The 121,896-nt window shown below is 38.5% G+C and overlaps 2 protein-coding genes across 2 annotated transcripts in view; both read left to right on the forward strand.

Moving 5' to 3' along the window:
* LOC306768617 (uncharacterized protein) overlaps nucleotides 1-1,734 on the forward strand; it is a gene marked incomplete at its 5' end in the record, with an annotated part of 2,345 nt that extends 611 nt beyond the window's left edge. The window contains 2 exons of the mRNA XM_079257025.1: nucleotides 1,045-1,079; nucleotides 1,162-1,734. Coding sequence (XP_079113151.1) covers nucleotides 1,045-1,079; nucleotides 1,162-1,520 — 394 coding nt within the window. The 3' untranslated portion in view covers nucleotides 1,521-1,734. The remainder of the gene's footprint in view (nucleotides 1-1,044; nucleotides 1,080-1,161) is intronic.
* Nucleotides 1,735-33,674: 31,940 nt separating this feature from the next.
* garnl3 (GTPase activating Rap/RanGAP domain like 3) lies at nucleotides 33,675-121,581 on the forward strand (the record flags this gene model as incomplete). Its single annotated transcript, XM_079257107.1, has 30 exons — nucleotides 33,675-33,772; nucleotides 61,535-61,604; nucleotides 94,850-94,924; nucleotides 95,471-95,570; nucleotides 96,867-96,985; nucleotides 98,750-98,814; nucleotides 102,043-102,106; nucleotides 102,262-102,288; nucleotides 102,639-102,714; nucleotides 103,186-103,284; nucleotides 103,389-103,492; nucleotides 105,090-105,198; nucleotides 105,349-105,394; nucleotides 105,546-105,652; nucleotides 105,745-105,860; nucleotides 106,324-106,428; nucleotides 109,463-109,537; nucleotides 109,854-109,968; nucleotides 110,215-110,319; nucleotides 111,004-111,120; nucleotides 113,089-113,246; nucleotides 113,678-113,836; nucleotides 114,260-114,326; nucleotides 114,694-114,801; nucleotides 115,991-116,109; nucleotides 116,618-116,753; nucleotides 117,970-118,029; nucleotides 120,895-121,113; nucleotides 121,214-121,334; nucleotides 121,416-121,581. 30 exons carry the CDS (start codon nucleotides 33,675-33,677, stop codon nucleotides 121,579-121,581), a joined length of 3,105 nt encoding a protein of 1,034 aa, XP_079113233.1.
* Between the last annotated feature and the right edge of the window lie 315 nt (nucleotides 121,582-121,896).

Below are 121,896 nucleotides of genomic sequence, written 5' to 3' on the forward strand. Positions count from 1 at the left end.
ACTTTTCTGCCAGTGCCTTTTTGGTTTTTTGGGGGGTTTTTTTCTGATAGGAAAGCAGTCTGTCACGTTGTCTTCCCTCAGGCCACACCTCAACATGACAAGTAAAGACTAATGATACCCCCAGTGGCACAAAAGTCGGTAGAGTTCAGCTTGACTTTTTTACCCTCCTGTGTTGCTCATTGCTTTGGGAAATGATGGATAATTATCCCCGGAGATGTTTTCCCCACCTCTACAAGTCTGTCATTATGGCAGCTGTCCACATCATCCTCCTACAGAAGCCGACAGCAAAGACATCATTAAGTCACATAAGTTCATTACTCAGAACAGGATTGAACCACAAACTGGATCTCACTTGGTTTGTACCAAGTTAGCAGCCACCACTATCATGTAACTGGGAGGAGTCAAAGAGGAAGCGAGGCTTGTTTATCGGGTCTGGGTCAGGAGTCATTTTCCAGGAGAGGGGCTGTAATAGTGCGTGGATGTGTGCGCTGGTGCTTGTCATGGCATGATTGTGATGAAAACATGATGCTATTTCTGGTTGGTGTGCTGTAGCAAAGCCTGCAGCTTTCTCCTCGCTTGCTTACCCCCATCCCTCAGGCTTTGGCTGTCGTTCCTCCACTGCCCCACTATTTTCACAACGGGGGAGCTGCGGGATGTAGATAAGTTTCTTGACAGCCAGAACAACAGGGAGCCAGAGAGACTCCGTTGTATGTAGTAGCAGCTTATGACTCAGTGTGGTCAGGTTAATGAAGTATAATGTGAGCGATGAGGAGCAAAAATTATCTTGAGGCTTCTTTTTCTGTGCCTACATGATAGGAAATGATCATTTCTGAATAAAAAAAAAAAATTTAAAAAAAGAACAAACTGTCAAGGGGTTCATTGAGAATGTCTCATATAAACCAATGGAAATAAAGCATTTCATCACTAACAAGTTCCATTTTCTCTATTTCTCTCTTTCTAACAGGTGTAAGCAGACAATACCCAAACTTGACCCTCCTCCACCATCCATGAATCGTAAAAGGGTCAGCCGGACTTTCTCCCCAGGGTCAGAGGTCAGAGCTGCGCCCACGCCAGCAGAGGTCGGCTCCAATGAAGTGCCCCCGAGCCGCAGCAGCAGCCTCTCATTCCCAGACATCACCCCCAGCTCCTTGTCATCCACAGATTTCCACTCCCTCAGCAATGGCGAGAGCAGCTCTTCCTCGGCAAGCGAGGACTCGGGGGTCCGCTCCGAGACCAAGTCCCTTTTGTCTCCACTGCGTGATAACGACGACCTGTTCGGGGACCGTGGGACATTTTTCACCGCCTCTAGTGGGTGCGGGAGTCCTCTGGAGGAGAGAGATAAAGCAGTGATGTCTTCCTCTGAATCGTCCCCGACCGAATCCAACACCTTGGCCTTGGACACCTGTGATGACCTCCAGCCCTTCTCCCCAATGGATGATACCTGCCTTCACATCAGTTTTTCAGAGGATGAACTGCTGGAGAGCAGCCAGGAGGACACTAATGTTCCCCAGCGGAGTTAGGAGGAAGAGCTGATGTTCCTTCATGCTCGTCAATCAGCTTTTAATCTAATAGTTGCTGTCAGAACCTCCTTTATTTGCACTGGGCTCCATTTCAGGACTACAAATCATTCCATTCACTTGTGACACAGTGCACCTGTTACTAAAAATACTTCATTGTATAAATTATTAGCCCATGGACAGATTTAGTATTTTTGTAATGAAATTCCTGATCTAATGTACTTCTTAGGGGCTAGAAAAGCTTAGCAGAGTACATGTAGCAGCTCTTGCACTGTTGATGTCACATAAGCCACTGTAGAATTGAAAACTAATAAGGGAACGCATCTTATTTTTGCTAGTAGCCATTGTCAGAACATTATTTTGTATGATGCTTCACTGTGGTACAGACTATTCTGGAAACGTCCAGATTTCAGCGATGCTTGGTGGTCAGCTTGATGGAGGTGATGCTGGGAGGAGCCTTAGCTTCTGCAGAGCTCCTTATTAGGATGATGGAAAGAAAAGAATAAGAAAGTCAGTGAAGGGCGAGACAAGTCAGCAGATCTAGCTGTTTGGGTTCATGTGGGGCCATCAATGTCAGGAGTTTGTTTATTATACTGTCTCAGTTACGTGAGTTTCAAAGCATTATCTCCTACTCAGACTTAAAGGCTTTAAAGCAGCGCTGGGAAATTAGTTTTTTCCTGCATAGCATTAATTCTGTTTGGTGCGCTGTTCAAAACCTTTTGAAAACAGGATTACTGCTTTTAAAGAAAAGTGTTTGATTCTGAGAAACCAAACAGGAATAAAAATGTCCACTTTTACATAATTTAGCAGCCATTACAGCTTGACTTTGCATATGTCTGAGTGGGAAGTCTGTTATGATAAATAAACCCTGAGTCTCAGTTGGAAGATAATTGGAGAGTTGTTGGAGAAAGACAGAAAAGGAGATTGATTTTTTTTCTTATCTCCACCTCTTGCTATTTAAAATTCCCAATAACAAGAAAAACGTCTGTGGATTAACCTGAAAAACTGGTACTGAAATCAAACATATTACAGAGCAAAAGTACTGTGTCTGTAGCGATATTATTTATTCCCATTAAAGCCGTAGCTTCTTAAACTGAATGTTTTTGTAATGATAAAGGAAGTGCATTGGTGTCATCTATGAGTAGAGGTAGAATATAAATGGACAGATGAAGTGGAACAGCTGAGGTGTGACAGGGTTGGAAGGTGCAGATATAAAGTGCTTCTGGTTGAAATGCTTTACAGCCAGAAGTGAGGCTTTTCCCAGCATTACAAGTGACATTGAGCAGCAATAACAAATGGATAAATGCAAAATAAAGAGATCGAGCAGAAAATCCGCAGCCCTCTATTGTCTTCCTTTTGAGTTACTTTTATTATTTATATTATAGTAAAAAAAAAAAGTCAAGGTCACTCTGCAGATGCATGCTGAATTCTTTCAGTATTGCTGAAACGTCGCTGCACGTATATTAATCTGCAAGTCATCTTAGTTATTCTATGGCATGCTTCTCTGTAACTGCGGCACAGTAAATGTTATTTGATCCACAGATGGAGTGCAGTGTGCTGTGATGAGATAAGGCCACAAGTCATAAACATCCGCATGTAGTATTTACAGGTACAGCTGAGGAAACTCAAAAGTAGCAGCTGCAGTCGAATTTAAATCACAGTATTTACAATGCTGCCATGAGCGCATTAAAAAGAGAAAATGCTGTTCGCTTTATCTCTCAGCGTGAATAGGAACAAGAATCATCTGTCCACTCCTCTCTTCTGCCCTTTATACAAGCATCAGTTGAGTCTCATTAAATATCCTAGCAATACAATTTCTGTCATTCCCCCACATGCAGAACATTTTCATTGTACATTTTGTCATGTTCTCCCCAAAGGTTATTCATTTTCTCTGTCATCTTTGAGCCCCCAAAGCCACATTTGCAGGGAATACTATGGTTGTGAGGCCCAGACATGTGACTGACAGGCTTAATGCCCTCAGGGCCTCTGTGAGGTGCAGTTATTAGAAAAGAGGCAAATTGGAAATCCCTCAATTCAAAGGTATTAGAGCTGTCATATCCCTCTGCTATGCTTTGATCTCAGGGGCGCAAACACCACCTCTGGCACAGCAAATTGGGAAAAAGATTTTGTGAAAGGTTTTATTTTTAGCAGAGGAAGGCCAGTTCTCCCTTTATGCCAACCTTCAACATGGTATTCCCCAAATGGATAATCAATAATGCAGGATGTCAGTGTGTCTCGCCTCTCCTTTCTTCTTCCTCTGCAGAGCAGCGGCCTCCTTCCTTTCCACTGAGTTCAAAACTAGACTGCATCTGATCCAAGATCAATGTAATGCAGCCCTTAAGAGCTTGCTGAAACCTTGACTCAGTGGTTTCACAGAGATGCTTAAAGCACACAGACGTCGCACTTTGTGCACCCGTCCATGCAGGTGGAAATGTGTGTGAAGACAGAGACGAGCTGATCGGCAATCAAAGCTTTGTTTTTCAGATCGCAGACTCAGGCATTGACTATTCTTGCCAACCTGCAACTCTGAATTGCTGCTAGTTCAGGTAAAGATAGTTAAAAATTCTGCTTTTTCCTCAATAATCTAAAAGTGCTGTGATCTTCAATCCCACCGTAAGAGTGTGAAGACTAAAATTATGTATGAAATAATGTTTATCTGATTAGTTGGACCCTGCAGTCAACTGGCGACCTGTCCATGGTGTATCCTGCCTCTCACCTGATGTTAGCTGGGTTAGACTCCAGCTCCCCATGACTCTTAAATGGACTAAACTGTTAAGAAAATGACTGACTGACTGATTAGTTGGAGATTTGTTTAGGCTCAGCAAAGCCTTCAATTCATCACATTTTATTATGAAATGTCTTTAAAAGCAAAAACCCTCACCTAATGGCATTAGACATTCTGAAACCATCCATAAAATCCTTGTCTTTCCACTAGTGCACAATAATTACGTGTCCACAACCCATGGATGCAAAGTGAGCACAAATCGTCATTCTCCATCACAGTGCACATGGCGTGTTAGAGATAACGCTGTTTGAGTTGGTCAAATGTGCTGAAGATGATGGCCGAACAACTACTCCTTGATCTCGTTTGTCCAAAAGGCACTGTTTCAGAAATGTTGTGTTTTGCTCAGACAAAACTACAACGTAGGCACATCTAAGCTGAGGTGCCATGTTGTTTTTCAGAGGAGAATCTCTCCTCGCATTGTTTCCATGCAGCCACTATCATAAATCTTTCTGATTATAAGATCATTTGTTGATTTTATATCAGCAAATATAAGATCAGCAAATTATCTTTCTCCTTTCTGACACATTTTATTAGCATCTCACAAAAGTTAGCAGTATTCAATATTTGGGTCAAATTTACAGAAAGTATGAGGCATTCACACTAAACTGAAACATCACGAGTGTAGGACATTTTATCTAGAATTGTGCCACGATAATTCCTTCATTTCAAACTATTTATTGAAACAAAAACAATGGTGGATATACCACTATATGAAAAGGTCAGTGTCTCAATAACTTCCATACAGACTGCAGTGGGACTCATGGACATGTGATCGTTTTCATTAGAGTTCTGAGCTGAAGTGTGCCTGGAGGAGAAAATAATTGCAAATGTCCAGCAGACTGTAATATAAAAAGGTACTCTAGTGCATACGGTCTATAACAGCAGTTACATCTGCAAGTTTGCAAAACAATGAGCAAGTACACAAACTGGTGCTACGTCATTTTTGTTAATATAAAGACTATAATGTAACAACAAATGAAAAAAGAAATAAACAGTGAAAATTGTGAGATGTTATTTGTCTAAAAACATTAGCACAACTATGTTTGATCTTTAACCACAGAAAGCCAAAAGTATCATACTGATACACAGTTTCTGAGACATTTTGCATCATTTTTTGGTAAAAACTTAGATGAAAATCCTTTGGAACACAATCTGATACTTCTCTTCTGCCCACTAATAGATGCCAGGAAGCAGTGGATTACACTATAATAATTTAGATATGTTACATGCTAAGAAATGTTAACTATCCCTCCCAAAACTATTATTCTTTTGTTACATTTTGTTAAAGGGCCAAATAATGACCTCATGTTGAAAGATTTAAAAAAAATTAGACTTTTCTTCCCATCTTTTTATGGGTCAGGCCTTAAAGGGTTAAATCCCTTTATAGATGGTGGTCTTATAAATCTGTCATGCAAAAACCAGCAACATAAATATTTATTTAAGAGAATTTAAGAACAACTATTTTTTTAGGGGGTGGGTAAAAGTAAGGGCATCATTTGCCAGACTGTTATTTCTCTTTGGCTAAGAGATATTTTTACAGCAAACTACCAGAAAAAGAAAATGCCCAAAAACGGTTTTTATCAAAGTTGAAACCAGATGGACATCTCATGGCCTGTGTTACTACCTTGAGCTCCTTTTAGTTTCTTGTCCTTGATTTGATGAAGGTGCGTGTCAGCCGATGTCCTCAGTCAGTCACCTGTTTCAAAAATCTCTCTATCCTCGCTGCTGATTCTTCATCTGCTGTTGGACAGCATTATGAAACATTATGAAAACATACTCTGTCAATTTCAAGTGTTGTGCAACAGTTAACACCTTGTTTTCTTATTATTCATTTATTTAGTTTTTTAATAAAATGAGAATGACATGTGGTGAGGTGTCTGACTGATTAAAATCTGTCCTCCATTTGTTTCCTCTTGCATTAATATCTTGCAAACCTTTTATGCTTGGTGAGCTTAAGTGTTTTGTGCTACTTGAAAAGCTTGAAAGGAACTTGAGTGTAATGTGTCCAGAATATGAACCTGGAAGAAACAAACTAACCTCAGGTTCAAACTATCTGCTTTCAACAGAGAAGGCTTCCCTTTTAAGGTCAAGTGGAAGAAGAGTAATACTGTACCAAGCCACGACTTTTATAACCTACTCAGAAAGGTCAGCTAGAGTCTGAAAGCAAAGAATTTCTTCTTATTTGCTATGTTAGATATTTGATACAGCTCTTTCTGCAAAGCTAAATATAACTTGTGATGACTAAGACTAGCAAGTGGTGGTTTTTCTTTTTTTTTTTTTTTTTTTAGTACCTGCAAAGGTTGTCCAAACAAATCTATCTGGATAATAAGAACTCAGCAAGAGTCAGAGCTTCTTGGAAAGTGAGAGAGCAGAGGAGGTGAACCAAATTGTGTCATGTCCCTGATGACGAGTTGGCTCAATTAATCTAAAAATCGAAAGTGCCATTTGAGATCTGGGGAATTATTTGTAGTTTCTCTTTGCTGAGGACTTGATATTGCTTGCATGTTTGCAGAATGACTAAGAAGAAATTTTTCTGTTCATTGAAACCATAAAACACCTTTTTTTTTTTAACTTTACCTTTTTTTAAAAGTAAAAAGTCAAACTGTTTATCCAAATATTAAACTATTTACCTCATGAGATACTCCACTTCTCACTGACAACAGAAAGCACAAATACATGATCAGAATAACAACACACTTACAGAGCATGTTGTTGTAATTTAGAGCAGAACTTCTGTTTTTAATAAAAAGACAAAAATAAAACATGCAGAAGAAAACTGCAGAGAAGTTATACTGAACATAAGAACAATGTAAACTGTTTTGTTCTTAAGCAAAATATCCAGCCCACCTCTCTGGGATATGATAATTAATGGTTTGCACAGAAGTAAGGAATATGGAATTACAGCAAAATATTATCTCTGGCAGCTCTGACTGAGAAGCTCTGTGGTTCTTCCTGACTGCTGTGGGCAACAGCAGCAACCACACATCTTCCTGCCGAACATCTGAGCCGAGACGTGAGGATAATTCTGGCATATTATGGAGAACCTCTATTTGCTGAAGGTTTTGAAGTCTTTGTGCACACCGATGTGATATCCAGTGGTGCCGAATAATGTGCTTTCATTGAAAAGACATGACGTCCGTGTCATTAGCATGTGCTATAGTTTAGGTTAGAAGGACTTCAGTATGTCTGCACAACTTGTAAACAACATCAGATTCTATCAAATAAAATCACCACAACCTCAGATTACACAGACACATGACTGTTATTGTTCCAACTATCTAAGCTCTTTGGCATGTAGAGAAAGATGTTCCCCTCCTTACCCTGGTCACATTATCTCTTCCATCACCAGGCTCTCAGTGCAGCTTCCATGAACCATGCAATTGAGTCCAAGACCTCTGCATCCCACCAGACTGTTGTATATTTTATCCTCTACTATTAACTGGGTTAAGTGTGCAATGGCAACAATTATTCCTTTGAGAAAATTGATGAGCAGGACAGTATTTTATGCAGCAGTCAGTCTGAGACCAATCACAATTTACGTGCAATAATTACATTAATATTAATTATGTTTTCCTTTCACACTTTTAATGAATTTATTAGGATTTTGAGAAAATTAATCAAAACGCCTAAACTTTTTTTTTGATCTGTGAAGCTGTTTGATGCTAGAACAATTTATTTAGCATTAACAGGATCTATTCTAGATACCAATCTGTGTTAAACTGTGGAGGCAGATTTTAATTATTCCAAGTCATTTACATGCGATGATAGGTCAGTGACATTGTCATTTTATTATTATGCAAGTGCATTACCTTTTACAAGTATATTTCATTTACTCAACCAATCTGTATTTGTTCAACAGTTTGATAAATGTGAGGAAAAGTGTAACAAGCTCATTAGTAGACTGTGAGTTGTGCCACACTGAGAAAATAAAACATTTGCATCCAAGGCTGGTGAGTGGAGAACAAGCTACCACTGTTCGGTGTTTCCAACACTTTCATCTGCTCAGTAAAAGAGTGTGAGATAAGGGTATGAAATACTGAGCTCACTCTGCACAGGCATAAATGTGTGAATGACTGAGGTGTACGATTTTGTTTTTCTTGCATATGATTAAAACACTTTGAGTCGCTTCAGTTTTGTCATTGATAATTTAATTTTTCACAGGTCAATAGTAAAAGGAAAAAAAATCAACAACAAAACATTGGAAGACCTTCTTTTATATTTTCAGTCCAAGAAAAGTAAAATGGCATTTTCTCAGAAACAAACATGGATGATAATCTCCTGGCCCAGTGAAAAAATTCTCAAATATGTGCTTGTTTTAAGGTAAAACAAATGAATGCTGATGCTGTTATTAGCAAACACTTCCATCATGGTTTGGATTCTACAAATAAAAAGAATTTAAAAAAATCATGATATTATAACTTATAACCACAAAGACGTTACACAACAAAAAACCAAAACATCACGCACAGCTGCCAACTCCCCTGGATGACACATGTTTTCATCTTATTAAGCTGTCTCTAATAATCATATGACACGTTTGTCTTTTCTGCAGATGCCACAGAAAGATAATGCACAAATGACAAAGCTTGTAATAGTTAGAATGAAAGCAATAAGCAAGAGACATTATTTTAGAACCATAAAGTCCCAGCAAAATATTATTAGTATGTAATACAGTATGTCATGTTGATGTAAATACCTTCCAATGAAAATAGTTTTTCCACCTAATAGCCAAGATAATTTACATTCTAAAGTCACTCTGTGTGTGTGTGTGTGTGTATGTATGTATTTAACATGACCATATTATATATTAAATAAATGTTATATATAATATGTATCAATTTTCAATTATCTGCACCAATACACAGCATATACTTATACTATATATGATCAAATTTATTAATAACTGTTTAGGTTGATTAACGTGTTCCCTGACACTGACTGGGTGAAGACAAAATGTCTACATCAGATCTTTTCTCTATAGAAACAAATAAACAATCAAATATACAATATTCCTCATTAGTTCCTTTAGTTTGACAACTTTACAACTTTGCATCCATTAAATCATCTAATAATACAGTCTCCAATTTATAATTTCTTGAACTACATTGCTTTGGTTTGCACCCTGAGATTTAAGGGTTTTTTGTATTCAGTTTCACAACACTTGTGGCATTAAATGCTGAAAAAGCTGAATATTTTTGGGAAGGTGATACGCGGTTAAACAGTAATCCATATAAATTTCAACACCCTGTGTGTAGGATAGGCTTAAAAGCACGCACAGCCTCATATTTTCCTGCAAATGTGCTTTTTAAAAAAGCATTATAGCCATGAAAATGCCAAAGGCTTGAACATGAGCATGAGGTTGACTCCTTCACAGATACTGCAGTTGATGTTGATATGTTGACAGAAATGCTACCTGCAACATCATACAGATATCATAGGATAAAGAAAAAATAGCTATTCTTACAGTCCGTCTCTGTTAAATTGAAAGAAAAACAAAAACTATTTCTTTAATCCCCATTTTCCTGACGCACAAACTTCAATGTGGTGATATCTAAGCAGTTTTTAGCATATTTTGTGGTCTAAATAATTTATAAAGCATTAAAGAGCATAACAATATATCTATAAAAATCAATTAAAATAACACAACTTTATGAATATTTCTTTGAAAAATTATGGATTAATTTAATGTGAAACCAAAATGTCTTTAACATCACACATCAAGCTGTGGGTAAATGGCAGTAGTTGACATTTCTTCAAAGAATTCCCCATATTTTCCTAAATAAGCCACCTGCTAGCCTTGAGGGTCCAGAAATACATGTTCAGCAATTTCATTAACTTTCCATTAGCCGTCCCTTTAGCAGCCCCCCTCACACCCCCCACCCCTATCACAAATGCAACCGCTTGCACTCCTTTTTTCAGTGCTTGCCATAATTATGTATTTTGGAAAATTTCAAACTCATGGTCACCTTAACAGCAGAGTACTCACGGATTTTCCAGCAGCGAAGACTCATTTTATTACAATCCAGAATGTTTATCTGTGTGTGACCTTGCTCATAATCTGCCATCTGGGCAAAGTGCTGAACTCAGCCTTCATACACATGGACAGTGGGAGAGAGTGACTCACCGCTCTTCGCAATGAAAACTGTTTGTTGATAAAATGCTTCACTTGCACTCATTAATTTTCCTCCTACAACGGCTGAGGCAGATTTCTGCAACATGATGGTCCTGAAAAATGAGGAGGTATTTTCTATAATCCAACCTACAATCATTTGCAACTGTATCACATACTATGGAACAGGGTCCTCTTTATTATTCAGTGCAGTTGCACAAAATTTTGAAGGTTAATTGACTCTTTGTTTCATGTAAATGAGTGTTTTATTGTGTTTAGCAGGTCAAGTGGCTACTACAAGCATTTTTGTGTTTTTCCAGCAATTTCCTGAGAACAAACATGGTGAAAGAACAACAGCATCCAAAATGAATGAAACTTGGGATGGAACGTTAGATAAATGATAATAATGTTGAACATTAATCCCGGGTTAAAAGACAACTCCTTTCAGTATCACTACATTAGATGGAGCATCTTACAAAGTGATATTTCCATCCAACATTTGCTTTTGTGCTAATAGAACTGTAGCATGAAATGGTGCATGTAATTATTTAAAAATATATTGGATTCTAACCAAAAAGGGGAATTAGGTGGAACTTGTTTCACAAATGATGGGAATTGTTTTATTTACTATTTAATATCAAGGTAGAGAAGTCAAAGTTTTTTTTTTGTTAAGAAGGGCAATAACCAATTTATTATTCATGTTAGGGAACTTTTGTTAGTCAAAAGCAAAAAAGTATTTGGACTGAGACAACAAAATGTAAAATAACATTTGGTACATTTTGATGGTATTTCTGTACTTTCATTTGAATGGGATTTGAAATCTGGGAGTTTCATGATGGTGAATTTCTAGATTATTTTTTTTGGCACTGAACATCTCAAAGAAATTTCAGTGCTGACACATAATGAATTACTCTACTATCTCGGTAAACAGAAATAAAAATAAAAAATGCTGTAAAACAATGAGCTGAGACTCTCCTGGAGGAGGAACAGGCTGCAGCAGCAGGAGGCAGAGACAGAACATTTCAGTAAAATCTTTACTGGCTGTACAACAAGTTCCAGAAACACACTTGGATCTTATCCTGATGAAATTTTAAAATCTTATTATGAGACTCATTAATCACTGTACACACAATGTCCATGTTTAAATTATGAAAGTGTGTTAAACTGTGATTTCCATTGTTCAGCCTCTATTTTCCCATGACTTCTTAAGCAGATCAGAGCATTTAAATTAGCAACAGAACAGTTTTGTCCCTTTAAAAACTGTATAAATGGAAAACAAAACAACCAAAACAGTCACACAAAGAAAGACACAGTAGAAAACATTAATAATCTATCACATAGGACTGTCAGGGCTTCTCATCTGTACAGATGGACCCCCATTCCACTTATCCAAATATTTAGTTATGAAATTCTTTAATTAAATCCAGGAATTAAAACTCCAGCCTGGAGGGATCTAGCAACACAGACTATTTCATGCATATTCTGATAAACTATGATAGCTGAAAGTAACTTTAACAATACTGAGCCCAGAACTAAAAAAATTATTTACTTTGTCCCTTCTGGGCCACCATAGTGACACAGTTCTATAGCATGATGGAGAGGCAAGGAGGGGGTCTCGGTGGTCTCTTTGGGGGATAAAGGCTCATGCTCAGCTAATGAAAACAATCTATCCACGCAAGGTTACAAAAACAGATATGCTGCATGGCTGACAATGCTTAAATTGCAATATAAATGAATGTTGTTGAAAGATGTGAGCCTTCAAAAGCTGAAAAATCAAATCCATATCAACAGAGGGTAAAACGTCATTGTATTTAATCTCTGAGCCACGGCTCCGTCTGACAGCACAAGCTGCAGTTGCCTGAATGACCCCTCTCTGCTGCATTAATACTGAGTCCAGGTTCGCGGGAGAATTCATCAGTCCAGAAGACCTGTTGTCACTGATGTCAGACCTGTCCTTGTGTTAGGTGGTATGCCTGAGCTTTGTCTTCCTTCCTCTTCATCTATCTTCCATAAGAATAACCACATGATGTCCATGGAGATAATTCCTCAAACTTCTGTGCACATTAAATGGATGAACTGAAAGTTCAAAACTGAAACGTACCTTTCAGATGTGCCGGTCTACTTTTGTCCTACAGTTTCTTGCTTTCTTGCCATGTAAAGATCTGCCAAGGTTTTGATTAAAAGCTCTTGGGGAATCATATTGATACAGTTGATACAGTTCCATGTCTGTCACATGGCCTTTTTTTTTTCCTTTCTTTCTTTTTTAAATTTTTTTTACAGATCCAACTAGATAAATGGAACAAATGAAGTGTCTTTGTGACAGGTTCATCTGTTCAGTAAAGGTGCTTTTTTATGCGTGAATGATTCATAGGTCAGTGTGGTTTACCTCTGACCATGGACTGGACTAGAGAGAAAATGAGAAGAAAATGCAGCTGGAAAAGCTTTGAAAGTCCTTGAAAGATAAGAGAAGAACAAAATCTGACTTCTTAGAAACAAATTATAAAGAAAACGAGGTTAGCTTATGACTGTTGCACAGTTGTGCATGGTCAATGCCCAAAGGCTGCATGTTTAAGTTTATATAATCCTTATAACACTAAGAAACCTGAGTCTGTATTATACTTTCAACCTGCCACTCTGCTTATTAAATATTTTGCTCGACACCATCTATTTGGTTTTAACTTGAATCCTCATGTGCTACTCTCACACTACTGGGATCACTGACTCAGTTAAGCCCAAACTTACTCAGCTGTGCCATTTGAGTTCTCTAAATCTAAAATGTTTTCACATTTAATGTGTTTCATCAGATCACAATAAGAAATGAGACTTGACTGCCACACAAGGGGCGTCTTTGAATAGAATTACATCGACAAAACAAAAGCAAAGCCAAAGCTCCTGCCATGTCTGATTTCCCCCAACTTGAGCTTTTAGCTTTTGTTTAGTTCTGATTGTGTTGCTGGCAGCTTCTAAATGAGTCCAGCCTCACAATTAAGCCAAACATTGGAGAGATGTTTTTATGAATGAACATGAGGGAGAATGTATGAACTCTGAGCAAAGTAAAAAAGCAGAAAAAGACTTTTAAGAGTTTGCAGATGAACACATGAAGCTTTTGTTAAGCTTTCCATCCTCCACCTTTCTAAAATGAATCTCTGCCTTATGGAGATTAATCAAATTATTTGCACTACAGTGACAGATTGATTGGAGTGGTGCTGAAGCAGCATGAGCTCCACTCTCCAGAGAGACGCATAACGGAAAACCATCCAGTCTCATCTGCCGCACTCAATCTCATACCTGTCATGGAGGTAAGTGTGCACACACAAGGACACACATAGACACATGCACAAGTGTACATCATGCTATAAACATAGATCTGAACCAGGGATCATTGATTTATCTGTTTCTGCCTAATTTATGGGTTTTAATTTATTCCTTTATTTTATGGGAAGGGATGAATGTGTTATTGTAGATAGTTGATCGTGTTGCCAGGCAGCCGCCACACACAGCGCTTCATTCATTCAGCATCACTGTGTAAACAGCAAGAGTTCATCTTCTCTGTATTAAAGCAAAAAGAGAATTTCAAAGTTTGGGGCAGAAGCTGTGTTCCTCTGGCCAGCAATGCTTTTTCTGCATTTTGATCCAAACCCCTGAGAGTCTTGTCATTTAGAAAATGCATCTTTCACCCTTTCAGTTTTCCCACCCTCTAGCTTTTTCTTGCTTCCTGTTTTGTCTGCTGACTTCGCTCCATCTTGTCTCCATCCTCTTTTCTGCAGCACATCAGTTCATTTCTTCTCTCACATGCTTAGGCCATCTCCTTTTCCTTCCCTTCCTCCATGATATCTAGCTTTTTTTTCAGTTTAATTTGTTGTTACTGTATATTTCCTTCTTTTTTCTCTATTTAAACACCCCTCTGGTTTACCTTTCTGCATTAGCCCACCTGGTTAGTCATTGACTAAGCTCCATTTTAATTATACAGATATAACCTGAAGGGTAGTGCCTGATTACATACTGAACTCTCAGAGCTGTTTGTTTTTTTTTCTTTTAACTTACCAAAAATAGTCTTTATAGCTTGTGGTGGTGGTTGTCATTTTGATTAGCAGAGCACATAAAAAATAACAACAAAAAAAAACAAAAAAACATTTTCGCCGAACATTCATCTTTTGGTTTGCTATAGCTTCAATTATTTTCTTATGTTTACTGAGAATGATGCTCTGTCTGCTGCAGATGATGAATGCAAGTACATTAGGATACAGGATTAAGAGGATCTAAGAAGCAGCTGTTCTGTTGTATTGAAGTAGCACAACTACCCTCTCTGGCAGGATTGACAGTTTCTCTGAAAGGATGCTGGCTGTACTTGTAGAAGCCACCCACTGAGAAATGGTTGGTTTGCCTCCAGCAGAGGATTGTATACTGGGCAATAGCTACAAACAGACAGAGCACATCTGGACAGATGGGAAAGATGTTTGATCTGTTTGCTGTCCATGGTTAGAAGAGATGTTAAGAGAATTATTGGGGGGATGCTGAGGTTAGTTAAAAGGTTTTTTTTTTTTTTATCTCTTGTTTGTCTGTTTGAGATATAGAGACAGAATTAAGCCTGTTGAGTTTTTATCAGCTGCCTGATTATTAAATGACCAACCACTGATTTTTCCATTTTTATTCACCAAAGGAAAAATCACATCGTAGTAGTTCTTTGCACACTTTTGATAATATTTTAAGGATTTGTTTGCAAATTCTTTTGAACTGTAGGGAAAAAAACCTCATCAGATCATATCAATTACCAAGCTACATTATTCTTAATTTACTGAAGGAACTCAAACTCAACAAACTGAACCTTGAATGTGATCAGAGTCATGCAATATATAACAAGTAACACAGCGAAATTATTTAACCTGTTTTTACTCTCACCTCATCACATATTGTTGCCTGATTTGGAAGCTGCTGTCTCACTTAAACACAGCAAATACTCCTAAAGTCACTTTTGGAAATGTTACCGGCAAGTAACACAAGTCACAGGACACATAGCCATGGCTAAATGGAAACTCTTTGGGAACTGGGCGTCTAAGCTTCTCATTCCCTCTGATCTTTTTACGCATGTTAATTTTTCATATCTATGCACTATTGAGTGAGTTTTTCCTTTTGCTTGTTTCCGTTGGTGCAGCTGGTGCACCACTCACTGCTGCAAAATAACTGCAGATGTGCAGCAGTTCGCTGTGCGTCAAAAACTATCGCTAGAGGAGTACCCTGCGCTTTGTGGACTTACAATAGTACATCTCAAATGAAGCAGCAGGGAAGGTTGAACATAGGAACACAGTTTTAATTATTTAGAAAACAAAAGTTATTTTAACAGAATGCATTTTTATGCTGTATATCATTAAAATATATTTACCAAATATACCAAAAATAGACGTATGTTCTCTCTTTCTTCACATCAAATGTTTCTGGGAACCAGGATAAAATAGAAAATAACAAATATTTCTATAAAGTCGACAAAACACAGATTAATCAGAATCTGCCAAAGTCTCTTTAATGCTAAAGGAAACTTGTCAGTAGATGAAAGCAAAATCAGTGGGTCCATGAACACATAATATTTTCCCAAAGCGCCCACAGAGAACATGATTGCAAATCATATGACGGCAAGAAAAGTGGTCTCTGATGAAAGGACAGTAGCTGAAAACCCATCTCTACACCAACTGTCTGATGAACAATGGGTCACAAGAGCATTTCTAATCATTCTTCTCTTCATTCTGCACTAATTGTGTTTAAAGCAAAAGAGACCCCAGTATGTGTAGACTTTTTATCTATAAGTGTAAAAGCAAGTTATAGAAATATATCCATGCTAATCTCAACATTTGATTTGTATCCCTTTTGTACTATTTTTCAGATAAATGTGATGTCTGAATAATTAGCCAATCACTTAACAACATCAGGGGTATAGTTGTACATCTCCAGTTATGTTAAGGAGCTGCAGAAAGAGCTGCTATAAAATTCTGACATCTATGTGGGGGGCAGACTGGATTGTCAGCCTCTGATTGCTTTTGTGTGCAATGAAGATGCTGCTGCTTAGACTGAAGGAATGGTAAATGGTAAATGGACTTGTACTTCTATAGCGCTTTTCTAGTCATACAGACCACTCAAAGCGCTTTACACTACTTGTCACATTCACCCATTCACACACACACTCATTCTACACACTTATACCCCGATAGGCACATCGGGGGGCAGTTTGGGGTTCAGTGTCTTGCCCTAGGACACTTCGGCATTTCAGGGGAAGCCTGGAATTGATCCCTCAACTTACCTGTTGAAGGACAACTGCTCTTCCTCCTGAGCTACAGCAACAGCAACAGGAGGATTAGCAAAAGTATCTACCCATATTATACCCAAGATATATTCCAATAACAAATAAAGTTAGTGAAGAAAAAAAATGAAAAACACAGAAAAAATACAATCTCAATCTCAGGTCTCTAAAATGGCAATCTGAAGTAACACCCCAACCCCCCATTTCAACTCCCTTGTAAGCATCTATGGTCAATGATGACAAATGTCTATGTGATTACATGATGGGGCATTGTATGAGTGTGTCACGGTGGATGAGATGAGATGCTAAATATCTCATCACGTAATTAATGCAGTCACAAAGCAAAGTGTAATAACTGTAAGGTTTTTCATGCTATTGTCAAACTGCATTGTTTTGTGATGTAATTATTCTACATTCTGGCCTCACATGAGGTTATAGATAATAGAAAATTTAAAGGTATATAACACTGTTTTGCATCTTATGAGCTATCTTCTTTAAAGGTGGAGTATGTAAGATTTTCAAAATAAATTAACTAATAAAATAACTACAATCATAATTAGATAGTTTTTTTAACATGTAGGTTCTAGTCTGTCCATATTTGATGCGTTATTAAATTACAAGTTTAATTAACGACAAATGACAAAAAGCACTTCTTTTTTTTTTTTACTGGTAGGCAAACATTTAAGAAGGGTCTTTGTCATTAATTAAACTTGTAATTTAATAATGCATCAAATATGGACAGACTGGAACCTACATGTTTAAAAAAAAACTCTAATTATGATTGTAGTTATTGTTTTTAGTTAATTTATTTTGAAAATATTGAAAATCTTACATACCTCCATCTTTAATGTATCCTATTTTAACCATTGTTGCCTGGTTACATTTAGTTTTGTTTGGCATAGAATAATCAAATTTGAACCTATTTTTATGAGTCGCTATGGTATAAAGGTGTGTTTAGATATTGACTCTTTTTTTTTTTTTTTTTTTTAAAGAAGTATAGTGCCCAGATATGGTTAAAATAACAAAATAAAATAAAATCCCAGTGCATCTATAACCTCCATAGCCATATTCTAGAGGCTGGTCCTGCAGTTGGAGCACAGAAACACTCTCCCAAAATAAAAACAGCATGTAAAAGTAGTCTCAGTGCAAGTAGGAATCCAATGTGGCATGTAAATAAATTGATGCATCACATCAACCATGTATTCTCTACGCAATCAAATTCTTACAAAAAAGCCTTTTAGAGGAGTGTGATTGTACATGTGGCACTCTGAGGAACAACAAAAGGGACAGAGAAGAGGTCGGGAGATGAGGATTTGTTGGCATTCTAATGAATGCTAATTAATGTTAATCTGAAAGAGCAGACAGGTTGCAGTCCATTGATTAAGTTTCTGATTATGCTCGATTGTCACAATCTGACTCGGTGTTACTGCTCGGTATCGCAGTAATAATTGTTACACATTGTCTCTTTTTTTTCTTCACACTGTTGCTGGAAATGTTCATTAATGAGATATAATGTCAGATCACTGCTTTGATCAGCGGAGGTGACTGGAGCTGAATAGAAGCTTGATTTCTTATTAATTTTAAGACAGTTTTTCCTTTAAGTGTTCTGTAATTTCCATCCTTCTCAGTCACATGAAGCTGCAGAAAGCTTTGGTTATTTGAAATGGCTGAGATTAGAGGGAACAGTGGGGGACAGGTTTATCATCCTTGACAGAGAAGAGAAAGGGATAGGTTTGTGGAAAATAAATATCTAACTCGGTTTTCTTTAAAACTATATCATGAGAAAAGGAAACCCTTCCTGCAGCATCTTCAGTTGACAGCTGTGGTCATTGGGAATCCCTTCAATATGGCAACTGCACCTGCCTATCTTATGTTCCTAAGGTAACAAACACCTACAGTCCTTCTTGTGTGTATGCATGTCCAGGTACAAAATCAGACGTGCACTCCCAACTGCTAAATCTGATACACTCACATTAAATGCCAAAAGAAATGGATGTTTTTATATTTCAGCATCCAAACAGTCAGAGTGACATTTAAGAAGAAAGACACGGTTATTACACAGCTGCATCACACAACCTTAATCTAATTTTTGAGAGCCACAGTGACATGGAGACATCAGAAAAAACTGACATCTGTTCCTGTGATCCTCCCACAGCACAGGAAGCTATCAACAGGGATGCTGGAAAGAAAGGAAGCGGCTAATTTACATAGCTGCTACTTTAATAAGTTGTTACAGAAGAGTTATCACACTGATTCGGCCCATGTAACGGTGTGCTGGGTCTACGCTGATGTAAATAATCCCTGCAGAGACAAATAGTAAGCCAATAAAATTACTGACAAGAAAATAGACGTAAAGGTGAAGCCAAAAAAAGACTGTTTGTTGCCAACTGTGTTATGGTGCAGCCTTTCAGCATCTTCTTTTAAGTGACATTCACCACCCTGGTGAGGGAATTGTCTTCTTTAAACACTTTTTCTCAACAGTATCCAATGAAGTTAAATGTTAACATAAGTTTGCTTCAGCACGTCAAGTTATTGATGCCAACAAGATAAACAGGTTGGTCGTCGTTGGCAACCAAATAGTCATTTATTAAGACTAAATATGAAGCAAAAGTGAGGTTTAGTTTTGTTTAGCAGGTGTATGGTGACATCACAAAGTAGGAAAAAAAAGATCACAGTGAATGAAAACTGGGCTGCATGGTAGTGTAGTGGTTAGCGCTGTCGCCTCAAGGCAAGAAGGTCACTGCGATTCTCGATCCTAGGGGTGGTGGCCTTTCTGTGTGGAGTTTGCATATTCTCCCCATGATCGCTTCAGGTATTCCGGCTTCCTCCTATCGTCTAAAGACATGCATGTTTAGTGAATTGGTTATATACTAAATTATCTGAGTTTGAAAGGTTTTTTTGTTTCTTAGTGTTGGCCCTGTGACGAACTGGTAGCCTGTCCAAAGCGTACCCTGCCTCTCGCCCAAGGATTGCTGGGATAAGCTTCAACCTTCCCGTGACCTTTAATCAAACTAAGCGGTTTGGAAAATTAATGAATGGATGACACATCAACAATCTTTCTCGAAGTTATCATTTTTGTTTTCTTGTATAAGTAAAAATATGGTACATATGTGCTTCTATATTGCTAGTCACATGAGTCTTTGCTGAGTTTGGGGTGTGGGGTTTCCCTTTTCTTGCTGGTTTACTCAAGTTGGTTCTTTTGTCTGCACTTGGTGTGTGTCAGTTTTCTTTTCCCCCATTTTAGTACATTTAGTTAGCCTGCACCATGGGAACCACCTTGGTGACAGCACTACTCAGATGTGTGTTGTGTTGTGCATCTCAAGAAGGGACATGGTATGTCTTATTTCCCTCTGGTAACTTACTTTCTTTTCAAATGGGCCCATAACAGCAGTTTTTACAGTATTTCCACTTGGAAAACAGTCAAGTTCAAGAGTTACTATACTGCTGTTGGAAAAACCGGGAATCCTTTGGGAGTCATATTTTTGATCCTGTGGATTTACCTGCTCTCTGCCTTCCTGGATGTGACATTTTATTGGAGTCTCAACAGAGAAATAAAGTGTTCCCTGTAAAAGTGTTGCTTTCGCTGGTTCTCATGCAGGATCAGCCACTGTTTAGGACTAAACTTCTACCAAACTATGCTTATATGCCACATCCTTCTCATATTCCAGCCCTCTCAGTCCTTTTATGCCATAAAATCTGCCACAACCAACAGAGTCCTCTATCAGTTAAAGCGCATCATTGCTGATGAGCAACAAATTTCACATCTTATTACTCAGATCCTGAAGATTTGAGATGAATGAATCCCTTCTTTTTTGTTTATTCTTAAGGAAAACAACTTGCCTTTCCTGGTTACCAACCCCCAATTCATCAGGAAGAAGTACTGAAGCAAGTCAATTCAGAAGTTGTTTCTTTTGACTGGAAGACCTTTTCAGAACTGCAATAAAGAGCGCGCAGGTATCAAGGATAATGATGATCTGGCTAAGAGGTTAATCTGCAGAATTGTAGCAACAGTCGACTTCAAGTGAGCCAGACTATCTTCACTGTCTCTGGATCCAGATCTTATCACACAGACATTATCATTATTTGTCACAGTCTTAGACATGAGCATGAGATTGACCTTTTCCACCTTTCAGGAGGATTAGCCATTATCGCCTGAAAATAAAACTACTAAATCTGTGCCCAGAAGTGGAGATGATGTTGGCAGCATAACTAATGTGTGAAAATCTGAGTTTGGATTTTTTTTTTTTTTTTTAATCCCATTTTTTTTTTGCAACCATTAATTTGGACTATTGCCTGGTTATTTAACAAAACACTTGAACCTGAGAGACTTTTTAATTTAACCTTAGTTTTAGGTCAGGTTTAGGCAGTTTGCAACCAACAAAAAACATGTTGATAAAAACATAAATATTACATGCATTTATTCTTATAGGTCAATCAGTGGTCAGACTAAAGGTTAAAAAAATCTACTGCAGTTTTATTGTCTTGGTGCTGTTCAGATCATTTCAATAGGGAATCAGTACAGCTCTAAGCATGCTGGTGCACGATGGCTAATTACCCTTTTATGATATTTGTTCACTAGCTTTCAATTTATATATTGAAAGTGTTTTTTTATGTTTACTTCTGATTTTCATCAAATTTAAAGCCTTAAAAGTTTCTTTCTGGTCTATTTTACATCTATAAAACCATATCTAAATATTGTCACTGGGAAACGGTATGTATCAAGCTCATTCTTAGCTTTCTCTAATCAAAGTCGTACTGACTGAGTGGAACCATCTGCCCCTTCTTTGAGGCGTCATTCTCCATGTAAAACCAAATCATTATTACTGACACTCAAAAGATTCAAGAGGCATGAACTCTACACATGTATGCAGAGAGCTTTTACAGGTTGGTGGATTATTGTCAGAACAATGTAGCGCTCCTGGCAAAAATAACAACTCAAGCACATCCAAGAAGACTTGCTTGAATTAAGCAGACGTGTGAGAGGCTGAATTAACATGTAGAGAGGCTGACTGTCAGCCACTGATTCTGAATAATTGGACATCTTAATGGTAGCAGAGATGTTCTCCCAAGAGACAGCAAAGATTAAACACACAGATGAGACGATCATGATTCACATGAAGACACAGCCTTTTGATTAATCAGTGGAATAAGAAATAAACCATTTACATGACAGGATTACTCTCAATCTCATTTGGGGATGCCTAATCATCCAGTTCAGACAAAAGGGACACAAATGGCTATTCTGTAATTGTTTGGCTTTGTGTGCAGCAGCTGTTAAATACTCCTTACAGACAGCTGCAGGATCAATCCACAACCAAACTGTTGTTTTTCCATCCATGAAGTATTTTCTGTGGTAAAAATCTGTCTATTATTGTTCACGTTTCAGTTCCTAATGACTTTATAAAGCGTGCATAGTCCTGTCTATATGATTGTGCTGGTATTGCAGATAATATGACCAAAGGGAATCTCTTAAAAAGCTCTGATTGCTTAAAGTTTCAAGCATTGTTTATGAGTGCAAGCAGCAGCTGCAAAGAGAATAAAAAATCAGTTCATTTTTGTCACTGATGAGCAAATCCAACACTTAACAGCTCTTTTCTGCCACAAGAACGTTCCCCTTGTGATCCTGATTCCAGTGTGTAAAGTCACTTCTGTGACCGGCTGTGTGATCTTTTAATCAGGCAAAAGTGTGTTTGATCTTGAACATGACTGTGTAGGTGTGTTTGCATATTTAAGCACACATGGAGTACTGAGGTAAGGAAGTAAACAAAAGGCTGACATTTATTCCAGCAACAATGTCCTTGAAGTCTTTCCCTTCAGCTTGGATGAACACCGTCCACCCCAGTGAAACCTTGCACCTGTTCATACACTGCCGCATGCATGGCTGACACATACGAACTGATCTGAATAAACATTAGATGTGTTCATGAAAACTCATCATGGAATGGAGAATCAAACACAATAACACTTAAAAACAACAAAGCACCACTTTGTTTTCTATAAATGCATCAATGGTTGTTAGTTTCAATATCATTTACAATAATTGCTCGATGATGTACATACAAAAATGTAAACTCCAGGTTCCTTTGATTTTCCAGGTAACACTGCAAGTTGAGCCAAAGTAAAATAGTGATGTGAAAAAGATCTACTCACTCCACAAATTGTCCTCTCCTGTCTGAGTTTCTCTGTATTTTTACATGCTCTGTGGATGAGAATCAGCCGATCCTGCCCACATGGAGGGGACTTTGTGTGAAGAGTCAAGCCGTACCATGCATCCGGCCAGGGATCTAAATTTTCCTGTCCCTAAGCGATCATTTTCCTGCAGATTTGAGATCAGACGTGTCTCACTCTGGTCTTTGAGGGACACTATCCTGCAGGTTTTTGTTGTTTCCCTGCTTCAACACATCAGATTCAAATCAGATGGATCCAACAGCTTCCTGTCAATGGCTCATTCATTTCCGTCAGGTGTGTTGGGGCAGGGAAACATAAAACCTGCAGGTTTACATTATGAAACACAGGTTTTAGATTTTTTTCTGTTTCCATCTATTCCTGCTGTATCCTACTAGTTGTGGTGTCATGTGTGTTTTCTTTTGTCCTGTTTTTTTTTTTTTTTTTTGGCCAATCATATGTCATTTTTCGAGTACTATATAAATTTTACTGGTGGTTTAAACAGACCTGACTCAAATAAACTGGTTATTGTGGAATCTCCATCATTTATTGTGTTTGCTGTGTTGTCATTTGTGCCATATTAGTCTTCAGTCTTTCACTTAATCCTGTTATTTCCACTCTTCACATTGTACTCTTCCATTAGTCGTCCAATAGAATTTTGTGGATTCTTTTGTCTAAGATATCTTTGTTCTACCATCCATCAATAAGTGTTTTATTCAGTCTGCATTTGGGTCCTACCACTTAACCATCATTCTGTAGTAGATTCAGCAAAAGAATGCAAAGAAATACATTATTGGAAAAGACAAGGAAAAAGAGACAGGATGTGACAGAGCAAACGATAACATTTACCATCAGACTGACTTTTATTGGCTGGAGAGAACCAATAATGCAGAATTATTCTTCGCTAGGGGTTGCCACAGCATGAAAAGCTGCTTAAACGTCAGTAGCGGGGCTTTAACTTGATCCTGATTTTATGATTCTTTGCTTTTACTTTCATGTATTGGTTGCATTCTGGAGCCTTTTCCTTGTATTTTCAGGATGAGTTGGAGCCACATAATATCCTTGTTTGGTTCATGCTTGTATTTCTCAAGATAATTCTTGAGCCATTTTTTGCTTTTAGAGGTTTGTCAGCATTTGAGTCCTGCACAGGAAATATTATTGTTACTCTGTTAACATTTTTTTCTGTCTAACTTTGTGTCAAAATGTTGTAACCTTTTGAAAAATGACAGAAGAAATATCCAAGTTCTGTTGCTGAAAACTCAAACTGGAAATAAATTTTCCCTGTTAGTTTCTGATTGATCTCAGTGCTAAAAAGACAACATTAGGACCAGATCTAAGCAATACCCATCATTCAGACTGTGAATCTTTAATGTTATGGACTATAGTGACATTTGTGGAATAATAGAATAAATATATATATATATATATATATATATATATATATATATATATATATATATATATATATATATATATATATATATATTGTTTTTTTGTTTGTGTTTTGTGATGTTAGTTATAGGACCTCTTTAATTATTTTGCTTTCCCTTATCTTTCTCTTAGCTCTGCCAAATCATGTATGACTTCAAAATGTGTAATTGGGTCTCAAACTTAATTAAATAAGTTACATAAGTTAATAAAAATAAAAATAAGTTAACTTCTGAGTTATCAAAGGGAAAGCAAAATACACGTACAATAAGATGTAATTTCGAAAGTGATAGTCATGACTCAGATCCAAACAGCACCTTTTCCCTGTCACTGCTGGAAGCATTTTTCTGCAGTAACACTCCCCTCTCTTGTCTCTTTGCTGCTGCTAGTTGGGTATTGTCTTGGTATGACGACGATGCTGACACTTTGGCACTCACTGCCAGCCATCAACTGCCCCTCCACCCTTAAAGAAAAAGAAAAAAGAAGAAGAAAAAAAAACCTGTGAGCCAAAGAGACATCTCTGTGTTGGCATCATTCTGTTAGATGGCCGCCACGGTGTATTTTACATTCGGGACGCTGTCTTCTGCTGGCAGTGGATCTAGTGTTGTTGATAAACTCACCTCAGCTGTATTGTCGTTTTTGCTCAGGTCAGCAAGATGCAAATGAATGAGTGCATTTACAAGCAGCAGAGAAACAGTGTGAAGGGACATAGACGAGGCTTTGTGTTAATGCTGCCAGGTTGTACTTTTGCTCTAATAATAACCCAGCCAGAAGAGACTAGTCAATTGAAATGACCTATTCTGACTTAAACACCATGCTGACAGAACCTCTTTGTTCAGTATAATAAGAGTATGCAGAGACTAACTCATCACACAGTAACGATCTGTCTTTTGCAAAAATTAGATCTTGAGAATTATTAATGAAAGTGTGATAACCTTTCTAATGTATTTGCCTTCAGTCGGCCGACATCCCCAGAACTCAATTATGAGTATTACATGCAAAATTTATAGATTTTCTGCTAAGACTGTATGGAAAATCTTGTTTATTTCAGCATGACCAAGCATGGCTCTGTTGTACATAGCTCCATGCTAAACTGACCTAATGTAGCCCAAAGCTGTCAGTCATTGTAAACATTTACATATTATGAACATTTTTAATAAAAATAAAAAAATAAAAAAAAGGACCTGAAAACCTGAGAAGAAATCTGAAATGAGACACAAGTTTTAAGTATTTCACTCTCAAATGACAGTCTGTGCTGTCCTCACTCACATCCAGATTTAATACAGTTGAACTTCTTTTTTCCTCCAACTGCTTTTTGAAAGAAACATTTTTCTTTACTTGCAAATTATGAGGGTGTTGTTGGGTGTGTTTTAGTTTTCTTGAGCAGGTTACCTGTGTCTACGCCATACATAACATTAGCTAAACTACTGGCTCTAGCATTATGTCGATCACTCAACACCAACAATCTCCCAGAGAAAATACCCAACACCAAGGTCAACGCTGTACTTTTACATTATCCTGATGTCTTTCTAAATTTCACAAGGACTTCATTTTCTCATTCTCTACGTCGCAACTAAATCATAAAATGTAGTTTCAGAAGCGTCTTACCAATCACGTTCATCTGCAATCACTCTCTGCAAATAAGGTGGGACAACAACAAAAACAAACATAGTGTGTTTAACAAACTTAAACTATGACAACACAACCTGCAATATTAGATTTACTGCTTTGAACCACTCCCTGCAGCACACACTGCTCCTTAATTCATGGGCCACTTACCTCCTTATCTCAGATTTTACGGCTCACTCCTTTTCACTCATCTCTCTATCGCTCCAGTGCTTTGCACAGAACAGAGGGGTTCCTCTTTTAAATGTGTTTCTCTTTGTCCTGCCCTGTCCTCCCATATGACCCCTCTCCTTACCTCTTGACTAATTAAAGCTGCACACAGGATTACACTCTGCTCCTCTTCTGACAAAATGACCTCAACATGCACATCCTGAAGTCGCTGGCTTGCCTTGTTGAGGCAGAGGAGGAAGCTCACAAGCCGCATTCCCTCATGACTCATGCATGTTAAAAGGACACTTGGAAATGTATGTATTGATCAAGAGGATATAGACTTTCCTGTATGAATGGAGACTTAGACAGCTGTGCTATTAACCATCAGTCCACTCGACAGTCTGCACCTGTGAGGGGCTTGCACAGTGATGTGTAAATACTTTTTTTTAGCCTCTTTGTGCAACTAACCAAGCACGGATAGGGGGTAAAAAGTACAAAAAAATCGCAAAAGACAGCATGTGGCTGCAAAGGCAATCAATCAACAACAACAATTCAGATTTGGAGTGAAAAATACCTTTGTGTGTCTTTTGACTAGGTGATTTGATTCTGGCCTCCCCCGGTTTGGTTCACCTCAATCAAAGCTGCTTTCATCTGCAAGTAAAAAGCTCTAATGAGGCCATGGTCTGCGACAAGCACCAAACATCTGAACACAGTTGGTTTGTGGACACAGCTGAGCTGTTAGTCACCGGAGAGTTGGATGTTTCCCTCAGGAGCAGGTGGACAGCAAAACAGAGAGAAAAACAGAGTGAATGCTAATCTTCAGGAAGCCAGAAGGTAAAGGGAAGCTAATGTTGCTGCATATCTGCTGGACGCCTTGCCATTTTTTTTCTTTTTTTTTGCTTGTTCAGCAAATGTGCAAATTGACACACACAATGTAAACAGAAATTCCCAATGACGGTGTTTGCATCATGAGACTTTCTTTAGAAAATGGGGATATTTAACTTTAAATTAGTGACAAGGAAAATAATTTAATCTAAGAGAACTCACCTTTATCCAAACAGGTCCACAATCTGAAACATCCCAGTGTCATGTCACTTCAGTCCACAGCTCTCGATAATACAGCTGAGTTTGATAAGTGTTGTTAAGGAGGGGGCAGTTATTTAAAAGCTTCTCTAACTATAGGTTGATGTGCAGCAGTAAAGCCGTTGAATCATAGTGAGTCAGAAGGTCTGAGCAATACTCTTTCCAACTGCTCAAACATGGCTGCTGCAGCTGTGAGTCATGCTGAGAGAATTCCTCATCTAAACACTGCGCTGACATAATGGGCAGAGTCTGCATGTGTGTATTTGTACATATGTTGGCCTGCATGGGAATCATCAGTTCATTGTTCCTTCTTTTGGAGCAACAATCATACACCTATTTCCCTGTCAGTGAAGAAACCGCTGAGATAAACTGCTGTTTTGTTTCCCTGTTTGAACAAGACATCCAGTTCACATCTAGATGGAGTTTACCATCTGTAAAGGATGACATAACTCCAGGAGTTATTTTATCTTCTTGTACTGCTCTGGGAGTTTAGATGTTTTCCAATGCAGCTTATCTAAGCCAAAAAAAATAAAAAATATCTGAAATAACACCTGTCTAATGGCATCGAATTTACAGCTATTGTTGGAAAAAATAGTGTACAATGTACAGGTACATCTCAGAAAATTAGAATATTATAAAAAAAGTTCAATATTTTTTGTCACTCCTTTCCCCTATATGTTTTATAGATTCATTACAGATCTAGTGAAGCATTTTAAATATTCAATCCTTGAAATTTTGATAGTTGTGGCGTCCAGATAATGAAAACCCAAAATGCAATGTCTCAGAAATTAGAATATTGTGAAAAACTTCAATCTTAGAACGTCACGGTGTCACACCCTAATCAACTAATTAACCCAAAATACCTGCAAAGGTATCCTAAACATTTAAATGGTCTCTCAGTCTGGGTCAGATGGCTACACAATCATGGGGAAGACTGCTGACCTGACAGATGTCAGAAGACGATCATTGACCCTCCACAAGGAGGGTGTGAGGGACCAAGCTGGCGAAGGAAGAGGAACACAGGTGGCTTCAAAAGAAAAGGGTTTTATTTGCCCAAACAATATAAATGAATTAGGCCTTTAAAAGAGGTCAACTAAGCAAAACCTAAATCAAAGTCTGAAAATAACTAAACAGATTAGGGAACATAATCGACATAACACACAAAAAAAAAACATACTGACCTGACAAACAACAAACAAAGGAGAACTTAAATACTGGCTAACCAGACCAGTTACAAAACATATGGGGTAACACATTAAACATGCTAACCAACCAGACAAAGAAACAGAACCTAACTGTTAGCTTAATTATTCTTAACAAAACTGCTAACAAAAGGTAAACCCAAACTACTCAAAAATGGGAAAGAAAATGAACAAACATTTGAAGAAACTAAACTAAACTTTTAATCTCCCCCTCTGAAGATGAGGTCTTCTCAAAGGCCCGTGGCACTTCCTGCTCACTGGCTTCCCACCTGTGCACACTCCTGCCCCCCAATGCCCAAGCTAATCCCTTCAGCACCAGTAAAAAGAAACAAGATTAACCAAAACGCAAACAGTTGAAAATACAGTGGCTCCTTAATGTGCGCGCTAACAAAAAGAAACCAAAGCGTTTAAACTAAGTTTAAATATAAAGAAAACTGACAATGTGGTGCTTTTACCGCCTTTATATGCGTGGCCATTGGTCTGGCCATCACAGAGGGAAAGCCATAAAAGGTCATTTCTGAAGAAGCTGCTTTTTCAGAGTGCTGTATCCCAGCATGCTAATGGAAAGTTGAGTGGAAGGAAAAGGTTCACCATCAAAAGGCAGAACCGCAGCCTTGAGAACATTGTCAAGCTACATCCATTCAAGAATTTGGAGAGCTTCAAAAGGAGTGGACTGAAGATGGACTCAGTGTATCAAGAGCCGCTATGGACAGAGGGCTACAAATGTTACATTCCTCATGTCAAGCCACTCCTGAACCAGAGACATCTCACCTGGGCTAAGGAGAAAAAGGACTGGACTGTTCAAACATTTATTTCTTGACTGTTTTTCTTTTTCTATTTTTCTTTCCCAGCAGGATTTGGCACCTGCCCACACTGCCAAAGGTACCAAAAGCTGCCTCAATAACCATGGGGTTACTGTGCTTGATTGGCCAACAAACTCACCTGATCTGAGCCCCATAGAGAATCTGTGGGGTATTGTCAAGAGGAAGATGAGAGACACCAACTATGTAGATGACCTGAAGGCTGCTATCAAAGCAACCTGGGCTTCCATTACACCTGAGCAGCGCCACACGCTGATCGCTTCCATTGCCACGCTGCATTGATGCAGTAATTCATGCAAAAGGAGGCCCAACCAAGTACTGAGTGCATGGAAATGAACATACTTTTCAGAAGCCTGACATTTCTGTTTAAAATATTCTTTTTTTCTTTGATCTTATGTAATATTTTAATTTTCTGAAACACTGCATTTTGGGTTTTCATTATCTATAAGCCACAATCATCAAAATTTCAAGAAATAAATGTTTGAAATGTGTCACTCTTTGTGTAATGAATCTATAAAAATACATGGGTTTCACATTCTGAAATAAGTGACGGAAAATATTGAACTTTTTAAAAAAACTCAAATTTCTGTGATATACATGTTTGTTCACCAGCGTACCTTTTGAAATGACCCTAAATGGTCTATTTGGTTGTTCCAGCTTAAACTTCAGATAAAAAGTGATGCCTCCGTCTACTAAATATGATAATTACAACTCAACACACTCAACACTCTTTTAACCATGTAACCTCATAATCTTTTAACTCGTCTTAAACTGATGAGGTTCTGAATGAATAGAGAATTCATGAAATGTTTCACCAGATGAAGACCAGCAGTTCCTGACAAACAATGTGTCGTCTGCAAAAGATTATTCACATCTTGCTGTAATAACATATGTATGTATGTATGTGTATGTTTTTGTATATTTGCATGTATATTTGTATATTTGTGTGTATATATATATATATATATATATATATATATATATATATATATATATATATATATATATATATATATATATATATATATATATGTGTGTGTGTGTGTGTGTGTGTGTGTGTGTGTGTGTGTGTGTGTATACATATGACAGGATCAGACTGGACTGCCGCTTTGATCTTCAGTTCTTTATGTTCATTACCATACCTGAAGTTTGTTTTGTGTGTGTGTTAGATGTACACACCTATTAAAAGTTTAAAAAACACATACTGATTCATAATAAATGAGTGTTTGTTTCCAAACATTTTTCTGGTATTGTATATTTTGAGCAAAATAGCTGCCTTCGGAATCTAAACCTTTGTGGTTAGCTTGGTATCCCAGTTCCTAGAGGTGCTAACTATATGCTTCCTCTATAAGCAAGCTTCCTGTGCACTCTGAGGCCAGCCATGCTAAGTTGTGTCCCAAAGCTCTGCTTTGCTTCAGCTGCATCATGCTACCTCAGGAGCACTATGAGTTCTAGCCAGCTCCTGAAAATGGATTAGCTCTGGGAACTTCCCAAAGCTAGTGTAACACAACCATCTTTATTCATCCAATCATACAACCAAATGGGATTCCTTCTGCTTTTTGAGATCTGCTCTCTGGTTAAAAGATGTACCTCTGAATGAGTGGCAGAACTCACTGTTTAGCAAAGCAGAGACAGGAAGATGCTGCAGGCTGGTGGGGTAGTGGACACAGGTAAATCTGCATATTTCTCGAAAATTAATGTAAATATGAGATTTTAGAAAATTTACAAAGACTGAATTAAGAGTTGAAGATACCAGACAGGAATTGCAACTTTTTAGCAGAATCTATAGTTGTAATCTCTGATTCTTTCAATATACAAAATTTTTTGCATGGTCTGTTTTGACTATTTAGCTGTTTTATAAGCATTTTTTTTTTTTTTTTTTTTTTTTTTTTTTTATGTATAAGCTTTATAGGTCAACAGAAATAATATCCTACAGTCTGGACAGAAACCAATTTCTTATTTGACAAGAAGAGTAAAATAGGAAGGTAAATCTAACAAAGCGGCTTTTGTTTCGGAAGACAAACTAAAAGAAGCCAAAGTGATCATCAGACATGCATCTTCTTCAGACTGATACAGTAGATATGGTGTAAATTGGCTCATTTTTCCTGGTCTATGAATCACCCCCTTGACGTCCCACCCTATTGAAGTAAGATGCACACTCAGCCCACACGGTTATATTTTTAGAGCTCCATTTTTTTTAGCTGATCAACTAATCCATATCCCAACCCATCTAGGTGCACCTCCAGCTGAGTGTAGCTTCAGCAGAGTGAACACTGCATAAATTCTTCAGTTATTAACACATTTCTAAGCTGTAATATCTTATTCAAAACTTTATTGTACACCACTTTACCTGAATGGTTTTCCCCTGTCCTATCTCTGTGGGGGGATCAGGGTTTGTCAAAAGAAAAATAAAGTCTGCAGGGAAGATGGAGGAGCAAATAATGTTGATTCCTACAGCAGTGAAAAGCGTTATGGTTCAGTTTTTAGAACCATCCTTTTTCAGCAACACCATAAGATTACTATAATTTAAAAAGTTATTTGTAATGCAATGTTAGATGTCATAGGGGTCTGATTCCTGTTTGTGGCTGTGTGAATGCTATTTCCCTGTGCTTTTCACTTCCCAAATAGAGACTTTGTTTTTGCAATTTCCCATTTATTGGACTGTTTTATTTTTCTTTGAGGACCTTGGGATAAGTTCTACAACATCAATAATGAATTAAAGCCATTAATCATTGATTTAGAAAAAAAGTCATTATGCAGTTATTGCTGTTGGGGAGAAACAACCTCCTTTGCTATTCTGTGTTGTGGTGGCACCAACAAAGCTTTGTGCAGAAAACACTGTTGTTTTAACCAATGTTATATGTATTAGTGTACAGCTGTTACATACAAAGTGCATGCAGAGGACAATTTTTTCTCTAACATTTTTCAAATGATTTTCATGGATAAAAGCCGTTCTCAGCAAAAAAAAAAAAAAAAAAAAAAAAAAAAAAGAAAAAAATTGTTTTCTTTATCAAGTTGTTCAGTTTGATTCAGTTCCTGGATTTGATGTTCCACCAAAAGGCATGCAAAGCATGTTGCACTCCACCACAGACTTAAAGAAGAGATAGAATGTTCTGATTAAATACTGAATGACTGAAGCTTCATAGTGTGGTTGAAGCGGTGGTGCCCGGGGAAAATGTGCTATTTTACACCCTTGTCTTACTGTCTATTTATAATGTTCATGCACATGTAACTCCTCATCAGATGTATCCGATGAGTGTACTTTTCAAAACTGGGGTTAATTAAAGCTTGTTATTGACTGCTGATGTCATCTTAACTTAATCCCACCTTTATATATGCAAAGGCAATATGTTTTACACTCAGTTTGATTTTTTTAAATTCTCTAAAAGTTCATGTTAGCTACACCCAGAACTATCAGAGTTCTAATGTTGAACTTACTTTGTATGGTTATTGTCAGAATAGTTTAGGAAAATAAGTGAATGCAAACCATTAAATTACATTTTCTAATGAATGAAATTACATAATTCCTCCTTCCTGGTGATGTCTTGTCATTCGGCCAAAGATTTTCTTCCTGTTAAAAGGGAGTTTTTTCCCTTCCCACTGCCGCCTCATGCATGCTAAGGATGCAGGATTGGATTGAAGTCATGATTATGCAATCAGGTGGTTTCTATTATAGGTTATTGGCTTGAAATGATGTGTATGTAAAGTGCCCTAACAACATTGTTATGAAGTGGCGCTATACAAATAAAGCTGAATCGAACTGAATTCTTTTAGGCAACTACTCAGCCAAACAAACAGCATTAACTACATATACCTTTAGGAAAAGTATCCATAATTCTGATTTTATTCATACCAATTTATTATGGGCATTTAGCTCTCACTTGGTCCCTTTCTCTTCATTTTCAATGCACAAAGTTACCAAGTTACAGGCAGCCATAAACACAGCTTCGCTCTCTCTCTCTCTCTCTCTCTCTCTCGCACACACTCACACACACACACACATACGCACACTTGGCCAACTGTAATCTCATCTCTCTCTCCCTCCATAATCGGTCTCGTGAAGTCACTGCCCAGCAGCCAGTCGGTGTTGGGCTGAAGCTGGCGGAGCAGCGTCTGTGTTCTCCACACAGTTCAGGCGACTCACCAGCGCAGTCAGCTCAGGGTGACAACTGCAGCAGCCCAGTGCAACCAGCTGCTCACATGGAAGTACCACCATCTGCGACAACGTGCACCTCTAATGACTCCAACACGCCGTCTTTTGTCTAGTCTGACTCGGGGAAAGTCAGCAAGACCACTTTCTTTCCTCCGTTGAGGTGAACCGTGCGCCAGAGGATCCTTTTCTTTTCTTTTTTTTTCTTCTTTCATCCAGCTTGTCTTTTCTTTTTTTCTTTCTTTTTTTTTTTTTTTTACCCTCACGTCTTTAGCAGTCAGCAGTGACTTTCCTCCTCTCTTTAACCAAAGCGCGACTGCCTCCCAGGTTACCTCCTCCTCCAGCACCCATGAATTCAGATAAAAATGTGTACCTCGGCAAAGACAAAGGCATCATGCGGAAGAGAGCCTTGCTCCTTCGGAAGGGTTGCAGCTTCGAGATAACCAGGTAGGTCCTCTCTCTGTCTGGGACAAGAGGCTGATCAAAACGTCTAGACTATCTCACATGTGCAACATTTTCTCATACTGAAGCGGCACTTTTCATGAGTGCATTCAATAAGTTGAAATATCTTTTGCCTTGTAGGCTGTTGATGAATTTTAGCCAGGATTCACCGTGTACGCGCGCATAGATGGGAGAGAAGGGGGGGTGTCCCCAAAGATATTATGTCTGAAAGGAGTGCAGTCGGACAATCTTGGATTCCTTCCTCTGGGAATATAATAGCATCTGCTTCTGTTTGTTTGCATCATTGTTATTGTTATTGTCTCATCTTAACGCATGGAGTCAGATTTCTCATCGGACCTCGGAAGGATGCGTTACGCACGGCTAGATTTCGTCTGCACCTGACTCCGCAATGTTGATAGAGGCGCTAGTGGCAGCCCATCGTCATTTTACAGTCCAAATCAGGTGCTAATTGGGCATAACATCCAACACTTTCATTCTGGAGCTGAAGATGGGCAGACAGTTTGTTGATTTTAATTACAGGGAGGAAACTAAAATCATTATTATAACGGAACTGAATAATTTAGAATGAGATCACTTGTTGTCTTAGACCACAGAGACACAGCTGAGTTCACACACATCCTGAGGAGACAGGCTCATGAAGGCAGGGGGTCATGGTGACAAACAGACCTCATCATGTGCTGCTGGTAGGACTAAGCTGCATGACAGGACTGGTTTTCTGAGATATGTTGCCTCCTGTGGATACCTGCAACCAGAAAACCCAGACTGACCTCATCTACAACCTGCTCCTGCCCTCTTTCTGGTCTAAAACATCCATCAAATGCTGGAGTTCTTTTTCTTTCATGGTTCAGCTGGTTTATAAATAGCCTCCCACTTTTACTGATGTCACACCTTTATATTTGCATGATGGGCTACAGCATGTGAAAATACTGTCATCGATCTTTGTCTTAAAACAGATTATAAAGCCTTTACCATGTATAAAAACCATGTGAATACAACCTCAGATAAACAACAAAGCACATTTTATTCCATTCTTTGTGTATAGGCAAATGTATCTACGTAACTGCAAGGCAAAAGGCAGAGGTAATGTGCTTAAATAGCTTGTAAAATCCCCTTTTAGCAGCAATAACTTGAAGTGATGAGCCATTCTTCGTTTTCAGCTTTGCTTCAGGTCATTAAAGTTTGCAGCATCTGTTTATCCACAGCCATCTAATGGTCCTGACTGCATCACTGCAACAGCTTGATTCGTATCGTTCTCAGTTATTCTGTTGCTTTGTTGGCATGTTTAGGATTGTTGTCGAGTTGCTCAGGTCAGTTTTAGCCAAGCTTTAGCAGTTGGACAGATAGCCTCACATTTGACTCTGGAACACTCTGGAATATGAGGATTTGGACATTTCAGCAAGTAGGTTCTGTGTCTGTAACTAAGCCCAAATCATCACCGCTCTACCGCTGTACGGCTTGTGTCATGTGCTGGTGTGTTTAGTTTTCACCAGTTGTGTTTCTGTAGCTCAACACGTCTACTTTGGTCTTATCTGTCCAAAGGACATTAGTCCAGATGTCTAGTGGTTTTCTTTAATGCAATTTTGCAATCCTAAACTGTGCTGCTGTGTTGATTTTTCCAAATGGGGCTTTCTCGTAGCAACCTTTCTCAACTCGCCACACTTGTTTGTTCTTTTTCTTAATATCATGTAATGATCTTTAACATTTTACATGCCAAATGAAGCCTGTAGAGTCAGAGATATAGCATTTGTAGCCTACCTGAGCATTTCATGGACTGACCTTGAGCTGAACTTATTGAAACAACCATTCCTGGGAAACAGTGAGCTTTCCTGACTTTTTTTCTTGTTGTGGAATGATGGATTTAAAATTGCCTGATAAACCTTTCCAAACTGATAAGCAGCAACAATTACTTCTGTAATATCATTGCTGATCTTTTTTCTGTTGCATTTTGTTAATGTACATCTGAATATTAGTGCATTGAAGCAGCATTACCTGACTGCTACCTAACCTCTTAATTCCTATGGAAGCAGTGAGGGTGAACTTGAGTTTTTCTCACTCACACACATTTAGCCTTTTGGCTCAGTGTTATTATTTTTAGTGAAAACTAAAGAAAAAAAAAGAGCAAATATTGCACATGACAGTGGATCAGAATATATTCTAAGTGAAGACAACCCAAAAGTTGAACCCTAAATATTCACATTTTGATAATGTAATACTCAGAAAACATTTTTACATTTGACGACTTGACATCCTGTAATAATGTTGTTCAGTTCAAGAAGGACTTGCTGATTCACTTTCTTTTCCACAGTTGTCCTTACCTTGCCCTATTTGTCTGGAGATTATCATTCTGGTCACATTAATCAAAACACTCCTGCCTTCACACTCATTTCCTGCTATTTAGAACAATCTATGGAGGTGTTCAAAAGTACAGAATGACTTATGAGTCTCACTCTTCTGCTTGTATTGTGCTGTGGTGAGACTTGTGTGCTTAAGATGTCGGCATCCCGGTTGCCAGGTCTCACTTTGCAAATAGAAGCACTGACTGTGTTCAGAGTACTTGGTGCATGCGGGGGTGAGATTTGGCCAGCTTAGTGCCAAGCGCTTACTTTCACATTATACAGCCCTTCAAATTAGCCTGATCTACCCTTGCATGGTGAAAGAGCTTGTTCCCTTTCTGTATGCTGTCATCCAGAGTCGCATTGAAAAGCTTCCTGGCGGTCTGTCTCTCAGGCACAAGCAGTTTAACAGACAATCAATCAGAGCTAGGCGTGAAGTGCGACTGAATTGAGGGAAATAGATTCGCTGCTGTAAAGAGGGAATACTCCAGTAATGGGCTGCTGCTGAGAGGTAGCTGTGTATAATTCATTGAACTGCAGACATGCATGACCATACACACAGAACACCTTGTGACACCTTCATAAGGATGTTCGCTGTATGTAAGAAGCCTGCTCTCCCTCCTAAGCATTTCCACATGCTTGCCTGTGGAAGTATGTCATGAGGTGACTTTATTCAGACATTGATCTGGCCTCTTTTCCACCGACCCCCTAACCCCCCCCCCCCCAGGCCACAGACAGTTTCACTGTGGAGTGCATCTTTGATCTGAAGCTAGTTATCTGATTGGATAATTCTCTTGATTCTCTCAATTAGTATATAAAGTCGTAAAAAAAGTTAAAAAAAAAGCTTATTTTTTTCTCTTTTAAACATGCTTAATGCAAAACCATAAATTCTCTCAATGAAGATGATGTAGTAAATTAATGTTTTAAGAGGGAGATACTGTTGAATAATTAGTTGACTAGGGGAAAAAAAAGCATTTTAGTTTTCTGTTAAATGTATTCAGATCTAAGTTAACATTATAAAACTGTCATGATCGGTGCTAATCTCCTGGAGTTAATCTGTTTTGGTGTAAATCCATCACATCACATTAATATTTCCGACTGTGTTTCGGCCAGTTACATCATGACTAAGCCTTATCCTACAAAGTCGGTGGACTGCCAGCTGGTGGATATTCTCACCAACAGCAGGTAGCTTGAGAGTTGCAGGTGGAAGCCGAAAGCTTGAAAGGAAACAATTACTGTATCACTTTTCCTCTGCGTTGCTGGATTTGCTCGTTGATTTTGGATGTTTGATAAACTTAGATGTATCTGTGCATGATCTTTAGTTTATGTGTGTCTTCATATTTGTCAGGACTTAAAAGAGTAATTCCACATATTTATTGAATCAGTGTTCGTTTACATGGCTTGGGGTGTGTACTAATCCTGCTTAGGATGTAAAGTTTCATGTTTCCAAAAGGATCTGTGTAAAGTGTGCATTCAGTAATGTCACTAACTATGAGGGTGTGTTGGGGTCATTGCAGGCTAGCAATTAGGAATGTTAAGCCAGGAGAGGGAGGAGAGAATTGCTTAATATAAAGTATCTTTTTTTTTTTTCATGTAGAGCGCTAATTTCAAGGGAAAAATGGAACATTTTCTGAGATTAAAGTGGTAAATTTGCTAGAACTTTATAAGAAATTCAGGGAGCACACTCAGGGACTGAAATTCCTCAAGCAGCCATGCAGAGAAGACTCAAATGACTCAGGAATTCAAGTGCATATCCATAAGCCAATGGATTTATGGATGTATCTTCTTTTTCTGCTGACTGGAGCTGAGCTCTGGAGTGCACACTCTTAAAAGATGCACTGGGAATCTCATAGTATTTGTCAGTGTTTTGTATCATTTTACATAGTAAATGCTTTTTAGATGACTCATATTTTATCGCTGTATCTCTGCTCTCCTTTCACAACTATTTTGCTGAAGGCATGTCATATTAAAAGGTAGCCATGTTTTGGTTTTTTTGGGTTTTTTTTGCAGATAACCAATTTAAGAAGCTCATTCCTTAATAGATAATGTCATAAAAGTGGACTGCTGAAACAATCTGATTATTTGTATGACAAAACATTTCTATAATCCTTACAACCTTAAGTGTAACTCAAACTTGGTCCCAAATTTGTTATAAATAGTCTTAAACGTGTAGCTCCTGTTACAACAAGGCTGCCACTTTTCCATAAAAATAAATCAGTCGTTTCTTTCTGCAATGCTCAGTGTAATACATCTTAAAATACTATCTTGTAAACTAGTGCCCATTACTGATGCATTTGGCTACTATTTGTTTCCAGGCTGGTCAATTAAGTACTACACATATGTGTTATTCCTTCATTTTAACATATTTCATATAGTATTTAGTTGAGCAAACAGAAAGTCTTCAAAAGAAAGGATGGGGCCAGATGGAACTAATATGTCAGCACGGTTCATGCACAGGCGAGTCAAGCTCAGAAAGAACTTATCATTTAAATTGGACCACAAGTGCCTGCGTAGATGGGCTGGATGTCATGACTTTGAGGACGGGCTCACACTGCAAAAGATTTGACGAGTCCAAAGGTTTTTCATTTGTCAAACAAAGTCCAGAAGGGAGTCAGGAAACAGAGTCTGACTGCGGACTGGTAACCACTGTGGAGGACTGAGCTGGCTTTGAAATGGATGGTGATAATTGTGGGCAGGTGTGTGTTCATCTGGTGATCTGGTGCTGCTGCGGATGGAGAGGGAGGACTAGTTGAGTGATGAGTTTAGGGCATGACACATGGTAATCAACTTATTTCCCAATTGGTCTGATCTGACAATGTGAAAAAAAAAAAAAAAACTTTCAGGACATACTGCCGCTTCTAAGGGTGCATTCACATCAGGATAGTCCACTAGACTCGGTCCAATTGGAGACTCGACTCCCTTGTTGGGGGGTGTATCCATGCGGACCAAGACTGCATTCACGCAACACTTTGGTCAAACGAGCCAAACCATTAAAATAATATATCCCCATTCTCACCAAAGGTGGCGCTGCACTAGTATTTAGCAAAAGAGGGGACAAGACCTGCGTAAAGAAGACGACTCTGTTTCCTCCATTTGTGAGTAAATCATGGAGCACAAAACAATCGCTGTTTGGAGCTTTTTATTTTGTCTTATGCAAGTATACTGTAGAAGTAAATCTGCTTCTTTGATCTGAATCCAAATTAGTTTGGCACATTCACATCTCACTAAGCAAAGTGAACTTTGCAAACAGACTAGAATAAATAAAAAAAAAAGGTAATGTGAATGCATCCTAATTTCTCTAACTATTTTGTAGGAGTTCAGCAAACTTGTAATACAGCTAAATTCATTGAATAGATATTGTATTTGGTTTTTCCAAAACCAACTGCATCATAGGTATGCTCGGTTTGAGAGCTTTCAATTAGGTGCAATTTACCCAGAAGTCTTTTTCTTTTTTTCCCCCAATAGATCAACTAAACATGCTGACTTTTTACAAATCATAGCTCCATTGTTAGGTTTAGACTACGCTGGGTTAGGTTTAGGCACAAAAATAATTTGTGGTCAAATTTAGCTAAGGGTAAACTTATGAAATGTAATTATAGAATATAATTCCTGGAGGAAGAAAAGGCTCTTGCTGTTTTTTATGTGCCTTTTTGACTTGTGGCTCATGGCAACTTTAATCCCTGTTAGCATGGTACTCAACACTCTCCCGCTGAACTGTGAGATGTGTTGTAACCAGGATTTTACAAGAGAGAACAATCTTTGACGAAATGTGAATATTTCTGACTCTGCAGTATCAGCTTACATCCACAGTGCGTCATTCAATGTTCTACTAAGTGCAATTCAATTAACTACTCCTTTAAGAAATATGTGCTTATCAAGCCGTTGCAAAAGCAAGCCAGCACTAAGCCTGTTCTTTACCCTTAAGTCTTGAGCTTGACAGAAAGAGAGCCTGGACATCTTCCAGGAACAACAAATCTTAACCTACTTTCCATTATTTTCCATAACAATTGCACATAACAATGTGTTGCTGCCCGTCATTGAACTTGCAACTGATCCTGTGTGAAGGAGATAGGCTGCATGGTGATACTCAAAAAAGCCAAAAGAGCACTGGCTCAACTCTGACCCCAAACTGGCAGAGGAAACATACTGTGACTCCTCGAGACAGTGCCAGGGAGACAGACGGGAATTGTGAGAATGGTCACAAACCAGCAAGCATACTTACTCTAACCACAGAAGGAAGATATTGGTAAAGCCTGTAAAAAAATTTGGGTGTTTCTGTGAATCTGACAGCAGCATCAGCAAATTCAGATGTGGTGAAAAGTATCCTTGATGTGGAGAATCTTTTGGGTTCTCATTAATCTGTCTGAACATTTGTGGTTTCTGCATATGCAGAGGAATCTGACTGGACTGTGAGGGAAGAAAAGTCTAATCATTATCAAGCAAACAAGAAATGATCACAACATCTTACTGTGGTTTTGTAACACAGATCTAACAAGTATGCTGAGGAGTTTGTTCAAAATGTTGGTGCTAATTTGCTATTTGTAGTTGCTAATGGAACATGGGCATTCTTTTAAATACTACCAGTCTTAATTTTTCCTTCTGCTAACACCAAAAGGTTTTGTAGCTGCAGTTGCTGGAAGTTTTTGTCGTAACTCATGGCTCATCAGATTGGCACGAGACTGGCTCCAGATGTAGAAGTGTGCTGGTGATGTAGAAGAAAATCTAAGCGAAAGCTGTAAGCATTTGCATTTTTTTTAAAGGACTGGGAAAAATGTATCAGTGCTTGTCCTCTTGTGGTTTTCTGGAAAAGCTTTTACAGAAATTTCAAAGCTTTATGTTAATGAAGAACATGTGTTTTAACTGTCAGGCAGGATTTTTTATTTATTTTTTTTTTAGATCGATGACAAATCCAACAGACCAATCATGGAGGGAACATTTTGATGTACTCTCTGGGCTGCTGGGGTCTCCCTCTGTGTTACAAGCTGTCATAAAGCACCCAGCTGGGAGCTGTACAGGTACACTAACTGACACTTTAGCCGGCTTAAGGCACCCCTTCACTGTCAGTACAGTAAATCTCTTGCATGTAGAATTTACTGGTTGTGTTTGTGTGTGACAAGAGAAAACAAATTAGTAATGCATATGGTTTCAATTCAAGATCTAAAACATGTAGGTTTGTAGTCCAACATATCCTTCTAGAAGTTTAGTTAATGTCTTGATCGAACAGGGGAAATGAAATCCACTGAATTCAAAGGCATATGTAATTTGAAGTCATTCTGCATACCTGAGCGTGTCATGCCCTGCCTTCCTGACACCACCTCCAGCCACATTTGTCATGCCCTTCCTTGATCCACTTGCCCTCAGTTTATCCTCCCTCTCCAGCCACAGCTTCACCTGATAACTATGATGAATTCACCTGCCTAATTGTCCTGGGAGATCCTGAGGTGTTCCCAGGCTGGCCAAGAGATGTAGTCCCTCCAGCGTGTCCTAAGTATTTTCCTTGTCTGCCTGAGTTGTCCAGGAAGCATCCTGACCGTTGGTTGAACCATCTCCTCTGGCTCTTGATGATGCGGAGGACCAGCGTCTTTCTGCTGAGTTCCTCCTGTAGGACAGAGCTTCTCATCTGCAAGGGAGAGTCTGGCTACCCTGAGGAGTAAACTCATTTCAGACACTTGTGTTCACAATTTTGTTTTTTCTGTCATCTACCTGCCATCTACCCACAGATCATGGCCATACATAAGACTAGGAACGTAGATCCACTGTTAAATCAAGATCTTTGCCTTTTTGTTCTCCACAGAGACCATGAATCTAGAGTTGGCTTGTGTGGGTGTATATATATTTATGTGTTTGGGTGTGAATGTGTGTGTATATATGTATATATGCATATATGTATATGTATGTGTATCTATGTGTATAGATATGTATATGTGTATGTATATGTGTGTGTGTGTGAGTGTATGTATATATGTATGTATGTGTGTGTGTGTGTATGTATATATATATATATATATATATATATATATGTATATATATATATATATATATGTATATATATATATATATATATATATATATATATATATATATATATATATATATATATATATATATATATATATATATATATGTATATATATATATATATATGTATATATATATATATATATATATGTATATATATAAATATATATGTATGTATCAAATGTAACAAATGCATCTGAACTTTTAGTTGCCTTTCTTTTAAAATTGCTGTTTAAGTCTGGCGCATGCATTACCCACAATCCATCTTGCTTACTAACAGATCTGCTCTTTGTGAGTTCATCGCCTAAATCTCAGTGTAAACAGACCTTTACATGTTTAATTGCTTCACATCCCCATGAGATGTTTAAGTAACAATGCAAAGTGTCTCAGATTCTTTCTACAGCAGTTAGTCGATTTGTTACCTATTATAAGTGTGAAAAAGTGTCTGTATAAGAAGTGTTTGTACAGAACTGTTGTCATTTGTCTGATCTCCATAGAAGGTCATAAGAGAAGAAAACGAAATAGTGTCCACAAGGTTCTGCTCTGCTCAGATGTACAGCCAGTCCCTCAGTGACTTCTGGTAAACACAGGCCTGTAATGACTCCCATATGTGGCTGCATAGCTCAGCGCAAGCCGGCACAGTTTGTCCGTGCACACAATGCACTGCAGCAGGCTCATTTAGGCTGAAAAATAGATCCAAATTACAAGAAGGAAAATACAAAGGAAAAAAATCCTTCACTTGATTACAACCCTATGTTAACTTTTACTCTGACTGCAAGCATCTGCTTCCGTTTAAATCTTTAAGACATACCTAAACATTAAAACGCGCTGTGTCCTGCTCCAGGAAAGCTCTGAGGCTGGAAAAACTTTTCCATTATATTTGGCTGGAATAAGCCTAGTGTAGTGAACTGTAGTAAAGTTGGGTACTGGTCTTTAGTTGAGCCACAAACTGCATACATTCACTTATGATATGGGGAGTGTTTTTATGGCCTTGAAGTTGTACAATCTTAGTTTTTGTTTTGTAGTTTTTTTTTTTTTTTTTTGACAGAATAGAACAGAGGGATCAAAGAAACAGTCACAAAATGCTTACACTCTGATCACTGCTTCATAGCAACCCACTGCCCCCATCATAACCCACAAAGTGAGCTCCACAGGAGACAGCAGGAGGAAATAGAGCCTATGAAGAGTTGCTGTTGTACATTTTTACCCTGCGGTTTGATGGGAAGCCGGCCAAAACGTTTTCTTGGTTAAGGGGTGAGAAGCCAAACAAGAGGTGAGAGAATGAGAGAACGAAAGGCACTGAAGTGCAGTTTTGAAGCACTTGCAGACACATAGGCAAACACTATCTGCACATGCTCTGACTTTATTTTAGAAAAATCCTTTTTGACATATACTGAATAAAGTTAATCTGCATTTTAGGTTTGTAAATTTGCATAAAACAGACAATACAGATGTATTGCACTCAAGTTTTTTTTTTAAAAAAAAAAACAGAAATAAAATACTTGCTATAGATGAATAACTTATGTGACCTCCTTTCACTCTGTCTCACCCACAGTCTTGAAAACACTCAGTTCAACACCCTTCCTCTTATAATATGTTGTCATGAATCGAATACGGAACTGAAGTGGGTATAATGTTGCAACTGAGTGGAAACACCCTCTTAGCAAGCTGAACAGACAGTATAACTGTTCATTACAACTGATGGTCAAACAAGACTGTGCTTGTATACTCTGCTGGGCTGCATTATTTAAACATATAAACACTCTTTTCCAATTATCCAGTCATGCACACAGTTAGAATTATTACAAAAATCTCTGAATCATCTCAATCATTTCTACAGAGAAAGAAAATAAATTCATTAAGTCCAATTATAATCGTGGTGGAAAATTAACATCACCAACTGTTCATCTTGAGTTCAGCTGACTTTATATTTCTATACAATAACTGTGTAAATGGTTGCTATTCCCTATTTACATCAGTGTTATGAATGATGGAAATAAAGCGATAGGTTTGCACTTGATACCAAGTATTAGGCACCAAATTTTCACATCATATTCATTGACTTAGACAGAGTTATGATGTTCTGTTTTTTATGGTGTGAAATTGTCAACTGTGTGTCCAACAAGGTTACTAGATCAAGTTAAGAAAAACAAGAGAGAAAAAAAGTTGAGCAAAGTAGCAGAAAATGAGCTAAATGTACAGATAAAGGTTCTAGCTGAGGTGAAGCATAACGCTCATTATTGTGGGTCACAGAGCATGCAAGCTGACATTGTTGAAAATTAAACGCATTCAAAAGATTATCCAAATGCAAGAGCTGAAAACCAAATACCCACCCCAAACACAAACACCCGAAGAGTTAAATGTTCTGATCCAGCCCTACACTTAAGCTGTGCACACATTTGGTTTTTAGCTCAAGGAGACAGACAAGCCCTCTAATTTTTAAATCAAATTTAAATCAAACTTTATTTAAAGCACTTTGCATGCAGCCAGCAACAAGAGTGCTTTATAACAAAGACAGTTTTGCATATTAAAACAAAGCTTCACACAGCAATGTATTCATTGAAAAACACACACCACATAATGATTTCCTTCACACACGCAGACACACACACACACAGCATAAAAAACCTTTCACCCCCCCTCCCCTCAAACAAACACAAATTCCCATTCTGCCTCTTAATGGAACAGAGATATAAAAATGTTTCTACTTTTTCCTTATATTATTTTATAAAATATTATATGTACTGTTAGTATTATACATGTGTTTACAGTTAATGATCACAAATAACTTTATAGTTCAAGCTAAGTAGCAGACGTGCACAAAATCCTGCAGCTGGCTATGTTGAAATTTAACATTAGAATAGGGAAGAATGTGATCTCTGTGACTCTGGCTTTGGCATAATTGTTGGAGGCAGATGGTAGTTTTGCAAAGTTATTACACTGTTAATCTAAAGGGGTTTTCTACAGCAGACAGAAGTCTGAATGGTACAAATGAGCAGCAGATCTGCTGATGGAAAATCTGATGAGAGGTCAGAGAGAATGACCTGATTGGTTGAGAAGGAGTGCTGTGTTAAATAGGACGACAATGGAAACTCTGAGTTTACAATACTTTAAAGGTAAAACGGATGGATAGATAGATATTCAGGTTAACAGAACTTATTCAGATGGCTATTAATGTAGTAAATGCAGACGTTTATGGTGATAGTATATAATATGTAGAAAGGACTCACACATCTCTTGCTGCTGCTGTTGAAAGCTAAAAACCTAAACATGAAGCTTCACCAAAACCAGTGCGAACACTGTTATACTTCAAACTGGAAATGGTTTTAAAAAAACACACACACACATAAAATTTTCGAAACGGAGTGAAGTCAAACAGAATAACAAGGGGTCACACAGTCCAAGCAGGTATTTCCAATAGAAACGTTCGAGGGAAAAAGTAATGTCACAAAACAACAAAAAGATGTGAATGGGCCACATCCAGGACAAATGGGATCGGTAAACAGGCCTTAACAAAGGGGTTAATTAGGTGAGACGTAAGCAAAACAGTCAGACAAAGGTTTCAAGACACACAAGGAAAATTAAGACTTAAAAAAGGCACAAAAGGAAGAATCCATTTAAATTAAGAGTGCACAAATTTACTAGGTAAACTAGAACTAGGTTAAGGTCAACAACCCAAAGCCATCAAAATCCCTGCTGAAGCTGCTGATGGAAGTCCAGACCTGCCTTGTGTCCACAGTGTAAGTTGGTGCTGCTGTCGGTGGTGCATGGAGTCTTTTTTTCTGCTTGTATAGGCTCCTTACAATAGTTACTTCCACCAAGGTTATGTTTTACCCGACATTTAACAGTTTGTTTGTCTGTTTGTTTGTGTTCAAGATAACTGAATTAAGTTATGGATGGATTTTCATGAAATTTTCAGGAGTTGTTGTAAATGTGAAAAGAAAGAACTGATTTCATTTTGGTGGTGATACAGATCACCGTTTAGATCCAGGAACTTTTTACAGGCCTTGGCGGAGGTTTTCTTGTTCAGTAATGGTTCAAAAGCCCCAAACCCCTAAAGCAGAGTTTTTAATAATGTAAATATTTTTTTCCAAGGTTGCCATGACTGAGCCTATATGAACAGTTTTAGGATGTTGCCTATCAGGAAATTCACAGCTGATTACTCTGACTTTACAGCATCATGTTGGATCCATGTGACCAAGAACTGAGGCAGTTTTCAGGATAAAGGGAGGCTCTACAGTGTAGAGTCTACACTGTAGCTGCCTACACAGTGCCAATCATTTTAAATCTTACCCATTCACCTGTGATAACAGCAATAGCCACAAGAGGGCATACTGTTCCTGTAACAAAAACACTGATGAAGAAAGGGAGGGTGTAAAAAGGTTTAATGACCGGTATTGAAACATCATGCTTGTAAGCCGAGTATTTCTAACAACACAAAGGTTCAAGCTGATGAATTCAAATTTTTATTGTGACATTATTGTAATCACTTGCCACAGCGCAGAAATGCCATGCTTGATACATCTGTCACACCTGTGCAATTCTAGGAGTGCTTGCATTAAGAAGACACAGTGAATTAAATATGGAGTGCAGGTGGAATCAATTACAGGTTTCATTCTGACACAGATGACAAACAGTGTTTTATCATGCTCTCATAACAGAATAAATTCTTGCATTTCCCATTAATATAACTCTCGTCTGATACTGATACTTCTAAATAAAACTGCTTTAGTGCACGTGTTTAGCTGGAGGGTAAAGGGCAGAATGGTGTCCAGAGGCTTGCTGATCGTTACAGGCAAAAGGTTAATTCACCAGATCACATTTAAAGAGGCCGCCATTATCAATCGGTGCAACCTGACATAGTGACATTTCACAGAGGCCACATGGTGACTTGCTGGCATTTGAAATGCACAAGAAGCAAACAAGCCAAAGTCTGAATCCAAATTGTCTGTGTGTGTATCATTAGTCAACACATGAGGGGAATACAAGCTACCGAAAATTGTGTAAAAACAGTCAATAAATAGAAAATGTATGGAAAATGCATGACAATAACAAAGGTAGACAGAGATAGATTAGATCTGTTTTGAGTTACATTAGCAGTTATTCAATTATTGCAACTATGTAAGCAAAGCAAGGTATGATAAATGAAAACTCATTTCATCTGAGTGGCCCAGGAAGTCTGATAGGAACCAGTGTGTATAAATATACTGCTCAAAAAAAATAAAGGGAACACCTAAACAACACAATGTAACTCCAAGTCAACCACATTTCTGTGAAATCAAACTGTCCACTTAGGAAGCAACACTGATTGTCAATCAGTTCCACATGCTGTTTTGCAAATGGAATAGACAACAGGTGGAAATTATAGGCAATTGGCAAGACACACCCAGTAAAGGAGTGGTTCTGCAGGTGATGACCACAGACCACTTCTCAGTTTCAATGCTTTCTGGATGATGTTTTGGTCACTTTTGAACGCTAGCGGTGCTTTCACTCTAGTGGTAGCATGAGACGGAGTCTACAACCCACACAGGTGGCTCAGGTAGTGCAGCTCATCCAGGATGGCACATCAGTGCAAGCTGTAGCAAGAAGGTTTGCTGTGTCTGTCAGCGTAATGTTCAGAGCATGGAGGCGCTACCAGTAGACAGGCCAGTACATCAGGAGACGTGGAGGAGGCCATGGGAGGGCAACAACCTCCTTTGTGCAAAGAGGAACAGGAGGAGCACTGCCAGAGCCCTGCAAAATGAACTCCAGCATGCCACAGATGTGTGTCTGCTCAAACAGTCAGAAACAGACTCCATGAGGGTGGTAGTGTGTCAGCAGTTCCTGAAACACGAAGGCATTGATGTTATGGACTGGTCCACCCATTCCCCAGACCTGGATCCAATTGAGCACATCTGGGACATCATGTCTTGCTCCATCCACCAACGCCAAGTTGCACCACAGACCCCCAGCAGAACATCCACTGTGTCATCAGGAGCATGCCCAGGCATTGTAGGGAGGTCATACAGGCACATGGAGGTCACACATAGTACTGAGGCTCATTTTGACTTGTTTAAAGGACATTCCATCAAAGTTGGATCAGCCTGTAGTGTGTTTTTCCACTTCATTTTCAGTATAGCTCCTGACTTCCATGGGTTGATAAATTTGATTTTCATTGATAATTTTTGAGATTTTGTTGTCAGAACATTCAACTATGGAAAGAACAAAGTTTTTTTTTTTTAGCAGTGTGTATGTGTGTGTATGTGTATATATATATATATATATATATATATATATATATATATATATATATAATGTATGGAAAATATTCTCTTTTTACAATTTGTTAGCCCTTGTTTTGTTCTGGGATTTTGGTTTTTGAACTTCTTTACCATCCTCAAACAAAGTATTCATAGTTAAATCCAGATGGTTTCCTGTATTTATTTATTTTTTGCTGTCTGTCCTGCAGAATGAATATATTTTTCCATAATCAATCACCTGTTTGACATGACAACTTCTACCTGCAGATTTCACACACAATGAAAACTTTTAAAAGCATGACTTCATAGCAGGTTTATTCATTTGCATGTCGCATCAGGACATGTGCAACAGTTAAAAAAAACGACTGTATTGGAACACGAACTATCTCACCGTCCGCTTTGCATAACATTGCGAGCAGCTTATTTCTTTCAGCTCACTTTCATATATCTCTTTTTAAAGAGATGATGCCTAATATAATATAGTCCCAAACTTGTGTGGGAAAGGTGAATTGTCCAGAGTGGCAACCGTCCAGAGAGAAGTCAGCAAGGCTTAGCGGGATTATCACACCCCCGAGCCCAGAGCTTCTGATCCGCATCATGCAGCTTCATGCACTTCAGCTGCAGAGTGGGAGTGCCTGTGCAAACACAATTAGAGTACCTGTGAACCTTACTGGACTGTAAACCCACACACAGTAATGCTAACACCTACATTTAAATCTCCACCTTTGAAGTTGCATTTATCTGGGGAACAGAGGGCCTGGGATAGTCTAGCCCTGCCAGGTTCCACACACACGCATGTGCAAAAGTCAAAGACAAGAGTTAAGAGGCTACTGTGCACATCCTAATCAATGCTGACACCCTAATAGCTGCAAATGAAGTAGGATCAAGGTCATTTAACAACACACACTATCTGAGTCTTTTCATATAAACAGCTGAATCAAATGTTTGGTCTAAATAATTTAGAAAAGCTGGTTCCTGAAATTGCTCTTTATTTATTTTCTGTTTAGCAAAGAAAGGTTTTCTCAGCAGATAAAATGCACGCCGTGCATGGCTGTAACCCAGTAAAGAAATGAAGTCATTTCTTTACTGGTTACTGTGAGTTTGAAACTTGCTTTGCTTTTATCAACTCCTACAGGTAAAAAAGTCCTTTACATTGTCTGGCACATTACTTCCACTGGCTCCAGTCGAACTGAAGCTTATATTGCACTTTAGGAAAATAATCATAGTATCCTAGTTGCTCTGTCACTTTCACTTAAAAGCTAGTGAATGCAGCAAACTTTGCGAGTTCCCCGATACATACCTGCCGAGAGTTTCACTTGCATCTAATAATGTTGATCATGCAAACTCACTGTTTAGTTGTTTCCCATGTCTGTGTCACAGTCCTGGTAGCCCATTCATTCCAATGGAGGACCAGACTACAGGAAAAGTAGAATAATTGTTTGATCCAAAATAAATACGGGGCCCTTCACACAAGAGTCTCAAAACTTTTAAGCTTTTTAATATCTGGAATCTTTATTTAAGGCCTTTCCGTCATACCATTACTACCAGATTCTGACAATGTAAGCACCCTATTGACACAGCAAATGCTAAATGTGACACATTTACTCTTTAGCGCATCTGACCTTTACCAATAAAATCAAACAATGCATATCCACATAAATCTCCTCATCCATACAATGTTTGCATCACTTCAGTTCTATCCAGATGACAGAAGCAAAGTCTGAATCTTTTTTACATCATTGATGTAGCTTGAAATGTGTCTCATTTAAAGGTTTTTTGGTGGGCCATTGAATTCCCACAATTTCAAAACATATCATATTGGTCAGTCTTGCACACGTATTCTGTCAAATGTAACCCACCTTCATGTTTTTATCAACTGAGTACATAAAAAGTTTAAGCATTTTATGACATTTCACAAATTTCAGGAATTAAAACCGTATATTACAACATTAGTGGTAGCATCAGAGTTGAGGATGTTTTCTCCCTGCTTCCTATCTTTATCTTTCATCAGAATAAAAATTTTTGCTAAGAAAGAGCTAAACAGTATTTAAGTTTACACAGTTTATTAGAGTTTGCTTTATTTTGTACTGTATTTTAGGTGTGTGTGTGTGTGTGTTTTTTTTCCCTTGTAGATTTAGATCTTCTTTGCTCGTATGGACAGAGTGGACTATATTCATGACCTAAAGCAGATTATAATCACATTACACCATATTTTCCCATCAGCTCTTTTAACAACTTGATCTTTGCAGAAGATATAACTCTTATTCCCACTTCCTTTGTGAAAGAGTGACCTCATAAACATTCATTAAGAAAAAGGTTTTGTTTTGCAAATGCCACTGGGGCAAGTGGGTGAGTGTGACCATGGGAGGGAATGTGATAAAGATGTGTTTATGTAAGATATATGAATGTTTTGTGTGTGTCTCTGTGTGTGTATGCGTCTGCTTCTAATTGGAGTCAGAGGTGTTCAGGTATCTCAGGTTGGTTGCGTGTAACTCGATCTTGCCGTGACATGAATGTGACAAGGCCATCGTCTTTGCAGAAATGCTTCATTTTGTCGAGGCTTCAGGCTGTTGCAGATTACAGCTGCATTTCAACATGAGCTATTTTTAAAGGTAGTCACATCCAGTGAGAGAATGAAAAAGGAAAATGTCATGTGTGGTGGTAGCTTTAGGTGTTTTCCTGCAATGTGGCGAACCACAGAGGGGGGTTTCTACTGATTAAAGATTAATGAGCAGCTGCGTGCTGTGTAGCCCGAGCCAAACATTCCTGCACACTTTCATGTAGTGTGTGTGTGCGTGTATATGCAGACCGGGCTGCAGACGCAGGCTATGGCTTGGCTATTGTGAAGGTATCAGATTTACCTCGACTCACATTTCACCCAATGTCTTTGTGTGTATGTTTTTACATTAAAAAGTGGTAGAGCACAGAGTCAAAATTACAGTCCATCCTGGCATTTCTGTTTGTCAACTCTTCCTCTTTTACTTCTCTGTCTTTTCCACCAATCATTCCACCATCATTTCCTTGCCTTCTCTGCTCCATCCATTTTCTTCCACATGCTGACAAAGGATTCTCTTCAGCTTCTTATGATTTATTTAATCTTCAACACATTGAAGAACTAAATGTTATTGATCTCTGTGGTTGTTTCCCTTCATACAACTCTAAAACTGGGGTCCATCCTGTGGAAAGTTACCTTTTAATGCTCAGCAATTTGACCTTAACGTTTGAGCTCAAAGCTGCAGAATTTATCAATGAAATGTTGTTTTTTTTAACTCTCACATACAGCTAAGCAAGAACACTAAATCAAGGGAATTGAAAAGAGGTTACTTCATACTAAAATTCAACTTTGGAAGAAACCGGCTCCATCAATATACTATGTGATCTCATATTAAAGGGATTCAATATATTAAAAACATTTTGACTGGAAACAGAGCTAAGCTCTGCTTAAAGTACAACTTACTCTTTGTGATTCTTAACTAGCATGGACAGGAGCAGAAGTAGAAAGCTTAAAGAGAAGCATTACTTAACTTTCAGACCTGAAAACTCTCGTTCCTGACTTGTTCGATGACGCTGTGACATCTATCACGTGCCTTTCTGGAGCCACTGCTACCCAGGAGCATCCCGAGGCTGAGAAACGGCACTAAACAACTTTTACATCCGAGACATGACGTTGCTGCAGAGTTTTGCTTCACAGTGTTTTAAGAATGTATGTTTTTCATACGCTCTATGTTGTTAACTTGCAACGTTGCTGATTCAGCAAAGAAACGCAAAAAGATTAAGAGAGAGAGAGAGACAAAACAAGAGTCATCGTAAGATCGTCTTTTGCTGGCTGGAGGCCGCTAACAGGTCAGGTAGGATGCAAGATGGATGCTGATGTGAATAGCTGTCGATAGGGAGCACGAGACGGGGAAAATGTCAAAAGTTCTTTCATGTGTCTTTAATGCATTTGAGATGAGCAGCTTATATTCAGTTATTTACTTATAACTAAAGCTTTTGTCACAGTATTAAACATAATATTATTGCATATTGTATATTGTCCTGTTGGACATTCTTCAGCCGAACTGAAAAGGGTAAAATCATGGACATCATTTGGGATTCTTAGGGGCCCATAGCAGGGGTCTCCACCTCCGGTCCACATGAGCTACCATCCTGCAGGGCTGGGTGTGTTTTCCGCTGTGACACACCTGACCCATATCACTAGCTCATTAACAGGCAGGTGCACATGATGAAAACAAGCTGTTTGAGAACCTTTTCATTTAAATCAGATGTGTTAAACCACTAAAAGCTGCAGGATGGACCGGAGTTGGGCACCCCTGATTTAGAGGTACCCTAGGAAAAAGATACATTTATTGACTTTATTATTATTTTGTTGATTGCAATGTCAGTGATTATTGAAGCTATGTTTTGCAATGCAACACAGCACAGCAAAGTTTCCTTTTTAAAGCTCCGCCAGCCAAATCCAATCCGTTCATCATCGCTCCATATTTTATGTTTTCATTCCCACCTGTCACTCCGACTGCACCTGCATCTGCATCTGCATCTGCATCTAAGACTGTAAAGCCATAATGGAAATGAGTACATGGGGATTTTTTTAAAGATGAAAGTGATTATTAGTCACTAACTCCAGCTTGTTAACAGCGAAACTTGATGATGTTGAGCTCTGCTATTGTTGGTTAGCTTTGAAAACAGTGCTCATTTTTCTCTAGTGGTTATCATCTAATGTTTAAAAAAAGAAACTGAACAAATCCATAAATAAATTTAAAAAAAACAAAAAAACAAAACAGGTAACAAACCCAGACAGGTGACACTGAACAGCTGCCATGACATATGTTTGGTGTACAAAACAGAGCATTTCATTAATTTTTTTTATGGTCATGATTAAGATGGAAACAGCCCAGATATGTTTGGAATTCATAAGACATAATGAAGAGTTTTATCCTTTTCTTCATGTCCATCATGTCAAGTTTCACTCTGAGTTTAAAACTCTCTCCTGCATTATTCTACTGTAATCTAAATGAAAGTAAAACTAAGTAAAATCTTATACCAACAGAGCAGTGGTGGTGTAATTAACCGTCTTGACATCTGAAGCAGCACGCTCTGTGGTGTGGTGGTTAGTTGCTTTGCAACAAGAAGCTTCGTGGTTAAATCTTGGCTTGAGCCTTATTGTGTGGATTTTGTATTCTTCCTTTGCATTCATGACTTCCTCTTACTGTCCACGTCAAACATTTACCATTTAAATAATTGTATCCAAAAGAACTTCCACCGGTGTGTCTCTGTAACTTCCCCCATATCCGACTCAGCTTTATGTCCAAATTAACGTTACAGAAATTGGAGATTATTTACAATAACTGCTCTTAATAACTGCTCTTCTGCATTGCTTTTAACTCATTGTCATTTTGGCACTGGCTGTCTTTGCATGTCATCTGCTAAAACAATTTGGAAAGTTCAAAGAGAGTAAGATATAGAGCAGATCCTTTAAAACAGAATCTGTGTGTCAACTTTGTTTGATGAGATCAAAGCTATCCTGTAAGAGTAAGAACCACCACTCATGACTCCACACTGAAGAGTCAGCTAGTAGCTGCCATGGCAGGATGCTAGTTGGTCACAAGACAGCTGAGTTAGAATTCAGTTAGCATAATCTCACATTTGCACAATAATGCAAATGCCACACAAGGAAGTATAATATCCACATTGGCCTTTTTCCTCCCCCAAAACTAGCCTAGTTGTAGTATTTTGTACCTAATAATAGTGTTTAAAAGAAAAGGGGTAAACATTAGTCTCTTGCATTTTAAGCACATATGTATGTTACCAAAAGAGTTCCATGCAATGTGAAATGGCAATGGGAGAAAAATTGCAAGTCTATGTATCTGTAGTATATGTGGTTATAATGATAAGAAAAAGACAAGTGAAATAAGCAAAGAGCCAATGTCTGCGCAATAATAGTGGATGTTTTGGAACATAAATGCTGCCTCAGAAATAAGTGTGCATACTTCTGTCCAATATTGAGTAATTAATGGCCAGCAGAAAAAAGAAGTATAAGGTAAAAAGAAAAGAAAAGAGAAGACAGACAAGAAGTGACATGATGAATGAGATAAAAGATGAATGAGCTCATCATTGTGTGTGTGTGTGTGTGTCTGTGTGTGTGTGTGATAAGAAATTGTGGGAAGACTTGAGACACACTCGAGCGATCCACAGATGAGAATCTTCAGTGCTCAAGAAACAAAGATATTTGTGTCTCCTAAAAGAGAGATCATTTAAAGTATTTTGATAAAAAGAAAAAAAAAAGAAAAAAAAGGGTTTAGTTTCCAGGTTGTGGAGCAGAAACACAACTGAGTGCAATAAAGCATTATTTGTCATTACTTTTGGCCCCTGAGCCAAACAGAAATAGCGGTCAAAGGGAATTATTATTTAGGCATTGTTAGAATTCACTGATCATTGGTAAAATAATAGCAGCAAATGATTTAAAAAAAACAAAACAAAACAAAACTCATAAATCCCAATTTTGAAGATGATTTACATTGAAGTGAAAACTTTCCGATAGTTTAGGATCACTAATATCAATAGGCCTGCTGTCCAGCATAAACATGTGAGAGTTACAATGAAAAAGAAGGGGGAAAAAGCATGTTTTGATTAATCTCATCAATTTCCACAAGTGCTACAAGAAAAAAATGTGAAAAAACCTGAGTTCACTTGAGCATCTTGAGAACCCTAAGCTGACAGACCTCTGTAACTGATGGCGATGTAACAGCAATAGCTTAAAAAGGAGAACAAGCTGATATGAATGACGCTTCTTCCTTTATAAAGGAAGGAGAGATGAAAGAAAAAAAAAGCCTGTAATGCACGAGTGTGTGTATGAGAGCGAGCGAGAGCGAGAGAGAGAGAGAGAGAGAGAGAGAAAGAGAGTAGGAGAGAGGGGGAATACAGAATGAAAGAGAGATAACACAGTAAACACACAGCTCCTGTTGCAGAGCCGTTCCGCTTCATCATAATGCAGTGAGTGAACAGTTTCGTGCTGAGAAAGGAACCAAAAGGACTCGGACCACCAGCCGGTTTGAGATCAGCTGTTGGAGTTTGCGCAGCAGTCATGTTCCTGCAGTTTTAGCAGCAGGAGAAACACTCAGAGGGGAAGAAGAAGAAGGAGAAGAAGACACCGGGTTTGCTGTAGTCGACTTGTCCGCTGGACTGACATCGCATGGGGACATGAACATTGTGGATCCAACCTCTAACAAACTGTTGACTTTCAATCAGCGGTAAAAACAAACAAACAAACAAACAAACCCAAAAAAGCCTCAACCCTGCTCATACCTGTGTGAATGCCTGTCCATGCTCATCTGTTGAATGCATTTAGGTCTGTGCCGTCGCTCTGTCATATCCCTGCAGCGTTTCATGCAGCCCAGATGCTGAACACCTGCTTCTGTGTCCAAACCGTTTGTCGGTGCGCAAAAGTGCCTCATTACGCTGCTTGATCGGCTAATTATGTGTACATTAAGTGACAGTTTTGCTCGAGTTTTAAGATATTTGTGGTTTTTTTAAGTGAATAATTTATTGAGAAAACTGGGCGCCAGTTGAATCCACAAGTCTCCAGTTTGGAAGTGTTGACGCTGTGCAACAGACATTAGGAGCTTGGAATCAAAACGCAACGCTGGTTTCATGCGCAATTTCCACGCTGTTGTTTTCGATAAAGTGTTGGTTGGTCAACTGAGCTGCCTATTTCTCGGACAACAGGCATTACAGTGTGCAGGCTACACGGAAAAATATGAATTATTCATGTCGTGCTTTTCAGTTCAAGGTAGAATGGAGTCGCAACCAGCCCTGGCAATATGACAGCGGCAGAGGAGCGCATGTGACTCAGTTTAGACCTCTGGCTGAAATTGCGCAGCTTTGTTAATTTATAGTCCAAGGTTGCTTTGTTGTTCACTTTAAGCTTCTCATTGTAGGATTTTTTTTTTTTTTAAATGCCACCACTGCAGCTCTTCTGCTGGGAAGTGCTGCTGTGGTGAGGGGCTTCATAAAGGACAATAAATGTGTGTTTTGTGGTACTGGGCTGCCAAAAGCTGAGGCATTTCTACAACTTTAGCTTGGAGAAAGTAGTTCTTAGATGCCTGTTCATCAAATGAAAGGTTTTAATGCTGTCATGTTGTAATATTGTTTACTTTATTCTTGTTTATGAATGTATCATTGTCTGGCTTATCTACGTTCATAGCAGTGCTAATGTTCCAAAACTCATTTTGTTTGTGACACCTTTTTTATTTGTAATTATTCAAAGGCTGCAGGAGAAAACTGAAGGAGGAGCTAATTTAGCTTATAATATTAAGATTGCAAGGAGGTGTGGTGCAGAAGTGCAACTGTTTTGTTACTGGATAAAATTGGAGTGTTGAGAAATCTCATGTATAATTTCAGGGAACTGCTGATGTCAACATTATATGGTACTTTTTTTGTTAATATATTTAGGGTATCATTTATTTGAAAAGGACTCTGAAATGAGGTATGATTTAATTTCCAATTAGCAGATAGATTTTCTTTCTTAAGCATTTCAGTCCTAGTAGGTTGGTACTGCTGTGGCATTACTTGTGTTGGGTTTTTCTTTCCAACACAATTTGAGTTAAATAGTTTGCGAACCTATTTTACAGTCACATGGTGGTTGAAAGAAGGCTCATTTTTCAGAAACAGTTGGGTTTTTTTTATATTAACGAGTAGCTGCATGATATATTCACTAAATATCACTAAATGAGGCATGTTAACACCCATTGTGTTATGACAAAAGCCACACATTTGTAACCTTTCCTTGCACTCCATGACTGACAGCAGGAGCTGAGTAATGAATATCCACCTGACCTCTTTCTATTTCTCTTTTGTCTGAAATTAGAGGCACTTTTCATTGGCCTACAAATCCATTAGGCTGTTGAAAAGTGAACGTCTGCATGGTGAAGTGCAAAGTTCAAGTAGTGATGAAGGAACTTAAGAGCAGTTTGACTGCAGAATAATGATTTCTGCTGTGATACTATCGACTGTCTTAAAAGTATTTGGCAGCTTGTCAGTAGGAAGATACAGCAACAGCAGCACATTCAGTGCTAAGATACTGAACTGAGAGTACAAAATTTCCCTGTTAGAAAATTGTACCTGAAAGTGAGTCAGGAAGGAACCTCACCAAACACAAGCTCAAAAGATGATCATAAACTGCAGTGCATTTTATTAAATTCTTTGTGCACACAGTATATAGTCCAGTTTTCAACTGTGGAAATACGACTACAGTGTCCACATGCAAATAATGCAAATTACTCAGTCGTACATTGTTATCAACTGTTACTACTGACGTTGGAGTTCATTGATTCAACAGCTCATTTAAAAGTAAAATTACCATCATGATTTTGTCAGGGATGTGAAGTCAGCTGTTAGTAGTAGTTATGTTTTATTTAAATCGCTAACATGTGAAATGTTGGCCAAAATCCCTCAGAAGTGATGTACAGCGTTGTTCAATGGGTAGCAGAAATGTTGACCGACAGCAAGTGGCTTCACATGAGAAAGGATCATTTTACTCCTTAATTGGAATCTCAAGGATTTTATTTTGTTTCATTTGCATCCTTTGGTTTCATCAGCTCAACTGACTTTCTGAATATTTTGGGGGCATTTTTGTTCGAAAATGAACGATTCTAGTGTTCTGAAATTTCCAGCTATGTTGTCATTTCGTAACAAGTTTCAATCGTCATCGTATTGAGGCTGCATTATATTAATTTCCAAACACCAGTCTGAGACCACAGATGTTGAGAAACCACATACAAACCGTACTTGCAATCTGAGAATGTTTTTGCAATGCTGCAGTTTTGATAACAGCTTTATGTTCCTCATCAGACTCAAAGCACTTTAATCCTGCAGCTTTCCCTGCCTCTTTAAGTGTCAACACAGCTTGAACATTTCTTTTCTGTTTTGCATGACTGCAACCACATTGACCACAAACCGCTTATAAGTCACCACATGGTGCACCTATTACATGTATAAGTAGCCTACGTCTTTATGTTTTCTCTTTTTTATGGAAAAAAGTTTAAATTTGACAATACACATTCACAGTCTTGGATCAGCAAATTTCCTCTGCATGAAAAAAAAGCACATTGACTAAATGCAGCAGTGGACAGCTTTGATGCATTTCATACATCACACTAATTAACAAATGAATTACCTAAACTTAAAACTATCATGTATAAGTACCAAAAGCATCACAGGAAGCCGCAAAACTCATATTTCCAGAGGAGATGAGCTTCATTGGGAGATAGAACAGTTTTCATTTAAAGATTTAGGTGGTGTAATATCACTTAATCACCTTCCTCCAACATGCAAGCGATTTCCTTCTTGGAGTATAAGTATAGAGTAGGAAAGATTGTGACCTGGGTGCTGAGTAGCAGAAGTGGAAGTACAAAAATGGCAGAAGCGGTGATGGAGTTGTGCCATCCTAATCACCTCTGTGCACAGGAGGCAAGACTGAAGGACAGTGAGTAAGGAAGAACTGATGGATACATCCTGTAGTACAGACACACAAATGTGTTCTTAAAGCTTGAGAGTGAATTATATATTACCAGCCTGACTCTGCCTGAAGAGAAGCCCTGCCAGAAAGGAAAAAAGTTAGCTGCAGATAGAAGCAGAGTGGATGGGGTGTGGGCCAGAGAATCAGTGGAAGCAAAAAGCACTTTGACAGTGATAGATACTTGCAAATATGAGGCATGGAAAAGCTATAAAGTGTACATAATTAATAAGTTATTGCTCTCTTTTTCCCTGCTGAAAACTATTATCAACTATTTCCTCAAATGCAATATTATGGCTTCTTTTTTTTGGCACAAATTATTTTTTGTTGCACATCTGACAGTGTGCAAACCTTGTCCCCTTTCTCTTTGTCCTCAGCTGCAACTTTCATAATCAATAGTGAGACTAACAGTTGAATAATCACAAGCTTGAAATGGCCTCTTGATGCCCTTGAAAGCATTTTACTTTAATTCATTTTTATTCAAGTTTTACAGAACAACTAATAACCAGAGTTTTGTCCTTTTAAGTGACCAGCAGAGTTTCAGGGTTATCATCAAAATTCTTGTCAGCAACTTAAAAAAAATAAATGTCTCTTTCAAATACTAACTCATTTGATACATTTTTTGATAAAAAAAATAAGGCATAGTGAACTGGTCCCTTTCATATGCAAATGTAGAGCCACACAACTGGACATTGCTAATGATGGAGCTTCTTATGTGAGAGATGCTTTAGGTGCTGAGCGAGAACTCAGCAGAAAGTCAGACAAGCTTTGAGCATTGCACCTTATCTGCACTTCTTTACATAATTTATATGCACCACATCTGAAGCCAATGCAATGATGATGTAGTCTTAAAGCATGCTAATCACAAGGTTACAAGGTCATGTCTGTGTTTTTGTAGTTTATGTTGGTGGACGGTCACGGGTGTGTGTTGAGGCTAAAATGCAGAAGAAATAACTCCATATTTGACATCATGGTTCTTTCTGGAAAAGTTGCGCATGCTCGTTCAGGTAAACTGGGATGGTCATTTTCAAGAGTGGAAGCTGGAGTTTTTTTGGTTAAGAAGAGGCAAGTAAAGGAACCTGGTGATCAATTCTGAGGTGGTTGCAGCTGACACCCTTTAGTGGTAAAGGGAAAGACAGTTTATAAGGCAAAACTTTTAACTTCACAATCAATCCTTAGCTTCACCAGCAGCCACAAACTTTGGGTAATAATATAAAAGAAAAGAAGGAAAAGAAGCTGAATTTGGCGGGTAGCTTTGCTAGCTCTGCAAGATGAGGTGAGAAATTGAGGAGCTCAGAAATGTTAGATGTTCAGATATCTCATAAAGATGCCACTGTCCTCTCCGAAGCATGCCCAGGAAGCATATTTTCCTTAAGCTGCTCTGTGTGTTTGTGTGCTCATATGCTTACAGTGTGTGTAAGGTGTTAGCATACACATGTAGCGCACCGATGCTAACTTGTGTGTTTGTGCCATACTTTCCGTCTTCAGTCTACCTGAATAATCCTTTAATTTTGCTTCCTTTTCTTATCATTTTCCATTTCAGCCCTTTCACCGTTGCAGGATTAAAAAAGTATTTCAGCATGCCATTCCACTTGCTGTATGTCTGCCAACAATGTCTCTTCACAAACTGCCTCACATCTAATGTCTGATCTAGCAGATTTTTAGATCTTCAATTTTTTCATGGAAATAAAATGTTTTATAATGCATCTATAGAGACCCCTGTCTGTTGCATAGGATGAGATAAATTTGTAGTTTTAGAATATTACTTATCTGACAAAGTTCTTGTTGGATCACCCTGCTGTAAAAACAATATCATTCAGTGAGGAGCTCCAACTACTCACTTGATTATATCATGTGGCAGATATAAACATGAAAATACAAAACATTTCCTTCATAATTTACCTGTGATCAAATATGAAGAGACTGTTTATTAATCTCTGCTATACAAAAAAAAAACCCTCTTCAAATTAAATAATAACATTTCATAGCATCCAAGTATCTATTAAATATGAGGAATGAGCAGTTTAGTTAACTCATCATAGGTCAAAAAGGCTTTATGATATCTCTTTTGTTTGGTTGATTGATTAATTTGGATTTTCATTCTACTTATCATTATTTTAACTGAACCAGGGAGAAACAACTCACGGTATTGCTTGTCATGTGCAATAAACTATTTAGGGAGTTATCTATTAGATATGTTTTAACTCCATATTACTATTATCAGGGAAAACAGACTTTAATTCTGTGTTTGCATTTGGTGGTTTATTTCTATGAATTAACTACAAAGAGAGTAGATTTGACTGTTTTAACCAGCAGTCAGTTCCCCCAGGCAGCCTTCATCCATCATTAAAGCCTAATTCAATCAGGGCCCACATCTCAATCAGAACTGGGCTGGCCTGCGCTCCCAGCCAAGCCCTCGGCACACCAATAAAGATACAGACAGGAAGGAGGCAAATAAAAAGAGCAAGGAGGAAGAAGAGACAGACATAAGCTGAATGAAGTGTCAATGAAGACAATGCAGTCCAATCAGTGAGACAAAGAGAAAGATGCTGCCGCTAGTGTATGAGTGAAGTCTGTTTGTTTGTGCTGGACATGTGGTGTTATTTAGGGTGAACAGGCCACGTCTGACTATTCGTTTGTGTTGCAGCTCTGCCTCAGAGGACTTGGGCTGCAGGCGTGGAGACTTCAGCAGGAAACACTATGGTTCAGTCGAGCTGGTGAGTCCCACCCACAATGCACTCATCTGTGTGCTGCTCTCACTGTCACGAGTGTTTCCTTATCCTCTTTTCCCTTATCCTACCCATTGATTCTTGTCTTTATGGTCAGTCTTTCTCTCTCCCTCTCACTGCCATTCCCTTTGTCGGTATGTTGGCATGGATGGACAACAACAGAGGGGGACTGATGAGTCACAATGAACTGGGTGTGGTCCGGTGATGTGCTTTGCCAGTCTGTATCACACCAGGCGCTCCACATGCAGTGACGGATGACTCGGCTTGTGTCCTCCAAACTTTGCTTCTTTTTGTTTGAATGCTGTTGGTCTAAAAGTGTTGCACAGTGTGTGTCTTTGTGGTTGATTATTAAGATGTTGTGTCATTGCTGGAGGAGAGGGTGTGTGTCACGGTACCTCCCTCCACTGTGAGCTGAGTCTGAACGTCCCGATAGCCCAAAGGGACAGGAAGTCGTGTGCTGTGATCATACTTCCTACCAGAGACATATTGTGGGTTTGTCCATGAGTGCAGCACACCACGTGTGTGACAGATTAGTGCTGAAAAGAAACCACATGTTGCCTATCAGCACCAGCAGACACACACACAGTGTGGGGGTGTGTATGTGAGGAAACTCATAAACAGTGAGTATGAAGCAGGATGAGGTCACAAATAGCCTCAAAGTGTGTTCCTTAAAACACACACACATACCAAATGACTTATTAGATGTAATGAGTGGTGCTCACTCATTTTGAATTATGCCACATCTGGAAATGTTGTTTTTTTTTGTCTTCAAATGATGTGTTGTAATCTAAAAGTTCCCGCTTGACACATGATGATGAATTTATCATTAAAAAATAGATGAATAAACTTAGAATTGAAGTAGATGTGTATCGCAAGTAAGCTGTGCATGTGGTGTGTTTACAAAGTTGCAATGAGTAAATTATTTTTATGTAACTCTAATTCAACGATTTACTCCTAGTTTCTCTTTGCAGGTCTGTATAACAACATAGCAGCTGGGTTAAAATGTACTAGTTATAATTTTTTATGCCAATAAGGGTTTGATTGATTGATTGAAAAAGTTTATTTGAACATAATGAAATCTAAAAACAAAAACAAGAAAAAAAACACAAAAAAAACCCAAAACAAAACAGAAATAATAGATGACAAAACGTTCAAAAGGAGTGGGTAGAAGCATAAACTTATATGTAATCCCACCCCAGTGATGAGCAATACAATATCAATAACAACAATATTAACCCATAGCAATACAACAATAGCAACCCAGTATATTATTAATACCTATATAATAATAACAATAATAAATAATAATAATAATAATAATAATAATAATAATAATAATAATAATAATAATAATAATAATAATAATAATAATAATAATAATATCCTTTATATGTCGTAATCTATATGAATACAATAAGCAGTTACAGTAATGGAGCAATGCAGTCATAATACCAATAACAATAATAAAAAACAATAGCAACATTTATATCAACAATAATAACAGACCTACTCAGTGTCATATGTTTCATTCTATAATATTTCTGTACTCCTCAATTATCATGTCTTTGTATAGTGACTTAAATTTTTTTACATTTGGACACTGCCTGTGATTTTATCCCAGTTTGTTCCACCATTTGACCCCACAGACAGACACACAAAAACTTTTCCTGGTGCTTCTCACCAAGGGCATTTTGAATATGATGTTCCCTCGTAATCTATACCCCCCATCTCTCTGACTAAAAGGTTTTTGTACATGGTGTGGTAAGAAGTTCCTGCTAGCCTTAAAAATAAGTTGTGCTGGATGATAGCTAACCAGATCCTGGAGTTTTAGCAACTTAGACTGTAAAAACAAAGAATTTGTATGATCTAAATAACCAGCTTTATGTATAACACAAATTGCCCTTTTTTGTAGGATTAATAGTGAGTGAAGTGAGGTTTTGTAATTATTGCCCCAGACCTCTACACTGTACTGTAAGTAAGAAAATATCCGTGAATAATAAAGAATGTAGAGTGACTGGTAATCCAGAAACAGCTTCATTTTATTTTTCAGAGTCATGTTAAATATGGATTCTTTTATAGTTTATTATTGAAAGGGAAAAACAGTATAAATTCACATGAAAGATGGATGTGTATGTTGCATGCAACAAAGATTTAAATGTCAGTAGCTGCAATATTCTTTATGTCTCTAGGCACAGACTACCACTCTGTCCAAATTTATAGTTTGCAGTCCTGCAAGCTTTGAGCGCAACAGTGTTATCACTGCTCTGCTCGCATTAACATCACACAACTGCAGAATACACAGATGAAGACTGGATGCTGCTCTGCTGCAGTGACCATCTGGCAGAAGCAATCTGAAGCCATGAAAAGATAAAGTATACATTTGACAACTTTAGTCAAATTGCCGATTTTGTGTCTTTTATTATATCTTAATGATACCTGTCAGGACCTGCCAGGTGCTCATATCATCTCCACAACACTGCAGAGAAAATATTCACAACATGAACAGATAGATTTGATATTGTTTTCAGAAGGAAATATTTCTCAGCTAAAAGGTACAGAAGACTCTTTATTAACTTTTGCAGTGGCTTCCTCCAGTGTGTTTGCCAGACGTACCAAAAGCAATTCCCCCCCACAAATTAACCCCAGCAATTATATTTATTCTCTCACATGGAAAATAAGACTTGATTCCACTGCAGAATGAAGGACCAAATATAAATGTTTATAGATGTGATCATTCTCCCTGAAGTTATTCCTGATGATCAACTGTTCTTATCAAACTTTCATTCATTTTCCACCCACCATTTTCTCAAATAAACACGACACACAGTGTCTTATCCTGTCAGCAACTGGCATGTGTTAAAAAAAGACCCTGGAAAGGGGTTTGTTTTTGGGTTTTTTTTAGGGGTATATTGGTTTCTACTGGTTTTTCCTTTTATTGATTTAAAATAATCTAGCCAGAGACTCAAAGACAGGCAAAATTATTCATGCAGCAAGGGTGAAATGATGGTGACTCTTCGGCAGGGTTTCTTAATCCTGGTCCCCGGGGCCAGTGTCCTGCAGGCTTTATATGTTTCCCTGCTGCCACACATCTTACTCAAATCGGTTGGTAAATTACAGAATTATGCAGAGCTAAAAGTTAAGTTTGAGTCTGAATCAAGTGAGTTGCAGCAGCAAAGCTCGTAAAACCTTCAGTATACCAAGCATTTTTTGTTTTGTTTAGTATTTTCTAATCAACCCAATGCCTAAATTTATTTATAATAAATAAATTATAATGTATTTAGTTTTCTTTTATTTATTAAAAGAAAACTAAATACAATTAAAAAGGAATAAAAAATAACTAAAGGAAATGACCGGAATAAAATAACATAGAAATAGATATTAGATAAATCTGTATAAATAATTTAAGATAAATTTTAAAAAAAAGAAAAAAATCAAATTAATAGGTAAATAATAGTAACTAAATTAAAATAAGTTATTACAATACATTTTTAGATTAAAAGAAAATAAAATAAAATAAAGAAAGACCAGATGATTGTGGCAAATTTGCAACAATAACTTTGGTTAAATGTTATTCCAACAGCCTGAGTTCTTCACACTTTCAGGATCTTATGTTTAGGAATTATCCATTTAACTCAATTTTGTGGTTATTCTTTGAAATATTTTAAATAAAACTAATCATTATAAAAAATATACTGTGATTCTCTCATTGAATTACATCCAGAAATTATTTTTAAAAAAGTAAACACATGAACATTTCAGCCTTTTTAATCTGAATTTTGATTGTTACTTCACTTCCCCTGAATTGTTTAGAGTAGGGAGATAAAAAAAAGTTCAACTTTTAATGTGACATATCTGAAAATGTGACTGATCATTACCACACCTCTCAAACAATGTAATGTACAAGAACAATGATGGTTCTTTTCAACCTGCATTCAAAAATCACAAACCTCTTTATGCGACACTGTGTATGTTAATATGCACATTTCCACTATTGAACTTTGACCAATTTGGACTCTTTGGCACGCTCTAACAGGGGTCAATTCAGTGTTGTATCCTGTCTTTCCTCCAAGCTTTCTCCAAATAGTAAAAGTCAGTTTGATGCTGACTCTTGTCCTATCTCTTGCTCTTTCCCTTTCTCTCTTTCTTTCCCTTGTGCCCTCTGATAATGTACTCCTGGGTATCTTTCTTTAATTGGAGCCCTTTCAAAACAGCTGTTGTGGTGATATCAAGTTGCAGACAAGTCCCATGAAGCAAAACACATCAGTCACTTGACTGAGAAAAAAAAAGGAGTCTCAAGACACTGCAGTGCAATGACACATCCAGGAATGTGCATGATGAATGTCACTGTGCCATCAAAACAAGTCATAAGTCCATAGTTAAGGTCAGAAATTAATGTAGTGTTGCTTTAAGTCTCGCTGCAGTTTTGTTCCAATATAAAGTACAGGAGGAGAATCAACTTATCAACTGAAGTATGGCCATCTGTGACCCCTCTTAGCTTGTTACTATTTTTAGCTGTTTAGCCTATTACCTCACAGAGCAAAACACGTTACGTCTGTGTACCATGTTTCCCAATTAGTTTTTGGTTAAAGTTTTTCATAGTGGTCTCTATGGAGCATTGCAAAGCGCCTTGGTCAGTCAACGTCCAAATACAGAATTTGACTCCTATAATCAAACTGTCTGGATCAAATTGCCTCACAAAAAATGGATTTAAAGAAGTTCCACTGTGTTTCAAATTTCTAGCTTTGTTTTCACAAACACAACAATTTGATCTTTTTCTTACTTTATGGAAGCACACTTTGTCAAAATATTTTTTTCCGCAAGTAATTATGGCGTCTTTACCACATTTGCTACTTGTGATTCCATTCATTCCTTATCCATACTGCTTCTTCCGATTAACGGTCGCAGGGGAGCTGGAGCTTATCCCAGCAGTCTCTGGGTGAGAGGCAGGCTACACCCTGGGCAGATCGCTAGTCCATCGCAGGCAACTTGTGATTATGATAATAAAAAAAATATTAGGCCAAGGTGGAAATAATTTTTTTTCCCCAAAGATGTGAATTTCTTGTAGAAATAAAGTCTCTTGAATCTCTTATTGAAATTATTTTTATTGGCATGGACAATATTCTTTTATCATTTATCAACTTAAAATATCTTAAATCATAGCTCTACGTATGTTTCCTGATAAATACTTGTAAGGAACTGATAAACAGAATTAATGACCAGGATCAAACCACCTAGGTAAACCATGATATAGGCCCACCCTTTATTTAAATTTTAATAACCACAAATGTTTTCATCTCTGTCTTGTTTATTTGTGAAGCGTAGGTTTGCCTTCAGTTTCTTCTGCTGCTTTGAAGGATATATTTTTAAATGCCTCTGGGATCTATTGATTCAAAGCAGGGTCTCCCTATGAAGAGAGACCAGCATATGCAGAGCCATGACTCACCTTGTCTGTTTGTTTTATTTTTGGCATCTTGGAAGCCGAGGTAGCAGTTACCAATATGATATCTACACAGACACCACTGTTGAAGTGTGATTCACTCCAGTCTAAACAAACCAACTTTGTGTGACATTTTATAAAATCACCCTGCTAGAAGTCTTGTCTATGCTTATTTAAGATCATTTTTTAAAAATACAGGTCAATATGTGAAATACAAGATCTCCTGATTGGTAGTTTATTAGAAGTTTAATGCATAGTCTGTTTTTCTGGGTACAGTTTCATGCTAAGTCAAACATGCAAAAGCATTTTTACATAAAGGAACTGAGATTTTAAGGAGAATTTTGTATCACATTGTTTGTTTGCTCATGATAGTTGCAATAGCTGCAAGGGAAAAATAACCATCAACAAAGTGTGTGTGTGTGTGTGTGTGTGTGTGTGTGTGTGTGTGTGTGTGCTTTTTAACTTTACCTTCTGGCCCCCTTCTTGTACATTGAAACATAGAAGTTAGAAACAAAGTGAGAGGTTTTATGCCATAAATACACCAAAGAAATGGGATCATTAATGTCCTGCTGCAACACTCCTTTACATAAACTTGTCATCTGCTTGTCTTACATCCCCTGTTCCAGCACATTCTCTGAAACTCACATTAGAAGATTCTTCATGACAGCATCCATGTTTGAGAGACAAAAAAACAAAAACAATCGCAACTCCCACTAAAATACTCCCTTGTGTTTTGTGTGCCTAAATGTTAAACCTTGAAAAAATTAAAGCCATTTCATCCTGACAGAATAGCTTAGAAAGCTCGCTTGAAATGTTCCTAAGATGAGGCCGATGACAGTGAGGTGGGCGCTGACTGACTGAAGCACGAAAACATGAAAGTATTGGCGGTAAAATCCCTCAGACACACTTTGATGATGGTTGTTTGTGTGTGGGTGTGTGCATTGGTCCCAGCTCTGTGTTGTTTGCTAGAACTGCAATGGATGTGTGTTGAGACACCCTGTGTTGAGAGGTTAGCTGTCAGTCTTGCATAGCAACTGGTGAGCAGACGGCTCCACTCCCACCTGCCTGCCAGTGTTACTGTCACTGCCTCAGAGGCTTTTGACTGCGCTGCCACTTTGAATTTATTTCCACTCTCAGCATGTGCGTCGCGCTATGTGTGGCTGCATCTGTTTGTGTTTATTAACTCCATAAATTAGAATGAACAGCAACTTCTGTGGGGAAAAGCAAAGTTCACAAGATAATAGCTTGTTTGGGTATGGTGTCTTTTAATTATCGTTTGTGTGATGCAGTCAGTTATATAAGTAACAATAACTTATATTGTCATTACTGAGAGTCAAATAATAGTAACATGGTACTGGATGTAATATTAGCTACCTTTAGTTTATCCATTTTTATTTAAAACTATTTCTCTGCTCATTTAACCCTATAAGAGTGGTGTAATGTATTTTATTGCAGTTTCACTCTACTTGTATTTTTCTTGATATCTGTCTTTCTGTCTGCAACTTTATGTATAAACTAGAAAAGCACTCGGAGAGCGCAAACCTCCATTAAGCACAGTTAAGTTAGAATCCTTTAAAAGATTCCTGGATCTAAACAGTGATCCGGATCACCACTGAAATTAAATCAGTTCTTCCTTTTCACATTTCCAACAAGTCCTGAAAAGTTCATGAAAATCCAGTCATAACTTTTAAATTATCTCGAACACAGACAAACAGATAAACACCTGTAAAAACACAACTTCGTTGGCGGAGGTAAATACTGAACAAATTTTCATGATTTTTTTTTTTTCTGAAAATGGGTCTCAGTCAGCGTTGGATTCCATCTTTTTAGACCCTATATTCCTAAAATTCCAGAGGTTTTTAATGGATTTTTTAATGTTGTGGAATTGGGAAATTTTCACTATATATGCATATAACTTCACAATAGATTGTTTCCAACAGGTTTTACAAAATATTAAAGTTAGAGCTGAATCCCAGCAAAATTCTGGTTACAATGATCCAGAACAGGAAAAAAAGGGATCTTTAAAAATGTCATCACTGCAAAAGAACAAATTAAGATATTAACATGCAACAAACACCCAAGTATAGCCAAGACACAGTGGATCCATTATCAGTGAATCTAGGAATCTAAAAGTGTGTTTGGGTGGAAATTATCTGCTTGGCCGAGGTCTGCACTGTCCAGGTACTTTTTTTTAGTTACGTTAAAGATGCTGTATGTGTTGGGCTCTCTATGACAGCCAACAACCAAGGCAAGGCAAGTTTATTTGTATCACACATTTCATATCACAGACTATTCAAACTGTTTCACATAAAAAATGAAAAATATTACAGCATGGGGAAGAATAGGCTTTAAAAATGACATGAATGAACCATGGCTTAATATAGAAGAAGCTATGTGTGAGGATATGGCAATTTCAGACCTGCCATTTATCAGCACAGCTGTCAAACGCCAAAAATGCTTTAAAAGCATTAATATCAGCTCCTCACTAATGGCCTGGTGGGAATTTCTTAAACTAACCAAGTCCTTGCTTATTCCATGCAAACTTACACCTATTTGGAACAATCCCGACATCCAGCAAAACCGGAAAATGATAAACTTCCCTCAATGGAAGAATAAAGGAATAAAACAGTGAGAACATTTAATAGAAAACAGGAACTTTCTCCCTTTTGATATAATTACTTCACGATATGAAATCAGCAGCACAAAATTCTTAGAATACCACCAACTTAAATCTATTATAGGTAAGAAATACACCCCTGATCAATTAAACTTGCAGCTACCTATCAGGGCTGCAGAATTCTTAAATCTCAATGCCCCGAAACTGTTATCTAAAATATATAGATTACTATCAAAGCTAGACGATTCCATGTCTCCCAACTTCTAAATGGGAAGCAGACTTATCCAGTAACTTTGACCAAAATGAATGGTCACAAATCTGTTCAAATACATTTACAATGACTAAGAATTCAAACATGCAACTAATACAATTTAAAATTCTGCATAGAACTCATTATACAGGACACAGGATGTTCAGGATGGGTCTGTCACAATCAAACATCTGTCCACACTGCACTGGCAACACAATTGACAACTACTACCATGCTTTGTGGTCTTGCCCACCTGTCCAGGAATTCTGGTTTCAGGTATGTAAAGGTCTGTCAAATTGCTTCAAATGTAACATCCCTACAAACCCCAAACTGGGCCTACTGGGTCACTTTGGTGAAATTAACATAGAATTTAATTCTGCAAACTTAATCCTCACCAGTTTATGTATCGCAAAGAAAACTATCCTTCTAAACTGGAAAAGCAAACAAAGTCTGTGTATCCAGCAGTTCAGAAATCTCTTATTAGATCACATCAGTATGGAGATGATGTCTGCCTCCTCAAGGGATCAGTCGGCTGAACTTCATTCCCTCTGGTCCCCTGTGATCAGCTCCATCACTTAGTACGGGGGGAGAATGTGACCTTATTGCGCTCGGCGTTGGTGGCCGGTTGGGGGTCTCTGGAGGCTGTGGGTCTGTGGTGGGCTCCTGGGGGGGCATTTTGACTGCTCCACTGCTGGGGTTGCTAGGTTTCTAGCCCTACGGTGGACCTGGATTGGCCAGCGGCTGGAGTTGCCACGCAGCGGCGGGGGGAGGTCGCTGGCGGGTGATGGGTTGGCGGGCTTGACTCCGTAACGGGCGCCTGTGCCGCCGGCGGGTGGGCTGGGCGGGGTCCTGGGCTCCGGTGCCCGGGGTTGTCCCTTGTCTCTTGGGGGTGGGGGGTCGGCTTGTGCCGGGGGGGGGGGGGGGGGGGGGGGGGGGGGGGGGGTAGTGCCGTGTGTGTGTGGGGGAGTGGGGTGATGCGTGTATGTGGGGAGTGGCGGTAGTGCATGTATACGGGTGTGTGTGTGTGGGGGGGGGGGGGGGGGGGGGGGGGGGCAGGGGTGTATGTATGGGGGAGTGGGTGGTGCATGTGTGTGGTGGGTTGGTGGATAAGTTTAGATGTGATGGGTGGGGGTGGGGGAGATTTGGATGTGACGTGGGGGTCAGGAGGATGGTTTTGAGGGTGGGCTGAATGTGTGGCTGGGTGGACCTGTATGTGTCGGGAAGTGTGTGTGTGTGTGTGGCTGTAGGTGTGTGTGCTGAGACAGTGGCGGATGTGCGTGAAAATGCCGATGTGTGGACAAGGGGGGGCTTCATGTCCCCAGGTGGGGGTGTCCTCTGTGAGTGAGGGGGCGGTGGACAATCGGTCTGGGATTCCCCTTCTGCCGCCCCTCCTCTTCTTTGTCCTCATGCCCCCCTTCTGCGTGTGGTGAGTTGGTCCCCTCTTGGGTCGGTGATGACTCTCTGGTTAGAGTCGCCGAAGGCTCTGGTTACGGGGATGGCTGTCCCCGGCTTGTCCTGGTCCTTGGGAGGCCCTGGGAGTGGGGGGCATGCCTAGTGCCGCGGGCGGCTCACCTTCTCACTTAAATCCCTCGACCCCTCTTCCTCCCTGCTCCCCATCACACACAGGCAGGGTATTGGGAGGTGTGCACGTGGCGCTGGGTGGTGAGAAAGGCCATCAAGGTGGTCTTGATCGCTGCACCCAGCCTCGGCTCACCTTGCAGTTTTAATTACACTTAGACATCAAAACACCAAAACACTGACAACTCACATGATTAGGGGGAAGGGCGTGCGGTGTATGGTGGGCGGGGCTGCTTAGGTGGTCCCTCTCCCAACACCGCGTGGAACTTCCCTCAATTTTAATTGCAACTAATACATACTTCACTATCAGTCATAAGCGGGGGGGAGGCAGGAGCGATAGAGTCCTCTCATGCCCCTATTCTCGGGGCTTTACTGGGGGAGGGTACGGTGGGGGAAGAGGGCCATCCATTTGACCTAAGTCTGGGCTGGCCTGGCTGTAGGAGGGTTGTCGCCGGCCCTGGGGGGGTGCTGGGTCAGCTGCATCTGTGGAGTGGTGGGGGGGACGCTGGGAGTGGTGGGCGGTAATTATGGGGGCCCTGATCGGGGCCATCCTGTCCTCTGCCCCCTCTGGGGCATCTCACATGGGACATGATGGAGGGGTGAGGTGAGGATGTGTGGGAATAGGTGTATGGGGTTACAGATGGATGGTGCGGTGGTTGGAGGGGGATTAGGGTTGGGGATATAGGTGGGTAGGGGGGTGAGGGGATAGGGATGTGTGCGGATGAGTAGATGTGTGTGTGTGTGTGGAGGTTTATGTTGGTGGGTGGGTTGTATGTAATGGGGTGTGCCTGTGTTGGAGGAGTGAGGGTGTCTGTGGGGGGGCTGTGGGTGGTGGAGGGGTGTTTGGTGGGGCATGTGTGGTTGGGTAGAAGTAGAGGGATGGGGTGGCGGGGTGTGAGCGTGTGTGGGGGCGGGGTCGGTTGGGGTTTGTGTGACTTGGTATGGGTGAGTGAGTAGAGGTGGGGTGGGGTTGTGTATGTGATGGGAGATGTGTGTGGATTGCGGAGGGGTGTGTGGATGGGGGCTGAGAGGGGAGTGCGTGTTGGGGGAGGGAGGGTATGCATGTATATGTGTGTGTGGTTTGGTGGTGGGGGGGTGGTGTCCTGTACCCGGGGAGCGCAGCTGACGCACTGGGGTGCAACCTGGCTGCCGCTAGGTGGCGGTCTGGGGATCCTGGTCCTCCGTCGGTGTGGGCTGTGCCCTCTGCCTGCAGGGGCGGGGAGCTGCTCTTGGGCTCTTGGGGCCCTGGGGTGTGCGCTCTGTCTGCCCTGGGTGGCCGGTGCCCGGCGGGATCGGCCCTTGCCGGCCTGGGCCTGCTGGGGCCTGTTCCCCCTGACTGCGGGGGACTCTGGTTGGGGACCTCCTTCGCCACCTCCTGGGCGGATGCATGGCTGGCTCTGGAGTGGGGTGGTTGGGGTCTGTGCCTGGGGGTGACTGTCGGTTACCCGGGTCTCTGGGTTCTCCTGGCCTGCCTCTAGCCCTAGGCGGGCGGGGTCACATTGGCATGATCACTCTTCTCTGAACACGTTCCACTCTAAATGTTCTGCATGAATGTTCTGCATGTGTCACAGTCACTGAGTCATCCAGCAAGTTTATTCATTAACAGCAGGTAGCTCTATTTCTGTCTTTTTGATTTAACTTGCTAGTTTCTGGTCCTCCTGATTGTCAATGGTTTTGTTCTCCACAGGGACCATGAATCTAGAGTTGGCTTGTGTGGGTGTATATATTTATGTGTGTGGGTGGGTATGTGTGTGTACATATGTATGTATGTATATGTATGTATGTATGTGTATGGATATGTATGTGTATATGTATGTATATATATGTATATATGTGTGTATATATATGTATGTATGTATGTATATCTATCTATATATATATGTATGTATGTGTGTATGTATATATGTATATATGTATATATATACTGTATGTGCGAGTGTATATACATATATATGTAGGTGGGTATGTCTCTTTTTGTTTTTTATGTTCTCTTTTCTGTTCTCTTTCTGCCCCTTTCCTGTCCTTTCCGGTCAGGTCCAGCAGCATAAACTCTGTAATACAAACTATTATCCAAAGCAAATAGAAAAATAAAATAAGAATCAACAAGGGGATCATTACATCTATAAAAGTTCCCCTTGGCAAAATAAATTTGCTCAGCAGAACACAGCATCCAGAACATCAGTCTGCTTGCTTAAATGCTGGACAAGACAAAAAAAATGACATGAATGAACATTTATTAAGACATAATTAAAAGGGTGTGCAAAAATCATAATAAATCCATATAGAATAGGTAAATCAGAATCATTAAAAGCGAGCAACAGCTTAGATTAGTCAAAAGACAAAGTCCAGATTTTCTCTTTATGTTCAAGTAATCGATGAGGAACTAATTCCAGAAAAGATATTTATGATCCAAATGCAACAAAAACTTGATCCTGTGATCTTTAAATCTGTATTTACCTTTTAAATAAATAGATATATGTATAAAAGAAAATATTTTTCCATTAAATTGACAAAAGTTCAGTGTATACAAGCAAGAACGGGTCATGGCTCGTCTTTTGTGTCAAGGATTCTAAACATGCGGAGCTCTATCACAAGGTGGGTTGATACAAGAGCTTGTTGTTGCTCCTTTAACATTTGTCTTTCATGTCTCAATGACCATTAACTGTCTCTTTTAGATGTGGCCATTTTGTCCTCGCTTGTGTGCCACAAACCCGGTTCCTGAAACAAAATGATGCTTGTACAATCCTTCAAGTCCACTTGAAAGCAATTGATTATTTTAAAGCAAATATCCCCATCAGCCACTTCAGAAGTCATTCGAATCTGGTGTCACTGTGCATATCTAAGCATCCTTATTTTATTTTATTTTTTTTAATCTTGCTTCCTTTGACTTGTCTTTCCTCTGATACACAACTAATCACCTATAAAAGCAGATCATGTGTGGAGCTCATCTGCTAAGCTCTGTGATTCAAGACTTTATTGCAGCATCTGCACACTCTTCAGATCCTTAAAGCTGCTGCTCCCATCACTGTGGCTCCTGAGTGGGAGGGTCGGTAGCCTAATGCTTTCATTTCCAGCCAGTAGATTAATTATTTTTGCTTTTATGACTATCTAGATATTGGTGTGACGCTATCTATTTGTCTGGGTTTCTCTTCGCTGCACGTGCCGTTAATTACAGTTAATGGCGACACAGAAAACAGCTACAAAATTGTTTAGTCTTTGATTTTACTTATGGATTTCCACTTTACAAATAGTGTTGTCATGACTACTACCTCACCATGAATTATGCATAATTTATCATTTGCATTGCAGGGTATCTCAAGAGTACTCTTCATCAGCTCCTTAAGGTTTTCAGAGTTTGGTATTGTTGTTGTTCTTTTGTCAACAAATTACACAAAAGGCCACACTGAAGTGTTTATTGGAGAGAGCAATCTGTGTCACCAAGTTTCCATTCTGTGCCTGATATTCTATAATCATGTGTGCTCTACTGTACTTATAAAAGCAGGCAAGATGTGGGAAATTATGGATATCCCTGGAATATATTAAAGAGGTTCTTGCTGTTGTCAATATCAGTTCAAAAAGAGTTAATTTCTTAAAAAAAAAAAAAAAAAGGTGTAAGATTACTCTACAGCATATTGTTGCCCTTGTAGAGCCCCAGTACACAAATGATACCAGTCAATCAGATGTTTCCATCAAATTTAATTCCAACAAGGTGTAGGAATTGCTATGAAACATGATTTAAGGGCAGGACAATATTTTCTGATGGTCAGAGGACGACGTGGTATGAGAGTTGGTAGACAATTTACCCGGCTAAACATATTCAGAACTACATTATTTATAAGTTTTGAAAAAAAAAAAGTATGTGCGAAGAAAAGAGGGTTTTGTGGGTTTTATGAGTTTTTGTTTTTTTTAATTTTATTATTTTGTTATTATGATGCATGTTTAGAAATGCTGTTTTTCTCTTCACTGCCACATAACAACATAATGTAATAAAGGAGTACTTTTTGAGGGGGACTTTAACAGTGGGTTTGAATGTAATAATAATCTTAATTCATGTATTTGTGCACAAAACTAGCTATTAATTCAGTAGTTTGGTTTTTTTTGTTCTTTTAACAATTTCTGATGGAAAATGGTTTTAAAATTATTGTGCTGGGTGACAGGATCAGCACTGAGAATGGGATGACAAAAAGCAACCATAAGCTCTTGCATCCATTTAAATTCCAAACTGCATAAAATCTTTCCATTCCCAACAAAGAAAACGAGGAGAGAGAGCAAACTAAATATTGGGATATCCAAAATATATGAAAAGAAGAGGAAGAAGCAGGGAGAACACATCACACTGGCCAGTCTTGCATGATCATAGAGAAAGATGCAGGGTTCATTGGTGCACAAGAGCACAAAATGTAACGTTTACAGGTTTCAGGCTGACAAAAACGTTTCACAACATGAGTATCAACATGACATAATAACACTGAATAATACAAACCTGAGCATGGATCGAGTCATAGAAGTAAATATGTTTGAAGTGTTTTTCAGTTCTTTGTTTCATAGCTTATTGTAAATTTTGAAGGATTTTCTGATGTTTTTGTTGTTCTCTACTAGTTGACTTATGATCTATGAATTTACACCCTTGATGCACAACATTGCGTACCCCTAGAAGGCAAAAAGAGTATCTTGGATTGTGGGATCAGTAATATGAGAAAATAATTGATTTTGGTGATAAAAAAAAAGAAAGCCCAGAATGAATCAGCAAATGCCAATTAATCATATTCAGCATGTTCCATGACATTGTCTGCTTTAAACATTAGCAGATGATTTGTCTTTAAATGTCCTGCATGTGTTGTTCAGTCTGGTAAAAGGCTATTGTCTGATGGATTTTTTTAATATTAGAGAAATGTGAACTATCTTACTTTTATCCATGGAGACGTTCTACCCTGATGACAAAATTCTGCTGGATCCACCATCTTTGGTGGCGACTGCACTATTAAAGGTGGTTGGTCCTTTTACTAAAGACAATGAGAAGGCAGTAGGAGTTTTTTTCTCACACTCATTGATTTGATTTACCTCATCGCACTTCCTTTTCTGAATGCAGCTCATTATTATTTGTATTCTCTGCTGTCTGAGTCATCGGATGTTTTGTGTGAGATATTTATGTCTATACATCTCAGAATTCTCTCCAGAGCTCTTATTCCAACCTCTTATGGACCAGCCTTAAATGACAAGAGAAACACATATTTGCATTCTGTCTGGCTTCACTGACTTTTTAGCCATCAAAGATTTTATCACTGTGGGTAAATTGAATATTTGCTGCCTGTTCATAAAAGTATTCCAATTACATTTCCGCCACAGCCAACAAAACTGGCGACACCAGGTGCAAGAGTGCAAGTAAATGGCGCAAATGGCTTATGGCTGTTTTTATTACTTGTTATTCAAATGTATAAATGTTTTCCAATAAACTTCCACAACCCCAGAAATGGTTCCATATATTATGTCAGTGTCACCTGGTTGTTGCTTAGTAACAGTACTACATAAAGGCTGTTTATATTTTTCGTGTCTACTTGTTTATGAGGTATATGGGACGTAAATGTTATTGTGCAACCCCGATACTTGTAGCCACACACTGCGTGAAAAGGGCAAGAATCCATGAAAATCTGTTGGGATATTTCCCTAAATACCGGAAGAATCCGGACCATTTCTGGTGCATATTCAGACATGTTTCATATCTGGTGATATACGGACACAAGATTCTGCATGAGGACATATATTGTGTCCGGACACAAGGTGTGACTGACTTTTGTCATATTTGAGCTCCAGATATGACCTGCGGTCACATCCGGAAGTATCTGGGATCAAAATAGTGAACAGAGCAAGAATCTTGAAATATCTATAGGGGATATTTCACTAGGTCTCAGAAGAATCTGGACCATTTCTGGTAAATATCCTCAGTGATCAACATGTACCATATCTGGAGATATACTGACACAAGATTCTGCATGAGGACATATATTGTGTCCGGACACAAGGTGTGTCCGACTTTTGTCATATGTGAGCTCCTAATATGACCTGCGGTCACGTCTGGAAGTATCTGGGATCAAGATACTGAACAGAACCAGAATCCTGACATATCTGTAGGGGATATTTCACTAGGTCTCAGAAGAATCTGGACCATTTCTGGTAAATATCCTCAGTGATCAACATGTACCATATCTGGTGATATACTGACACAAGATTCTGCATGAGGACATATATTGTGTCCGGACACAAGGTGTGTCCGACTTTTGTCATATGTGAGCTCCTAATATGACCTGCAGTCACGTCTGGAAGTATCTGGGATCAAGATACTGAACAGAACCAGAATCCTGACATATCTGTAGGGGATATTTCACTAGGTCTCAGAAGAATCTGGACCATTTCTGGTAAATATCCTCAGTGATCAACATGTACCATATCTGGTGATATACTGACACAAGATTCTGCATGAGGACATATATTGTGTCCGGACACAAGGTGTGTCCGACTTTTGTCATATGTGAGCTCCGAATATGACCTGCGGTCACGTCTAGAAGTATCTGAGGTCAAGATACTGAACAGAACCAGAATCCTGACATATCTGTAGGGGATATTTCTCCAAGTCTCAGAAGAATCTGGACCAATTCTGGTAAATATCTAGAATTTGTTTTACAGGTTCCATATCTGGTGATATACTGACACAAGATTCTGCATGAGGACATATATTGTGTCCGGACACAAGGTGTGTCCGACTTTTGTCATATGTGAGCTCCTAATATGACCTGCAGTCACGTCTGGAAGTATCTGGGATCAAGATACTGAACAGAACCAGAATCCTGACATATCTGTAGGGGATATTTCACTAGGTCTCAGAAGAATCTGGACCATTTCTGGTAAATATCCTCAGTGATCAACATGTACCATATCTGGTGATATACTGACACAAGATTCTGCATGAGGACATATATTGTGTCCGGACACAAGGTGTGTCCGACTTTTGTCATATGTGAGCTTCGAATATGACCTGCGGTCACGTCTAGAAGTATCTGAGGTCAAGATACTGAACAGAACCAGAATCCTGACATATCTGTAGGGGATATTTCTCCAAGTCTCAGAAGAATCTGGACCAATTCTGGTAAATATCTAGAATTTGTTTTACAGGTTCCATATCTGGTGATATACAGAGATAAGATACTGTATTAGGACGTGTCGGAGTTTTGTTCTCTCCTAATATGACCTGCAGTCCTGTCAGGAAGCATCTGAGTCAAGATACGCCAAAGGGCCAGAATCCTGACATATCTGTAAGGAATATTTCTCTAAGTCTCAGAAGAATCCAGACCATTTCTTATACAAATCCAGCATTTGGTTGAAATGTGCTGTACTTGTTGATGTACAGGCTCTGGGCACCTGATATGCTATTATATTGTGTCAGGATACCAGCCATTTATCATTTTCTATATATTTCAATTTTTAAATATGACTTTGTTGATTTTGCTTCAACAGTTCCAAACAGAATGCCAGTATAGCAGTAATGACAAAAACACATCTTTTTAATGGTGTTAATCGTACAAATTTTTACAAATAACATGCAAATGAGCAGCAAAGTTCTTTTGACAGCAAAGAAAAGTATTTACAATATATGTTACTACACAAGTTTGACCATGATATAGTACAAATATTAGAGGCTTGTGTATTATCGCTGGGTGAGGCACATGGCTAAACACATTTTGCTGAGGGTAGCATTACTAACACATTCACAGTTTCTTTCCTTCCCTTGGAAAATGCTAGTTTAAATGTACAGTGGGCACACTGCCTTGCAATCCTCTTAAGTGGTATGAAAGAGGCATATGAACATGGCAAATGCATGGTTTCCCAGACTGTGCAAGAGCTGTTTTGCCCAAAATGCAATTTATCTCCATGCTCTTTGAACCAATACACTTTTGCCACTGCATGTTCAACCATTATCCAACTATTATCACGACATAAACAGACAAAAACTTTCCATATACCCGATATCTCCCCTGGGCGCATGAAAGCATTAGCGTCAATAATTTGATTTCCAGTGATACTGTCAATGCCCAACCACTTTGCTGTCACAAATGATGATGTTCCTGACCTATAGTGACATGTTGAAAATACATCACCAGCTAAACTGTATCTGTTGCTACACATGTACTTAAGGGACACTTGCTGAATCTGGTCATTTGGATATATGATCTTAAACATTGAAAGCAGATAGAAATTATCTGAATAACTCATTGTACTAGATTTAACTGGTGGAAGCAAAGTTTCAATAGTACGATCAAATGCAAAGTTGTCATGAGTAATAACCCCATGGATGAGATCATGTAAAACATGAAATTTTTCTGCATGAATAACTGTGCTAGTGGGGGCCTTGTGAAATAGTGATTCAATGTCTGGATCACAGCTTGCCCAAGGAGGTGGACATATTATTTGTTGCCCTGCTACTTGCCATTCAGTGAGCCATTTCCGCATCATATTCACCTCAGTCTCATGGTTGTTTGTGTGATATTCTCCCAATGTACCATTGGCACGTTCAAATGAGAAGCACCAGAATCCATGAACTGGTCCATAATCTTTTATGCACGACTTTAAATGCAAATGTAAATGCAAGTTCATAGTGCACCAATGTTTTCCGTATTTCCTTTCAAAAGAATTGCAAAATATCTTTAAACATCTATGGGCATCCTCAATCTGTGCACTATCAATGACTCTGGAGCACATCAACTGCGTTGCTGCAACAAAAATTTGCCATAACATGTAGTCCCCCTCTCCTAAGACTCCCTTCAAGGCAAAGGTGGAATATACACAAACCCAGAGTTTCCACTGTGCAGCCGTAAAACCTTCAAAAGCTGCTTCAATCTTTGAGGGTATGCCAGAATCTATTGTACTGGGAAGTTTCAAAGAGTTTACTCGATCCTGAATTGTTACAAACCCTTCCTTAGAGATGGCATTGGTATCTTTCCAAACTTGCAAAACTCTTTTGGCTGTACCCTCGAGCAAGTTATGCATTGGATCAATTACATGCATTCTGACAACATCAAAGTATGGCAAATCATGCAAACAACTGTATCTAGCACCATATTTCTGTTCAATCCTTGTTTTATTAGCTTTATTTATTGCTCTCTTGGCTTCTCTGGCATATCTTCATTATTGCGATATAAATCACACCAACTGAGTCATTAATATTGTTATAGGGCTGGAACCAATCAACATTGAGCATAAGACCAAGATTGCCTGCCTCTTTTAAGAATGGCTTGCCTTCATAAACCAGAAAATCCTTCCACACCTGTCCATCAAAAACGTCAGCATAAAGTCCCTCCCTTACATTACGCTGCCTCCACTTTTCACAAGACTTTTTAAAGCCAGGCCTCTTTAACATGTCACCAATAGATGTAATCAAGCTTCGATAACAGAATTGTCTTTTGGGGTAAAGAAACTCTTTTCCATCTTTCCCAATGACAGATCTCATCAGCAAAGTGTCACATCCCTTACGGAATTTTTTTTGTGTGTGTCTGGGATATGCAACATAGCCACATTTGTTTGACTTTCTCCGAATTACCTTTCCGCTTGCATCATAGATATGTTTTACTGCTTCATTAAAGGCATAAACAGAATGGCACTTTGGACAAACAACATATTTTGTGAAGTCATATTTTACTACTAATTTATTCCTCAGCATGTATAAAGTGGCGGGGAAGTGGGTTGTGATGTTTTGTAAAGCAGTGTCACTTATTATACCATTCAAAAAAAGAAAAAAGCTTCTGAAAATTTTTAAGATGGCTTCAAATGCACGGTCAGATATTTTGAAAAGTGACTTCCATGTTGACAATATAAAAAGCAAGAACATCATAACTGCATTTTTTTCATTGGATGCTAGTTCTTCAGGCTTTTCTGTGTTGTTGTGTTGTTCAATCACTTCCTCTTCCTCACTCCAAAATTCTTGGTCTTCTGAAATTGACTGAAAGAATGTAAATAGATTTTTTTTTTTTTATGATGTTTCCAAAATTGCACAACGAGCTGCATAAATACAAAATACTGACAATAAAACTGAATGTAATTGTATGTAGTTTACTTACTTGTGCACTTCCAGCAGATTCATCTTCTGTGTTGTTATCCTCTGAAGATTCCTCGATGCAGTTTTTAGACAGTCTGGGCATCTTTTTCAAAAGAAACAAATAATAAATTAAAATCTAAAAAATTATTAGTTTTCTAGCTAGTAAATACAGATGATGAGAGCTGTTATTGTCTTGGTTATTGGTGCGATGACACAAAACCCTTTTTCACTATTAAATGTTTGCAACAAAACTTCTTCACGCTTACATTCTTATAAAGCTGAAACTGAATTACCTGTTCATCCTCTGATGAATCCACAATACGCTGTGCTGGTGGTCGTATCATTGGCTGGATTGCAAAAACCACAGAAGCACAGTTACCCAGTGAAGCAAATTCAAAATGACAATTTATAGGCATTTCCTATCCAACAGAACACATTATTAAGGACATGGAAAAGAAAAAGTCGCAAGGAGTAGTGGTGCCTTGTCGGACAAGCTAAGAAAAATTTAAAGAATTTCATTAAACTGATCCCTATGACCTGCAGGCCACATAACGTTTGAGGTGCCCCAAATGTAAGCAGATATCTTGTTCATGGCATGAATGTCTCATCCATGCAGAAATTGCAGGACCCTCCAAATTTACAAGCCTGCCATCTGCAACAATGTGGTTCTTGCCAATTTTGCAACCAACTTGCAAGTAATCTCTGTGTGTGTATATATCTGTGTTTTCAAACACATACCCAAACTTGTGTGTGTATGTTTAAATTTGTAGTTGTCTGAAAAAATAACGCTATAGTCTAAAGCCTAGGCTGAGTGGTTGGGAGCTTATTGATGTGGAAAGCCAATTTGGGTAACGGGTGACGATTAGAAAATCTGTTTTTGCGGAAAATCTGCTGTGAACTGAATAGCAAGTTGATGAGTGGCAGACAAAGGGATAACACGAGAGGTGAAAAGCTGAACTACAGATATATTTACACCTTATTCTATGTAAATGTAACAGGGATTGTAGAAGTAACAGCCACATCATTGGTTAATTGTTCTTGTCCTGGCTGTACTCCCAGACAATGTCATGCAAATCAACTACTTTGGAGGTCATTGCAGGACAATTTAAATCTGTGCAAACCTCATTGTAGGTTAGAAACTCTGAACATAGAGCAGACTTGTCAACACAAATGTTTTCTTGTGAAACAAACTGAATTACCTGTTCATCCTCTGATGAATCCACAATACGCTGTGCTGGTGGTCGTATCATTGGCTGAATTGCAAAAACAACAGAAGCACAGTTACACAGTGAAGCAAATTCAAAATCACAATTTATAGGCATTTCCTATCCAACAGAACACATTATTAAGGACATGGAAAAGAAAAAGTCGCAAGGAGTAGTGGTGCCTTGTCGGACAAGCTAAGAAAAATTTAAAGAATTTCATTAAACTGATCTGGACTTCTTCCAGCAAGATTAATGGCTATGTCAGGTGCTTAACAGCTGACAGATAGCTGACTTGCAAAAAAGCAAAAGAGCTGGAGCACACTGATAATTTTTCACCTTCATTGTGAGGAAACATATAGCTGTGAATTTCTTGGTACCTATATGGTTTTGGATCAAACACAACTTTGAGTACATTACCTGCTGATTTCCTGCAGAGTCATCATCAGTTTCATGATCAATGTGGTACGACAGTCTTGTCATCTGAGAGTAAAAAACAGTCATATAAATCCAAACTATGTCTGCTCTTTTCAGGACAAAGAGGCTAGGCTTGAGCAGAATGTTTTTTACTGTTAACCCACAAGAAATTGCTTGTATTATCTCTGTCTTCCATCTGATTGAAAACACACACACACACACACACATATATATATATATATATATATATATATATATATATATATATATATATATATATATATATATATGTATATATATATATATATATACATATGTATGTATATATATATACATATATATATACACATACATATACATATATATATATACACATACATATACATATATATATATATATATACACATACATATACATATATATATATACACATACATATACATATATATATACACATACATATATATAATACATCTATAATACTAGATAGATAGATAGATGTGTGTACATTCATATAAACACAGCTGCAAACACCAAATCTAATAAACTGTGTTATATTGCAACATTAGTAAATAGTTATAATTACCATTTCTGCACATTTCTGATGGCGGTAGAATGTTGATTTTGAAACATCTTTTCCGCAGTGATGGCAAAATCTTTCCAATCGTTTTCTTTTCTTTTCTTCCTGAGACATGCTGCTTTTAAGGCAAAAATCAAGGGAAAAAATTCTAAACCTATTACTTCTCTGCTGAAGACATTCTGAACCCATTTTAAAGCTTTGGGGAGTATGATGTGCAATTGGAGGGAGGGAAGGTGGGCGGTGTCACTGAATACAACTTTGCGACACAACTTAGGGGGTCACTGGAAATAAGTTTTTAAAAGCTTTGTATTACGGAAGCCGAGAACAGTCGTGCTCGACTATTATTCTTTTTTTCAACGTTATATCAAGAAAACGAGGTATTTCAACCTTTGTCAGACCCGATAGAATTCAAATCAGGTCAAATTATCAGGATCCTCCACCTGACGTCTGATGCAGGCTTCACTGTACTGAGAGATGCCAGGCTAATTTGTCTGGGGCGTCTCTGTACGATCAAGCGAAGCGGCAGTCAGATCCACCTGTTGAGGTGTTGTTAAAAAAGATGATCATGGCTAAGCTCTCATCCTTGTTGAAGGACACGCAGCCCTCACCCCTCTGGGACGCTGACAGCCCTGCATGCTGCTTCAGCACCAGACTGTTGCATCCAAAGCGTACAGGTCCTTGATTCTTGCAATAATGTTTTATTGTAAAAACATATAACCACTTGAACGCTGGAGGAATTACATCTCTCAGCTGGCCCGGGAGCGCCTTGGGACCCCCCGCAGAGTTGGCGAATGTGGCTGAGGAGGGGGGCTTCCCTGGTTATGCTGCGATCAGAACCCCGATAAGCGGTAGAGGAGGGATGGATACATGGCACTTGGATGCACCGATGATGTTTGCATTCATAGCGATTCTCGTGCCGCTCAAGTTTCAATGAGAAATGATGCCACGTCATGGGGATTTGACTCATTTTTCCTTCTGTACAGACCCATGCCTTATAAAACTGTCCTTAAACTACGCATATTTATTACAATGGCTCGAAAGTGTTCCAAAGCACCATAATTTCACAATGTCTCAACCCAAGTATGAAGAAAAACTCTATCAAGTCCTGTAAATGAGCCATTTGTGATCTCCTACCCACCCCGCACACAATTTCCTCATCTAAAGTCGAAAATTACCAAGTTCACGTTGTCAGATACACGATATGTTTCACGTTTTTACAAAAGAATGATCACGTTATAACGTGATAGTTTCACGTTTTTACAATAAAATATCACGTTATAACGTGATACGTTTCACGTTTTTACAATAAACTATCACGTTATAACGTAATAAGGCCCAAACTTTTTTTTTTTTTTTTTTTATAAGGATGACATCTCTACGCTTCCGTACTTTTGGCTTCCGTGCTTTTTTTTAAACTTATATTTTTATTTATTGCTACAAGACATGTTTGGGGGTATCCCTCTGCAACACGATTACTATGGTCGTGACGTATATCCGAAGGCCTTGTGAAAACAAATCTGATTGGTTGCGTCACTGGCGTGTCGCCGTTGCGTATTTTCATTGGTTGCAAATAACACGACCAGACTGTTTAAATTTTATGCGGCACTGACCAGCCTCAGAAGACATCGAAATCGACAAGACTTTAAACTTTTAAGAAAACACTGACAGAACAAAGAGACATGGAAGACTACGGCATGCGAACACCATGCAACGAAAAGCGGGGACGCAGTAGAATGCATGAAGACCACATTCTCTCTAATTCCAGCTCTCCGAGGACGCCAAGGGTCCGGGACATGGGGACGGTTACTCGTTCAGATATTTTGAGGTAAGCTTATTTAATGCAGCAATGTTAATGGGGGATTTTTACCATTTGCTTTTCCTTCCTTTTTCATTTATATATTTGACGAGTGTATTCACATCAGGAGAGTCGATCCGGTTGCGGACTGGGCTCACTTGTGGGGGGGTCTGTCCATGCGGACAGAGATCATGTTTAGTTTACACTGCACTGTGGTCAAACGAACCAAACCATTAGAATACTTCTAACCAAGGGTGGCACTGCACTAGTATTTAGCTAAAAAGAGGACAAGACCCACGTGAAGAGGAAAACTCTTCCATTTGGAGTTAAACTATGGCTGTTTTGGGTTTTTATTGTGTCCTTCGCAAGTATACTGCAGAAATCCACTGCAACAATGGACACAGTATGAACACCAGGCGAGGCAGATGACCCTTAACGCCATCGCTATGGATTTACTCACAATGCCATGCTACACCACATGCAGGAAGGGACTTGTTTTGTAGTCCACTTCCTGTATTTGGTCCACTTGAAACTGACCGAGACCTGCATTTGTAGGCGGACCGAGTCCGGTTCTTTGGTCTGAATCAGAAGTTGTTTGGCGCGTTCACATTTCTCCAGACTTTGAGCAAACAGACTGGTTCCAAACAAAAATACTGATGTGAACTATTTGTCTTCCCTGTTTTATTTCTTTGGCGCACTGTGTTGACTGAGCCCCTTAAATTTGTAACATTGTTATGTAATGAAATTATGTATGTTATTCTATTTTCTATTCTAACAATAAATGTTCCTCTTTTTCTCAATTTTCAGGCAAGTTGAGTCTCTATATCAGTTAGTGGAATCTATGAAAGCTGATTTCAAGGGGATGGCACAGAGGTTGGATGAAATGGAGAAAAAATATGAAGCTAAAAGTACACCGGATTCGAAGATCCCTCTGGAACTTTCTGTATGTATTTGCTTTTGAGAGCAAGCCTAAAAAACTTATATGTGTTAAAATACTGTACTTAAAAATGTTTGGAATAATAATGAGTTGTAATATCAGACAACTTTTCAGGGGATTATTGTATTTCTTTTTTTATTGTGGAAGCAATAACTCATAAGTGGCCTGTTCTACTTTCCTTATTATTGCACATATACTCCTCCAGTTGCCTTCCCATTTAATCAATCTGCACTTTTACCCATACTTTATGCATTACTATATTTATTACAGAAATTTGACCGTAATAGAGAATTTAATGTAGCTAAACACATTATAATGGTTCCTCCCCCCACAGGCTCTGGTTCGTCAAACACATGTAAATCTCGGGGAGCAGCCAAGGGGGGAGGGTCCAGCCGAGTGACAAGTAGGTTTCTTTCTAATGTTTTAAGTCTAGAAAAATATTAGCAGCTTTAAAAATGTTGGTGTCTTTCTTCAGCTTTCGGACACCACACAATGAAGAGGTTACAGCTGCAGTGATCCAGGCAATTAAAGATGTGGAACCAAATTGGAGCTTCCACCAAGTTCGAAGTATGTATTAAACATGGGTGTGAAGTCGGGTTTGATAAGGTGATGTGTAAATAGCTAGCATTTATATTTCACCTGTCAGTGTTTTTCCATCCACTAGGAGCATGTAACCAGGCCTTTGAAAATTTAAAAGCCTCTGAGAGAATGGAGAGAGATGGGACCAAGGAGAGAGTCAAGAGGCGGAAGCTCATGACAAGTAGGCGTGACCGGGTGAGTTGTCTTAACTAAATCTGCAACTGTCTGTGTAACTGAACTATATGTCATATTTTGACAATTTGGTTTTACCTTTATGTCCATGTTGTATGTACAGTACCAGTCAAACTTTTGGGCACATTTTCCAATTGGATGTAATGGTAAAGTGTCCAAACTTTTGACTGTTAGTGTATGTATTTGGGTTTAGGTATGTGCATGCATAGCATAGAATATCTTTAGAAGTATTCGTCACTGTTTATGTTTGTAAAAACTTATAATTATCTGAAGAATTTTTATTTAATCCTTTTTGTTGTAGTCCATAAGTCCATAGTACTAGGGAAGTTTTAATGACTTGTGCAGAGTCTATTAATGTGCACAACTTATTTAAAAAACTGTAGCGTTTTGTGGTAAACAAATAAGAACCCTGCATATTTTGAGTATACCTCTGTCACAGCTGGATCTGAATAACTTAGTGATCTAAATAAACAATATAGGTGTAGCTAACAAAACCTTCACATGCATCCTTCTGCCTCAGAGAGCTAGGCTTTTTTTCTGTCCCATGTTCATGAAGATGTCAACATACCATCAGAAAACAGGCAGCACTTGCCTCTAATTTGCAATATCTTAACTGAGCATGGCCTTAGATATAATTCAATATGATACACTTTACATTCCATTAAAAACAGAAGGTTTTTATTGTAGACTTTGGTTGCATACAGCTAAAACTCATTTGTTTTTCTTCTTCTACAGCTGTTCAAAAAGCGTGTAAAGATTGGCGAGGAAGTCCTTAACAAAGATGACCTGGAATTTTTGAAAGGAGCCAATCTAAATTATGTCAGTGATGAAGAAAGCAACGATGAAAGGACAGAGTTTAACTATAACTCACCAAAGTGGCGTTGTACTCGGCTCACCAGGGTCATGAGTATTTGTCAAAGGGCCTTGGATGACAACCGTAAGAAGGGAGTTGAACCAAGGTCGACACATTAAAGAAACTGTGTAGGTTTAACACACCGTGATCCACCTCCTGGAAACAGTCGCTATGTGGTGGAAGAAGAAAGTGAACTGGACTAAAAAGAGACTTAGATATTTTTCTGGTGTTTATTTATTTTTAAATTGTTTGCTGTGGATGGTTTTGGTGTTTATTTATTTATAAATTGTTTGCTGTGAGTGCATGTTTTATTTTTATATTGAAATGTTTGAAGTGAAATGGTTAGCTGTCATTTTAAGTAAATGTTCTATATGCTCACCTAGTCAAAATGTGTTGGCCTTTTTTGATATTTTACTGATTATTTGGTGTGCTACATTGGAAAAGGCAGGGTATATAGATAAGTAATATTGTGTTTGGACTGCAAATATGGCTACGGGCCACATATCCAGAATCCTGACCCCAGATATGATGAGTATACAAACATCAGAAATCACCAGATTTGACATGAGTAGAATCTGGAGATATCCAGACAACAGATATAACTTGTGTTCGGACTGCAAATATGGCTACGGGCCACATATACAGAATCCTGACCCCAGATATGATGAGTATACCAACATCAGAAATCACCAGATTTGACTTGAGTAGAATCTGGAGATATCCTGTCCGAATATCTTTAGTGTAGGGATACTCTCCGAATATGGGCCTTGACCAGTATCCCATATCTGGGGAAAATCTGAACTGCAGATTCTATCAGTATCAAAGTGGTCCCATACCGGGAGTTGATATGTTCCTGACATGACATCTGAGACGGTCATGTTCGGAGAGTATCCAGGACAGATATCACCATGCATGAGGCACATCTGAGGGTATCCAGGCAAAGATATCTCTGGATTCTGGGGGTTTTTGCGCAGTGACAGCACACCTGATAGGTATGAATTTGAATGATTGTGAATGTGGAAAACACATACCAGTGAAAGATGATGATAAGTAGAAAATACTGAACGCTTGCTTTGAGGAGAGATTTTCCTATTTACCTGCACAGTGTACTGTAGACAAACGATGTGCCCCTGCATAGGACATTTCAGCACAGCTGTTGGTATTAATAAGAGTGCATAAGAATCTGTAGAGCGACAGATGGTTTGTGCGCTGCTATGCAGGAAAACATGTACCTAGCCTTACATAATCTGCTGTGGTCTGAAGAAGTAAATTTACTGATATTATAGACACTTAATTAAAAACCTCTGAGCGTCATGGGTGTCCAAAAACATAACACACAGAGCCAAAACCTCTATGATCCTCAGAAAAAGTTAGTAGAAACAGCAAAACCTTTAGGGTACTCTTGTTTCTTTTTCGAAAAAGATTTGATGCACTGTAGGACATCTACTGCTAATTAATTGTGGCATAATTCCAACATATGGATATGGGATCTACGTGAATTCTAAATTAATTCATTTATCCGATGTAGAGCTCATGTATTGCTATCCCATATGTTGAACCTTCATCCCACAATCAGCCGCTTCTGCTTCTAAATAATAATTATGGCCAGACAGTAAAGTCTGCGCTGATGGTCATAGTATGTATCATCATCTTCTGACAAAATTAGAAACCTGGTTCAATCACCCCAAAACAGTTCACAATAATGCATCAGAGGCACATCTATTTACATTTATATTTGAAATACGGCCAGAAGTCCATGAAAGCATAGAATCTTGCGCAACATAATCTTTTTTTGGACAAAGCCTTGTACCTTAGGCATTTTATTAGATAAGATATTTTCCAACGCATTGCACATGTTTTGTGCTGATGATTGAACTAAGAATGTTTCGTCCAATTCATAGATGGGCTTCAACTGTGCATTACATAACCCTTTCTATGGGACAAAAAATAAATGGAACTTTTATTTGCAGAGCCAGAGGCATCGAAAGTAACTTCCACTTCCCATCTGGATTGCACATTGCAATGAAAGTACCACACAACAAAGAGGTTTAAAAATTGCAGACTAAAAGGAAGGAATAAACAACGCCGTGGATTTCCATGATTCCGCTTCTTTAGCTTCTTGCCTTTTGGTATTTTTGTTTCCCTTTCCCTTTTTTTTTTTTTTTTTTTACTCAACTCTTCTTTTCTACTGTGAACCCATCTTAATTTTTTCATATTTTTCCTCTCTTACTGTGCACCTGCTTCTCTTTTCCCCCCGCCCTTCAATTCCCTCCTCGCACTCATCTCCTCAGCCTCTGTGTTTGCTATCTTCCTGGAGGATTGTGAGTCTGCATGAACAAGCTCATGATGAGATCAATTATCTATCAGCAGTCACAAAAGTATTGACTTAATACCCAACACACTCATCGGTGGTTACACTGCTTCTCCAGCGGGAAGCCAGCGGCTGTGTGAGCACGTCACGAGCTTGATTGTGTTTGTGAAATGTTCAAGTCCTGCCCCAAAATGGAAGCTGTTTAAGTGTGTGTGTGTGTGTGTGTGTAAGAGGGAGTGCTTCGTCTATAAAGCTGGAAAGCCTCTGCTCTTTCCCCAGGGGGTAAAGCATGGCGAGACAGTTATTAGTCTTTTATCATCTGGCTTTTTGTTGTCATTACGCATCGCTCTTTGTCTGTCTTCCATAATGTTCTCATCCTGCATTCAGTCCCTTCTCTCCATATATATGTGGTGCCATTTTTCTCTTTTTTTTCCATCACACCCCTGTGCTATTACTGCCCAGCAGTGGCAAGGTGTTTTATTGGTTGTTTGTTAACGCATAGAAGCATAACAGGCTCCCCTCTCTCCCCGGTTGCCTTTCGTTTGCCTCCCCCAACCCAGGGGGACGCGTTGGAGAGCAGCCTTCTCTTCTTCAACTCTTCTGTTGCATGATTTAGAAGCAGTGGCTGCATGATGTGTGTGTGTGTGTGTGTGTGTGTGTGTGTGTGTGTGTGTGTGTGTGTGTGTGTGTGTGTGTGTGTGTGTGTGTGTGTGTGTGAGAGAGTGTGCATGGACACCCACACGCAGATACCCCAGAGCACTTAATCTCTTTCCTCCTGATGTTTCATTCTTTCACCCTGAAACAGCAGAAAGCTCGTTCACACACCACAGCACAAACACTCTCTGAAATGCACATTTGCTACTAAATGTTTTCCTCACATGTGAAGCCACACACACTGTCTCACACACGCCGGGGAGGCGGCGCATTGCTTTGTCTGAATGCTGCAATGGTTTCACCTCCATTATGCTGCGACCGGACAGTTAATGTTGCAGGAGGCAAGAAAAATGGAGGGAGATGGAAGCCCACAGCCTCGACATTTACTTTCCATTTGCTGCACACACACACACACACACACACACACACACACATAGATATTCACACAGATCTTCATTACAAAGCTGCTTCAACCACCCATGAATACAGGCAAATACAAACACATACCACCACACCACAAAATATATTTGTTTTCAGGCCTGTTATTATGCATCTGACAGGAGAGAGCATCACTTTTCCTGCAGCCTCTCTGAAGACACAGCTAATTATTGCACAGAAGCCTCTTATCATTTATCAGAGCGTCACACCTGCAGTGAACATGCTTGGCTCTCTATCTGCTGGATTTTATTGTCTCATTATGAACAGTATACCTCAGGGAGCAGAAATAGATAGTCCTTTTCCCATGTGCACACAAAAGTTGGGATGAAATCGTATGTGTGATGTATTTTAGAATATTGGTATTGATTTTTCACTCTCATGCTTGAAAAATCTGGTACATAAAAAATATAGTGTGGTGTGTTGTGAGTCTCAAAATACAAGCTGGCTTTTGCATCCTCTTTTTCAAACAAAATAGAAAATGCACGTACAGCTCAGTTTTAGTTCTGTCTTTCTTATAAAAATACAGTAGCTTACCTCATCATGTGTCCTTATCTGTCACTCGGTTGTCTCTGCTTTCTGAAAAGTTTTTGCAGGCTGTCTTACAAACATGCTCTTTTTTTCAGTCTTTGATAATTATAGAAAGTTTAAGAACATAACCACCTCTTCTTATCATGTAATCTCTCAAAATGTTAGCACTACAACATCTTTTCTGTGCAGACCTGTTGAGTTACCAAAATCCTCACCTGCCTTTTTTTGTTTTTTTTTAAGAGGTGCAGCATGATGTAACCTTTACGTCTTAAATCAGGTTTTTTGTAACTATTCTGTTGGGAAAAGATTTTGAATTCATCAGCTTATCGTGCAGTTTGGCGGCTTTACTTTGACTAGCTTCCGCCACAGATGGCGCACACATTCTTGTTCTCACATTTAAGCCAAACTCTGATCTTAGTTTCAAATGTCCACTGTGGATGCAAGATATTATTCCACCATTGTGAATACAATTTTTCTTAGTTTATTGATACATGGTGTGATGTCTAATAGTGCATCAGTGTCAAAATGAGCTGAAAGGTAGCAGGTGTGTTTGTCTTTCTGCAGAGTGAAGTGAAAGTTTTCTTTTATTGGATTGTTGTGGTTGAGTATCCAGTTGCTCACAGTTTGTTAAAGCTAAAGGTAAAAATGACATTAGGTCTTTGGCACTCACCCAGCGACAAGTATTTTTATAATTCCTCCTGCTTCCTGGTCACTGCATCTGTCTGACATGAGGTAATTTGCCTCTGAGAAGTGTGTTTAAGGTACCAGTAATGGTGTGGATATACAGGTTATATAGTCACCGTGGGAATCTGGAAAAGGGGTTCATGTTGATCATAAGTGAGTTTCACAGTGTACTTTCATGGCTTCATGATAACATGAATGGATCCTTCTTTGATGTTGCTGAAGATCAGTTATTTCTACTGACTGTTCCCATGTTCACTCCAGCTCTCTGAAGATTCTTCTTTTGATCTGTTTTTTCTTAGCTTCTCCACATCATACCAGGCCATCTGGGCACATCACACTGTGTGGGGATCCACCTCCCAGAACGCATTTCATTCTTTACTTTTTTTGTCTTTTTAACACAGTGGAAGAGCAGAGACCTTTGTTGGCAAAGGGGGCGAAAAAGAGCTGGGTCAAAGAGTGAAGGGCAAAAAAGACCAGCATAAGGAGGAGCAGCAGCAAGGGAGGAGAGATTCTGTTGCTTGGCAACACAGCATCAATCAGTGACATAGTGTTGGGGGTTAAAAAGAAAATGTGGATGTGAGTAGCAGTAGACTGAAGGGGGTCTTGCAGATGTCCAGCAGGACAAGAGAACACTGGTGAATATTAAGCAGAGTATTAATGTTTTACTCACCTTGACTACTGAGCAAGTAACATAACTATTACATTATAATAACATTATTCAACCGTATTTTTTCTATATTTTGTTTCTTTCTTTTGACATGGTAAACATCAAGCACTTGACTAAAATGAAGCAAAAACTGCATTAAATAGAGCAGAAAGTGTAATAAATCTGTGTGATGACTAAGACAGCTCTAGTCTTATACATCATAGTTGGTCATTTATGGAGTAAACAAAGTAGCTTTTCCAGCAGAATTGGATGAAGTGATTATAAGCAGGAAGACTGGGAATTGGATCAGCCAAAGGGTCTGGTTCAGTCCAAGAGCAAACAAATCTCCTTACGAGCCAATTATTGTCTTATATCCTCTTTGTTTATTCTGCTCAAACCCAGGTAGCAAAACTACAAGTTCAAACTTTCAAGTAATTTCACTGATGGATATCACTGTAATGCGTCTGTCATGTAAAAGTTTTCACCTCATAGCAGTGTTTTGTTTGTTGCCATTGTTGTCTTTGTTGTTGTTGTTTTGTTTTATTTTTCAGTTTAGACAGATGCACATGTTCATCCCAGAAATATAAAAACATTGGTGGAACCTATTTGAAATCAATATTTCTAAGGCTGATAGATGACATTTGTCTGCAAAATACTTGGCAAAAAAACAAAACAAAACAACAAAATATTAATAATTAGCTAATAAAAGAAATCAAGTGCTGCTGGCTATAAAAGAAATTCTTGACTTGAATGAGTCACTGTGTGATCTAAATTTTCCTGATTGTCTGTATAAAACCTAATGGCCGCCGTTATTTTTATTCTATGGTGAACCCTCAGAGCAACCACTGTCACTGCAAGAAAAGCTTAAATTAATGTTTGGACTACGTCAGAGACTCACAAAGTGCTGAGGTCAGAAACAGAGCAAGTAATCATGTAAATCTCACATAACGCTCGGCAAGAAAGTGAATAAACATATTTCTCAAAACCTTGTTCTGTACGGTGTATCTAGCCGAAAAGTATGCATTATGTTCTTGTCCTCTGCTCTCTCTCGTTCCACTTAGTCTTCACACCACCATTAACTACCCCATTTCTCTCTCATAAAGTGCCCTCTCCAGTGCCATAGTAGAGGGAGGTGAGTCAGCAAGAGGCAGATAATTGGGGTTATAAGTTGAGAGTTTTTTACAGCAAAGAAGTTAGAAGTCATTATGAGACTGTGAGTAATTATGGTTCGAGAAAAATACGTGTTGGTAATCTGTTCACGGAGAAAGGATAGCTCATGTGTCTGCAGGAGGACACACGCTGCTGTCACATGGAGGTGATGCATCTGCTATGGTTCCTCTTTTGCACATGAGCATTGCCAGTTGTGATAAAAAAAAACTAAAAAAAAACAACAACCTGCTTCTCATTCTGGTTGATCAGTTGTCTAATTTTAACCATGTCTCCCTGTCAGCTGATTTCCAGTGATGCAGATGGGGCCATTCAAAGGGCAGGACGCTTCAGGGTGGAGAATGGTTCCTCAGATGAGGTATATTTAATATAATACACTTTTGTCTGCAAATGGGTCCCACCTTTTTTTTAAAAATGAGTATTATTATTATTATTATTATTATTATTATTATTATTATTATTATTATTATTATTACTATTATTATATTTTGCAGTAATTGCAGACATTCCCTCTAACTGTATGTTTTAACCTACAGTAGATTGGACACTGAAATGGTGATAGACAGACATACACTGGTACATTATTAAAGAGTTAGAGTGTTTAACATAAAGGCAGAAGAGAGCTGGCACCACTCCCATGTCTGACTGCAGACTTTTAACTGACAGCCTTTTGCAATATTACACACATCAAGATCTAACTGCAATATATAAACAAAACAAAAGCTGGAAATCGCTGTCTGTTTTTGATTTCCCACCCTGCATTGTAATCTATTCTGCACCATGCAGCTATGTTCAACAGAGAGGACTGCTGTGATTCAAGCTGTGATCATCATGATGACATTGCGGTGTGTGTGTGTGTGTGTGTGTGTGTGTCTGTGTGTGTCTGTGTGCATTTGACAAACAGGCCTTGGACTACACTCCGGGAACCTGGAGGAGAACGGATGTCCATCTGGAAAATCCAGAGTACCACACCAGATGGTTCTTCAAATACTTCTTGGGAAAAGGTCAGTGCTGCTCAGCACACACTTCCACACAGTGGTGGTGTGAAATAGGCAGGGGGTGAGGGTGTGGCAGAGCCAATGAGCTGGCTTTCAAAAGCTGCAGAGATAAAACAGCAAAGAATGTCTTCCCTGGTCCACAGGAGACTTCTTATCTTAAAAAGTCAGTCGTGTTTTTACTGCTGCAGTACTCTTAATACAAGACAAAAACATCCAGGCTTATTCTAAATGAGAGCCTGAACGAAACTCATACAGCACCAAGGGAGGAAGCAAAAAGAGAACATACTGTATTGTCTCATTAGATGGACGAGTACTACAGCCACAAGAAAAGAGCTAACGCAAGTGTTGGTCTCCAAAATGTCCAGCTCTGTGCATAAGCCAAATAAGATTGTCAGAAATCTGTTTGTGTTAGTTGCTTGTTCCATCACCTTGCTGACCCGCGTCACTTCAACATCCTCATTAGCAACGTGCCTGCTCTTCGACTCGCAGTGTAGGTGTTGCTGCAAGCAGCACAACAAAACATCATAGTGCAAGTTTGTTTTCCACAATTTGAACCTTTCAGTCTCCTGAAAGGTTGAGATAAAGTCCAGAACTTGGATGGATGAAAACACTTTTTGAAAGAAGGCTAGGCTGCAAAAAAAAAAAAAAAGCAGCTTTGAAACAAATGAAATCCATTTTACTTTCAACCTGATCTAGTGATGCTATGGCATGAGTGGCCTAAAATGAGCTCGTGAAAGTTGGCTCGACCTGTTTGGACCGCTGCTGAGCCATCTGTGTCTCACAGCCTGAGCAGAGCTGACTGCAATGCACAACACATGATAAACTGGAGGCCACTTCCTATGTGATGAAGCAGCTACAGGAACACAATTGCCTTAATTCCTTCATGATTGGTTGCAGAAATAGAAAGGAATTCGTCCCATGTTGCTTTCTTGTTTTGTGACATTGAACAGGACAATGACTTCTGATTGTAGACACTTAAAGCAAGAGAGAGGCTTAAGCTTTCAAATTGTAAAGAAAACTGTTTCAGCACAGTCTTCCAAAATGGTGTAAAATACGACCAGTTAAAATCCCATATTAGAAGAAAATGTGTGATTTGGTCTGGTTGAGTATGTTACCCTGTAAACTGAAGAGGTCGAGGATAGAAAAGAGATGCGACAGAGGAGAAAAAGAGCAAGTCAGCACAAAGATGAAAGGAGTGCTGAGTGTTCAGTTTTAGTAAAGTCCTATTTAATTGTGGCATCCACACAGTAAATATTGAGTGTGCATGTTTTAAATTATTTGTACAATATCTGTTTCCCTCAGTCCACCAGAACTATGTGGGTACAGACGCAGAGAAGAACCCTTTCTACCTGTCAGTTGTCCTCTCAGACCAGAACAACCAGCGGGTTCCCCAGTACAGAGCCATTCTCTGGAGGAAGACGGTGAGTTTGTTGTATGCGCCTTCTAGTCATCACACTAAGTGTTCTTGTTATATGAATGAATTCAAACATCTGCAGTGACTCTACAAGTGCAAAGAAAAATGTTTATATTCATTCAGTCTCCCTAAATTAGTAAAAACAAAGTCCTAATTTCAGTTTCAAATGATTTATTTGGATAAAGCGATGCAAGTTCAGGACCCCTTCTTCTTAAGCAACAAAAAGACAAAAAAAAAACGTACATAACACTTTACAATAATGGTACAATTCATGTAAGTAATGCGTAATGAACTAATGCATTAATTAATGAAGACTTTATCATGAGCTCCTGTTGTTCATCATGAACTACTGATGATCTCAATGTTGAATCATGTGATCTCTTGACCCATAATTGATCATCAATTGGCGTGTCTGTAAAGTGTCCTGAGACAACATTGTTATGAAGTAGTGCTATACAATTAAAGCTGAATTGAATTAAATTGAACATTGATTCACTGTTAATTCATCATTATGTTGACAAATTTGACAGTTTAGATAGAAACATATCATTTAAATCCGTGCTACTGGTTTTTTTTTTAATATATTTAATGCAAGACACGCTCTTAAAGTTCACTTGGATGAACATGGATAAAAGCACTTTGAGTGACTATTAGGGTTTTCAAACCACTGCATTAATGTAGTCCATTTAGCAAAGATATAATACTGGTATATATGGAAATGTTTTATATCAAATACATAGCTGCAAAAAAAATAAATAACTTCAACCTATTTTAATAGTCATTTATTAATTTATTAATGCATTAGTTTATCATGAGTTACACATTACTTCAGTAAATGATTTTGAAAAAAGTATGTTATTTACATTACTGTTTCAGAATTTCACGCCTAAAAAATTTCATTGTAATACCTTTTTTGACAAAAGTATAAGCTCCTCACTGATTGATACTATATACACTCTTGAAGTTATTTCAGTTTTTCTCTGAGCATCACTGGTATTGTTTTGTAATAAACCAAATCATTAAATTTTATAACATTAGAACATTAAAATAATGTGGTCACAGTATCCAGCCTTTGTGATGATGTGTATACCTTGTTTCCGTAAAAAAAAAAAAAAATATTTAGTTTGTTGTTTAAAAGGAGCATCCCCATAATTCCACCACAGGATGCTTTTATTTACATAAATTGAGGTTTTAGGTTTCTCCACTTGAGTGAAAGAGGACAGTCTTAAAACTTTTTGTACATTAGTACACAAATGAATCCTAAGTAGGAATATTTTCCTCTAAGTTGCACAGCTGAAGGTGGTATTTTTATTTCCAAGTATATTGAGACTATGCTACTTCCCTATTGAGTCACAATGTGTGCATGTAGGTGTGCGTGAGGTGCACATTCATTAATGTGTGTATGCTGTTTAGTGATTCAGTTACATGACCAAGATAGCTTGGATCTAATTTTGGCCTCTGGCCTTGTCTGGAACCTGATTAGGGCGTTGCACCTCCGCTGCATCATCACATTCATTTGTCATGTTTCTGTCCAACTCCAGCTGGTACAGGATGTGTATTTATGTTTCTGTAAAACACAGCTACATTGTAATTATTCTAACGCTGGTTAAAGAAGACTTGTGTGGTCTGAGTTGCCTTTTAGTTAGCATGATATGAACTTCCTGAGCTGCATAAAAATCTATAAAGAGGTGATTCCCCCATTGAAAAGTGAGTAACACTAACTGCAATGAGAGTTTTTAATCTCAAGTCTGTGTCCTTCTTGTTCACTCAGGGTACTCTGAAGATAAGCCTCCCTTACAGCCCAACCAAAACACTATCAGTGAAGTCCATCCTCAGGTGAGAAGTGCAGCCCCGAGCTTCAAGCAGTTAGTTATTTTTTACAATACTTGATTGTTAGTGATGTTAACTTCCTGCATGCTATTGCTACTTAAAAACGCAGTGTTTCAGTGTGTGACTTGAGCTTCAAAACTACCATTACACTATCCCACTGTGTCTGTGTCTATTAAAGGGAGATTAGTTTTTGCACACACAGTTATAAATTTAGCAAAATATTATTGTTTAAGTAAGTGTTTACTCTGCACATGCATCAAATTTTACTGTAGATAGTACTAGTTGTACTAGTTGTGTACTAGTTGTGAAATGTCATTCCAGCAAATTTGAAAGATGTTTTTGTTTGAGATAAGATACATTCATACATGCACACAGAGTTTAACTGGAAAATATGCTTTCCATGTTTACAGAACAGTGAACACAGACGATATTTATCAATGTTTTGTTGTCGTGAAGCTCTGTGACTTGCAAGTCCCATGGGAATATTTAGTTTCTTTGCACAAGTTAGAATAATGAAAACAATATTTACACTTTGACTTTTGGATAATAACACCCTCATGTGAAGATTTCACAGAATTAGTGTTTTTATGGCCTAAAAAGATCTTGCAGATCAGTCTTTACAACATACAAGTTGAAATAGATTGAAAAAATTCAATTAGATTCCTGATGAGCTCCGGTGTGAAGATGCTAGATGGCTGTTTACAAAATGTTTGGTGTACTGCTTAAGACTGAAACACATTTTAGTTCAAAGGAGGAAGCATAATAATTCCCCAAGGTTTATATGACACTGGAAAGCAAATAAAAAAATGTAAATTCTCATTCAAAATTTCTCCTGTTTCTCCTATCAGGCCCTTAAAGGCCCTTACAAATTGTAACCTGACAGCACATTAAAACTTTTCATCAATACTTCCAGACTGTTTCTCAGCTTTCACAAAAGCTTTCACAAAATCACTCATCAAATAACTTAAAAATGACAGCTTTGCAGTAATTTTGGCGAAGCTCTAAATTGTTCTCAATGCTTTCTCAGTCCACAGTGTCTGCTGGAAAACGTACTGTGTATCAGTAGGCTTGTGATCTAAGTGAATGATCAGGTTGAGCTACAACTGTTGCCCAAGGTAACTGTGTATGGAACTGCACTGTGTGAGACACAGTGGTGTAGGTATCATGGTTTGAGCTTAAGCAGTGGTATCTAGGCTGAATTTGCTTGTATTCATTTGATGCAAAAGATATTTCTGGATTATGTGGGCAAATCTAAAGGAAAGTGTTAAAATATCAGTTCATTAAGTAAACTGCAAACAAAAGTGAATCGTTCTGCAGTTGAGGAACACTAGCACCCAATTTCCATAATGTGTGTGTTCAGTTTGAAGTTCACCATAACCATCTATGCCCCCCAGTGTTCAATACAAGGAAATGCAATTCTTGCCGGGTAGATGAAAACCTCACAGAGGCAATTGCAATAGGTAATTTAGATTATCAAGAAATTATATGTAGTATTTTTGTGAATAAGGAACACTTATAATGCAGAAAGAGAAGCAAGTTAGACCAGACTGGTTTACAACTAAGCAATATCTGTGTTTGTTAAACACAAAGTTTCATCTGTATGTGTGCTTAATGTAGTCATCAATTTAATCATTTTTGCCTGTTTTTTACTTGCTTGGCTTTCTCTCTGAAATGCATTGCACTGATGAAAATATATACAACAACCAAATACTGATATAATGGAATGGAAAATGGAGGAGTTCTCATAGAATTAATGGACTTCTGATGGACTGCCATGCAAAGTCATACATACAGTTGTGCTCATATGTATTCATCCCCTTTCATTAAAGAAAAGGCTGAATTTACAACAGTCACTCAAATAACTGGAGACTTAAAAAAGATCTAATAACTAAAAATTAGTGTTGTGGAATATTCTATGCTATCGATGCTACACAGAGGACACGGTAGCAGCTGATGATTGCAGAAAGAGACTACATTTATTACAGACTAACACAGCATCAGTGGGACAAGAGGAAGGTCTTCTTCGGGAGAAAGCCAGTCACTTATATAGGGCTCATCCCTGCAGCCACACTTCTTTACATGGGAAGACATGTCACAAGTTGCTAATTATGCACTGTCCAAGCTGACTGGTGGTGTTGATATAGTTGCTATGTTACCTGGTTTACCAGGGGCAGAAGTTGACCTTGGATCAAATCTAACTTCCACATTAGCAAAAATATAATTTAGTAATATAAGACACTGTTTTTTCATTTAATTGAGTTGAAGAAAGAAAAACAAACAAACAAATTGGTCCTGGACAAATTAGAGCACTTTTCTGTTGAACAGAGGGACAAAATACCTGTCAACAGGTGAAGAAGTCTGACTGAGAGGAACAGAAAACACCTGACTGGAGCGGAAACGTTAAAGGATTGTTTAACAAAATATTATTTGTTAATATTAAGTGATGTAATATGTAATAAATTATCTTATTTGTTTGCTTTTTAAAAAAAATATTTCTATTGAACCAGAATTAGAAAATAATGTAATGATTTTCACAAAATTTTTATTTATTATTACTTTAGTCAATTTCATCTTATTTTACAGGCAGCTGTTTTTTTCCTTCTTTAACGAAAGGGTATGAATGAATATGAGCACAACTGTATTGTATGTAGAAACAAGGCATATGGCAAAAATTCAATTTCACAATAGAAAGGCAAAGGTTAAGTGACTTATGCCACTCAAAGAAAAGTAGCAATGAATCATTTGTGTAACAGTTTCGTATCATTTGTTCGATTGTGCTTTTATTTTGTGAAGTTGCAGTGATGTTTTAGGAAATATTTCTGCAAAAAAAAAAAAAACTCCACTTTTAACTAAAAAATAAAAATTTGACAAAATTAACATATATTTTACAAGAAAATGTCAAATATATTGTCCAACCATTATAAATTACATTGCCATTTATAGCTTCAACACAACATTATGTTTCCACTGCCAGATGTCATGAGAGACTAGTAACAGGGTTTAAGAAGATGCATGACAGAAGAGATTGGACATTATAAATTCCTCAGGCTGAGTAGCATCACTGCTCAAACTCTGAATGAGTACAAATTGTACAAGCTGTATAAAAAATCCCCTGGATCAGGTCTCATTTTTCTGTGTTAGGCTTCAGGCCATTTGTCTTCCATCAGTCCTAAACACCCTCTTTTTTTCTCCACTGCTCCTTCTAAAACTGTTTTTTCCGTGCTCCAATTGCAGCGCAATGAACATGGACAGGTTTGAGAAAGGCCCCAGGGAGATCCTCAACCCTGAGATTCAGAAGGTGAGAAGGACCCCACAGCAGAACCCACTCTTATTGAAATATGGCAACCGTCCATTTACTGTGAAGCCTGATCCCCAACCAAGTTTATAATGTCCTCAGGCTGTCACCTCTGGTCTGGTCTGTGTGAATGATATTTGTTTTGTTCCCTTTTCAAGGATCTGCTGGTGTTGGAGGAACAAGAGGTATGAAAAGATGTGGAGTTTTGATTGTTAGTTGTTTTCATTATCCTAAATTTCACTGAGAGGTTAGGGTCTTTGCATGAGATAAACTAAAGTTTATTTTTCTTTCTTATTTTTCTTCTTTTTCCATTTCTTGTGCACCATGGTGCAAGCTTTAGTTATATTTCAAGCATGATTCCACCACCATTTGTATATTGCACCAGTGTAATTACACTGTAAATGGATGCATGCATGAGTAGGTGAAAAGATGTACTTTAGGTACACATAAAAAGCTCTTTTTTTTCATGTTTTTAACAAAAAAAAAACTTTTTTGTTAATCTTGTCACAACTTTAATCCGATTCTATGTTTATAGGGTTCTGTCAACTTTAAATTTGGTGTACTGTATGCCAAAGATGGACAGCTTACAGATGACGAGATGTTTAGCAATGGTAAGTCCTTCTCCACGTTACCTTTATAATTCCTTTTTTTTTTTTTAAAGCTTGTAAAAGTTTTTTTTTTTTCCCCAAATACGCATTTCAAATGCAATAACATTACTTTGACCTTCATAGTCACTATATTAGCATGTGTTTATGTTTGTACCATTCCTCCATTGACCCAGTTTTTAGTTTAAAAGTTATTTGTTCCTTAAATTATAAGAGAAGCTTTATAACTTTGATGGGAAAATGTTATAATTGAGCTGTGAGATGAACCTTTAGTGGTAGGCCGAGTTAGGCTGCCTGTGTCCACAATTTCTTGTCTGATCGCTAAGACAAGCTAAGCTAAGCTAAGCTAAGTTAATTATATTCATATGTGTAAAGCTAATTTCCTCTTAACTCTGAACAAGAAATCTGACAGTATTTCTTCCATGAAATTGTTTGTTATTAAATAAAACTGAGTGAAATGTTTGTGTTTTTTCATAGAGACGGGGAGTGAGAGCTTCGATAAGTTTCTCACTCTACTGGGGGATACTGTTACACTGCAGGGATGGGCCGGTTACCGGGGGGGTCTAGACACCAAGAGTAAGTACGCTAAAATCTGCTCTGGCATATTTATAAACATCACTTATGAGTAAAATGCCACAAGTAAGCAATTTTTTCTTCTTCGTGTTGTCTTGTTTCTGCAGATGACACTACAGGAATTAAATCCATCTACACAGTGTATCAGGGCCATGAGCTCATGTTCCACGTGTCCACCATGTTGCCCTACTCCAAAGAGAATAAACAGCAGGTGTGTGTGTATGTGTGTGTGAATGTGTTTGAATGCTTTTGTCTCTGAATAACACATCCAAACAGCGATGCCTTGAACCCACTTATTTTCCTGTCTCTCCTCCATGAGGCTGTTGTTAGTGGCTGAGTTTATAAAGGTTTTCATTTTTTATCTTCATTATAGGTCTATAACAGCCTAATATTTGTGAATTTTTTTTATAGGATTTGTTTCTCCCTGTGAAGGTACACTTGTGTTCTTTGTTAAGATAGGAAACCTCTGTTTTGGATGGAGATCTTCATTTTTTCATTGTCTGTTCAAGATACCGCTTAAACACTGACAGGAAGCCAGTACAATGGCAGCTGCTGTACTCAGTGACTTTATAGATATAAGGAGAAGAAAGTGACATTTTTGCTCTTTTCTATAATGTCAATATTCACTAGTATGATGTGATAGGGTCGGTGCTTCACAGTTTTGACACATAATTGGATTTCCTCTGAAGAACGGACAATCTGGTGGTCAGTAATATGTGACAGTCTGTACTTGTGCTGCAAGCGGCTGTGCACGGTTCTTTTCCACCTGAGTGACTGAATGTCAAAGCTGAGTTTTTGTCACTGTGATGTAATTGTTAACTGTATTGAGTTAATTTCTCCCTTCATAGTGTGTGATTTATGTAACGTTCTCATTAATCAGTCATGGAGTTAAACAAGTGTCATGCTAGAGGAAAGGTAATTTCATTTTAGATGTTAAAAATAGCTTCAGCACTAACCCAGCATCTTGCTTTGACTGAAACACTATGGGGAGGGGGGGGGAGTATCTGCAATATGAGAAGCAATTTTTGCATGCATTAATGGGCTCATGAAATTACAGCAGTAACATTAGGCCTGTCACTGAAAGAAAAGTTAACTTCAGATTCTTATAATTATGATCGTTTTCAATGTTTGTTGTCATTTTAGGTCTAATTTGGACTACTGTCTCCTAATTTATCATTTCCATGTTTTGAAAAAATATTTTGCCACTTTAAGGTTGTTTATACATAATCTTTGACATTTTGTCTCCTTGTGGGTATTTCACATCTCTTCATTTGTTGTTTTAGTTTTGTTTGTGTGTCTGTTTGAGACAAGTGGGCCTATCTCTGCCTGTGAGCCCTCTTCATTAATCTGGATTTGGCTCCAGAAGTTATACTAACCAAATAACTGTGCAAAAAGGAATATAATTAATGTATGCACTGTGAAAATTATTAAATGAGGCTGGTTTTAGATACAGGTTAAGATTTAGATTTGCACTTTATTGGGTTAGGTTTATTAGTTTTTAGTTTGCAGTGCAAGAAAATGCTCAGGTACATTTAGCAATCCCTGTAAAACACTCTAGTTTGTCAGAGAATCTTTATATTTTAAGTTTTAATCTGAAACAAACTATTTAAGCAGCGTTGTAAAAACTGGACCAGTTAACAACTAATTCTTTATCCAAACTGTTCTGTTTTTTATTAAATAGCTAAAACATTGTAAGTTTAAAAATATTTCCTGTCACAGATAAATCACATAGTTCTGAGCTTATCCTGTTTTGTGTTTGTGTTTGTTTTTTTTTTTCTTGTTTCTCTGTGGTTTGTCCCCTCTGGCAGGTTGAGAGAAAAAGGCACATTGGAAATGACATTGTTACCATAGTATTCCAGGAAGGGGATGATGCCTCATCATCCTTCAAACCATCTATGATCCGATCACACTTCACACGTATCCTTCACATGGACAGTGACTGCCAAAGAAATTAATTGGTTGTCAGCAACATGAGTCATGTTCCTTGGAGCCTCTGCTAATGAAATTGCATGTGTTGAGATATTATGTCGCCTGTGCAACAAGTGTTTCCTATATTTTTATTTTCAGATATTTTTGCATTAGTTAGGTATAATAGCCAGAATGACAGTTACAGGTGAGTTTTGAGGCTTCAACCCCTGAAAAGTTACTCTAATTCAAGATGCTAAATGTTTTATTCAACCTTAATATAAGGTGAATTTATTTGATCTCCTCCTTGTTACATGTTGATGTAAGAAAAATGTGACATACCTGCGTAACTGCCACAGGTTGAAGATTTTCTCAGAGGAGAGTGTTCCACTGTTTGGACCCCCTCTCCCATCTCCACCTGTGTTTACTGATCACCAAGAATTCAGGGACTTTTTATTAGTCAAATGTAAGAAAACGTTTGCGAAAATAATCCATCAGATATTCTGGTGATTTCACTCAAGCTAGTTCTTCCTGCTTTTAATCTTTATTTCTTTTCAGTAATCAATGGAGAGAAAGCCACATTGGAGACGCCAACGTTTGCCCAGAAGCGACAGCGGACTCTTGACATGTTGATCCGTTCGCTCTACCAGGACCTCATGCCTGACTTGCACAAGGTACACCAATATGGCATCCACTACTCTGCAATGACTTATATGCATGTTTTTTCCCCAATCCAAGTCATCCCCTCCTGATTCTTCCCTGTCATTTTGACATCATCACCGCCACTGCTGAGTTGTGCTCTGCTCTAATTCACTGCAGCCCTCTGCACACTGCACCACACTGATGAGATCCCACTGCAATGCTGACTTCCTCAGCAGGACTCCCTCTCTTTACATCACTTTTCTCCTTGTTTCTTTTTTGTTTTATGTTGTGCTTTTTTTTTTTTTTTTGCCTTTCCTTCTTTCACTGTTGCTCCTAATACAGCTGAGTTCAAACTGTTTCACTACTGCTGCTCTCACCCTCTGCCAGGGCCAGTCTCTAAGACCCTGTTTGCTTTGTCTTTCCCTGTGTATGTGTGTGTGTGTGTGTGTGTCACATTTTTGTGTGTTTGTTGTTTAGGTTCCTTTTTCTCCCCAGAACATGTTAAACCGGAGGTCCTTCAGCGATGTGCTGCCTGAGTCTCCAAAGTCAGCAAGAAAAAAGGAGGAGGCCCGGCAAGCTGAATTTGTCCGGATAGGGCAGGTAAACGTGTTCACGCCCACCATCTGCAAAAGCTTAAGAGGAAGTAACTAGAAACACTCTCATGCATACACAAAACAAACATGTATAAGTGACAAAGAGGCAAAGGTGTCAACCCAGATGTGTTTGATTATAAATTTTGCAATCCGCTTGTGCACACATGGAATCAGCACCTTTAACTCCATGCTAACCTTTCTATTTAATATGGATTTCAAGATACTTTCATACAAGATCTGTTGCATCACTGTGGTTTAATTTAAGCTCTTGACTGAGGCTTAGTCCTCAGATCTAAAATCAGCAGCCAACTGAAATTATTCAAGTATTTTCAGGTGTGGCAGCAGAGTCCTAATGTAAAACTTTATCCTAAAAGTTTAATGGAAAGATTATACAATTTGTTTTTTTGTTGATGTAGCATTTGCCTGCTTTTTTATTATGCAAATCATCATTTAAGTTCATTTTAGATGCACTGGTATATTTTTGTGTTTGTTTACAAGTAAATGCACATCCGAAATGTAATCAAGGTATGTTAGGGTGATAGTAATTCAAGTTCAAATAGAAATGTCAGTGACAGGTGAACTGAAAACCGGGATTATGCACAGATATGCATTATAGAAATAACAACAAAATAACTCAAATGTATCATATATACTCTTAAAAAATGTTTTTTGACCTAATAGCACAAGATAGAGTCAGGATTTGAATGTAAAAATGACCCGACAGTCCACTTAGTCATGCAGCTCCATTTCATAGATGCTTATAGTCCTTGGAAACTCTTTTGATGAGCTTGTCTTGTAGAGCACACTTAAGATCAGAGCTGTAATCAGGTGTTCACCTCATGGTGTGACAAATTACATTAATTTCCAGAAACAGTTCATTTTTCTGTAACCTGTGACTTTACACTGTTTCTCAGCTGGACTGCAGTTTTTGGTTCTGTATTTTACCTTTAATTTCATAGAAGTTTCTTATTAGTTATCTGGGATTTATATGTAATTTTCCAGCATAGGCCTACAGTTTAGTGGCAATTGTAACAGTTTGGACTACATGTCTTATTTATTTTATTTGAATAATAAAACATCAAATTGATATCAGCACTATTCTTTGTGTACCTTTCTCTAGTATCTACTGGGATGAATGAAAATGTAGTAGAAATGGGTTGAAGTTTGTGAAAAAGGATTCAGAATCTTACATTGATTTACTTTTAAAATGTTGTTCAGTCAGTAAGTCGTACAAACCCTGTTTGAACTTCTGTTTAGAGATGAACAAGTTGGTCTCTGATACTCCAAATTAGTAGACATTTATTTCTCATAAATGAACAAGTATATAAAATAACACTGTTCTTGTACAAACTTATGACAGACTTTACTGAAAATAATTTGTTTGAGGAAATTATAGGTAGGGCATGCACAGTGGCATGGTGGTTAGCACTGTGGCCTCACAGCAAGAAGGTTGCTGGTTCAATCCTTGGCTGGGGCAAGGTTTGAACAGCAGCCTTTCTGTGTGGAGTTTGCATGTTCTCCCCATGTATGCGTGGTTCTCTCCAGGTTCTCCAGCTTCTTCCCACCGTCCAAAGACATGCATGTGAGGTTAGTTGGGTTCTCTAAATTGTCCATGGGAGTGAGTGTGAGCCTATCCCAGCCCAAAGACTGCTGGGATAGGCTCCAGCCTCCCCGTAACCCTGAATTGGATTAAGCGGTTAGGAAAATGGATGGATGGAAATTATAGGTAAAGGGTTCAGAAACCTTTTTTTTAAAATGTGCAGAATCAGATGTTAAAAGATTTTTAAGAGTTGCCCTCTTTCATTTTGGAGCTTTCTTGGAAGAAGTGGGCCTATTTCTTTATGAACAGAAAGAAAAAAAAAACGGTCCCACATGAGTACATAGTAGATGGAATAGTCATGTATTACATTGACTATTCAATGTAAAATAACTGCTGTTATTTTACAAACAACTTGTTTTAGGATGATTGCCAGATAAGGGACATTTTATGGACGGTTGTGATACCTGATTTGATCCATTACTGAATGTGTCCTTGAATAAAAGACAAACACACACACACACACACACACACACACACACACACACACACAAACTGTAATTACAAGTCAGAAAGTATAAGTCAGCACTGTGCTTTTCTTTCATTTTCTGATGAATATTATATCCAGACTCAAAGTATTTGGGCTCATTTGTATTCAACCACACCCTCATTGACTTTTATTGGTTACATGACAGTTTGCAAACTGATGCTTTGTTTCCAGCTTGTCTCACTGAGTTTCCTTCCTAAAATAATCATCATCACACAGCTTGTCACATAAACTCCTGTGTTATTTTTCAGTCTATGTTGTAAATGTTAAACATATATTCTTTCCTTTATGCGATTCTGTTTCATGTTTTTAATGTTTAATTTTCTAACAGCTGTTCCTCATGTTGCTGCTTTTTCTACCTTCTTTCTTTGATTTTGTAGTCATAAACACAAAGCCAAGGTATGGACATGTTGTGCTGTAAAGCCTGAGAATAATAGAAAGCAGACATCTGGAATCGTTGATAATCCAGTTTGTTGTTAAGTAAACTGACAGTTCAGCCATTCTTACAGACTTAGAATACAATTATTTTATGCTTTCTTGGATGTCTGAAAGGTCTGTAAATGTTTTTATTGGTGTTTTCTTAATCATGACACACAACACCGCTCTGTTAAGCTGTTGTACAGTTGGTTGGTATTGATTTGATTATCTCCAGATTGCCTATTTATGTAAACGATAATGGCTGCCTGTTCTGCTTGGTTTGCCAGTATTTAGTCTGATCAGATGTTTGCTGCTTCAACATTCATACGAACTGCTTTCCACTAAATTGTTTGAATGATTTATCTTTCATTTTTGACACTCAAACATTTTTTTATTAATACCTTTTTTTTATTATTAATAATAATTATATCTAATATTATTGTTTATGTTACATGAGATCTGAAACTTTTTAGCTGAAAGTCAAAGCAAACTGAATACAGATTACATATCTGTTATATATAATGTTTTTTTATTCGGCAGGCTCTGAAGCTGAAGACCATCGTAAGAGGAGATGCACCAACCAGCCTTGTTACCACAGGCCTGTGCAGAAAAGAGGTAGCAGCACAGCTTTTTAGACACCACAGTGAACAATTTATACACGACCCCATGTTCAAAATGGTTAAGAACAGTCAACAGAATTAAGTTTATGCTTGTTGCCACTGAGTTTTTATCTAAAAGTTATAAAGTTCATAGATAAAAAATTTTTTCTCCATGCTTTTACTGATCAGAAACATAACTACTTATCTTGCACAGAAAGCTTAATGTCAAATGATTTCATTTTAATCCTTAAGTTTTTGCACATGTTGCATCAAAACTGAATTATGTTTGTTCTCTTGTATCTGTTTTTTTATTCATTGTATGTGTGCTGCAGCCATGGGAGTCTCAGTCATTCTGCAGCACATTCCCTTATGAGATCGTGTGCTCTGACTCCTGGGGTCAGTCTCTGCTGGTTGCCACTGATACATCAGGGGTGATGCTGCTGGACGGTGAGATCATCCTAATCAATATGTCATGTTTCCTCTACAATACCCACACAATGTTCAACAGAATGTCAAGGCCAGCAGTCAACGTGATGATAAAGCTGTTGTGTATGTTACAGGGCCTGATCCAGCATTGTCCAGTGCTGGTGAGTGTCATTTAATCAATGATCCTATCTCCTGCTTACTTGTGATATATTTTCCAGATAGATTTTTCTCTTCACTGAATTATGGGATTTGTGTACTGTATTTCAGAGATACAGACTCTTCCCCCGGTGCAGGTGTTTGACAAAACAATGGCGCTAAAGCAGATGCACGTTCTCGAGCCTCAGGACCTGCTGATCACTCGGGCTGACAAAGGTATACTTGGACCGATATTTTCACCCTGCACATCAAAGACCTTTCTCACACTCTTGTGGAATCAGAGCCGTACTTACATCTTCCTCATTATCCTCTCTTAATTAATCCCTGTCATCTCTCTGTGTTGTTGAATACATGCTTAACCTCTCCTCTTCCTCTGGTCCAGTGAACACATTGATCTTTCATGGTGATCTGAGAAAACTGACCTCTAAAGAATAAATCCTTGTAGGAGTTGTGTGTGTGTGCGTGTTTATGCTGCAGGACCACTGTGAGAATGCTGTGAGCTGTAAAGAACTAAATTATCATATTCATAACATTTAAAAATGCATAAAAGTATGAAGAAGTCAGTGTTGACTAACAAACAGCAGTAAGATTTGTCTAATGTTTGCTTTAACTGGAACAGCAACTAATTAATTACCCTGCAGATGATTAGCTAAACCCTAATATTGACAAACAGGGTTGACATGGGTTTGATAGTGATTATGTGATGGCAGTGCAAACATTTGTCATGACTGTGTGTAGGTTTGATAAAGCTCTGAGAGAACAGGGGCCCTTAAGAAGCCTCCTAGTAATCCACCCACTAAGACACCATTGTCTGGATGTAGGAGGATGCTTAAAAAAGAGACTGCAAATTAAGGAGTAACCGTCATATAAAACAGAAGCTGCTTTTTGTTTTGTTTCCAGGGAAGGACGCTCGGCTCTATGTGTTCAGACTCAGCGCGATCAAGAGAGGCCTGGAGGAAAGGCAGCTCGTCAGAAGCAAGTGTGACTGCCGGGAGAATAAACTGGAGAAAACTAAAGGTATGACACAAGACATGCTAGAATGCACACACATAGTCCAAACTAATCCCTACAATAAGCAAGAAAAAATATCCTTTAAGCTGCAAACACTGTTTGCAGGTCAGAGGGGTTTCTAGTCTCATTTCCATTATTAGGAATAATGAACGAATGTTTCACCTCCAGCATGATGCTCTTGCCTTGCTACTGTTTAAAAAGTGGCAAATATTTTGAGATGCTTGAGAATGTTACGTTGTTTTACCTGATTGTGTTTGGCTTTCAGCTCATAGGTGACAGTATTACTGCCAACTAGTAAACAGACGATGTCTGGGCACCTCCTGTAGCCAGTATTGGGTGTGCTTTCAACATTAAGACGGGGAAGTTTGTCTAGCCATCCCACTATTACTTTAGTAAAGAGAGACAAAAACGGAACAAGTGGTCGTTAAGGCCATGGGTTGTACTGAAAGGATTGTATGTGTGTAATGGCTGTTCATGAAAATATGTTTTTGTCAGCATCAGTTTATCATTTGCAAAAATATTTAAAATTGATAGTTTTTGTTATTTTGTTTTGTTTGCTGATTTATATGAGATGACTGTGGAAGTTTTAATTCTCTGCATTTCTATGTTTATTTCCCAATATAATGGATAACCAAATGTACATAGTGTAGAGTGATCATTCATTTTTTATCACCAATGTACATAATTCATACAGTTGATTGCTGGTAAACTGTATCAGACTGGAGTGCCCCCATTTAACCACCATGCCCTCGAGCAACATTAGTGTTACCAAATTGTATTTTTCATGGTTAAATCCCAACATGACTATTTGTCACTGAGGCTGTTTTGGAAAAACACTCAGAATCTAATATGTATTGCTTTGTTTAATATTCAGATTACTTGTTGATTTAGTTTAATTCATATTAGAGTGGTGTAACGCAAACATGCGAATGGAAACAGAGGGGTAACCATGCAAGCAACAATTACTGTAACTTTAAAAAGATTGTTATTGATACTGTCACACTTAGAATGGAGTCCACACCACAAATTTAATGAAGTGACAAATGATACAGTAAGGATCGGTTTCAGAGGGATTTGTTGAACAATGAAAACACTGACAACTAATTAAAAACACCATGATCAAATTCCCTTCCCAGTGTTGCTCATGGACAGATCGCTTCAAGACTTCTCATTGTATTCCTGTTATTATGTCTGTTATTTATGGTAAAAAAAAATAATAATAATAAGTAGATTATATACTAAAGTAATGCTCATCTTATCTATTTTTTTATGCATTAACAGACAATAAGGAAGCATATTTTCTAAAACCACCCAGCTGTCTCTTTACTGTCAACTACCACTTATTAGGCATTCAGTTGATATGACTTTAGGCCGACATTTAGTAATATAAAAAGTTTAAACAAAAAACACACTCATAAGTCGTCCCCTTTGCAGATAGTGTTTGTTATTCCCTTCTGTTGTGTCCTCTCTGACAACTGACCTGTTATCAAACAGCAGCATGTGTCACAGGAGTACAATTTGTTCTTAAACTAGCTCTCAGAGGAGTGATAGATCATCCTGCTTGGTTTGATAGAAATAAGTCCATCGTGTTTTTTCCTCTGCGACGGACTGGCAACCTGTCCAGGGTGGACCCTGCCTCTCCCCCGAAGGCTGCTGGGATGGGCTCCAGCTCCCCCACGACCCTTGATCGGATTAAGCGATTCAGATAGTGAATGAATGTTATTTTCCTATCCGCTTTGGCAGAAAATGTCATTTTTTCAGACTAGTTACCTGTTTAACAAGTTTACTGATATGTGATAAGAAAATGAAAGATCTCATTTACACACTGCTTGTGTAATGTTAGCTGTCTGAGGTTGGTGCATTAATTTCCAGGATGATACCTGGAAAGAGCACCTGCAGCATAGCATGTCCGATGTACTGTTCTTTCAGTCTCTCCATCCTCATCTCCTTTCCTCCACCTACTCTTTGGCCCAGGTTGTCATTTATACTCGATCAACACCCACCACGGCTCAGAGCTGAGAATAGTAGCAGCCATCAGGACCAAACTCCTCCTCATTACCAGGAAACATCCCCGTTTCAGCGCCGTCGCCACAGGAGCAGACTCTCCAGTGGAAGAGTTTCAGTACATACGGGTATGAAAAACTTGAGATACATAAAGAAAAGATATTGTTTCTTATATTTGATTCTTTTTATGAGATGGAAAGATAAATGAAAAACATGAACGCATCTGTGCTTTTAAATTTCTCTCCATACACTCATTTATCTCAAAGCAGAACACTCACATATGAGTGCTCCTTATGACTGCAAAACGAAACAGGAAGTCCTGATAACTTTCAAATTTCTTATTATCGACAGTAATCCATTGACAGTCTGCAAATCTATTGAAACTTTGCAAAAAAAAAAGCTGCAAATAAGTGATATAGCATCATTTTAAAGATGGTTCAAAATGATGCTTCATTCCCACGGGGACTAAACTCATTGCAGGGTTATGTAAGGCCCAGAGTACACATATCCTCAGAGATGTGACAGCGTGTCATAATAATGTTTACCATCCACCCTTCAGGAGATCTGTCTATGTGACCTGCCCGTGGTGATGGGGCTGGTGGATGGTCCGACAGGGGAAAATGACAACATGATTTGTGTGGCGTACAAACATCAGTTTGACCTGATTAACGAGAGCACTGGTGACGCATATCGGCTACATCACATCGACGCCAACAGGGTGAGGCTCACACACAACACACACATGTGCTTACACACAGCCTCTACTTTCTGCCTGTTTCTATGAGTTACTCATTAAGGCTGAGTAAAAGTGAGAGGTGCAGCTGTCCCAGTTAGTCGCTTTATTTACCTGTCGATTGCCAGGCTGCTCAGGTGAATCAATACATTCCCATTCAGAGCCACCAGCTGTGCAGGAGAGACGGGAGAAATGACTTAGCAGGCTGGAGGATGAGCAACTGTTCTGATAAAACACTGGACACTCCTTTAACCAGAGTAAATAACAAACTGGAGTTGGCATACTCCACATCTTATCTGTTACCTTAGGGGAATGTGACCTTACCATTTTTTTCTGTAACTCTTCTCATATCTAACCTTTGGATCATGTTGAAGTCATTTCTTTAAAGTGACTTGACTTTGCCTGCAGGTAAACTTTGTAGCAGCCATTGATGTGTATGAAGATGGGGAAGCAGGTCTGCTCTTGTGCTACAACTGTGAGTTTCCCCTTTGACTCTTAACGTTCTAGATGTTATATGATTCAGGTCTTTGTCTCCACTGTCAAAACTGATCTTTAAATCTTTCCTCTGCCTCTTGTATGAGAAACATAGCAGAGACTGCATCAGAATATTAAAGTCAGACACTGAGTTTAAAAATGCAGCCATTTTTTATGTGTTTTCTATTTTTAAAGCATCAATATGAGGTTAAAAAGGTGTAAAAAATTGCCAGGATAACACGGTCTGATTTCAATTGCTGTTTCAAACAACTGATGAAATAATGTAAAGAGAAGAAAATGAAAACCTTTCATTAAAAATGTGAACCTGTTTGTTTTGTTTTTTTGTTTTTTTGTTTTTTATTTTACAGATATTTGTTACTATAAGAAAGTTTGTCCATTTAACGGCTCCACACCGATGATCCAGTCCAATACCCCTGATTTCCACTTCAGTTGGAACCAGATGCCCAATGCAATTGGTAGGTTACTAAGGCAACCATGCTTGGGCCCCACCCTGCCCATGCTGCTGGCCTGGCCGGAGCTTGCTGTCACCATGGAAACACCATGTGTGACCACAAGCATCCAACTGGCTGGTGATTATGGGTGTGTGTGTGTGTGTTTTTGTGTGAGCCTGCGACTGTGGATGTTATTATTAACACAGAGGATGTTGAAAAGAAAACACAATTGACCCTGTTTTTGCAAAACATGCACCATTTTTCTGTGCATCTCCAGTGTTTTCCTTTTTCACGTACACATGCACTACAAGGCATACAATCCAAATGAATGACAGATAAATTGTGAACATATTAGAAACACAAAAAGTTATTTTGGCTACCTAATATTTGTGTTGTATATAATGCAAATAGTCAAATGATTAAATATATATATATATATATATATATATATATATATATATATATATATATATATATATATATATATATATATATATATATATATATATATGTATGTATATACATATATATATATATATATATATATATATATATATATATATATATATATATATATATATACATACATATATATATATATATATATATATATATATATATGTATATACATACATATATATATATATATATATATATATATATATATATATATATATATATATATATATATATATATATATATATATATATATATATATATATATATATATATATATATATATATAAAAATTTGAACAGAAAAGATTTCATTGTTAACAGTCTTTTCTTGCACAAAGAACATCCATGCTCAAAGTAACATTTGGAAACATTGAAAAAATTAAGTACTTCCTCATCCAGTGGGAGGGGAAATTCATTACCTGTTGTTCTCTTTGCTTCGGTGCCCGATGTGTCATTATTTAAATATCTGCAGATCCCTCAATGTCAAAAGGAAATAGGTTTGTAAATGTTAATGAAAGTGGTTCGTGTTCATAAAGAAACTCATGAATATGTGATGTAGATCTCAAATAACTGCCATTTCATTCAGGACTGACAGCCCCATTAAATTCAGTCCAAGAGCAAAAAGAAATCCAGTATTTAATGACCGCATCTGCAGTCAACTATGGCACTTGTCAGTGCAAGTCTTGGTGCAAAAACACCTCTTTCCTTCCCTTTTAACATATGTTGTTTTCATCTGTTCTCATTGTCTCTACAGTCTGTGCTTTCCCTTACATCCTGGCCTTCACAACAGACTCTATTGAGATCCGACTGGTTGTCAATGGGAACCTCGTGTACACAGCAGTGGTCCCAGAGCTACAGCTGGCTTCTTCACGGGTTAGTATGATTATCATGTCCACACCTTGCTCTTTGGTTTCATCTACTAGTCTTACTGACCTTTATGTTTATTTTGTGCTACTTTATTATTCTAACAACGTTTTTCTGGAAATGAGTTGCATATGTTGACTGTACTTGCATCAAATTTGGTGGCACTTTAGCAACAGTCATTAAGCAAGTGAATGTTTGCCATGTTCTACAGTCAGACCTCATTCTATGTTGAAGTAGCTCCTTCAGCGCTTTCATTTCAATCAAACTTTATTATTCCGGTGAGAAATATGGCTGACAATCTGCATGGCTACAAAGGAATAATGCAGTCATGATTTACACACTGAGATTATTTCAAGAACAAAGTAGCTCCATCTCTTTGTTTTTTCTTTTCTTGTTTTACCTCCTGCCTCTGTCCCCTCTGTAATATTTCCTGCCTTCTCTGCATACTCACCATCTCTGTTTTAATCTCATTCTGTGTGTGTGTGTGTGTGTGCCTCCGTTTTTTTTCCTCACACAGTCGGACATCTATTTTGTCTCGTCGGCTCCGGTGAGCTCAGCTTCCAACTGCAGTTCGAGAGACACCAGCTCTCAGAGTTCCCCACAGACGCCCACCGGCTATGAAATGCCTGTTTTTCCTTCGCCGCTCGGTGATGGTAAGCCCTACACAGCAGAAGCGTGTAATGCTAAAGGTGTCTATATATAAACGCTGCCAGCGCACCAGTTTGATTTGAAATGCTCTCTGAACCTGGAGCTCAAACACCATTTTATAGAAACTTGTCTCAACAGAATAGTTCTCTGAAGAGGCAGCCTTTTCTCCTCCAGGGTTACGGTTAGTTTCCCACACGTCAGGTATACCTCTCCTACAGCTACATCTCTCTATTGACTCTTATCCCATCTTTTCTCACTGTGTAACAGTAAAGATTTTAAATAAAACAGAGAAAAAAGTATCCATAGGTTTATGTTCCTTCATTGCATATTTTTAAACTTGTTTACTTTAACTCTAACCATACCTACAAATACTTGAAGACATTACCATAAATGTTGCTGTTAATACCACATGTATATGTGTGTTTATATATAAATAAAAATTTAGTTGCAGTTCTAAAAGTTTAACTTGTTAATAATCAGATAAAGGAACAAATAGCTAGATATATTTCCAACATGCTGGACGAAGTGATGGACAAATTGATCACAGATTCACCACAACCACTGTTCAGGAACAAATCAGATGCAGCGGGCACTTTCAGGGATGATTGAGGCTCAGTATGAGCCCCTCCCTCCTTGAAGCCCTTTTTCTCTCTCTTCTTCATTTTTCCTTGTATGGTCGCCATTTAGTCTCCCCTTGCTGTAGTCCTGACCTTTTCCTGATTCCTAAAGCTGGTCTTACATTGCAATGCCCAGCTCTGTCAATCACCATCAGTCAACGGACTGATAGATGAGGGAGATGTCGGCTCTCCTTTGTTCATTACACATTCTAGCTGATAATGTGATGCAAATGTGTCCAGTTAACTCTAAAAAACTGCAGTGCAGTAAAAGGATTGGAAAAAGACAAATATTCCCCTGGTTCCGTATCTGCTGCTGCACCATCAAACCCATCTTTTCCTGAAGTGAGCTGCTATTTACAGGTCCTGCTGCAGCTTCAATTGGCTATGGACAAGATTATTGCTCCTAGGTCAGCTCGGACGATCATTTCTCTCAAAGGGATTTTTGTATTCTACCCTTGTTTTAGGTTGCTGTGTGTGTATAATTCTGCATCACCTGGAAGACCAACAAAAAAACCTGCTGTGTTACTGTGTGTGTGTTTGTGCACCTTAATGTGAGTTACTGTGTGTTCAGTCTGTGTAACCCTCTTCTTCATCCCTGGTTCAGATTCTATTCGGATCCCCTATGGTACCAAGCTTTCCCTGTACATGTCTAAGGATGCTGAAGGTACTGCAGGATTCTCCCAAAACTTGTCCTCAGCTCATAAAAAACACTCATAATGCTGCCACACTAACATGCACATTCTCCCAGAGTGTATCACCCTGTCTGCTCCAAGGCGGCATGTTGACTTGGACGTTGGTTGAATGTTAAGTGATTGTTATGTCTTCCCCACCCCCCCCCCCCCCCTTTATGTCTTAACTAATTGAAGCATTATAATGAGAGGTGGGAGAGAGGTGATATAGTGCAAAGTGAAAAGTGAGACCGGAGACGATAACGTCAATCAAAGCAGAGGGTTTCATAATTACAGGGGAAAGTAGGGAGGAGACACTAAAAGGTACGCATGAGTAAGAGGGGGAAAGGGAGGGGCTGTGTACATGCAGGAGGGTGGGAGAAAAGGGAAAGAGGGAGGAGAAGGCACGTCTGCTGCAGCATGATTTACAGATTGCACTGTCGCCATGGAGACTTTTGTCAGCCGTCTCTTCGATCCAAAGTGGGAGTCCAAACAGTGGTGCCACAGTGATGGTAGGTGGCTGTTGCAGCGGGTTGGGGAGGGGAGGGGGGGGAGATTTGAAGGGCTGCTGACAAAAATCCCATCCTCTAACTGCCTGTACACCTGCCGTATCTGCTCCTTGGGGAGTTTTTCATTTGATGTAATTGCATCAGTAATGTGAACAAGATGCTGTTACTGAGGTGGCTGCAGGCCACCATCTACCTCCACTGGCGCAAACACACATCAAACACCTGCTGTAAAACAGCTCCGGACAATTTGGCTTTTATAAGTCCTGAGAACATCCGGAATATTTACGTCTCTTTATTCTTTTTTTTTTTTTTATTTGCCAGTGTGGTGGAGAGTGACGCTTCCCCTGGTTCAGAAACAAACGCATGTGGAATATATTGATCTCTCTGTGATTATATATTCCAAATAACTGCATGCTCTCTTACATTTTGGCTTTTATGCTGTGCCGCATCACAGGTACATGACAGCGGATCTGTAACAGCACTAACACAATGTACCTGTCGAACATGAGCAGTGACCCCCATATTTTTCTCTATGGCTCTTTCCTCCCTTCTCACCCGTTGACATTTCAGAAGAGACAGTCCTCTTTGTACTCCTTAGCCTCCACTTTGATCCATTCTCCTCAGTGTTACCGCAAGCTTGCCTAAATGGAGCAATGAGCTCCAATACTGCCTCCCCCCCGCCACAGTGGGGAACTGTAGGTTGGCACACTGCAGCTTTGTAAGCAGATTGTGTCATCTGAAAAATTGGAAGCATCAATTTAATGTGTCCCATTCGTACTTAAAGCTCTATAGTCTCCACAGCATAATATATGCTCTACTATAAATAGCTACTATGCAGCCGTATTGCACTCGATCTTTGTTGGAGGGATTAATCATTTTTTTAGATTGTCTACAGTTTCAGTAAATAGGACTATCACTCACTGTGGAGTGCCTTCGTTTGAGTTTAAAATGTAGATTTTATTGGATAAGCTCATCTGAGTGTGTTACTGAGAGAGGTAATTTAATGTGGCATTCAGTGTCAATTTTAATATTTTAGCCAGCACAATACTACTGATTGCAATTACTGGAAAATCAATGAATATTTGTTTAAATTCATCAAATAGAAATTTGCAACAAATTTTTACAAATCCACCAGGTTTTGTGCTGTGTGTCCCATGACTTTTTTTCTCATAATATGGTGTTCAAGGCAAATGCTAGACCGTCCCTGAACGCCCCGCACTCAGTGTTAAAAGGCTTGTTAGTTATTCTTTTAAGGTATGTCACCTTTTCTGTACCTGCAACAACTTAAAGAACTTTTTCCACATGAAAAAAATCAAATTGACAAAGAATTCCACATGGGATGTTCCTTTAAGTCGGGGGTGTCAAAAGTCGGTCCTCGAGGGCCGCTGCTGCAGGTTTTCAATATATCCCTGTTCCAACACACTTGGCTGCCATTAGATAGATCCAACAGCCAAGTTCTGCACGATGAGTAAGTATTTTGAGTCAGGTGTGTCATGGAAAACCTGCAGGATTGTGGCCCTCGAGGAGCAAAGTTGTGCACCCCCGCTTTACATTGTAAATGCTGCTAAATTATTTAAATTAATTCCTATTTAATTAATCCTCAGAACAATTTCATACAACATAAAATGTCAAGTAACTGTGTTCCTACTACTTCATGATTAGCAACAGTACTCTGCAAACGTCTTTAGCTACTTTTTATTTCTATAAATTGAAATAAACAATTGGCATCTTTCAGACATAGTGTGCTTCTTGCTGATTCGTCTTTTATCTGTAGACGTAACTCTGCCTTTTTATTGTCTTGAATAATTTAGACTGGAAATGGATTGAACATGTCTGACTCCATGGAGGCAAAATACAAATATATAAGAAGATTTTTGGACATTACTGTGAATATTTGTGAAACCAGAATTTGGAAACTACTAGTGACGTCCCTTTTTGTGTAAATTAAGTGATCTAAAACTACGAATTAATTTCTGTCTTAATTAAGCCAAGTTAGCTGACTGCTGGTGATAACTTTGCATAAATACTCCTTTCTAGCGCACTGGCTTAAAGAAATAGAATACAATACTGACATGACAGGAAAATTAAAATATATTTCAGAGAAAACATTCAATGATGGTTTAAAGACAAGTTTACGGACAAGATAAATACTGAGGCTAGGATTTTTTTTTTTTTTAAATGCCTCTCATTTCTTTACCTTCACATCCTTTCTCCAACCTTCTGCTCTCATCTTTACTGTCTTATTGTTCTTCTATCATTTTTTTATGCTTTCTCTCTTCACCCCTTTTTCATTTCCTTATTCTTTCCTTTTCTTTTCCAATCCTTCTTTTTCTTGGGATTCTTTCTCATCAGGTGAAGCAACATGTAAGCACATCTTTAAGATCCCTCTGTGTAACTTGGTGGGACGCAGCATCGAAAGACCCCTGAAGTCTCCTTTAGTCAACAAAGTGCTGACAACTCCCAGCCCTGCCATGGTTCCCCCAACCCCACTCATCTCTGCAACACATTCATTGTCTTTGTCACGCATGGAGATCAAAGAGATTGCCAGCCGCACACGGAAAGAGCTGCTCGGTAAGCTGTGAAAGTTAGAATTGAGGGATGAGACGGCAAAGATCAGTGTGCTTCCCAAATGTTGAAATCATACCCTTTTTTTTTGGGTGATAAAACAAAGGTTTGACAGAGGAGCCAAGTGGAAAATCAGACAGTGGATCAGTCAAACAGAGAAAAATGAGCAAGAAGAGCACTGATGAGGAGCCTAAAGTACGAGCACTGACATCAACAAACAGTGACAGGTGACAGAAACAACAGAAAAACACTTTACCGAAAACTTTTTAATGTTCTGAGCTTAAGAAATAACAGTCTGTGCTCAACAGGCTCGCCTCAGAGTCCGTTGAAGAAGACTTGGATGTCCAGCTACACTGTTCGTCCAGTTTGGAGGCAGAGTCAGAGAAAGGGGTGCTGCAGGTGGAGACTCCACCTCTTGCCACCGCGTTCCCCCTATCCACATCCTTCGAAGAAGATTTCTTGGACCTAAAGTGAAGACAATCCCATTGTGCACTTCTCCGCTCACCCATTCTTGTACAGTCACAGTACAGTTTTATTTTGTTGTTTTAGGTTTATTTACCGTTCTTTTTTTTACCTTTTATTTTTGACATTCCAGTGATGGGTGAGGTGCGAGTGGAAGAAATGCCCGTGTGTGTGTGTGTGTGTGTGTGTGTTTGTTTTCGTGAGCAGTCCCTCAGCCAGTGTGTGTTGGGTGTTTGTGTTACCCTGGGGCGAATAACCCAAAGAGGCGGTGCGGTTGTGAGATGCTGCGGTCTGCAGCAGCTTTGAGAGAACAGTTTGACCCCACAC

This window comes from Telmatherina bonti (assembly GCF_933228915.1).
Source record: "Telmatherina bonti genome assembly, chromosome: 17".
NCBI classification, from domain to species: Eukaryota; Metazoa; Chordata; class Actinopteri; order Atheriniformes; family Telmatherinidae; genus Telmatherina; species Telmatherina bonti.